Source organism: Globicephala melas, chromosome 1, assembly GCF_963455315.2.
Source record: "Globicephala melas chromosome 1, mGloMel1.2, whole genome shotgun sequence".
NCBI classification, from domain to species: domain Eukaryota; kingdom Metazoa; phylum Chordata; class Mammalia; order Artiodactyla; family Delphinidae; genus Globicephala; species Globicephala melas.
This window is the reverse complement of record NC_083314.1, coordinates 85,991,853-86,136,031: the sequence shown is the minus strand read 5'-3', so window position 1 is coordinate 86,136,031 and position 144,179 is coordinate 85,991,853. Positions and strand designations below refer to the sequence as shown.

The window sequence follows — 144,179 nt, the reverse complement described above, 5'->3', positions numbered from 1 at the left end:
TCCTATTGGGAATACACATGAAGATGCAATGTATACGTTTGTGGTTTTGTACCACACAATAAAATTATTTTTCATATGTTTGTATATGAAGTCCATGGAAATTATTCTGACATCTAAAGTGAATTGTAATGAAAAAAAGAATATTATTCCAAAGGTATAAATCATTAACAGGAAGAGATTAATTACTAATAGAAATAATACATAAGCTCTTGGATTATTTAATGATCCAATTAATGAGGAAGAGTGAGTTATCTGAACCTATTTGAAAAACTATTTGTATTTCTTTAGGATTTGACAGGAATATGCATATTGACAAACATGTACTTCATAGTACACGACTACAATGAGGACATTGCCAACAAAATAGTCAACACTGAGCAACATCAATTGAAAACCTTTAAGACTAGGCACTAAACAACAAAAAACTGGAAAAGGTCTGAAATCTTAGAGATGACAAAAATTTGGGTAAAGTTTCCAAAATTTGACTATAATCCCACACGTCCATGTGATGATACCAATAATGAGCTGTGAAGCACACAGAAACTCTTCTAAATTATTAATAAACAAATTTGATCAACGATGTTACAGGAAAGAATGATTTATCTGTTTTTTTTTTTTTTCAGTGTATACATGTCAATCCCAATCTCCCAATTCATCACACCACCACCACCACCACCACCACCCCCGCCGCTTTCCCCCCTTGGTGTCCATACCTTTGTTCTCTATATCTGTGTCTCAATTTCTGCCCTGCAAACCAGTTCATCTGTACCATTTCTCTAGGTTCCACATATATGCATTGATATATGATATTTGTTTTTCTCTTTCTGACTTACTTCATTCTGTATACAGTCTCTAGATCCATCCGCGACTCTATAAATGACCCAATTTCATTCCTTTTTATGGCTGAGTAATATTCCATTGTATATATGTACCACTTCTTCTTTATCCATTCGTCTGTCGATGGGCATTTAGGTTGCTTCCATGACCTGGCTATTGTAAATAGTGCTGCAATGAACATTGGGGTGCATGTGTCTTTTTGAATTATGGTTTTCTCTGGTATATGCCCAGTAGTGGGATTGCTGGGTCATATGGTAATTCTATTTTTAGTTTTTTAAGGAACCTCCATACTGTTCTCCATAGTGGCTCTATCAATTTACATTCCCACCAACAGTGCAAGAGGGTTCCCTTTCTCCACACCCACATCAGCATTTGTTGTTTGTAGATTTTCTGATGATGCCCATACTGACTGGTGTGAGGTGATACCTCATTGTAGTTTTGATTTGCATTTCTCTAATAATTAGGGATGTTGGGCATCTTTTCATGTGCTTCTTGGCCATCTGTATGCTTCTTTGGAGAAATGTCTATTTAGGTCTTCTGTCCATTTTTGGATTGGGTTGTTTGTTTTTTTAATATTAAGCTGCATGAGCTGTTTATATATTTTGGAGATTAATCCTTTGTCCGTTGATTTGCTTGCAAATATCTTCCCCCATTCTGAGGGTTGTCTTTTCGTCTTGTTTGTAGTTTCCTTTGTTTTGCAAAAGCTTTTAAGTTTCATTAGGTCCCATTTGTTTATTTTTGTTTTTATTTCCATTACTCTAGGAGGTGGATCAAAAAATATCTTGCTCTGATTTATGTCAAAGAGTGTTCTTCCTATGTTTTCCTCTAAGAGTTTTATAGTGTCCGGTCTTACATTTAGGTCTCTAATCCATTTTGAGTTTATTTTTGTTATGGTGTTAGGGAGTGTTCTCATTTCATTCTTTTACATGTAGCTGTCCAGTTTTCCCAGCACCACTTATTGAAGAGACTGTCTTTTCTCTGTTGTATATACTTGCCTTCTTTGTTATAGATTGGTTGACCATAGGTGTGTGGGTTTATCTCTGGGCTTTCTATCCTATTCCATTGATCTATATTTCTGTTGTTGTGCCAGTACCATATTGTCTTGATTACTGTAGCTTTGTAGTATAGTCTGAAGTCAGGGAGTCTGATTCCTCCAGCTCCATTTTTTTCCCTCAAGACTGCTTTGGCTATTCGGGGTCTTTTGTGTCTCCATACAAATTTTAGATTTTTTGTTCTAGTTCTGTAAAAAATGCCACTGGTAATTTGATAGGGATTGCATTGAATCTGTAGATTGCTTTGGGTAGTATAGTCATTTTCACAATATTGATTCTTTCAAACCAAAAACATGGTATATCTCTCCATCTGTTGGTATCATTTTTAATTTCTTTCATCAGTGTCTTATAGTCTTCTGCATACAGAACTTTTGTCTCCCTAGGTAGGTTTATTCCTAGGTATTTTATTCTTTTTTCTTGCAATGATAAATGGGAGTGTTTCCTTAATTTCTCTTTCAGATTTTTCATCATTAGTGTATAGGAATGCCAGAGATTTCTGTGCATTAATTTTGTATCCTGCAGCTTTACCAAATTCAATGATTAGCTCTAGTAGTTTTCTGGTGGCATGTTTAGGATTCTCTAGGTATAGTATCATGTCATCTGCAAACAGTGACAGTTTTACCTCTTCTTTTCCAATTTGTATTCCTTTTATTTCTTTTTCTTCTCTGATTGCTGTGGCTAGGACTTCCAAAACTATGTTGAATAATAGTGGTGAGAATGAACATCCTTGTCTTTTTCCTGATCTTAGAGGAAATGCTTTCAGTTTTTCACCATTGAGAATGATATTTGCTGTGGGTTTGTCGTATATGACCTTTATTATGTTGAAGTAGGTTCCCTCTATGCCTGCTTTCTGGAGAGTTTTGTTTGTTTGTTTGTTTTGTGGTACGTGGGCCTCTCACTGTTGTGGCCTCTTCCATTGCGGAACACAGGCTCCGGACGCGCAGGCTCAGCGGCCATGGCTCACGGGCCCAGCTGCTCCGCGGCATGTGGGATCTTCCCAGACCGGGGCACAAACCCATGTCCCCTGCACTGGCAGGCGGACTCTCAACCACAGTGCCACCAGGGAAGCCCTCTGCAGAGTTTTTATCATAAATGGGTGTTGAATTGTGTCAAAAGCTCTTTCTGCATCTATTGAGATGATCATATGGTTTTTATTCTTCAATTTGTTAATATGGTGTATCACATTGATTTGCATATATGAAAGAATCCTTGCATCTCTGGGATAAATCTATTTGATCATGGTATATGCTCCTTTTAATGTGTTGTTGGATTCTGTTTGCTAGTATTTTGTTGAGGATTTTTACATCTATATTCATCAGTGATATTGGTGTGTAATTTTCTTTTTTTGTAGTATCTTTGTCTGGTTTTGGTATCAGAGTGATGGTGGCCTCATAGAATGAATTTGAGAGTTTTGCTTCCTCTGCAGTTTTTTGGAAGAGTTTGAGAAGGGTGGTTGTTAGCTCTTCTCTAAATGCTTGTTACAATGGACCTGTGAAGCCATCTGGACCTGGACTTCTGTTTGTTGGAAGATTTTTAATCACAGTTTCAATTTCATTACTTGTGAGTGGTCTGTTCATATTTTCTATTGCTTCCTGGTTCAGTCTTGGAAGGTTACACCTTTCTAAGAATTTGTCCATTTCTTCCAGGTTGACCATTTTGTTGGCATGGAGTTGCTTGTAGTAGGATGCTTTGTATTTCTGCGGTGTCCATTGTAACTTCTCCTTTTTCATTTCTAATTTTATTGATTTGAGTCCTCTCCCTCTTTTTCTTGATGAGTCTGGCTAATGGTTTATCAATTTTGTTTATCTTCTCAAGGAACCAGCTTTTAGTTTTATTGATCTTTGCTATTGTTTTCTTTGTTTCTATTTCATTTATTTCTGCTCTGATCTTTATGATTTCTTTCCTTCTGCTAACTTTGGGTTTTGTTTGTTCTTCTTTCTCTAGTTCCTTTAGGTGTAAGGTTAGATTGTGTATTTGAGATTTTTCTTATTTATTGAGGTAGGCTTGTGTAGCTATAAACTTCCCTCTTAGAACTGCTTTTGCTGCCTCCCATAGGTTTTGGATCGTCATGTTTTCGTTGTCATTTGTCTCAAGGTATTTTTTGATTTTCTCTTTGATTTCTTTCAGTGATCTCTTGGCTATTTAGTAATGTATTGTTTAGCCTCCATGTGTTTGTGTTTTTTACGTTTTTTTCCCTGTAATTGATTTCTAATCTCATAGCGTTTTGGTCAGAAAAGATGCTTGATATTTCAATTTTCTTAAATTTACTGAGGCTTGATTTGTGACCCAAGGTGTGATCTATCCTGGAGAATGTTCTGTGCACACTTGAGAAGAAAGTGTAATCTGCTGTTTTTGGATGGAATGTCCTATAAATATCAATTAAATCTATCTGGTCTGTTGTGTCATTTAAAGCTTGTGTTTCCTTATTAATTTTCTGTTTGGATGATCTGTCCTTTGGTGTAAGTGAGGTGTTAAAGTCCCCCACTATTATTATGTTACTGTCAATTCTTTCTTTTATAGTTGTTAGCAGTTGCCTTATGTATTGAGGTGCTCCTATGTCGGGTGCGTATACATTTATAATTGTTATATCTTCTTCTTGGACTGATCCCTTGATCATTATGTAGTGTCCTTCCTTGTCTCTTGTAACATTCTTTATTTTAAAGTCTACTTTATCTGATATGAGTATTGCTACTCCAGCTTTCTTTTGATTCCCATTTGCATGGAATATCTTTTTCCATCCCCTTACTTTCAATCTGTATGTGTCCCTACATCTGAGGTGGGTCTCTTGTAGACAGCATATATATGAGTCTTGTTTTTGTATCCTTTCAGCGAGCCTGTGTCTTTTGGTTGGAGCATTTAATCCATTCACATTTAAGGTAATTATCGAAATGTATGTTCCTATTACCATTTTCTTAATTGCTTTGGGTTTGTTTTTGTAGATCCTTTTCTTCTCTTGTGGTTCCCACTTAGAGAAGTTCCTTCAGCATTTGTTATAGAGCTGGTTTAGTGGTGCTGAATTCTCTTAGCTTTTGCTTGTCTGTAAAGCTTTTGATTTCTCCATGTAATCTGAATGAGATCCTTGCCAGGTAGAGTAGTCTCGGTTGTAGGTTCTTCCCTTTCATCACTTTAAGTATACCATGCCATTCCCTTCTGGCTTGTATAGTTTCTGCTGAGAAATCAGCTGTTAACCTTATGGGAGTTCCGTTGTATGTTTTTTGTCATTTTTCCCTTGCTGCTTTCAATAATTTTTCTTTGTCTTTAATTTTTGCCAATTTGATTACTATGTGTCTCAGCGTGTTTCTCCTTGGATTTATCCTGTATGGGACTCTCTATGCTTCCTGGACTTGGATGGCTATTTCCTTTCCCATGTTAGGGAAGTTTTTGACTATAATCTCTTCAAATATTTTCTCAGGTGCTTTCTCTCTCTCTTCTCCTTCTGGGATCCCAATAATGTGAATGTTGTTGAGTTTAATGTTGTCCCAGAGGTCTCTTAGGCTGTCTTCATTTCTTTTCATTCTTTTTTCTTTATTCTGTTCCTCAGCAGTGAATTCCACCATTCTGTCTTCCAGGTCACTTATCCGTTCTTCTGCCTCAGTTATTCTGCTATTGATTCCTTCTAGTGTATTTTTCATTTCAGTTATTGTATTGTTCATCTCTGTTTGTTTGTTTTTTAGTTCTTCTAGATCTTTGTTAAACATTTCTTGCATCTTCTCCATCTTTGCCTCCATTCTTTTTCCGAGGTCCTGGATCATCTTCACTGTCATTATTCTGAATTCTTTTTCTGGAAGGTTGCCTATATCCACTTCATTTACTTGTTTTTCTGGGGTTTTATCTTGTTCCTTCATCTGGTACATAGCCCTCTGCCTTTTCATCTTGTCTATCTTTCTGTGAATGTGGTTTTTGTTCCACAGGCTGCAGGATTGTAGCTCTTCTTGCTTCTGCTGTCTGCCCTCTGGTGGGTGAGGCTATCTAAGAGGTTTGTGCCAGTTTCTTCAAGAATGATTTATCTTTATACTCTCTAGAGAGAAAATATTACAAGACCTCTGTCATATGAAGAGGTAATCCAAGAGCATGGAGCTCCCACAAATTAAGTAAAAATCTACAGGTTTATCAGACAGGTAGGTAACAAAAATATTGTGGATTTTTTTGGATTTTGTGATGCTTGTGGCATTTAAATTTTTAAAAATTATTTATTTGGCTGCACCAGGTGTTAGTTGCAGCACTTGGGATGTTTTAGTTGCGGCATGCAGGATCTTTAGTTGTGGCATACGAACTCTTAGTTGCTGCATGTGGAATCAAGTTCCCTGACCAGGGATTGAACCCGGGCCCCCTGCATTGGGAGCGTGGAGTCTTAGTCACTGGACCACAAGGGAAGTCCCTTTACATATTTTTAAATTGTGTAATTTATGGTGATTCCTCTTATCATTTTAAATAAGTACTCAGTCTTGAGCTTAATTTTGTGTTAGTAATCTTTTTCTTTTAAAAGCCCTGTTAAATGATAGAAGCTTCAGATCCCCAAACCAATAATGATGTTGAGAGGAAGAGATCCTGGATCCATCTATGCTTCTATTCATTTCAACTCTGAATTGATTAAGCCATTACTCAGATTTTAAACACACACAAATAAAAGAAAAATTTATAAAATGGGTGAAATGATCTAACATGAATGTTTCCATATCAGCAGTCTTTCCTTAATAGCACAGCCATCCTGACCATCCTGGTGGTAGGATGGTATCTGTGTGTTGGTGATACAAGGAAATTAATAAGGTTCTGGAATTCAGGAGCCCTCTTAGGGTTTATAAAGTGAAGAAGAAAAAAAAAGAGGATCACTGCCCTAGACAATTGTATCTAGAGAACACAGAAAAGAAAATTTACTTTGGACTTGAAGTGTCTTGGGTTTAAATCCCAGTCCCGCTGCTTAAATGGTTGTGTGACTGTGAGACTTGATTTCTACATTTGTAAAAATAGGCAGAATATTAAGTGCCTTTTAGAGCTTTTGTGAAAATTAAATGCTACTACTGAAATTAAATGAAGCTATAAGGATTAAGTGAATAGGGCTGTTCTAAAGAGTAAATGTGCTCAGTAATAGGTGTTCTGTAAATGTTAGCTTCCTTCTGAAATACATAGAGCAGGACGTCAGCTTATGCAAAGAATGTAAATTTGTTCTGGTCATAAATGTCAATGCATTTTCTGACAATGCCAGTAAATTTGTACAGACTATATGGATTATATTTCACCTTTTTGCTTTATCCTGAGGCTAATACCAAATAGGGCAACGACGTGTGGGCAATTTTTGAAAGAAGAAATAAGAATGTCTGGTGACACAGAAAGAATTGTCTAACATACCTGTTCATCAAACACGATGTAAACAATTAGATACCATTTCTTCTCTCAGACTGGCAAAGATAAAGAAGGATGAGATGCCCTCCTGCCATTGGTAAGGGTGTGAGGGAGGGGACAGGCTCATAACATTGGATGGTGGGAGTTCAAATTGGAACAACTGTTTGGAGGCCAATTTAAAAGTGGACAAAAAAAAAGAAACTTTTAAAAATGTTTACCCTGCCTTTAAATATATGCCTCTCTATGGCCTAGTAATCCCACTTCTAGTTTACATTTTAAAAATGCGTATTTACGTCCTCCAAAAAAAGTACGAGAATGTTCACAGCAGCCTTATTCATATAGTCTAAACGTCTGATAACAGTAAATGCATCAATAAATTGTATATTCAAAAAACAGGATACCACACAGCAATATAAAGAATGAATGACTGCAATATACTACAGCATGGATGAATCTCACAGATATCATGTTGAGTGGAAGGAGCCAGAAACAAAAAATTCCACACCCTGTGACTCCATGTATATGATGTTCAAGCACATGGGGTAGGTGTTGACTGAGAAGGGGCATGAAGGAGCATTCTGGGGTGCTGCGAGTGCTTAACACGTGATGTGGGTAGTGGTTACATAGTTGTACATACGTAGGTGAAATTCAACTAGCTGTACACTTGATGTATATATGTTATACATGAACTAAAAAGTTTTAAGAAAGCATGTCCTTTGATTTAGCAGTTATGCTTTCATTCTAAAGGAAAAATCAGAGGAGGTTTACATACAAGAACCATCACCACAGGGTTATTTATTGTAGCAAAAATCTAGAAGTAAATTAGTTCAATAATAAGGAAGGAGTTAAATTATAATACCTTCAAACAATAGAATGCTCTATAGTCTTTAAATAAGATTAAATAGAATAGTTAAAAACATGGAAAGTTGTTCATAATGTATTGTTGAGAAAAGGCAAGTTAACCAAAGGGTTAATACTATATTTGGTAGGAATATGTGTGTGTAGATAGATAGATAAACAAATATATTTTAACCAAATATAGTATTATACATACTATATTTATATAGTATACATACTATATTTATGTGTGCATTCTAGGTGTGCTTTCCAAACTCAGTTTCTGGCTGCAAAATGGGGATAATAATAGCACCTATCTTATAGCAATGTTATCTGGATTAAATTAAATAATCTGTATAAATCTGTGTTTAACAGTGTCTGGCACAAAGCACTTTATAAATATTAGCTGTTACCTTACTCTGGGATGCTGGCCAAGACTCCTGTTACCAGCACTAACTTAACTGTTCTTCTTTTCACCTTGGGTATCCGCTGACCTGGTTATGACTTGTTCCTTTAAGGGGTAACTAGAACTTTGCTGGAGACAGGGTGGCAAGATTATCAGGTACTGACGCATCCCGTCATCTGAAGACCATGGGACAACCCCATCTGATCAGGGACATTCCTTCTGAAAGCCGGGTCTCGGGGTTCTTCTGCAGACACGTCCAATTCCAACTGATATGAGAGCCACAAGGACAGCCTTGTGACTACCCCTCAGAGAACCTTGGGGCCCAGGTTCTAGAGCATTCTGAGACCTACAAACCCAAGGAGAAAGTTAGGAAAGAGCTGGTTTGCTTTCTTTGTGCTTTTCCTCCTCCCACTCACTACAGAAGTGTTTTGCGCAGCTGGTTTTAGTTTCATTTTTGCATTGTCTCCTCTTTCCCGATTCCTGCCTGCCTTGTTTTCCGTTTCTATTTCCATGCTTTTCCAAAATGTTCGTTTTCAGAGCTGCTTCCGTGCTTTCTTCTCCCGGCACCAATCTGCCTGCCCCAGTGTCTCCTTTCTCCCCTCCTTCCTTCCTTTTCTCTCCCTTCCTTTGCATCTCTCTTGAGACAGGTCTAGTGGCCTGGTTGCCATCTGCTGCCTTTTTTTTTTTTTTATGAGGTTGAGATCAGATGGCATCTAATCGATCGTCATGGTCTCCATGGTTACCAGGGTGACAGAGCACTTGGGAGAGACACATTCTCCAGCCTGGGGTTGTCAGACCACTCCTGAGAGGGAGAAAGAAAATAAAACCTCTTCCCTCATATTTATACATTTACATCTCTCTCAAATGCAGTAGAACATAGACCCTGTTTATGTTTTACATAGACACCTAGTGGCTTGGGGCCAGGGAATGAAGAGTGACTTTTTTTCTATGAAAAAAAAAAAAAATGCACAAGAAGAAAAGTAAAGATTTTTTGTTTTGAACCTCCGAATACCCTCATCCTCACCCCATACACACAGACTATCACCTTTTTTAATTTTCTTTCCCCTTTTAATGTTTGGGCATTAATTTAGTAATTCTAATGAAGTGTTATCCTTCCAATAAATCAGAGTAGTTCTAAAACTGACAATTGACAATTCTTCAGAAAAACAAAGAGCCACTCATAAAATTACCAACACTTTAACCTTTGATTAGGATCAGCGGTAACTTTAGTTGTAACTTGTTCTTTGGCCAAGAATTATTTGTAGTACAGGAAGCCATTCTTCCCATGAAGAGCAGTCACATATGATGAAATGTAAGCAAAATAACCCCTCTTAATGCAAAAAGGTGTCGGGGCATGACTGGTCTGTAACACTTTAATGCACAGGGGCTGGCCAATCCCGGTCTTATTATAATAGAATATGGTGGCGTTGATGGCCCAGGTCTGGTTGAAAGAGACATGAGAAAGGTCTTGGTAATAAGGATGTGTAACTAATGGGACAAAGGCTAGAGTTTTGGAGAAACTCAGAAGAAAACAACCAATCTTCATATCATTAAATAATGTTAAAACTGCAAATGTAATGCTGTCTTTGATTTATTCACACACCTTTAATCCTAGGCACAGATGACTTGGGGCTATAGGCTGTTTTACTTCCTCTCCTGGTAATATTTTATGCTTCATAACACTTATTAGAAATTCTGCTCTTTTTTACCTTTGTCAGAGAAAACTAAATTTAAAATTATGACACAGGTCCAAGGCCCGTAAGTAATTATTTTTCATTGAAAGTAAAAACATCACCTCGAACGATGGGCAGTGCCTCCTTTCTTCTTTCCTTTGTCTCTGATGTCACTTCAGACCTTCTCCATCCTCTCTGTACAGTATCTTAGTAAGATTCAGATATATTCATCTGCGGTGCCTTTGGCTGTTAAGCAAATATCACACTGATATTTGAAATAGAAATGATGCCATCAGTTGGAGGAGAGACTTTAATATAAAGGGAAAGTAATTTCTTGTGAACACAACCCCTCTTACTCACTTTGCACCTCCGCGTCCTTGCTAATACCTACCCCTCTTCCCTCTCCACAGTTCTTCCCACCCTCCACCTCTTTCCTGGTGACCTCTATAGGATGGCCAAGGGACCTGCTTGTACTTTAATTCCCACATCCTCAGAAAAGCCCTCCTGACACCCTATGGTTCAGAGACCTGAACTCCTCATTTCTTATGGTCTACACTTCTCATTCGGGACTTAGCCTGTGGTGACTTATATCAGCGGTCCCCAACATTTTTGGCACCAGGGCCCAGTTTTGTGGAAGACAATTTTTCCACAGTTGGGGGGCGGGGAGCAGGGGATGGTTCAGGCCGTAATGCGAGCCATGGGGAGCAGCAGATGAAGCTTCGCTCGCTTACCTCCTGCTGTGCAGCCCAATTCCTATCAGGCCGCAGACCGGTACCAGTCCAATGCCCCGGGACTGGGGACCCCTGCCTTAGATTCTCCTTGATGTATTTGTTTTGTATATTTCTGGTCTCTCAAGTGTAAACTCCAGAGGGGAGAGACTATGTCCCCTGCTTCTGGGCTCTTCCCTTGCTTTCTCCCTAGTTAGCCCTCACTAAGTTTTGATGAAGATGATCACAGCCTGTTGTGTCTACTACCATAGCTGGCTTTCCATTTTAAGGCCTTGGATCTTAGCATTCTTAATCTGCAGTGATTTGATTTTGTGTCAGCCAGGAAGCTATCCTTGCTTCCTTCCCTCCCATACTCTGGTGCACAAGCGTGCTGCTCAGAGAAGGTGGGTTCCACCTCAGAATGAAATGAGTCATTTGTTCCCATCAGGATGACTGCCACAGCATGGTGTCAACTCACTCCTGCCTTTGGTAAATTGAGTTTGTCAGTGCTCAGCCACACAGCTGAGTGAAATGTTGTGTGATGTGGGCTGTCTCCAGGGAGAGAGAAACTGGCATAAACCACATCCTAATGGGATCCAGAAACAAAGAAGCGTGAATGAAGTGTTAATTGCATTCATAAAGACATTAACAAAGGAATTAAAAAGGCAGTGGCTTCCATCCCCCACTCAAGATCCACAGGAAAACATGTGACCCCAAAGAATGTTTTAACAATAATCATCAAAGTTTATTGCTCGCAGACTGCAGAGATGACTGTCAATAAATATTAGCTTTTCAAAGAACGAACAAACTTTTTTTTTTTTTTTTGCAGTACACGGGCCTCTCACTGTTGTGGCCTCTCCCGTTGCGGAGCGCAGGCTCCGGACGCGCAGGCTCAGCGGCCATGGCTCACGGGCCCAGCCGCTCCCCGGCCATGTGGGATCCTCCCGGACCGGGGCACGAACCCGTGTCCCCTGCATCGGCAGGCGGACTCTCAATCACTGTGCCACCAGGGAAGCCCACGAACACACATTTTTTGTTCATTATCTTGAGTACATTAACCAGCAGACGGTGTAGTCTACCCCACCTCCAGTTCTCTTCTTGCTCCTTGCAGCCTTTGTATGATTTAAGTTCCCGAAGAATCAAGAGGCATTTTCAATGCTGCTTCATTAACCGTAAGGATGTCTGCTAACAGTTTGAACCTAATCAATCCTACAGTTCTTATTAGAGCAAAATGCTTATTATCTGGGAGATTCTTTTGCTTTTTGAAGTAAAATGACAAGACTGGGGGTTTGTTTTACGGTCCTTCGTGAATATTCCTGAGATCATCTGCAGTGTGGGCAACCTGAGGCTCCCTCCCCCTGCCCTTTGGCAGGGCCCCCAGCTGCTGACAGCAGGGCTAAGCTGGCAAAAGGGCAGAAGGCTGCATTTGGCTGGAGATGGATCACACTGATGAATACTGTGCCTGGTTAATGAAGTCAGGGCCACAGATCTGGGGCCTTTTATGGTTCTTTTCACTCAATTTCACCCTCACAGACCACACCACTAATCCCAGCCGGTCATTCTGTGTATGTATGCAACTGGTGACTCAGGGACTAGATAAAAGTGAATGAATCTCATCTAGAAGATCAGAAATCTCTACAAAGGAAGCAGAACTAAAAAGTGTGTTTACATAGAGCCGCAGGCAGCACATGCAGCAACACTGGAAGATACGTACAGTAGGTATTCCCACCTTCATCATGCAGATAAGAAAACAAAAGCCCAGAGAAATTAAGTCAAGTCCTGGCATTAGAATTCAGGTATTTTTGATCATCTGACTGCTCTTTCTACCGCAGGATTCCAACTCTCTTGGGAGCTCATTTGATTCTCACAAGAATCCTGTGAAGTAAAGCAGGCGGTATAAACAAGGGAGTCGATTTGCCAGGAGCCATACTAATGCAACCAGAGGAGCAGGTGCTCTTAAGCCCATGCCTAGAATTTGAATGAACAACTGTATTTTTCAGTCTAGCCTAAATTGACCTCATTCATGGATGGTGGCAGATTTAAAAGTGACAATATTCTAGTCTGTTGTATGTGTCCAGGCTGATCAACATGGGTCAGTCAGAGGAAGCAGCCTCAGAAGTGCAGACAGCATCTTAGGAGAGCTCACCTTCCAGTCGTCAGAATCAGACCCACTGAGTCTCTTGTTCCTTCTAATTCTGCTGAAGATATTAGGGGCATTTCCTTTTGTATATGACCTGTACATTAAATAGGGATATCACAAAATTCCTAAACTAAAAAATTTTGGATTATATGTTGCTTTGTATTAGTGGTTCTTAGTTTCATATCTATATTACCAAACACTCAAAAGATGACTGTCTTTATTTCTCATTAGAACACATCATTTATCATACTCGAGGCCATAATCTTCAAGCAAATTTAGCTCCATGTAGACATGCCATCAAGTTGTGCAGGAGTCTGATCAAACAGCACTTTGAATTAATTATCTAGAAGTTATTAATATTATTATTTGCACTTACTTTACTTGTATTTTTGTCTTGATTAGAGGGTCCTATTATACCTTTATGTTGCTCCTAAGATAAAAGACTAGCCAATTGTAATCTTATTTATCTGAGGCTAGGAGTAGGATGCAAAGATTTATACTAAATGGGGAAAAAAATCAAGGTGAGCAGTTGGTCAGTCACGTATTCAATTGAGGTTACAGCCTTAGTTTTTTACCAATAGCAGAAGGGCTGAATATTTTTCCTTGGAATTTCTTGTATCAGAATACATCACGTTCACTTGCCTAAAAATGTTGACTGAGGATATGAAGGAGTTTGACACTATAATTATCTACTGATATTCAAAACACCCAGGGAATCATCTGGTAAAACATCTAGTTTTTATAAATTCTTTTCTTTTCATCTTGTTATTTGGATAGTGAGGAGACACACCCTGAGATGCCACCTAGATCCTGGAGGGGAGGGGGAGTTTCAGGCTTTTATTCATTCTATTTATGTCAAAATTAAGAGAATTAATTCATGCTCCTAAGCCAGAATTCTGTCATTATTGTAGAGTGACCATTCTGATCATTCATTCTTTCCCATTCATGGAAATCCAAATGGTTGAAGTCGTTTTACAGGGCTGTACTGTACATTATGGGTAGCTACTAGCCACATGTGGCTATTTAAATTAAAATTAATTAAAATTAAAAATTAAGTTCCATATTCTAAGTGCTCAATAGCCACATGTAGTTAGTGACAATGCAGGTTTATAGAACATTTTTGTCACCATAGAAAGTTCTATTAGACAAAGTTGTTCTAGAGCAAAAGATTGAAATCCACACAGGCTGCAGAAATACACCCTATATCCAATCATCTATTTGTAGAACCATATAGTTTCACTGAGAGTGACTTGTGGGACCCAGCTGCTGGGGCCTGGACATCAAGGAGGAGGTGGCCTGCAGCTTTCTTTCTCAGAGTGAGAACTGGCCCTGAGTGTCATGGGAGAAGATGAGTCAAATCTCTGGAGAAAGGGCAGGTGCGGATGAGCCATTTCCATTTTCCACTCCTGCAGCTCCCAGAACCTTGAGTCCTGACCTGCCACCAAGTCGTGCTTGCACAGAAGCCCAAACCAAAGAGCATTTTGGATCAGTTTTCTGGCCGTTACTTCTTTGCAAAATCTATCTTGTGCCTTTGATTAAGGACTTTCTTTGTGCCATGAATTTAAATGAATCTGAACCTAGCAGGGTTTTCCACCAACCATGACATTTAGCATGGGCATTGACCAAAAGAAAGAAGGCTTCAGACAAGCCAGGATTATGACAGAGACTGAACAGTATGGGCCGGTATTCCTGGACTGGACATCTTTAAGTGAATGCCATTCATTGGCTCCTCATCATTAAACCTATCCATAGACTGAAGTTCTTCCTCTAAGATGGAGAAGGTGGGAACAATTTCCAGTGCTTGCTGCATTAGCCGCTTAAACTTGTAAAAACTTAAAAGTAATACATCACCAATCATACCCTTTTCTCCGATGTATCTCACTAGGACTATCTCTACTATATCAAGAAAGAGATTGAGGCGGGATGTTTTCGTCAGATAGTTCAGTCATTTGCAAAAAGCACGTGAGGTAGACAATTCTCATTACTTTTATCACGTACTTCCAAGTGGGCTTATTGGGAACATGTTTTATATTCTTAGTAGACTGTAAGTTCTTTAAAACTGCTAATAATACATGTTTGCATCCCACAAGTATCTGATACAGTAGGAGGTGCTCCGCACCTTGGTTCAACTCCATCAGCAAATATTAATTGAACAAACTAATGAATGAATAAGGAGATTATGGATGACAAATTTGTCTAGCCTGGTAATTTTTAGCTGATAGCTATAGGAAGTTGGAGGACAGGGGGAAGAGGTTCAAATTTTGAGAAGAAACAGATTGTGAGCTAATTGAAAGTGTATCCCTTCAAAGCTTCCTTTGAATTTCCAGAGGTTTATAATGGGAGAGAAGACTTTTTTGAAGGGCAACTGTGTGTTTCAATTGATGGAATTGGTGATTGATTCGGTGATGTGCATCCAGCCTATTCTCTCCTTTACAGAATTTCCCTTCTGACATTCTTCCTGGAAGTAGGGAACCTAAAGTAATGTATGAATTTGTTTGGTATTGTTTTGTGTTGATGGCTGAATGGCAGAATAATGGAGTTAGCTGACAATGAAAATGATTTACACGACTGAGCCCAAGCCCATACACTTTTTTACAAACTGAATGAAAACAAATTTAAAAATTAAAGCGACCACAGGAATACCTTGAAATCCATCCCCATACTTCCAATCATCCCTGATAAATCAAGGTCCAACCCCATCTTCAATATTTGCAAGAAAAGAGAACCGTAGGTGTATGCTAAAGGCCATAGAAGGGACTTTAAAAAACGCAATAACCTCTTTCGGGTTTTAACAATGCCGGTCACCTACGTAAACACGTTCTGTGATGTAGCTTTCTAGGTCATGTATCTTTAAATAACCGTGACTTATATTATTCTCTTGTTCCAACTGTTTTTCTAGTATCTCTCTTGCTGAAATGGTTTCAATTAGAGCCTGGAAAAGGTTGATACAGAACTCTTTCTCGGTGCTTGCCAACATGGGATTTGGTTTTAAACATGGCTGATTTTCATCCAAAAAAAAAAAAAAAACCCCTTCCTGCCCTGGAGTTAGAAGAGATTATTCTCAGACAGGCATTTAGCTGATTTTTAATGTCAAAGAAACTTAATTTGCAAACTCGTTAGAAACTCTTTAGTAAAAGCCGCCTAGTAAAACGAATGATTAATATTGGTAAACTCCTCATTTGCATATTAATTAGTCTCCATACTCAACTAATTAAAACTGCACTGCCTGTTTGAGGACATCTAGACTGCTAGTCTTGTTTCTATGTACAAGCATGTATTTTAATGAAAATAAGGGTTAGTGATTATGTCTGTATTTTCCTAATGTACTAGTTTTTCCATCTGTGACACTTAGGACTCCTTGAGAGGTCATAGAACCATCTCTAAGAAGCCATTTCATTGGCCCAAAGATCACTTTTGTCCTAGGATTTGTGTGCTCCTTCAGGTTTTGATGGGAAGAAAATGGTTGGATTATTCATGACTGGTAGTAGTTGAAAATAAGTAAGAAAGGCATCAAATTGTATCTCAGTATTTGTTTTCCTCAAGTCTTGGTCTTGTATCCTGAAGTCTTGGTAAATGTATTTCTCCAGTACAGTATTTTTTGATATTTACTTAACTACTCTAACAATTTATTCTACTTTTTAACTTTGAATAAAGAATTATTGGGTATGAAAGTAGGCTAATCTGTTTTAGAAAATTATGCTTTCAGAAAGCCTAGTTATTTGGACACAAGACCCTTGCTCTCATTGGTGAAAATGTATTTCCACTGTAGGCAAAACAAAACCAACTAGACAAACAAAAATACCTATGAAAATAAACAACCTTTGAGTACAGTGCCCTCAAATGAGATTCATGAGAAGTTATATTAGTCCCAATAATCAAGTGACATTGGCCAAACTGCTGAACTTTTCTCTCATCTGCAAGAACTAAAACTAAATATGCAATGAGTGTTTGCTTCAGGCATTTTCTTATGACACCCAGTCCCCAAATTGAGTTAGGTGCCACTGCTAGGTTCTTCCATAGCACTCAGTGTTTACCCTTCTAAAAGACCACATCTTTTAGTACAGTAATCGTATCTTTATTTATTTATACTCTTTACTGGATGATTCTCCATAGCAAGGCCTCTGTCTTTTTCATTATTATATTCCCCCCTACTTATCACAGTGCCTGTGATAATAGTACATGCTGATTAAATAAATGGATAAACCAATGATAGATGGATACAACAATAAATACACCGTGTGTTTCAATTATCTATTACTGCATAACAAATAGCCCCCAAACTTAGAAACAAAAACAATAATCATTTCTCATGATTCTGTGAGTTGGCTGGACAATTCTTCTGCTCTTTCACCTGGGCTTGCTCATGGTCCTGCATTAAGTTGGGGGTCTTCAGGAGTTGGACTCAGCTGGGACAGCTGAGGATCTGGAATTCTCTCTCTATATGTCTTTCACCCTCAAGTTGTCTACTTGGACCTCCTATTATGGTAGTAGTAGTGTTTTAATGCATCCAGTGTATTATGCCTCCTTTACAGATTTTCCTTTCTGACATTCTTCCTGGAAGTAGGAAACCTAAAGTATCATATGAATTTGCATTATATTTGTTGCAACCTCCTTCTAATATGACTTCCTATTCTGCAGAAGCTTAAAAAGATAAAAACTATTTATTAGACTCCCTTGCAGCTAAGGTTCATGATGACTTACCTTCAACAAATCAGATGAACACTGTGAGAACTGACTTTGAAACTAAATCAAATGGGAAAATAGGCAGTAGCTGGAAGGGCATCAAAGGATATCAACTTTTGTTGGTGTGGTGAATAGCAGCTATAGCATAGCTCCAGGGACAATAGTCCTGGTTGGAGTCATGTCCTGGATGCATGGCTTTGATGGTACGATCTCAGAGTCTGCAGTAGGTGTGTCATCTTCTGGACTCTTAGCATGTAATCTGTAGCAGAGGGAGCAGTGCCCTTGGCAGTGTCCTTTGAAGGTGATGTTTGGGAGCCATTTTTCCTGAAGATCTTATCTAATGCTTACCTATCTAGCCCTTTCAGTACTTTTGTAGGCACCAAATTCCTTTTCTTTTAAAAGTAGCCAGCATAGTTTCTGTTTTTGGCACTGAACCCTGATGGGTAGATTTCCTTCCTGGATTATTATGGAGTTTCCGTGAGACATTTTATGTAAAAGTGACTGGCACTTAATGAGTGCTTAGAAAGAATTAATTTTCCTTCTCTTATAATTTGTATATACAAAGTCACAGATGAAACATCCAGGTGTTCTGAAAGATTATGGTAACTGACTGTCTCTCCCTCTGTCTCTTTCCCTTAGTTTTCAGTTGACCTGACCTGTAAACACAGTCTTTAATCAAAAACTTGGAGTGACACCAATACACAAACATAGAAATATAGAGATGCAAAGTACATCCTTCTCTTCTTCATTCTTTTAACAAAGGCTTATTGACTGTGCATTAAGATTCAGCGCCTGATCCTGAACTTGGCCAAATCATTTAATCTCCCTGAGCCTCGGTTTTCTCATTTAAAAAATGAAAGAGTTGGACTACATCATTTCTAAGTTTTCTTTCTTACTTGCTTCAAAATTGTGTGTTTTTTATATCACTAAACAATTAACTCCCAATTTTGATCTATGAATATGCAGTCTCAGTTTGCCTCAGGGTTCCAGGCTTCTCTAGTGGTTTGGAATTGTGTGAGAAGAGTTGACCATGTGTTTTCATGTACTTGTTATTACTCAAATCAGCTAGGAGAACCACCCTTTTATCAATAATAATATATTTTCTTGACCCAATGAATCATATATCTAACACTCCTAAACATAATTCTTCCCTCCCTTTCACATTTAAGAAAGCACTATCACCACCATTGCTAACATTTATTGAACAATTACTATTTATTGTATACTTTGTATTTTCTTATGCACATGACTTAGTGCCCATTTAACATCTACAATGCTCTATGTACTTTTTTTTTTTTTGCGGTACGCGGGCCTCTCACTGTTGTGGCCTCTCCCGTTGCGGAGCACAGGCTCCGGACGCACAGGCTCAATGGCCATGGCTCACGGGCCCAGCCACTCCGCGGCATGTGGGATCTTCCCGGAGCGGGGCACGAACCCGTGTCCCCTGCATCGGCAGGCGGACTCTCAACCACTGCGCCACCAGGGAAGCCCTCTATGTACTTTTTTGATATGATGAAACCGAGGCTGAGAGAAGTACAGCAAGTTGCCTAAGATCACAGAACTAGTAAGGGGCGGAGCTAGATCTGGACTAGATTTATTTGAACCGAAATCCTCTTTCTTAACCACTACAGTAGACGGCCTCCCAATAATAATAGGGATGATGATGATAATAATAATAATTAGTAGTAGTAGTTTTGAAAATACTGTTATTTTAGCTAACCATTATTGAGTACTTACCCTAAATGCCAAATACTCTGTTCTTTTATTCATATTCTGAATTCATTCTTAAAATTTACAACCTAAATCCTATTATAACCTCCATTTTATAGATGAAGAAATGGAAGCTTATTGGTTTTAAGCATCTTGACCAAAGTTGTTCAGTTAATCACTGGTGGAGCTGGGCTGTGAGCTTAGGCACTATGGAACCAGAGTGGTCCTGCATGTCATGTGTTACGGTCTCCTGTTTCCTGTAGAGATGGGGTTGACTCTGCCTTAATTTATGGAAGAAGTAAATTGTTTGCATAATTAAAAGTCATGTAAGTAACAAGTACATATGGTGCTTCCCACAACTGATTCTGCCCATCGGTGTGCCCTGACCAGGACTGGGAACCACTAACAGAGGCTTATGAGCAAGGAGGGAATGGATCAAGTGGTCTGTGTGTGCAAGAAGAGCTGTGCTGTGAACACATGTTCCTTCTTCTCAAATGGGTGTGTGAGGACCTTAACAACCCTTTTTATTATCCTCCCAGAGCTACAGAGTTTCTGACCCTGTTTCTATCAAGGTGATGGTGATTATGGAAACCACTTTATATTTCTGTTTTAAACATCATTTTTAATGTTATGTAGACATGTGTTTAAAATGTATGTTTTTGGGGGGAGAAAGTATGGCCATTTAAAAATCTGAATCAGTCTTACAAGTGACCTAGATGCTGGCTAGAATTAATAAAGAGAAAAATTGTAAGTCCAAGCAATTAATTATTAAACACCTAACAGCCAAGTATAGTACCTGTGGGCAGAAGGCCCTTTCCTTTGAGGAGGCAAAAACTAATTGCAAACACAGAGCTGCTGAGAAGTCACGCTGGGAAGCATGGGGTGTGCATAGCAGTTGTCATTTTCTGTTGGCTGAGTCACATTAAAAGAAAGGTGGAGATCTAAGAAAAAAAGTATTTAAAACCCCTTGGGAAATTTATTCAATAACTACTCATGAAAAAGAATAGTTGATAATGAGAGCCAGGGAGAAAGGTAGTCAGGGGATGTTTACTCTGGGTTGCAGGGAGCTCTGTGAGTCCCGAGGCTTCCGATCCCTGAAAGAGCACAGATCTAGCCATAGTACGTGCTCAAAAATTATTAAAATAGCTAGAGGAAACTTTATAAATATTATTGAAAAGAGTACCTATGATGGATTGAATGTTTATGCCCCCTCACCATTCATATGTTGAAGTCCTACCCCTCAACGTGTTGGTATTGAGAGATGTGGCCTTTGGGAAGTAATTAGGGTCAGATGACATCATAGGTGTGGAGCCCTGGTCCGATGGGATTAGTGCCCTTATAAGAAGAGACACTGGAGAGCTGGTCTGTCTCTCTCTCCCCAGCAGCATAAAGAAGACGTCATGTGAGGACACAGATAGAAGGGGGCCATCTGCAAGCCAGGAAAAGAGTCCTTCCCAGGAACCAAAAAGGCTGGCACCTTGATTTGGGACTTCTCAGCCTCCAGATCTGTTAGAAATAAATGTCTGTGGTATTTTGTTATGGCAACCTGAACAGACTAAGACAATACCTATACCCAAGCCCTTACATATCTTTAAATCTTGTCCTACTTGGGAACATGTATAATTATACAATAGTATATATGTTATACCTTATATATACATTTATGTGTATACATTGGTCATTTTAATGTTGTGTTTTTTAATAAGTAGTTAACTTTGAATGTGAAATAACTTCCCAATTGAATGAAAATCATACTATTTTCTATGACTCAGAGGTCCATGTCCAAGGAGAAATTGGTATTCAAATCTTAGGGCTATGACCAGGGCCCTACAGTCAATACAGTGGCACGACACCAACACATAGGCAGATACCAAAGAAGACATTCTGGTTTCTACACTATGGGTAAGGCATAAACTCACAATTTGCAGTCACTTTCTCTTCTTTTCCCTCTCTTTCTTTCTTCCTTGTATCGGGCCTTTGGGACACATAATAGATAGAAAAGCAAACACGGGCCATGTGGCCTCTAGATGGGGTGTGCAGGATACCCCATCTAGAGGGGTATGGGACTGCCATAATAGTCCCACTATGGGACTGCCATAATAGCTTTCAGAGGAGGTTCAAATCCCTCAGGGCCTACTTCCTGAGGTTGAGTTTCTGGGGCAGCAGACTGTCAGCAGACGTATTTTTCTGTCTCACAGTCCTCCTCACAGTGAATACAAACCATTCCTGAACATCAGATAGAGAAAGTACTAGCAAATCCCAGTTCCGAGAGCTCTTGCTTCACCTGTGAGAGCAGTCCCTTCCTTGGGTATACGTAGCCAAGAGCTGATAGCTTTTTATACAATTTGACATAAAGGTGAGTGTCTCCTTGGGAGAAAGGTATATTAAAAGAGTAGCTGAATCCTGGAGACTAGGGTTAGATCTGATCTCTATTTCTTGTTAACTGTGATCCTTAGTACCTTGCTTACTCCTTCTGAGACCTTCCCCTTCTGTGTAAAATGGGGCTAATAGCTTCTTCCCTACCTGTTTCAGTGAGTTGATCTCAGAAACAAATGAGGCAAATTTGAACATACAAAATGCTTTTGTAAAATATGATATTCTACACCAGTGGTGGGGAAACTTTGGTCCACAGGCCAAATCTACCCCTCTGCTTGTTTTGTACTGCCCGCAAGCTAAGGATGGTTTTAACATTTTTAAATGGTTGAGAAGAAGGTTTCGTGACATGAAAATGATATGAGATTCACATTTCAGTGTCCATATGAATGAGTGTAAATGATCATTTGTTTATGCATTATCGATGGCTACTGTAACACTTACCATGTCAAATTTGAGTATGACCCACAAAGCCCCAAATATTTACTATCTAGCCCTTTACAGGAAAAGTTTGCCAACACCTGCTCTACACAATTCAAGGGATTATTCTCTTTTTATTAAAGGGATGCACCTTATTTCCATGGTTTTGGCAAACAGCTGGGCCTGCCATTGAGGTTGAGAAGGCTGAGAGCTGCCCCTCCCCTAGCCATAGTGCTGGGAATGCCCAGCAGCTCTGTATCATCAGGGAGAAGTGGTGTAATATATAGGGCAGGCTGAACAGGCCCTAAAGATATAAAAGTCATATGAGCAGACCCTTCTCCATGGCTGATCTTCTTTAATCCATTCCTATGATCTTGGATACAGAGGGGGAAAAAAAAGCAAGCCTTGCTTAGAGATGGCTCTGCGTGATTCGGTGATACCAGTGGAAGTGGATGGCGCCGCATTACAGCCCTGTTCAGGGTGGCCCTGAAGGACAGTCAGGAAAGAAAATGCCTCCAGAAGGCAGAACTTTAAGAGGAACACCAGTGTACTTTTCTCAGGAGAGATGGCCTGAGGTCAGAATCTATTCTGCTTCATAAACAGTAGCCAGTAATTTGGTTGGATGGGTAGGGACCAGGAAGGCACAGATTGGAGAACTGATGGCAAGGTTTGGAGAAGTAGGTGGTGGATCCCTGAGAATGGTCCAGAAATGTGAGACTCTCAGTGTCTCAGGTGAATATTTACCCAGAAGTCCCCTCCAAAGAGAAAGATTTTAATCAGGTAAAGGAGGTTACCTGCTCTGTGAGCTGTCACCCTCCTCCCAGGGCTTGCTCAACAGGCTCGTGAACAGCAATCACGGGCTGTAATGGTAGAGTTAGAACTTTTGCTAGGCTTAACATTATGGACTTCCCATCTGTCCTGCTGTTGGCTTTTGCCATTTCTGAGTGCCTGACTTGCTCTCAGTGTTAACCAACACAGGTTTCTAACGTGGTACCACCGTCCCCAGGGACCCAGCCAAACCCTGCTGACACTGGACTCTTGCCTTCAAGTGGGAAGGCAGAAATTTGTCCTCCCTGGAGTAGATCCCTGCCCACCATGCTTCTACCCTCCTTGTTTTCTGTAGAAGGAATGGTGCCCAATACACTGCCATGGCATCCCACACAGCGTTGGTTCCGACCAAGGAACTCACTGTGCTCTGAAAGAAGGAAAGCAATGGGATTCACAGGACTTACTCCTTATCACACAGAAGCAGCTGGCTTTATAGAATAGTAATGACAACTGACATTTACATGCCAGACACTATTCTAAGAACCTCACATATGCCAGCTCATTTAACCCTTATAACAACCCTCTGATATAAGTATCATTATTATACCAATTTCTAACAAGAGGACACTGCAGCAAGAATGGTAAATAAACTGCCTCTGGTCACTCGGTTAGGAAGGGGGGACTGAGATTTGAATCCAGACAGTCCAGCTGCAGAGGCTATACTTGTAACCACCGATGTGCACTGCCTACGACAGAGGAGTAGAACAGTCCATCAAAGGCTCAGCATGGAGCCTCACTAGAAACAAAAGCAGGTGAGGTTGCAGCATGGTTCTAGGAAGTGAAGTTTATTTTCTGAACCAGTGGCCAACATATGGTGCCATTTCTGCCATAGCAAGAATCTACCTCAGGGAACTATGTTCAGTAGCTTGTGATAACCTATAATGGAAAAGAATCTGAAAAAGAAGATATATATATATTAAAAAAATGAATCACTTTGCTGTACACCTGAAACATTGTAAATCAATTATACTTCAATTTTTAAATTTTTTTAAATTAAGAAAAGAAAGAATCTACCTATTTGGGAATCAAGAAGGTAGAAGTGGGTGGTATGCCTCACTCCCACTTGGGAAGCTGCTTTTGTCCCCCATAACTCAGGGCGCTGCTGACATAGAGGATTTATAATCTAAAGGAGGAACCGTCCAGGGGGAGAAAGCAGTAGTCCCACTGAATTAAAAGCTGAGACTGTCACCTGGCCATTTTAAACTCCTAATGCCAAGGGAAAAGGCAAAAGGGGGTGGGGAGGGGCTCTGATGTAGGTCAGGGCTTTTGAGCCCAACTGTTGAAGGGAATATATCAGTTAGGGTGCACTGCCTTTAAATATCTACTATAGCAATACATTTAAAAGTGACCTAAATCATGGGAAGTCTGGAGGAAGGCTGTCTAAGGGTGGATTCAGTGGCTCAACAACATCATGCAAGAACCGGGCTCTTCCAGCCTCTCATCCCTCCATACTCAGCTGCTTGGTGATGTCTTCCCTCATGGTGCCAAGCTGGCTGCCACAGAGCCTGGAGTGAGGGACTAAGTGAGGCAAAGAACCAGGGCTGAGTGGGCAGAGCACAGAGGATCCTTAGGGCAGTAAAAATACTCTGCATGATACTATAATGGGGTCATTTTACATTTGTCCAAACCCATAGAATGTACAGCACAAGAATGACCCCTAAGGTGTAGGCAGTTCCATTGGTGTGATCTTGGTGTGGCTCTCTCATTCTCACCTCCGTTTGTTCCTGGTCATTTTCTGACCCTGATTTTCCAGTGAGTTGATAAGCTTCAGAATATCTCTTCAGTATATCTTTTTTCCACTTATATCTGCAAGAATTGATTTTTGTGGTTTGTAGCTAAGAAGCCTGGCTGATAACTTGGCTGTTTCGTTAGTTCTTTGAAAATGAGGTTTTCTGTCTTCCTGTTGTTGTTCTTTTTGGTGTTCTCAGAGGGTTTCAAAAGATGGCCAGTGAGTAAATATACCATCACTAGAATGTAGCTCATATTTATCAAGTCTCTATGTTATTTTAATACCCCTCCCCCGCACCTCAGTACAATTCAGGCCATACAAGTCCTGAAAGGTGTCCTGGGAAAGGGGATATAGCTGCTCACAAATACCATTTATCGAGAGCTTAATAGGTGCCAGGTGCTACAAAAGTACTTTAGTATGAGTTCAATTCTCACATCTTCCTATGAGGAAGATATTACTGGGTTGTCTATGTTTTGCAGATAAGGAAGCTGGTTTGAAGATTGGTCACACATGGTACAGGTGACAAATGACCCAAGTCTGCTTGACTGGATCTTCCCAGTGTACCAGGTCATTATTTTCATTTACTTATGCTATCAGAAATGAAAGTGACAGATCTGACCCAACCAGATCTCCATAATACAACTCAGCCATTGTTGAAGTTAATATCAAAAACATCTATCTTGGGCTTCCCTGGTGGCGCAGTGGTTGAGAGTCCGCCTGCCAATGCAGGGGACACGGGTTCGTGCCCCGGTCCGGGAAGATCCCACATGCCACAGAGCGGCTGGGCCCGTGAGCCGCGGCCGCTGAGCCTGCGTGTCCAGAGCCTGTGCTCCGCAACGGGAGAGGCCACAGCAGTGAGAGGCCCGCGTATCACACACACACAAAAAAACATCTATCTTGGAGTCCATCCCAAGGATTTTGTTCTGAAGGACCATAAAGACGTTGATCACTTTTTAATGTAGAGTAAGGTCAGTGGCACAAAGGCTGAGATGACCTTTAAATTATGTCTCCAGGCAATGTACTCATTTTAACTGACCTTCACCTGCCTTGCACTGGACTCGTTTATGGAGCTTGTCCACCCACATGCCCTCGAAGAGAAAGTCCCACCTCCATCCAGTCCCTGTAGCTGAAGCAGACACTTATTATACTAATTGCCACTGCTGATGAGCCATGGACAGCTTGCCCAAGGCCACCGTTTAGAACTAGCCTGTGGCTTCCACAGCCTGTCTTGAAAAGATGACTCATTCAGATAGCTCTCACAGGAACCAGGAACTGGGAAACTGAGAGACTGAGCAAGTTAGCAATGGAGCTGAAGGGAGAGGGATGCTCTGATGTCAAACTGATTTTAAAAATCACACCAAAGCTAATGTTATGACGAGGTAAAGCCTATCCTCTGTAAAACAAAGGACAAGGAAGTTGGTTGGTGGGGAGAAGTGGACAGAGTATATGGATGGAGAGACACAGAGGTACTCAGAGAGAGAGGAAAATAAAGGGGAGGGGCTGAGGGGAGAGCCCCACGCCTTCCAGGGTTTTCTGAATTTCCCAGGAAACTTTGCTGGATCTCTGTTCCTTACAGTTACCTGATCCTGTTTGAAACTCTCCTTCTCATCAACCTTTAAAAAGGAAACTTGTGAACCAATTGGTCCTTCACCTTTTTAGTTTTATCCCATTCTTCCTCTTGTGACCTAACTAATCCAAATGCTGGAACTAAGAGAAAAGTGAAATGGGAAGCAAGAAGTCAGGATATTCCACAAACATAAGAACCAGACTCTGAATGGTAGAACTTGACTACATTGTGCTGAGACCTGGGCTTTCATCACCTCTCTGCTCCCCTCTGTGGATAAAGGCAGAATTGAGAGTATATTTCATCCTATAAACTGTAAAACCAGAGGCAAAATGAAATTCTTTCTTTCCTCCTTCCATTTCATGACTATGAACCAAACACATCAATCCACTTCCTTACAAAAGATATATTTTTTTCTGATTCAGCAACCTGCTCTACTTAAGTCTAAGGTGTTCTAAACACCTGGATCCTTCCTGTAAAATGCCAGGCAGGTGGTTTGAGTGAGAAAAGCCAGAGGGGGCAGTCATTTTGCTATAGGTTACCTAAAAGACTACCACATTTCTCCTTCACACTAATTTGCTTCAGGCCAGAGCAGTGTCAGTTAACAAAGACTGAGGGCCCCTTCTCCCTTTCTGCGCCCACAGTCATGAGCCCCTGGAACAGCACAGCTGATGGAGGCACTGAGGATAGTTTCACCTTAGGCTGTTTGGCTTTCAAAGCTCCTTCAACCATCCACAGAGACGGGTCCCCAGGGCTCCTCCCTGAGTTCTCTTGCCTTCTACATGCTGTTGTTCTACTCTGCTTGGCAAAGCACGTAACGTGAGTTAGCAAAGAAGGACCGTGGTGCAGTGCTTACGCCCCTGGACTCTAGACACAAACTTCTATGGTTCAAGTCTTGCCTGTGCCACTTACAAATAGATAGAACTCTCTGAACCTCAGTCTCCTCATCTGTAAGATGTGGATGGTATTATTAGTTTCAACTGTAGGACTGAGTGAGTTAATATCTACGAAAGGTCCAGGATAGTGCCTAGTACATAATGCACCATGTGTTTGCTAAATCAATAAACAAACGTGCTCCAAGCAAAGGGGACTCCTCCTCCTGACAGAACAGCCGGGCTGGTGGAAACAGAGCTTTGCTTGCAAAGAACTGAATTGCGTTTCAGGTTATAAAGTGATATTTTTCCTTGCAGGAAATTTCCATTTGCTAATTCATCTCTACTAGACCACTGAATATTTTAAAATAAGGGAGTGTTTCAAATTACAGGCAACTTATTTTTAGGAAAAAAAAGGAAATTGAATACAGAAATGTACCATTTATGTAGAGGTTAATTAACTGGCAATTTAGAGCATGGAAATCAGCAACAACAACAAAAAAATAGAGGTAGTCGTGCCAAAAGACCTGGGCTGAATCCCAGCTCTGCAAGCTTTTAATTGTTTGACCCTTGGCAGGGCCCTTCCTCTCCCTGAACTTCAGTGTCTTGCATGATGGGGACGTTTTTCCCCAGCTCACAGGGTGGTCATGAGGATGAAGTAAGAAACATAGCACAATGCGGGATATAGTGTGTGGCACTTAATGACTCAACAAATGTTTGAACTTGAACCTGAAAATAATTTCCGCAGAGCTCAGACACACAGCCCTTCAGTGTTTGGCTCAGGACCTAATGACCTCTTCTTTAGGCAAAATTCAAGCCGGGTCACCTGATCACCTACAAAGGGGGAAACTCACTGACAAGGGATAAAAGAGACAGGGCTAAAAGAGATGCTAAATACATAAAGAAAAATAGAACATTTAATAAAAATAAGACAAAATTCCAAAGTTTGGTAGCCTAGGGTCCTTTTGTGTAGATAAAAACAGCTCTCGGACCTGAGTTGCCTCTGAGGGATTCCCTACCTCACAGCCCAGTGTGATGATTAACACTGACATGTCTAAAGCCTCTTGGCAACACACAAAGATACACAAATAGTATCTCTGAAAGTCCTGTTAGGACTGCATGGGCCTGCACCCCAGGGGAAAGGGACTTGGAGGAGGGAATCACCATATTGTCTCAGGTTATTTGAAAATGAACCACAAGACTAGGAAAGAGGCTGCCTGAGTTCCCAGCTCCTCGTGACAGGGCTTCAAAGATTCGAAAGGCCTGGGAGGATACGTTTTCACTAACCGTATAGGGGAAGAAGCATTCGGAGCTTAGTTATATACTGGACAGGAAACAGTCTCCCCTTAAAGAGGGACAGAGGGCCCGTGACAGAAAGGGCTGGTTGGGAAGGTGGGAATGGTCCCGCCACAGGGCAGGTCTCCAGTAGAGACACCCAGGACAGAAGGCAGGCAGCCCTTGGTCACAGGTGGCTCAGTGCTTGGCTGCTAGGGCCAGATGTCTGGGTTCCAACCCAGGTCTTCCTCTTATTGTTTGCATGACCTCCTGCTTAATCTGACTTAATCTCTTCAGTGTGAAATAAATACCTGACAGCATTGTTATGAGGGCAATTATGTTAATACACGTGGAGCACTTAAAAGACTGCCTGGCACACTGCAATAATTTGACCAATGTTAGCTACTGTATTGTCAAATGCATCTTTCGTATACATTTTACTTTCCTGTACTTCTAATAATGGATGATCGGGTTACCTCAACTCCACTTACCGAAGACAATGTTGTGATGAACACTTTCAGACTTTCACTCAATATACATTTATTGAGTGCCTAATACATGCCGGGCAACGTTTTCCTTTAGTCTTGTGCAAGAGCTAGTTTCCCAGAGACATACAACCACGATGGGGTTACTTACCTAAATTCACTGAATGCTGGTCACCTGCTCACACATTTACACGTCTGCTGGCAGCACACGAGGGCTCCTGTTTCCCCACACCTTTGCCAACACCCAGTGTCATCAGATTTTTAAAATTTTTGCCAATCTGATTGGCAAGAATAGTATGTAAATTTTCATTTCTGTGGAGAGTGAGACTGAGCATATACTTGTTAGCTGTTCCTATGTATTTTCTGAGAATTATCTATATATATTTTTTAACTGTTTTTCTATTGGGCATCCTGTCTTTTTGTTGTTGTTGGTTTGAAGTTGTTTCTTATATATTTTAGATATGTAGCACTTGCTAATTTTGGGTATTGGAAATATCTTCTGTCAAGTCATTACTTTTTTATTACCTATGTTTAGATTTTCTTTTTTAAAAAATTTAGTTATTTTATTTATTTACTTTTGGCTGTGTTGGGTCTTCGTTGCTGCCCGTGGGCTTTCTCTAGTTGCGGCGAGCGGGGGCCCCTCTTTGTTGTGGAGCAGGGGCTGTAGGCACGTGGGCTTCAGTAGTTGCAGCACGTGTGCTCAGTAGTTGTGGCTCACGGGCTCTAGAGCACAGGCTCAGTAGTTGTGGCGCTCAGGCTTAGTTGCTCCGTGGCATGTGGGATCTTCCCGAACCAGGGCTCGAACCCATGTCCCCTGCATTGGCAGGCGGATTCTGAACCACTGCGCCACCAGGGAAGCCCCTAGATTTTCTTTATTGGACAGAAACCCTGTGGTACACTCAGCTCAACTCCTGACTGGACTGACTTAACCCTCTATATCTATGGCCTGTCACAAAAAGAAGTTTACCTATTTCTGGACATAAACACTATTTATCTCAGTCTCAACTTTCTTCCACACACAATGTCCAGCATTCAGTAAAATATTATAGGACATACATCAAACAGAGAAAGACAAATACTGTATGACATCACTGATATGTAAAATCTAACAAATACAACAAACTAGTGAATATTACATAAAAGAAGCAGACTCACAGATATAGAGAACAAACTAGTGGTTACCAGTAGGGAGGGAGGGGCAATATAGGGGTGGGGGAGTGAGACGTACAAACTGTTGGGTGTAAGATAGGCTCAAGGATGTATTGTACAACATGGAGAATATAGCCAATATTTTGTAATAACTGTAAATGGAAAGTAACTTTAAAAAACTGTCTTAAAATTTCTTTTTAATTTAAAAAAAGTCGTAGAACTAAAAAGAAAAAAACTTATAGGACATACAGAAATCAAGGGTAAGGAAAACAGTGCCAAGACATAAAGCAATCAAAGAATCAGATCCAGATATTCAAATTATCAGACGGGGACTTTAAATAACTATGATGCATATGCTGAAGGATCTAATGGAAAAGGAGGACAAGAAGCATGAGGGAATTTCAGCAGAGATGGAGAACATAATGAGTCCAAAAGTTACACATTCTATTTTTATTCTTCCAGTTATTTACCTAAATTATTAAGACGTTTGCTTATGATGATTTTTTTTCTCTCAGTTATTTTGTTTTGTTTCTCTCTTGATTTTATTGTTTGTTTGTACAGTTTGGCCAGTTCATTAAGCTCTCTTTCACGTCTTTGGCATACCTAGAGCTGAGATTGAGGGACAAAACAAAGTTTGCCATCTTGTCAGGAAAAGGAAACTTCCTCCCATGCCTCACCTGTCATCATCAAGCAGTGACTGCTTTAAAGGAAGTGGCCTTCAGTAAAAATATCAAGAAAGCACCACAGGGCTTAGTTAAATGCAGGATCTATATGGGTTTAAGAAAAGGGTTAATTAAGCAAAAGGGTTAATTTGCTTTTTGTTCAAGTAGAGTACCTCATTCTCTGATAATGCCACAAAATAAAATGTTGCCTACACTTAAACAATAATATTTCTAACAGGCAGTCAGATTAGAAAAACAAAACAAGTTCATTGTCTAATAATTATATTATTTGTTCTAAAATTAGGTATTTTTTTCACTCAGTAATATCAAAGTCAGACATTATTTATTATGTCAATGGTCACATACCCTGAAATACTCAGGTCAGATCAGATTTTTTTTTTTTTTTTTTGCGGTACGCGGGCCTCTCACTGTTGCGGCCTCTCCCGTTGCGGAGCACAGGCTCCGGACGCGCAGGCTCAGCGGCCATGGCTCACGGGCCCAGCCGCTCCGCGGCATGTGGGATCTTCCCGGACCAGGGCACAAACCCGTGTCCCCTGCATTGGCAGGCGGACTCTCAACCACTGCGCCACCAGGGAAGCCCCCGAGACTCTGAGTTTTTAAAGGACTTTCAGAAATGTTTGAGATCTGAAAAAAAATTGTCTCTCAAATACCAAAAGAAAATTACATGTTTGATATGCTATGGAGTAGGGTAATGGGGTTCCAAAGGAAAAGTATTTAGAACATATGCAAGCCCTAAGCCAGCCTTGAACCTCCTGGGAATGATCTTCCACCTACGTTGTTCTTGGTCTATAGCTTGTTTATTGAGAGCACTGGCTGATAGAGTACAATGGAGAATAACAGAGAATTAGAACATTTAATGCTGAAAGCTACAGTGGAGACCATCTATTCAGGTTTTCAAACTGTGCCTCAGATACAGAAGGAAGGTTGAGGCACTGGGGCCCTGGTCTACCCTGCTCCTGTTTGTACCCCCATCTCCTACAACTCCCTGCCCTGACTGCTATCAGAACAGCTCCACTTGGATCTGTTTAATGTATTGGGATTTGTAAAGTTTTGTTTGGAAAACGAGTTCACTGCTTAGTATTAGAAAACCGCTGATCTATTCTGACTTCATCATTTTACTAATGAGTGCCCTGAGGCACAGCGAATTTAAATAAGTTATCCAAGGTCTCCCAAGTAGCTAAGAAAGCCAGGTGTTCTGAGTCTCAGTTCAAGACTCCTTCCTTAGGCAGAGACTGACGAATCACAGATACAAGAAAACAAGTTTATTCCAAAATCTGTCCCTGACCTTGTGTTGAGAAGGTGTTATTTCTGTCCTGGGAGGCATGTGGGCTTTGCTAGGGCAGCTGTGCATGGTTCCATCACCACCTCCCCATGTGCGCCTTTCCAGCCATGGACTTGGAGGAGATCTTTTTGAAGGGCTCAGAGAGCATCTGTGAAGCTAACCAGGGGAATAAAAATCATTTTATCTCATTTTTAGTACATGGGTTATCCTCCAATTCTCATCCCTTAAGAGAAAGTTCTTGTTTCCCATTGAAGAAAAACAAAGATTTTTAAAATTCCTATAAAAACAAAGATTTACAGCTTACAAGAAAACTAATAAGCAAAAATACAACAAAACCAGAAAGTATATAAAGAAGTAAAAGCGTGCATCTGTGGTGGCGAAGAACCACCATTGACTAAGTTTTGTTAGTCATCCAAACAGGCTATGTAACCCACACAGTAGCTGCTAGCCACATTGGCTTCTGAGCACTCGAAATGGGGCTGGTCCAAACTGAGATGCGCCGGAGGTGCAAAATATACACCAGAATCAAGATTTAATACGCAAAAAAATTTGAAGGAATGTAAAATCTCTCAATAATTATTTATTTTATTGATTCGTGTTGAAATAATATTTTGGATATATTGGGCTAAGTAAAGTGTATCATTAAAATTAATTTCACTTATTCTTTCTGCTGTTTTTAACGTGCCTACTAGAAAAATGTTAATTATGTATTTAAATATAATGCTTGTGTTATATTTCTATTTGGACAGCACTGGGCTGGAAGTAACTAATTCATGTCCATGGCAACTGAGCTGAGAAAGCTGGGGTTCTTTCCAGGAATAGCTTCCTCCCTCCATGGTCCTGGCCTGAAACTAAGGTCTCCATCAAAGAGCAGCTCCAGGCTCTTCACTCAGGCTCTCAAATTATGTGCCTTCAGGGAGTGGTCATTAAAATCATTTGCATCAGAAACCTGACTTAACCTGACGATATGTCATTTAGCAGGTTTTCAGGGTTATGAGATAACAATCTAAAGGGCAAATTCCATTTAAGTTGATTTTCAAGTACTGCTTCTGTGGTGTCAAAGCAAAAACCTCCCTACAGTGAATTTCTACTTTCAAAGTAGGTGGTATTAGATCTGTTAAAAGCAGAAACATACTAAAACCTATGTTGCTCAGGACTTTACCTAACAGAAATCTCTGGAAGTTTTATTTTTTGTCATCTCTAAAACAAACCTTCAATCAGATAAATATTTTAGTCTCACGGGAGATGCCTTTCAAAAGAAATGCGTGACATAAAACAAAACTGAAGTGTTTTGTTGGTTTAGGATATACTTTCTCTTTTTTATAAAAGCGAAGTTTTGGTCTGTGAGAAATGAGAGGCACTACATTTAGAGCTGAAGTTTGGTTAACACTGAAAATTGCTAGAGCTCTGAAGAAAAGAACAATTATGAAGAGCGTGTTAGAGTTCTAAAAATAAACCAAACCCAAAACAAACAAATAAAGCACTTGCTTTTTTTTTTTTTTTTTAGCGGTATGCGGGGCTCTCACTGTTGTGGCCTCTCCCGTTGCGGAGCACAGGCTCCAGACGCGCAGGCTCAGCGGCCATGGCTCATGGGCCCAGCCGCTCCACGGCATGTGGGATCTTCCCGGACCAGGGCACGAACCCGTGTCCCCTGCACCGGCAGGTGGACTCTCAACCACTGTGCCACCAGGGAAGCCCAGCACTTGCTTTTTTAAAAAGACAACATGATAGACATTCAAATTTGAAATGGACCCATGATAGGCTGAGTAATGGTCCTCAAAGATACAAACATCCTAATCCCTGGAGGCTGGAAATGTGACCTTATATTGCCAAAGGGACTTTGCAGGTGTGATTAAGGAAGGATCCTGACAGAGGGAGATTATCCTGGATTATCCAGGGAGGCCCTAAATGTAGTCACAAGTGTCCTTACAAGAGAAAAGTAGAGGGAGACTTGACTACAGAAGAGAAGGCACGAAGACCACAGACCACGAAGCAGAGACCTGAGTGATGTAACACAAGCCAGGGAATGTCAGCAGCCGCCAGAAGTTGGAAGGGGCAGGGAATAGATTCTCTCCTGGAGCCTCAAGAAGGAACAAGCCCTGCTGACACCTTGATTTTGGAACCATTAGACTCATTGCAGACTATGGCCTCCAGAACTGTAAGAGAGTAAACTTCTATTGTATTCAGTCACTACCTTTGTGGCAATGGGTAATGGCAGCAATAGGACCCTAATGCAGGACCCCAGTGACTTCACAAAATTAACCTAGAGGCTGAATTTTTTTTCCTTCAATCACATTAGTTTTTATAGGCTTAAAGCATGGAAAATAGAAATCTCTAAGATAAAGGTCTTGGGAGAACACAGATCAAAGGGTAAAGTGCTCTAAATGGCATTTGCCCTCTCATCTATCCTTAGCTTTTATCCCACTCTCTAGCCTTGGATTCTCCATCCCCTTGTCCTTTCTTGCCCTCCCTCTCCCAATATCCTCCACCCCAAGATTAGCAACCCATCCAGATGCAACTTCAGATGTACTTTTGTGTCTGACTTGCCAAACCTCTATAATGTTAACAGAAACATTCCAATTTTCCTTGTGAAATCATCTATGGTATAATAATAAATGTAACTATCAGCTCATGGTTTATAATAAATATTAATTCATTTATTCAGCAAATTCTTATTGAGTACCAACTATGCCCTAGGCACTATGTTAGATCCTGGCAGAACAGCAGGGAACAAGGTAGATGTGGTCCCTGCCTTCATTTACAGATTAGTAAAGGAGATGGACTACAGCAAGTAAAAATATAAATACATAAAAGGACCAAGTGTGGTTAAATGCTGTGACAGAGACAACGAGAGTACAGTGCCAGGGAATAACAGAGCTGGCCTGTCTTAGGAAATGGCATTTGTCTTGTAAAGAGCAGGGTTGGGGGAAGAGAGCATCCCACGTGGAGAGACAGCACCCAAGGACCCAGGTGGGGCATGAGCTTAGTGTGTGTCAGAGATGCAAACAAACCCATTTGGGCAGAGCACAGCAGGAAGGGAGGACAAGAGCACAAATGAAGTTAGGAAGGCAGGGGACAGATGACCTAGAGATTCAAGGGTAATGGCAGACATCGCTGGTCCCTTTTCTCCTGGTGAACAGCCTGGAAGTATCAGGAGCTGGAAAGCCTCTAGCTAAGAAATATGCCAGTAATTGAAGCCTTACCAGTAGAGATGCATTCCTTTAAGTTTGGAAATTTTATCTGAATATCTTCCACCCTCCAGGAAGCATTTTAAACCATTATCAGTTAACACTTTGGTGGGAATTAGTTTCCTGGACTCCTTTCTTTGATTCAACATTTACCGCATGTCCTCTTGTGCCAGACAGCCCCGTTTGGGGTACTACACGGATATGAAGGATAGGAGAGAGCCTGGCCCTGCTCTCACGGAGCACAGTGGTAGTAAAGTGCTATGAGGGAAAATTGTAGGGAGCAAATGAGAGTGGCTCACAGCAGGCCCCAGACTGATCTGGGCAAAGGAAGAGGGCTTCAGGGAGGAAGTGGCACTTAAACAGGAAACTGAAGGATGAATAGGAGTTGGCCAGGTCAGTGTGTGTGTAGCGAGGAACTGAAGAGGAGTACACCTGGTCTGTCTGGAGTCCTATGGAATTAGCACACTAGAAGAGCTGAGAGAAGTCCAGTGTGTAGAGATTGAAAGTGAGGATGGAAGAGAGAGGACTGCATGGGTAACCTTGGAGGCCCTGGTAAATGAATTTGGACTCTACTCTAAAAACAAAGAGAAGCTGTTAATGGGTCATAAGCAGAAGAGTTAATAGGCTCAAGTTTGCATTTCAAAAAGATCACCCATGTTTTGGTGTAGAGAATGGGATTGGAGGTAAATAAGAGTGAAAGTGAAAGAACATTCAGAAGGCGATTGCTGGCTTTCAGGCAGGAAATGATGGTGGCTTGGATGAGGATGAAGATTTCCTAATTGCAGAGCCTACTTAATCTTTGCATTTACATTTATTTACAATTTAGATTAAATATCAAGTCTTTATCAATTATGTTGGTCAGATATTGAGTATGAGTTTTATGCCTTTGCAAAGAAGTAGAGTATTATTTTTTATATAAGTGAAATTAATTTCAGTCTCAAGCCACATTCTTCTGGAATTTGTAAATTTGACTTCGGTCAATTTGCGAGGCGGGGGGCGGGTGGTTTCTCCACTTCTTCCTTGGTATGTATCTGAATTTGGGGAAGAAGCTATGCTGAGATCTTGTACAAAGTGGGTGTTGGGGGAACCAATCTTGTCTCCTTGATTGTGTTCTACTCTGAAATCCACTGACACATCCTTGGTCACATATCTCTCTTCTGCTCTAGAATCATGCTTGGTATGTAGGACCAATAGTTTCTTGTTGGATCTCGGGGACAGGTTCAAGAATATTTAGAAGGAAAAAAAATGATTGTATTTAATGATTCATATACACTGAGAGCCAAGCTTCAAGAATGACTTGTAGATTTTTTTTGCATTAGAAACTGGATGGTGCCTTTCAACAAGACAGGAAACTTGGGAGAGGAGCAGGTGCAGGGCAGTGGGCTGGAATCACATGGTCACTTTAGAACATGATGTGTTTGAAATATTCAAGATGAGATATTGAAGAAGTGATTGGTAATGGGGGAGTCTGAAGCTTGGAAAACATCTGGGGTTGAGAAAATACACACACACACACACACACACACACACACACACGGTGTTTTCAGTGTAAAACAGAAGGTAGTGGAAGCTTTGGGACACCATGAGATCCCCTGGAGAAAGAGAAAGAGTGTGGAGTAAAATAAGAAGAGGGCTTTGGAAAAAGTCTGAGGAATATTCAAAGATTGGGCAGAAGGAGAACTGGCAAAATATCCATGGAGGTAAGAGGAAAACAAGAATGGCATGAAACAAAAGTCTCAAGAAGAAAGTCTTTAAAGGTGGGAGTGGTGAACAATATTAAATGCTACTGTTGTTCAGTCAAGTAAGATGAAAACTGAAAAGTATCCTCTGGACTAAAAAGTCCTTGGTGATCCCAGAAAGAGCGATTCTAGGGTATGGAAAAAGCAAAAGCCAATTGGTGTGAAGAGTCTACCATGAACATGTGGGGCAGTCACTAGACACTTCAGAAGAGTCATGCCCTTGCAGGAGGCCTAAATTAGCCCTGCAGTAGGGGCTGCTCCAAACCCACTCCAACAAAGCTTAAGAAAAAGCTTCAAAAGGTCAAGCTGATGCACAAATAAATAAACTGCCTGCTAGGACAAAGGCTAACAAGCTTTAACTAAGACAGCAACATCCAGTGGTCAATAACAAAACTTCACAATTTATAGAATCCAATAAAAAATCATTTACACGCACCCCAATGTTCACAGCAGCACTGTTTACAATTGCCAAGACGTGGAAGCAACTTAAGTGTCCATCAACAGATGACTGGATAAAGAAGAAGTGGTATATATATATATAATGGAACATATATATATATATAAAATAGAATATATATATAGTGGAATACTACTCAGCCATAAAAATGAATGAAATAATGCCATTTGCAGCAACATGGATGGACTAGAGATTATCATACTAAGTGAAGTAAATCAGACAAAGACAAATACCATATGATATCACTTATATGTGAAATCTAAAAAAAATGATACAAATGAACTTATTTACAAAACAGAAATAGACTCACAGACATAGAAAACAAACTCATCATTACCAAAAGGGAAAGGGGTGGGGAGAGATAAACTGGGAATTTGGGATTAACAGATACACACTGCTACATATAAAATAGATAAACAACAAGGACCTACTGTATAGCACAGGGAACTATAGCCAGTATCTTATAATAACCTATAGTTGAAAATAATATGAAAAAGAGTATATATATATATATAACATATATACATATAACTTAATCACTTTGCTGTACACCTGAAACATTGTAAATCAACTATACTTCCATTTTTAAAACCTCCTCCCAAATTAAAAATCACTATATATAAGAAGCAAGGAATTGGGACTTATAACCAGGAGAAAAAATCAATCAATAGAAACAAACCCAGAAAGGAAGAGATAAGAGAATGAGCAGATTAGCAGACAAAGACTTCAAAATAGTTATTAGAAATATGGCCATATATCGGGGAAAATATGACTACAATGAGAAGTGAAGATATAAAAAAGAATATATAAGCAATCATATTTCTTTTTCAGTAAGCACCACCGCCCCACCAAAAAAACTATAACCTGCCCTGCAGCCTCTTTTTTGCAAAAGATTTTATTTTTCTATAACTTTGTACTTTTGTTTCCTTGTATGGAAGTATTTTAAAATTGCCTTGGGAACTATATCATATGTAATTTTAAAAGGAAGTTTAAAGTGACCTTGATAGGTGCTGGGGAAGGAGGGAGGGAGGTGTGATAGTGATAGAATTCCAGATGCACTTTTGCCCTGAATTGACATTGTTTGTAGAAAGTACAAGACTTCCTGGTCTCTGAGCACAGAGCAGATGAGCACAGAACAGACTAGAGCTGCAGGGATGACCAGGTTGTGTGTTCTCCTGAACAGGCTGGTGTCTCGGGTCCACCTGCCTATTGGTCCCTCTGACCTAAGGTCTAACAGTCCTGAGCCTTATTGTGGCAGAACTCTCATAAATGCTGGCCACATTCTCCTTTAACCATCCTTTGGGAGCTTTAATAGTACTTTTAAAGGTATACTTAAAGTTAAAAGAAATATTACTTAAAAGGAAAACATTAAAGTTCAGGAGCTCATCTGGTGTATTTGTGAGCATCTTTATCAGAGCTATGTTGAGTCTTGGGCACATCAGCAATTTAAGGTAACAGGAGAAAGACCAGATCTTCTCACCTAGCTCTGCATCCCCATTAAGGAGGTATAGGTTTCCCCTAAGGATATTCATCCCATAAACAGTGATCTCAAAGCTGAATTTTCAAATTTGATATCTCCCATATTATCAGCTTTTCCAAGATTGTTCATACAGTCAAGAACTCATGGGAGCTCACATTACTTTAGTTCATAGATCACTTTAGTTCTAAAGCACTACTAGAAACCTTAAACTTTAAAATTATAAATGATAGGACATATTTTTATTTACACTCATTTAACTGAAAACTTATTTATTTCTGCACAGCCCCATGCCAGTAAGGGAATTAGAAGTCGTGTTTTTAGCTATTCCCTGGATGAAGGGAAAAGGAAATGTGGGTCTCAGTTGACTGCACCAAGCTGTCATGCTTATATTTGGTGCCGCTGGTCACATGTTGGCAGGGCCAGAAGAGAGCCCCAGGACTAAATCCATCCTTACCTTCTATGTCCTGCTTCAAATAAAACATCTCCATCAGCACATCTTCTCCCTGTGCAAACCACTTCACTGAATAGAAAACTTCTCTGCTTAAGTGATTTCTCGTTATCAGCTTGTATTTTGACATCCAACAAACTAAAACTAAATTTTTAGTCTGAAGCAATAACTTTCCATTATATGTTATTTCAAGAAGCACCCATCTCCTTGCAACAGAGCATGTATTTATCTCATAAACACATACACGGCTGAAAAGAGCAATGACAAAAATAAAAACATAAACACAAAATGACTCAGGTATCTTTGATCAAATATCTTTATTATCAGTTATATTAATTTATTTTATGCCATAGACATTTTGCTCCTAAAATCTCATCTTCTTTCACTTACTTTAGTTCTTCATTTTATCCTCAATGGACCAGTCTCATGTCTTGACCATGGGAAGAAGATGCTGAGGAAAAGGCAAGCTGGTCACCAGGATGCTGTAAATGGCAATGACACATCATTAGGAACACCGTCATATAACAGACCAGGCCGAGAATACATCATTAAGAACCCAGACAGAAGATCATCATCTTCCATCATCATCTGAAATTAAAAAGCACCTCCAAAGGAACTGTTTACTGCTTTGTCTGCAAAAAGTGCTCTGAACACTAAACCAAAGAGACAAAAACATCCTTTAGCAGATTGTTGGAGCACTTAAGGAGGTGTAAATTGTAATTAGCCATATGTTAGACTTTCACAGCCCAATAAGAAAGAAGCCTGATGGTGCAAGATCTCTGTGGCCCAGTTTTTCAGGTCAAAAGCAGAATGGCTGTTGAGTAAGGAATAATCCACAAAGGAAAGCTACAGTGCTATTCCATTCTCTGGCTTCAAACACAACAGATGAGAAAGCCTTCAGCACGTGTTTGCGATTGCAGTCATGTCGCTGAGTTATTAGGGAGGGAGGGCCCCTATTGAGCTAAAGTCCCAACCTGAAAATCGTGGATCTGGGGACATTTACTCTGTTTACAAAGGAATCAGAGTGTAAATGTGTTACAAAGATAATATTGTTCTATATTAATATTTCCAGATAAGAAAAAATGGTTCAGAGATGGGGCCTGTACCAGAGAGTGGAATCTGTTAGTAAAAACAAACAAACAAAACAAAACAAAAACAAAAAACAACTCACAAACTTTTGAGAACTTGGTTTTAGTTACTGCTGTGCTAACTAATTATGTGGCTGGCAGTATGTCCCGGAATCATCTTAAACCTATTATCTAACTTCCCATAGCCTAAATTTAACATTTTTATAATGTGGCGGGGTGGGCTCAGTGATTTCTAAAAAATGGCATTCAAAATGTGTGTGTGTATGAGTGCACCCTCTCCAGTACCCTCATTGTCCTGAGGAAAAACCATTAACTTCGGGCTTCCTCGTGGCGCAGTTGTTAAGAATCCGCCTGCCAATGCAGGGGACACAGGTTTGAGCCCTGGTCAGGGAAGATCCCACACGATATGGAGCAACTGAGCCTGTGCTCTAGAGCCCATGAGCCACAACTACTGAGCCTGAATGCCACAACTACTGAAGCCTGCATGCCTAGAGCCCGTGCTCCGCAACAAGAGAAGCCACTGCAATGAGAAGCTTGCACACTGTAATGAAGAGTAGCCCCCGCTTGCCGCAACTAGAGAAAGCCCACACGCAGCAATGAAGACCCACTGCAACCAAAAATAAATAAATAATTAAAAAAAAAACCCATTAACTTCATTGGGTTTGCACAAGGTCCTGTGACCAAAAAAGGTGAAGGAAAATGAATGAAATACTGCCATTTGCAGCAACATGGATGGACCTATCATACTAAGAGAAGTCAGGCAGAGAAAGACAAATACCATATGATATTGCTTATATGTGGAATCTAGAATACAACACAAATGAACTTATTTACAAAACAGAATAAGACTCACAGACATAGAAAACAAATATATGGTTACCAAAGTAGAAAAGGAGTTGGGGAGGGATACATTAGGAGTTTGGGATTAGCTGATACAAACTACTAAATATAAAATAGATAAACAACAATGACCTACTGTATAGCCCAGGGAACTATATTCAATATCTTGTAATAACCTATAGTAGAAAATAATCTGAAAAGTATACATATATATATATACATATATATGTAAAGCTAAATCATTTTGCTGTACACCTGAAACTAACATAAGATTGTAAATCAACTATAATTCAATTAAAAAAGGTCTTTATTAGACAAAGGTGAAAGAAGAATCTCAGGCCTGGTAGGAGGGGCAAATAAAACTGAGACTATTCAAAATCTTGCACTGAAACAGATAATTGAGGAGGATTTGATTTGCTGTTTGGCTGAGAATAAGATATTCTTCTCATTCATATGAAAACCGATGAAGATGAGTTTATATCATTTAAGATGCAATATGATCTTCAGGCTCAAATAGCTGGATGCCAGTAAATTAAGGATTAACTTGGTTCTGAAAATTCATGTGAATTTGTGCACTCATGTAACTTTCTACTAAGTGACTCTCACTACTATAGGGAGATAACAAGATCTGGCTAATTCTTCTTAAGGCAGATAAACATAGGGACAAGAGCCTTCAGACTGAAGAAGACATAATGGATACCATCCTTCTTTCTAATCTACTTAGCCACATTGTTATGTTTTAATTTGGAGCCTATTTCATGATCAGATAGTAGAGCAAGTGTGCAATTTCCAGAGTCGACAACTCCTCCTCCTCTTCCTCGCTCTCACCCCTACCACCCCATCCAGTACTGCAGCCAAGAAGAAAGTCTTCACTGGAAGGCAAGCGCCACTAGCGAGAGGAGAGGCTTTGCTGGTTTAACCCTGTATTCCTCACACCTAGAATAATATGCCCAGCACGCATTTGTTGAAAGAATTCTCATATACAACGATTTTCAGAATGGTTTCGGGATTGGTGACTTCTCCTTTTTGAGACTGAGTAGATCCAGTGGATCAAACTTGATTCTCTGAAATCTACTTTGGGTTCCTACTTTCTGAAGGCAATGTAAATTGCTGGTTTTAATTTAGAAAGCCCAGTTGGGGTTAAGACTCTTGATATGCAGGTTATCATCATGTTTGCGCAATACTTAACCAACTCAAGTGGTTCAGGCAATTCCAATAGCACCCAGATTTTAATCCTGGGGAACTTTGGGGCATTTGGCAAATTTTTATCCATCCTACTGAATTATATAGCCTCAAATGATAGACGTCCATGAGTATGGCAAATTCGTCATTTCAGTCTGTATTCCCTAGTTGTAAAACTTCCCTGCATAAGAAATAGCAGCAGCATAGCGGCAGTAACAGCAACAACCCTGACGTTTTCATTAAAGTTGGGCACTCAGGAATGAATCTGTTGAATTAAATGAATGTCCCATTCTCTAAGCTCAGTGCTTCTTGGGACAGCATGTAATACTGGACTCTTAGCAAGCAAAACACTCTATGATCTAAATTCAAACGTAAGTAATGGCTAATTTCATATTTCATCTCTTTCTGCTGTAACCTAAAAATAGAACTTCAGACCTAACTCTATTCATACTCTTTTGTTGCTAAGGTTTGAGACATGGAAATGGCCAATTCCTCCATATCAGATTTAGATCTAATTTAGTATATGCTTTCACCCACTTACAGACGGTTTTTGAATGACAGTTGTTGGTTTGGAGGGCCAGAACACGGAGACACGTCCATCTCACCGCTAATCCATTATCGTTTTGCTTTTCCTCCCTTTGTCTTCTTGCTCCTTCCTCCCAGACATCTGTCCTCAAAATCTGGCTTCCTTGTGATCTGGTCACTCCCATCACCTTTGCTGTGTTTATATCAACTTAATGTTGACAGAGGTATTTGGACTTTGGCTGTCTTTATTAAGGCATGTTGCTGTAACATACTAACAAAGAGTTATCTCAGCATAAAGGTTTATGCAGAAGGAAAAATGTTCTTTAGATTTTTTAAAAAGACTAACTCTGGGTACATTTAGGCTGGTATACAACACTGATTTCCAAGGATTTGAAACAACACTTAACACACATGAATTCTGTTATCTTGCATACCAAATTTCAGTAGCCTTCCGGGACACCAAATTACCAGTGAAGCAAAAGGCATGACACTGTGGTTAGGTGTGGAGGTTTTACAACAAAAGAAAGAAGATGACAATAATTGAGTATATTTGCTTCAAGGCTTTATGTAATTTACCAGATAAAGTTAACCTTTCTTCCTCTCATATCCCAACAAGTGTATATTTGATAGACACACTATTTTAAACATTATTTTAATTGTTTATTATTAAAAAAACCCCAGATGTTCATTACTTCTGAGTTATTAAAAGAAATACAGGTACTATAAAATTATAGTAGGAAAGGACTTAAGAAAAAGAAAAATGAGTAAAGAATGGTCAGATGGGGAAAATATGCTCTCAAAATGGAACTCTTTGCTAAGAGCCACAGATGCAATACCTTGAGCCTCAGGAGAGCTTTAATTAGTCCTGCTTTTCCTTCAGGCATGCTCAGAAGCTCTGGCACGGACTGTAAATGAGGGCAAGGAAATCCAGCAGGGGCCTGGGTGGGTTAAGGGGGGGAAGGGCAGGATCTTAAAGGGGCAACGACCATTTAAAAGAGCAATGCCTCTAGGCCCCACCATTCCTATCTCAGGTCCTTCAACCTACCACCACCAACCTACTCTACCTTCTGTGTTCCCTACCTCAGTTAACAGTACTACCTCTGGGCTTCCCTGGTGGTGCAGTGGTTAGGAATCCGCCTGCCAATGCAGGGGACACGGGTTCGAGCCCTGGGTCCGGGAAGATCCCACAAGCCGCAAAGCAACTTAGCCCATGCGCCACAACTACTGAGCCTGTGCTCTAGAGCCCAAGAGCCACAACTACGAAGCCCGTGTGACACAACTACTGAAGCCCATGTGCCTAGAGCCCACGGTCTGCAACAAGAGAAGCCACCGCAATGAGAAGCCCGCACACCTCAACGAAGAGCAGCCCCCGCTCGCCGCAACTAGAGAAAGCCCGTGCACAGGCAACGAAGACCCAATGCAGCCAAAAATAAATAAATGAAATAAATAAATTTATATATATAAAAAAATAGTACTACCTCCATTTTCCCAGTTGTTGAAGCCAGAAACATAGGAATCATTGCTGATTTCTCTCTCGTATGCTTCTGCAAAATGAATCACTGTCAATTTTTGCAGATTTTACCATAAATTTGACTTCACTTCTCAATCCCTATTACCACTGTCCTGGTTTAAGCTCTCAGACCCTCACTGGGTCCTGCCTGGGCCCTTACAACAGTGTCTCAACTGGTGGTATGTGCATTTTCCACTGCTGCCAAATCATCTTTTAAAAATCACAACGCTCAACCTGAAAAAACACTTCAGTGGTCCCCATCACCTGCAGAAAAAAGTTGAAGCTCCTTAGCACTGCATACCTGGACTCTATCAATCCACAGACCTCATTTCTGACACTCCCAGGGTTGTATTTTCTGTTCTCACGATAACCAACTGCTTTTAGGATATATGTTCCAACACAATGTGAATTAACACGGAATATGTAGAAAAGTTTCTGACCCACTTAAAATACATAAACTTTTAGCGAGTAAGATGAAATAACCCAACTTCTACTTAACACTTCATTTATTTAGCTATATATCATAAAATATGGATGTATAATTTTTTCACTCTCATGCATCATAATATCAAAGGAAAATTGCAAAAGTTCAAAATATGACTCTCTTACCTATACAGAATGAACCCATGTCAATGATTTTATTTTTAATTGATGAAGGAAGCAGTAGGATGGTAAAGCTGGTTCTAAGAGCATTTGAAGAACTGGTTATTTCTAGGAAAAAAAAAAGATTGCTAGATTATATATAAAATGAATTAATGTTCTGCAGGGCAATGAAATAATAGATTATTATCTTCCCTATTAAACATAATCATTTACATCTCTACCAAAAAGAAAATCCACAAATTTACATGTAACTGCACAGTATCTAGACTCTAATTCATAGCAAATAGCCAGGTCAAACACTGGTAAATTTTCCTACTGAATTAAATAATTAAATAATCCTGGGGGTGGGCTTGTTGAATAATGCTTCATGATTACATTGAAAGGACATACAGTCCTCTTCTTGCTTTCTGATTATTTCCAAGTGCAGGACAATTTTCCTTAACAGTGAAAGTTTTTTGTTAAAACACTTCACATTAGTCTTGTTCATCAGTGTTTTGGCACCACAATAGTCACTTCTTGAGTCACCTAACAAAGCTTTTCAGAACATAACATTTTATGTCCTCCTGTGTTTTCTCCGATAAAGCATTCTGGAATCTCGTGTAGTTTGAAAAGAGAATAAATATATTAAGTAACTATCAACATTGTAGAACAGTGTACAGTTATGTGGATGTTAAAACGTTAACTACTAAAATAATAATAATGACAACAATAATAACAATAATAGTTCAATGTGTAGCTCCCAAAAATAGAAGAAAGAAGGACCATATAAAAATGGCTTTAAGACTTCAGGAGATGGCCAGGAAGTAAAAAGAAAGATGGTAAACATAAAACAAAAAATAGTAGAAATGATTCTAAATATATCATTCACAATGAGTATAAGTGGGTTTAACTCACCTGTTAAAAGACAGAGACTACAAAATTGGATAGACAAATAAACCCTCCTTCCATAAACATGTCTAGAAGGTAACAAAGCTGAAAGGATGAAAACAAAGGGATTACAAGGAAAATAACAACAACAAAAAATTGACACAGCAATGTTAACATTAGACAAAATGAAAATTAAGAGAAAAAGCATTAAGAGAAAAAAAGGTATTTTATCACGATAAAAGGAATGATACAATTGGTACTTTCATAAACTTTCACAAATAAAAATAACTTGATAAAAACTTGAAAATGATAATCATTTTGTAAGATTTTGACACGTTTACTAAAAACTGATACATCCAGCAAAGTAAAATTTAGTAGTAATACAGACTACTTTGATAAAATTAACAAGGTTGATCTAATAGATAAAGAACCTTGCACCCAAACAAATGGAGAGTATTTTCAATACATTCAGTACACTTTTCTAAAATGACCACATACTAGGTCACAAGAAAATTCAATTTCCAAGATTTAATATCATCTATGTTCACAAAGCATTTAAATTAGTAATCAACAATAAAAAGATGGTTAAAAAATAGCAACAACCTTTAATTGAAAACTTAAAAAAAAATGAACAAATAGCTCCTTGGGTAGAGAGGACATTACAATGTCATGGAATAGTTAAAACTAAAGACAATGTAAGTACCACATGACAAAACTTGTGGAATAGAGCAAAGTAGTACCTAGAGAAATGCATAGTCTTATGTATAATTATTCTTATAAAAGGAAAATTGAAAGCAAAAAGCTAAACTTTCAAGTCATGTAGGCAGTAAAAGAATTACATACTAGCAAAAATAAGTAAAGAAAGAAAATAGTTCATATATTCCATAAAATAGAAAACAAAGACATAAAGAAAAATCACAATAAAAACTGGTTTCTTCAAAAAATAATAAAGTAGACAAGCTTCTGGCAAGACTGATAAGAATGGGACAATAAAAATGAATAATATTCAGAATAAAAAAATGGGGCCTAAATACAGCTAGAGCATGATTTTAAAAACCCCAAGAGAACAAGATGAACAAGTTTATTCCAAAAACAACAGAAAAACTAGATAAAATAGTAACACTTCTAGAAAAAAAACTAAAAGTAATTCAAGAACAAACAGCCATAAAGGGCTTCCCTGGTGGTGCAGTGGTTGAGAGTCCGCCTGCCGATGCAGGGGATACGGATTCGTGCCCCAGTCCGGGAAGATCCCACATGCCGCGGAGCGGCTCGGCCTGTGAGCCATGGACGCTGAGCCTGTGCGTCCGGAGCCTGTTGCTCTGCAGCGGGAGAGGCCACAACAGTGAGAGGCCCGCGTACCAAAAAAAAAAAAAAAAAAAAAAAAAAGCCATAAAAATAAGTGACATAAATCTCTCTAGGTCTCTATCTCTGTAATAAAGAGGCTTCCCCTGCAAAACAAACCAAGTCCAGATGGTTTAAAGAAGAGTTTTTACTAAATACTTCCAACTCATTTTACTAAGCTACTATAATCTCACAGCCAAATCCAGACAAGAACAGTAACAAGAAAATTATAGACCTATCTCACTCTCTTAGACGTAAAAGGCTAGATAAAGCATTAACTGGTTACCTCTTCTGTTCAATATTGTATTGGGTGCCGTGGCCTCGACAATGGAATACTATGCAGCTGTTAAAATCAATCTAAGGAAGTGGAGAAATGAGGCTTAAGGCAAGTGACTAGCGTCCCTAGGTCCTGCTGCATATTTCTCCATTTCCAGCCCTTCAAACTGCTGTTTATCCTTCAAACACTTTGGCAGCCATCACGTCCTGTCCCACAAATTAATCTTTCATCTTTTGTATTTCCTTCGTACGTCATGGATATTTCTATAACCAAATGTATCTCACGGTTTTGCAGGAATTTGGTTGCCTGACCACATAGCTAGCACACAGCAGGATGGAAAGAAATGTTGAACAGCACTCTTCTCTGAAGGATCTAGAACCCATTCCCACTTACCGCATTTAACTGATTCGTCCAAAAGTACAGATTATGCTAGCAGTCACCGGGTCTCCCAACAGTCATCACGTCCCCCGTCCCCGAAGCAGCGGCTGTGGCTTAGACGCCGCTGCCCTTCCCGTATTTCTCCATCAGAGAGGATGCCGACGCCCGAGCCCACTTCCTCTTTCCTCCTCTCGCTTTAAGCGGCGCAGAAACCCATCCCTCTCAGAAAAAAATCTTTAACAGGAAGCCCAGAGGCCCTGGTACCTGGCATCCCGCCCCGGACCCGCAAGCCCGCGCGGGCCCCGGGCCCCCGGCCCCCGACCCCCGACCCCGCCCGCGCAGACGCAACTCCCGCCGCCCCGCCCACGCTCCCACGCCGCGCCCGGCTCCTCGCTGGCTGGGCCGAGCCGGTGCCGGGCGCCGTGGAGCTCGCGCGCCGGGCCGGCCGGGGAGGGCCGCGCTGGAGCGGGGGCGGCGGGAGGGCGGGTCGGGGCCGGGCTCCCGCTGGCGGCTAGGCCGGGGCCGAGCGCGCCGCCGGCCATGGAGGTGGAGGAGGCGTTCCAGGCGGTGGGCGAGATGGGCATCTACCAGATGTACCTGTGCTTCCTGCTGGCGGTGTTGCTGCAGGTGAGTCCCCTGCCGCTCGTATGGCTCCCACGTCCCCGCTTCCTGGCCGTCCGGGGAGAGGCGTACCTCCCTCCCCACCCCCAGCGCCCGGCCCGGATGCCGAGCCTCTGCAAACCCCGAGGTGTGGCGAGCCTCTCCCGCCTCCACCTTCACCCCGCGCGAGGGCGGCGCTGGGGTAGGCGCCGCGCGTTGGCCTGGGCCCCGGAAAGCCAAGGTCGCCGGCCGGCCTGTCAACCCAAGCCTCGGATCCTCGTCCCTTAGGCGCCATGCTTCTCTCACCTCGAGTGGGGAGGGACTGCGTGGGGGGCACTTAAGCCAGCGAGCTGGTTAGTAAGAGATGAAAAATCCAGTTGTTATCTGGAATACGCTGTGAATAGGAAGGGAATTTTTAACCTGTGGCGCTGTCACTTTGGAATCTGGAACACAGAGAGGGAGGGCCCTGGTCACCCGCTGACAGAAGGGCTGATTTAGAGGGCCTCCTTCAGCTCTGGTATCTACTTACCATCTTTTCCTGGATTTGAGGGGACTTCCTATCCAGGAGCTTTCAATGCATAGGGTTTATTTCTTTCTGGTTTAAGTTCTGCAGGGTCATTCTGCCCAGAGTCCCCTTGAGACTTTTTAAAGTCCATAGTGCCATCTACAACGTGTGGTGTAAAATGGAATCACTTCTTCATCGTACAGAATTCTCAGAGACTGCTTTTTTGGTTTTCTCCAGATTTTAAGCATTTTGATTTATTTAAAAAGGGATTGTTCGTAGAAAACAATTACTTTGAACAGTATACAGGACTGATGGAGACTGGCTATGTCACAACATCAGACAGTACAGTCAGTATCTGCTGTATGGCTGGTCTCTGTAGACACCCGTTGCTGTCCTCGCTGAGGGTGCCTTGTGTCTTGAGTTAGTCCACTCCTCTGGCCCTTAGGAATCACACGTCTCTTCACTGAATCGGTGTCCATAAGCATAGTAATCAGCACCACTTTGGGCTGGGGCGCTATAGCTGTTATCATAGGAATCATAACGCTGTTCCTCATAAGCAGTGCCATGTCCATCGTCATAGTCATAATCTCCACAGGTCTCTCGTGTTGGGGGCGGTGGTGGAGGTCTGTACCCAGTTGGGGGGACTCCTCTTGCTCTGGGAGTGAGAAGTCCTCTTCCCCGACTCACTGGCCCTCGGGTGGAAAGGACTCCCCTGGCAGTCGGTGTCCCTCGCAGTACCCCAACTCCCACTGGCTGGGCTGTGACTCCTCCCCTTCCCCTGGTTATTGCTGGGGTTGGTACCCCTCTTGTATGCAAGGTAACAAGTGGTACATCTGCATTTTCTGGACCACCATTCAAATATGTTAATTCCTGGAGCTGTGCTTGCCTGATTTCATCATTATACTCAGGAATGAGGAACTTTTTGATTTCCTCCAGAGCATGTCCCATCCGGGCATAGGCTTCTGCTGGGGGGCGGGGCACACACTTCAGTCAGAACATGGAGATCATCACTGAGGTGGAAGTACTTTGCTTCTCCACTTTTCCTCAACTCTTCTTTTGCCTTGTCTCTCATGGAGCCTTTTCCAAGGATGGACATTTTTGTCAAGGTTTCTTCTTGTAAACGCTTCACAGAATTGCCACATGGCCCCAAAAGTTTTCCCACAAAGTTGAACTTAGGGAACTGTTTTACAGGAGTTAAAACTTTCTGTCCCAGCCTAAAAATGTAGGTTCCATATGCTCAAGGTCACTACAAATACACTTCGCCACGCAAGTTCCTCCTCCTTTGCCAGCTTAAATGGCCCATTTGATGTCAATTACTTCTTTTATTCTAAAGGCATTTTGTTCACAGATCCTTTATTAGTATGCCAGTCGGCCATTTTACTTATTCTTTCATTCAACGTATATTTAATGAGTGCCTACTATGTACTTATCAGGGGCTATAATGTCAGATAAATCAAAGCCCCTTTCCTGTGAAGTTTACATTCTAGTGGGGGTGGGATGAAGCAGGCAGGCAGTTAAATAATTACAATTAACATGGGATGATAGTTATTCTGAGGGAAGGACAGGGTGGTCATGGGTATAAGCACCAGTCCACCAGTTGCTTAAACCTTGCATAAATCAGCTGCTCAACAGGAAGACTGGGAGGGTTGGAGGTGAGGGTTGACTAAGCGATTCTGTTTTCCATTAAAATGTTTGAAAGTTCAGTTGATTTCATAACCAGCCAGAAGAACCATTTAAATGATGCACTGACAGATGACGTCAGTTCTTTCTCTAGCAAAACAAGTTCTCAGTTCACAAATATGTGATATTCTGAGGTTCCTTTAAGTGTGTTTTAGCTTTAAATGCACTTTCCTGTGGGGGAAAAGTATTTGTGCTAAATCACAAAAGAGTATTTAATGCAGAGAGAATAGACTTGTGATCATGATGTCTGACATGCATTTATATTTTCTCTTTGAGAAAATTCTTTTCCTATTCTAACCAAGAATTTCAGGAACGTAACTCCCTCTCTGAGTAATCTCACCTACACTCTATCTCCTGTATCATTATATTCTCACCTGCCTAGCCAGGTATCCACTGACCTTGAATAAGTTTGTCTTGAGTGGAGTGTGGCACTAAAAAGGCTACCGTTCTGGGTTCGGGACCTGTTAAATTTCCATCATTTACTTTTTGTTATGGTTGACCCAGTTGGTTAGACCCAGTTGGTACCAAAGAGATCTAAGCCCATGACCATGACCGTTCACTGAACCCTGCCTGATGTGTGGTCAGTATTCACCATAGAAGAACTAGCTCTTAGAGTGTTGGGGATGAGTGACTGACTTTACTTGTAGGTGTGGGCTGAGGAGGTGCCCTGTAGCTGTGCGGATCCCAAAAGAGTAGATGCCCAGGTCCAAGCAGAAGTGAATTCTTCACAGCTGTTACCCATTTGTGAGGACTCAACTACCCCATTGAGATACATAATCCACATGGTCCTATGGTCACCCAAAGCTCTCCTGGATATGAGAGTGGAGTTCCCCAAAGGCTGCTCTATCAAGTCTGTTGTTGGAGATGATTTAGACTAGGGGAGCTGGCCTGCAGAGTGCGAGTACTAGAGGGTCCCGTCACACAGTTGTAACACGATGCTTTCATCATTCTTCTGGGGGTTGCTTCCTCTAACAGGAAGAAGTAAGAAGCCTTTTTCAGAGTTGGTTGGCTTGAATGGAAGGAACTTGATGTTTGCTTTTTAAAACCAAAGCACTTGTCTACCAGTGTCCAGTGAGTGTACAGACCAATGGTATAGCAGCCCTGCCAGAGAGGGGGAGTCCTGCACATTGTAGATGGGACTGCCAGGGAGAGGGACCACCAGGGAGGGGGGGCTGCCTCACAGGAGCCTTATCTACATCTGTGGTTTGGTGATGACCAACTCCCGCTGAGAAACACAAAACTAGAGGGACAGAGATGGAAACTGTACAGATTCTTCTGTTTTCTTCCTTCTAGGATCATTATTATTTTTAAAATGATGTTAAGTCCCTTTACTTCAAACACATCCAAGTTCAAACTAAGAGGACAAGACCACATTACAAGCCAACTCTAAAGGTCTTTAGGTTAACTTTTCTTGGATTATAGATATCATCAGGTAGCTCCTCAAACGTCTCAATATCGTTTCCTTTGCCTAGGAGACCTACCTTCACTTGCCTTGCAAACACAATCTTTGGAATCTCCATAGTGGTCAACTTTCAGATACGTACAGAATAAATGCAGATTTTGTACATTTCTCGTCAGCATGATAAGATGCAAGTGACCTGATAATAGTGATACTTGGTTTTAGAGTACCTAAGAAGAAAGCTAGAGGAGAGAAATTGCCTTCTGTAAAACTGGTTGTCCTATGAACAAGCAATAAGATTTATAATTTTGCAGTTAGAAAAATTCTTAACCACTCAAATATGCATGCCCTCCTTTGGGTAAGAGTTTTTTGTGGTATTTAAATATGAATAATTCTATTTACTTTATTACCATTTCTATTTTCCAATCGTGATTCAAAGTTGACGCCATTATCACTATTTTGTGTTTGTGTGTGCTTATTTGCCAGACTGTTTGGAGGAAGGTTTGAATGCAGTTCTTTGTTTCTTGATCTGTTTAGACATAAAGTGGAAATGGATCCTACTTCCTTGCTCTAAGTCAGAGACTCCGGCTCCTTCGTTTTCCTCAGGATCATGAATCATATTCTGTGGTATAATTTGCACAGAATTTAAAGCATCCATTAACCAACAGGAACATGTAACCTGTAATAAACATTCGTTTCACCAGCAGAATTGTGATGCTGCTGTGAATCTCAGCTTGAGATGCAGTACTCTGGTATTTCGGAATGCATTATTATTATGTAAACTCTTAATAAACCCAACCTTACTTTTCAGATCCTTGAACTACCTGTGCATTCATATCATCTACGCAATAAATATCTTTTCACGGTGTTTTAGAACGTGGAATGACTTAACAGGTATTTTGCAGAAGAGGGAACTATAATAGTCAACACATGAAAAGATGTTTACCTTCAGTGGTCATCTGGGACAGGCATATAAAAATGACTATGAAATATCATTTCACACTTATTAGAATAGCAAACATTAAATAGTCTAACAGTACAAGTGTGATGAAAATGAGTAGAAAGTACCCCATTTACAGAACAATTTGGCACTGTCTAGTAAAATTACAACCAGCATTGGACTCCTAGGTGTATGTACGACAGTATCCCTTGTGCATAAGCAGATATGTATAGGGTGTTTTTTGCAGCACTGTTTGTAATGACAAAAATTAGTAACCACCTAAATGACTCTCAAAAAGGGACTGGGGACTTCCCTGGTGGTCAGGTGGTTAAGACTTTGCCTTCCAATGCAGGGGGTGCGAGTTTGATCCCTGGTCAGGGAGCTAAGATCCCACGTGCCTGTCAGCCAAAAAACCAAAACATAAAACAGAAGCAATATTGTAACAAATTCAATAAAGACTTTAAAAATGGTCCACATAAAAAAAAAATCTTAAAAAAAAAAGGACTAGATAATTAAAATCTGACATAAATTTTATAGAATATAACAGTTAAAATGAACAGACTAGGTCTGCACACAGCCACATGGATGAATCTCTTTTTTTTAAAATAAGTTTATATATTTATTATTTATTTTTGGCTGTGTTGGGTCTTCGTTGCTGCACATGGGCTTTCTCTAGTTGCGGTGAGCGGGGACTACTCTTCGTTGCGGTGCGCAGGCTTCTCACTGCGGTGGCTCCTCTTGTTGTGGAGCACGGGCTCTAGGCACACAGGCTTCAGCAGTTGCAGCACACAGTCTCAGTAGTTGTGGCTCGCGGGCTCTAGAGCGCAGGCTCAGTAGTTATGGCACACGGGCTTAGTTGCTCTGTGGCATGTGGGATCTTCCCAGATCAGGGCCCGAATCCGTGTTCCCCGCACTGGCAGGCAGATTCTTGTAGATTAAGAGGAAGATACATCTCTACCCTCTTCCCAGGTATATCCTCTCACTTTGTTCTTGATTCCGTATTACTCTATATCAGTTATTTCTGATCTTCTATCTTTCTGCATTTTCTGACCTCCCAAGGAGTGGCCCGCATGGTAGATTTAGGTGGTCTATGGAAATGTTATTAAATAACATTAACTCATAAAGTGAGAGGGTTATTCCCTTTTCAGTTCTTCTTTAATCCTTTTGTTTATCTAAGAAGAATGTCTCATTTGGTGCTAGTATTTCTCAAAACATTTGCAAATATTTCTGTTTTAACAAAGGGAATGAACCAGAATTAAGGAAAGTTCAGACTTTGGTGGAAAACATTACCTAGTTAGACTTGAATAACATTATTATGTTTTTATTGTACTTACTATTCATTTTCTTTTAAAACTTTTTAAAGTTATTAAACATTTCAGATGAAATACATAGAATAACGTCACAGACACACATGTACCTACTTCTGGGTTTAACAAATGCTGACATTTTGCCATGTTTGTTTAAGGTTGTGTCAGCATAGTTCAACCAGAGAAACAGGAGGCAGAACTTCTAGGCTGGAGATGTATGTGTTTGTATATATATGTGTATCTGTATCTGTATATATGTACGTGATTATATATGTAATCAGCAAATAATTTATTATGAGGATTTGACCATATATAATTGTGGGAGCTAGTTCGGCAGTCCCTGTAAGGCTGTTGTCTCTGTGTCTGTTGTTGGAGCTTGAAGTCTGCAGGGAAGGCAGCCTGGAGCACATCAGAATTGACTGGAATCTGTGTCATTCTCACTGCCTGCAACCTTGATAAAGCACATCTGTTTCATCATGGAACTAAACACACACTTGGCCCAGGAGTCAGAGCAGCCAAAGGAGGATCCCGGGGAGTGTAGATCAGTAGCAGGTCCAGCTGCTGTGTTGCAGCGACAAGGTGAGGCAGCAGAAACATGACGGTGGATGTGAGGCACAAAATCACTGGTCCCAAAACCTGCCCGAAAATCTCTCCTGTGCCCCACCTTAAATAAAAATGTGCCAGCTAACACTTAGTACTGTAGAAGAACATTGTATTTGTTTTAATTTTATTTATTTAATTTATTTATTTTTGGCTGCATTGGGTCTTCATTGCTGCTTGCTGGCTTTCTCTAGTTGCGGTGAGCCGGGGCTAGTCTTCCTTGTGGTGCGCGGGCTTCTCATTGCAGTGGATTTTCTTGTTGCAGAGCACGGGCTCCAGGCGAGCGTGGGCTTCAGTAGTTGTGGCGCATGGGCTCAGTAGTTGTGGCTCTCGGGCTCTAGAGCACAGGCTCAGTAGTTGTGGCTCACGGGCTCTAGAGCGCAGGCTCAGTAGCTGTGGCTCACGGGCTTAGTTGCTCCGCAGCATGTGGGATCTTACCGGACCAGGGCTCGAACCCATGTCCTCTGCATTGACAGGCAGATTCCTAACCAGTGAGCCACCAGGGAAGCCCCAGAACATTGTATTTTTATAGTTCCATCTGGCTGGTTATATTTGTATTGATATACAATTTTATTTCTCTGTAAATTTACAAGTTAAAAAATTTGAGTCCATTTAAAAGCAGGCCATTAAGTAAATAATAGAAAACAAATGGGCACGTAACACTCTTGCAGGGGGTACTCACATGACTGAAGTTTGGGAAAAGCTGAGCCTGTCCAGTAATACTTCTTCAAAGAACACTAAAAATAGGTTCTTTACTCTCATGACTCTGATCAGACTCTTTCTTTGGCCTAAGAATTCCTTCCTTGATTTTTGTTTTGATTAAACCCCTAGCAGCCTTTCACTGCCTAGCTCAGGTGTCACATTTGCAAGCTTTTCCTTATTCCCCGAGTTGGAATTCACATCTGCTTTCTTTGTTGTCTCATTAACTTCATTTCTACTCTGGCTAATAGAGCATTTGTCCAAATCTGCCTTGTATTTATAGCTCTGGACATATTGTCCTCACTTGAATATATGTGCCTAAGAAGGAAACAACTGTTTCTTACCCATCATTGTTGTCACCTGAGGCTCAGAATACACTGTGTTGCAAAGTGTTGGCACTCACTAAAATTTTTTAAAAATTAAACTGAAATAACAGAAGGAAGGTGGTCAGGTGGTGGCATTCCCATTTTATTTGGGAGATTGAGAGGGAAACTGATGCAGGTCAAATAATGTGTCCAAGGTCTTAATTAGTGGTTGGAACCAAGATTAGGTCCCATAATTACTGGTTTTTAATCCATCATCATTTTCTTTGCCACACCCTTATGCAAGGAATTAGTTAACCAAATATATTATAGCCTGTTATGTACACAGTAGTGTGTTGGGTTTCTTGAAAGGACATAGAAGTAGAAATTAGGGTTTCTTTTCTTCAGGAGATGGCAAATCATTAGAAGAGAAAAAATTATATCTATACTGTTAAATAATGGTACAAAGTAATATTTCCCTAGTAAATAATACAACCACTGAATGCTTTAGACATTAAGAAAGAGACATCAGCATGGTCTAGAGTGGTTTGTTGAAACTTCAGAAAGAGGGTTGAGCTTGAGCTGAACTTTGAAGCTTGGGTTAAGAGAGAAGTGGGTAGGCCGTTTCAGGTGGAGAAACATAACATTGGAGAAAGTATAGAAGAGGGAATAACCTAGACCCTTGTTACACGAAGTGTGGCCCAGACCATCAGCCTTGACCTCACCAGAGCTTGTTAGAAAAGCAGGACCTCAGGTCTCATCCCGGCCTGCAGAGTCACACTCTGAACGTTAAAATTGGGAGGCGCTGATAGATGCTATTTGGATGGTGCTATGCGATTTACTGTGTGATGTTGGCTAAAGAAAAATCCCTTTGACCTTCAGATTAGGTTAGTTAGATATGAATGAACTGGATAAAGATGTACTGCCAGTGTCCAGTCTTACTGGAAGAAAACGTGAAGTTTAGAAAGGTTTTGATTTGCTGGACGTTTACTAGAGCTGGGATTCAGACTCAGGTGTACAGATCCCATATGCTTTTCACAGCACACAATGAAAAGTCCTGTTTGGGGAACTGAACAGGCTAGTACAGAAAGCCTGGATGCAGATAAGGTAGCCATCGGGTCATGTGGTAGATATCTGGGTGCCAGGACAGCTATCATTTATCCATTAGTATGTTTTGACCAGAAAAATTTCACGAAGAATGTCTCAGGGAGACTGATCTGGTGGCATCATGTGGATAAATCAGAGTCAGGGAAGAAATGGGACTTAGAGGCATCTGTTATTCAGGGCGTAATTAAATTTTTTAAACACAAGAAATAGTATCAGTAAGTCACTCCACAGATATTTATTGAATACCCACTTTGTGCTGGGCCCTGGACATTGGGTGCTGCCTTCGTGATGTGGTCATACTCATGTAATGCTTTTGACTGAGTCAATTAGATAACTGAGTGATGACAACAATGAAATCATCTTTGATCCCTCCCCCCAACTTTTTCTCTGAAAAAAGCTCTGGCCCCAAAGTTAGGTGGCTCCCAGTCTCATCCTGGCTTTGCCATTAGTGTTTTACGTTCCCTTGAACGTTCATTTAATCACTCTGTGGCTCATCTTTCCCACTTACAACATAAACATCATATTTACCATGACTTCACCAGCACAAGATATTGTGATGAGATAATTTATGGGAGACATTTTTGGTTTCCTGAGTATTATAAAGGCTTATAATGCTGTTAGTGTAAAATTACTTTTAAAGCATTCACTTTTGAAACTTTAAAAATTTCAATCCCCCAGTGCATCTTAGTCACTTTTCTAATTATAATTACATTGAAGGGGAAAAATCAGTCCCGCCATCTGTGGCACTCGTTCTCCTTCCCTGGAGGTAGCACTAGAGAAGATAATGATTTATTTGAGATGTTGTTGGTCCCACCCCGAAGGAGAATGGATGGTGGTTTCTCATTGTGGCTTTAAGACCCATCTGCTGATGGGTGCAATTCTCTAGACAAGGCTACGTAGTGAATGTGTGCAGAGAGTCACAGCAGAGGGAAGAGAGGGAGAGTGTTTGTACTCTGGGGGAAGAAGCAAGATGAGAGCTCCGTGACATTGTCGCAGACGCAAACCGAGGAAAACCGCTCCATGTGCCTTGTATAGGTGGTGCATCCCCTGGACTAGCTAAGGGCTAAACCATCTTTGACTTCATAGGACCATGTGACCCATGTACGTGGCTCTGGTGTGAAGTACCTAACAGTAATCTGTATGCAGAGTTTAAGCATCTCCACTTTTACCTAATCCTCACGATGTCCCTTTCACCTTTCATAGTTAGCATGTATTATAGATGCCTGCCTACTCTCTATTTTACCTTTAGCAAAACCAGGCATGGCCATTTGTGTCAAAGACAGAAAGGCTGACGCCATGTTATGGAGGCTGGCACAGCGAGGAAGAGCTGCATGTTTCCGACCCCTCTGGTGACACAAAGCCATGGCCCTGTGTATTCTGTGAGGTCCCTGTGTGTGTGTGTGTGTGTGTGTGTGTGTGTGTGTGTGTGTGTGCTCACATGGGGTGGGTAATGGAAACATTGTGAGGGGTAGGAAGAGAGCAGAGAAAGTGAGAAAGGAGGAAAGTGCTTCTTCAACCTACTGACTGCTAAGGATAATACTGATTAATACAGATAATACTGATTAGCTAGGTTTCACTGCTCCCTGCGTTATAAATAAGGGTATATATCAGCACCACCTCTTTGTTTTTTAACTTTTTTTCTGCACATTGTAGTTTCTTCCAAGATTGGTAGCCTCCACAATGAAATACACCTCAGATTAGAGGACCCTTTGGAGCACTTCCTGTTTTACACACAACATTGCTTATTCTAGAATAATACAGATAAAAATAAGATGCATTAACATATTTTCACCAAGCACTTAGAATGGTACCTGGCATATAGTTAGCATTAGAGAAGTGTTTGCTGTTATTATTAGTATTCTGTTATGGTCATTCATTCATCCATGGACTTGTTGAATGTGTGATATCATCTATCTAGGCCCCGAGTTATTTGCTTTGGGAGCCTAAAGGTGAATCAGACACAGATCCTGCCCTCAGAGAGGGTAGATTTCAATAGAAAAAATAAGACAAGCAGATACATATAGTGAAGTGAAGAAAATGATATGGGTTCTAAGAAAGGTCTAAATGGAACTTTTGGAGGTGAGCAGAAGCAGGAGAGGGCTTCTGGAGGGGTTGGAGGGAAGGCAAGGTGGTAGGAGGTGGCAAGGAGGAGGGGGCATCTGAGTTACATCTTGGAGGATGGGAAAGGTTCAGACATTCACAGCAGAAGAAAGTGCTTTCTAGGTGAAGTGAATGGTACGAACAAAAGCAGAAAAGAGCACGCTTAGAGAAAAAAATGTAACTAGTTAGGTTTGCCAGATTGAAGGCTGTGCGTTTACTGGAACATGTGTTTTGCATCATCTCCTGAGTTCCCTTTTCCCCATTTTTTGTTTTTCATTTCTTTACCCATGAATTAAATTTCAGCAGATTGTAATCAGGAAGGGCAGTTACTAAAATGGGTGCAAGTGGCTTTGTAATTATAGCTAAATGTGTAATCTACCTCTTCTTGTAATTATTAAGGTTTTCATTTTTGTAAGCTGGTTGCCTCCTGTCCTGAAAACTTCCTTAATAGTATGCAAATAGGGGCCAGGAAGCAATATAAACCGAGAAACGTGTTTTCCTTTGCGTTTTACCGTAAATCACACACGCAGACTGACCTGTGGCAGCTTTGTGCATCTCCAGAGGCCCACAGTCATCCGACTCACAATAGATTGGGGCTGCCTTACAGCCTTGCAGCCTTGGCAGAGAGGGGAAAAATCACATCTTGGGTTTTACATTAGCTGTTATGACACACACAACGTCATGACTTCTTTTCTCTTTCCTTGTCAGTAATTCCATCATCTACTTGTGATAAATTACTCTTCTTTTGGTGCTTTAGCTTATCCCCTTAACAGCTGAACATGGCCCTCCAGAAGGGTGTGGAAGGGGCTGGGAGTTCCCTGACAGTGGAGATAATGCTGTGGGCAGGTCTCTCCATCCTTTCATGCAGCAGTCAACTCGTCCATCCAGTGGGAGTGTTACCACATGCTGTACCGAAATCACATGCTTTGTGTTTTTTAGACACTTACTCTGTTTAAAGCTATTTTAAGACATTAAGTTCTAAGTTAATAGTGATAATTTTTTTTAATTAAAAAATTTTTTTTGAATAGCGATTGCTTCAAATAAGATTGTCTCACTATGGAACAGACTATTTCTGTGTTTTCCTAATAAATTTTAAGCTTGAAACAATCATCCAAGGAGAGTTATATAAATGGATCTATAGCATTAAAACTCTGTACAGGGCTCAACACCTTGTAAACCCAATTGTGAATTGCCAGAAAGCCCAAAACAGTCAGTGACAAATGTCGTATGTGCTCAATAAATATTCCTTGAATGAATGAATGAAATAATTTTTTCTTTAGGGGGAAACTATGTTTAGACTAAACAATGATTACTACAGCTAAAGGTTATAAAGTGGGTACCTATCCCTGGGATTTTGAATTTTTTACATCTTATAAGTTGTATACTATACTTTAGTACCTACTCAAGTGCATATAATGCTTCCCTGATTATAATAGAGCATCTGTCCTCCCCGTGTATGTGCGTGCGTGCGTGTGTGTGTGTGTGTGTGTATACAAACACATACTTTTTTGGAAACATTTAACTATGCCACAACATGTTTTCTTGTTTAGATCGTGAATTCAAGACCAAGATACTCCTGGGCCCTGGTGACTGCTTATCTGAACTGAGGTGTAGTGGTCAGGAGAAAAGAGCTGGAATGTTAGTCTTCTAAATCAGAGCTAGTAATATCACCCCCTCCCCAGCTCCCTGCCACTGCGGAACCATTTATGTGCCGTGTCCTCAGCATCAGATGTATCTCAAATGTAGAAGAAAACCCTCGGAGGAAGTAGAAGGTGCTTTACAGATGGGATTGCTGATGGCTCCATTAGTAGTAGATCAGGAAGCTTCCTTCTGTTTTTTTCCTTTGTTTCTGAAGCGTCTCGTTTCTGTAGCTCCTACAGACATAAAAGCGAGACCTGCTCTTTCAAGGTTTGTGAGCTTACTAGTTGTGTTTCCTCTTTTCAGCTCTACGTGGCCACGGAGGCCATCCTCATTGCGCTGGTCGGGGCCACACCGTCGTACCACTGGGACCTGGCGGAGCTCCTGCCGAACCAGAGCCACAGCAACCGGTCGGCTGGTGAGGACCAGGCGCTTGGGGCCTGGCTCCTGACGGCCAACGGCAGCGAGATGCACAAGCACGTGCACTTCAGCAGCAGTTTCACCTCCATCGCCTCCGAGGTAATGGCAGGAGCAGGGAACAGGCCCTTCTGACCACTGAATGAGCCCCCTGGAGCCATTGTTTGGTCTTGTTGTTTTAAATCTCAGCTCATCTTCCAATCACTTTCTAGTAAATTTGAGAGTTAAAGGAGAATATCCTAGGGAAATACATTGTTCTTCCTTCTTACTGCAAATGGGAGAAGCATGAGTCCTACCAAACTAGTTATAGATGAAGTAAGACATAAACTCTAGAAGAGCCCCATTTTGATTAGAGTATCCTTTTAAAAAGTGAATTAGGGCTTCCCTGGTGGCGCAGTGGTTGAGAGTCCGCCTGCCGATGCAGGTGACACGGGTTCGTGCCCCGGTCCGGGAGGATCCCACATGCCGCGAAGCGGCTGGGCCCGTGAGCCATGGCCGCTGAGCCTGCGCGTCTGGAGCCTGTGCTCTGCAACGGGAGAGGTCACAGCAGTGGGAGGCCCGCGTACCGCAAAAAAAAAAAAAAAAAAAATGAATTAAAACTTTCATGTCTTTTTTTTTAAATTAATTAATTATTTATTCATTAATTTTTGGCTGCGTTGGGTTTTCGTTGCTGCATGCGGGCTTTCTCTAGTTGCCGCAAGTGGGGGCTACTCTTCATTGTGGTGGCTTCTCTTGCTGTGGATCACGGGTTCTAGGTGTGCAGGCTTCAGTAGTTGTGGCATGCAGGCTCAGTAGTTGTGGCTCACGGGCTCTAGATTGCAGGCTCAGTAGTTGTGGCGCACGGGCTTATTTGCTCCGTGGTGTGTGGGATCTTCCCAGACCAGGGCTTGAACCTGTGTCCCCCGCATTAACAGGCGGATTCTTAACCACTGGCCACCAGGGAAGTCCCCATGTCTTTTTCTTATATCCCCCAAAATTAACAAAGTAAAGAGAGGGAAATGTAATGGCTCATCTATAACATCCACAGTTGATGTTTAAGTCCAGTCCTGTGTGTAGACTGCATGGGGTACCTTGACTGTACAACATAAAATACAAATGGTACTGCCCAGTGTGGGCAGAAAGCCTTACCTTCAAGGGGACTTTCCTGGCCAAGAAGGTTCTGGTAAGGAGAGCACCGTCTGGGCCAGCGAGTTATATAAACTGAGGATAGATAGTCTGGTTAAGAGAAACCCTGGGATAAGAGGTGCAGGGCCCAAGCACACCTGGAAAGCACAGGTCCTGGTTGTTAAAGTGTTGAAATACTGTGTGTCCTTTGCCTGCTCTCCACAAGCTATCCATTTGCACACTGACACCCTAGCCCAGTGGCATTTTCATGACAATGATCCAGTCCTGTCATCCCTCACCCCAAAACCTCCAGTGGTTCTCCCACCACACCCAGAAAACAGTGAAACCCTACATGTTACATTCAAAGCCCTTCACCCTCCCCAGCTTGGTCCTGGGTGTACTTTCCAGACCCATTCTACACTTCTCTCTGCCTCCCCTGCTTCCCACTTGTGCCCTGAGCCCTCAGCCCATACCCGTTACCTGCGTCAGGATGGCCCCAAACACTCACCCTCGCCTCTGCCTGGTGAAATCCTAACCTACCCTCTACTGCTCACTTGACCATTACCTTCCCTGAGAAGTCTTTCCTGACCCACTCCCCAGAAGAAGTAAATACACTTTTGTTTCTGCTCCAGCAACAGTTTGTTTGCACTTATGTGACACACTGTAGTTTGTGGTTCAGCTCTATTTTTTTAAGTCCTTTGAGGTCAGGAATCATATTTTGGTCGTCTTTGTATTTCCATGGCTTTCTGGCCACCACCACAATAACTACCATCACAAGTATCACCACTACTCAGCTATAAAAATAATAAATAGCATTGTGGAATGATGACTATATGCCAGACATTGTAATATTTTACAGCCCTTATTTCATTTAATCCTCAAAATAATTTTATGAGGTAGGCACTATTTTCTGCATTTTATAGATGAAGAAATTGAGACTTCTTGAGGTCAGCTAATAAGGGCAGAGCTAGGATTTGAACCCAAATTTGTCTTAAGTCAGAAGCCTGTGCTCTTATTATTGTACTTTTTAGGGACCTATCCCATCTAAATTGGTATGCACATCTCTTAGTTCTTTTTTTTTTTTTTTGCGGTACGCGGGCCTCCCACTGCTGTGACCTCTCCCGTTGCAGAGCACAGGCTCCAGACGCGCAGGCTCAGCGGCCATGGCTCACGGGCCCAGCCGCTTCGCGGCATGTGGGATCCTCCCGGACCGGGGCACGAACCTGTGTCACCTGCATCGGCAGGCGGACTCTCAACCACTGCGCCACCAGGGAAGCCCTCTTAGTTCTTTTTGATAGCTTAACAAAAGCCAAAGAACTTTAAAAGTTATTTTATTTGGAAATAATTTCAAACTGACAGAAATTTCAAGAATAGTTCAAAGAATACCCTTATATCCTTTAGTTTCATCTGTTGGTAGTATTTTTCCTCACTGGTGTTACTGTTCTTCTCAATTTTTTAAAGCCATTTGAAAGTTGCACATACTGCTGTTCTTTTATACCCAAATACTTCAGTGTGTATTTCCTAAAAATAAGAACATTCTCTTACATAAACACAGTACAATTATCAACTTCAAGAAATTTAACATTGATGCTGCCGTTTTATCAGATCTACTATCCACACCCAGTTTTGCCACTTGACCCAGTAATGTCCTTGATAGCGGTGGTTTTCCCCTCTTGCATTGAATTCAGTTTAGGATCACACATTGCATATAGTTGTCATGGCTTTTTAGTATCTTTTCACCTTCAGCCTTTCTGTTTCTTTTATGATATTATACTTTTGAAGAATGTATAATCTCTTCCTTTTTAAAAATAACAGTGTTCTCCATTTTGGGTCTGTCTGATGATTCCTCATTCAGGTTATGCATCCACAGTCAGACTAGTACACAAGTAATGTTGTGTCCTTGGAGGATCACACAGGAGACACACAATATTCATCTGCCCTTTTTGGGTGATGTTAATTTGACCATCCAGGTATTGCCTGATTTCTCCCCTGTATAGTTTTTTTTTTCTTTTCATTTCAAGAAATAAGTAATCTGTGTGGAGTCGAGTCACTTTAAGATTATGCTAAATTACTATTCCTTATCAGAAACCCCTCCCTCCAATTTAGCATCCTTTGATGATTTTTTCATAAACCAGGCTAGACTATGATGGTTACAAAATGATGAATTCTTAACTCTAGTGCTTCCTCTACATTTGCCAGTTGGGCTTTTTTATTTTAATTTAGGTATAATTGACATATAACATTATAGTAGTTTCAGTTGTACAACATAATGATTTGCTATTTCTATCACTGAAAAAATCACCATAACAAGTCTAGTTAACATTCCTCACCATACGTGGTTACAAAATTTTTTTTTCCTTCTGATGAGAACTTTTAAGATCTATTCTCTTTGGAACTTTCAGATGTGCAATACAGTATTAACTGTGGTCACCTTGCTGTACATAACATCCCTGTGACTTATTTATTTTATAACTGGAAGTTTGTACCTTTTGACCCCCTTCACTCATTTCAGCTACCCCCTCACCTCTTGCCTCTGGCAACTACAGTCTGTTCTTTATACGTCAGAGCTTGGGTTCATTTTTTGTTTTTTGTCTTTTTAGATTTTGCTGTAAGCAACAGCCCTCTCTTCTTCCTTGTCCATCTGTCTGCCTGTCTGTCTGTATCTCTTCCTCTTCATCTCCCTCTTCTTTTCTCTCTCTCTCTCTCTCTCCATCTCTCTATCTCTCTGTCATTAGTATGTACTAGTGGATTCCTAGTCTTTTCAATTATTTATAATTTATTACAGCTTTTAATTATTTTGGTGCTCAAATTATCCCCAATTTACCAGTGGGAGCCTCTTCAAGCTGGCTCTTGTCTCCTTTTTTTTTAATTAAAGTTTTTATTTTGAGATAATTGTAGATTTACATGCAGTTGCAAGAAATAATACAGATAAATTCTGTGAATGCTTTGCCCAGTTTTTCCCAATGGTAGCAGCTTGTAAAATCATAATATACTATCACAGCCAGGATAACGACATTGATACGGCTAAGACACAGAACATTTCCATCACCACAAGGATCTGTTACCATATATATTTATATATAGCCACACCCACTTTCCTCCCTCCCCAGCACTGTCTAATTTCCTTGGTAACCACTAATCTTTTCTCCTATACTTTAATTTCATCATTTCAAGAATATTATAAAAATGGAATCATACATGTAGCCTTTGGGATCAGCACTTTTTTTTTCACTCAGCATAATTCTCTACAGACTCATCTAGGTTTAATTATATTACTTTAGTTATACAATAAGTCTTATGTACAGGTAGATTGGTTCCTCTCACTTTATTCCTTTTCAAGATTGTTTTAGTTCCTTTGGCTTTTCATATAGAATTGGTGTTAGTCCTTTAAACATTTGGGAGAATTCTCCAATAAAATCATCTGGGTCTTTAGTTTTCTTTTTTGGGGGTTTTAAAATTATGAATTCAATTTCCTCAAAAGTTATAAGACTATTTAAATGAGCTCTATTGTGTTGTGAGTTGGGGCAGTTTGTGATTTTCAGAGAATTGGTCCATTTCATCTAAGTTTTCAAAAATATGTGTGTAGCGTTGTTCATTGTATTACTTTATTATCCTTTTGATGTCTGCAGAGTCTGAAATGATATCCCCTTTTATTACCTGATATTGGTGATTTGTGTCCTTTCATATTTAGTTACCCATCTGTCCTGATAGAGTTTTGTCAATTTTACGGTTCTTTTTAAAGAACCAACATTCTGTTTCATTGAACGATCAAGCATAATTTAGAAAACTCAAGAGGAGAAGGAAAGTCTGTTGTATTTACATTGTTCTTTCTTCCTTCCTGATATTCCAAAGTCCCTTCTTTTATGTTTTCTTTCTTTTTAGAGCACTTTCATTAGCCGTTGTTTTAGGGTAGTTCTGATGGCGACAAATTCTTTTAGTTTACCTTTATCTGAGAATATCCTGGTTTCCCCTTCATCTCTTGTTTTCACTAGTTATAAAATTCTTGGTTGACAGTTCTTTTCTTTCAGCATTTAAAAACTCCTGTGCTACTTCCTTCTGGCCTTTATGATTTGTGATGAAAAATATGGTATTTGAATTTTTTTTTCCCCTATAGGGAAGGTGTCATTTCTCTCTTGCTACTTTTAAGGTTTTTTCAGTCTTTAGTTTTTAAAAGTTAGATTGTGATGTTACTTGGTATGGATTTCTTCAGGTTTATCTTATTTGGAGTTTTCTGAGCTTCTTGGATCTTCAGGGTTATATCTCTTAAATTGGGAGATACTCAGCTGTTATTTGTTCGTGTACTTTTTTTTTTTTTTTAGTACTTCCCTCTTTCTCCTTTCCCTCTAGAACTCCAGTGACAAAAATGTTAATTCTTTTGTTCCAGCCCCACAGATCCCTAAAGGTTTGTTCTTTTTTTTTTTTCAGTCTATTTTATCTTTGTTTTCAGATTGGGTATTTCCTGTTGTTGTATTTTCAAGTTTACTGATTCTTTCCTCTATTCTGCTGTTGAATCCATTCATTGTATCTTTTAGTTTAAAATTTTCTATTTTGTTTTTTTTTATATTTCCTCTTTCTTTGCTGAGACTTTATCTTCGTTGAATCTTTTTATTTTGTCATCTATTTCAAGCATGTTTACAAGTGCTTATGATGGCAGCTCTAAGATCTTTGTCAGTTATTTCTATAATCTCTATCATCTCAGTGGTTGTCTTTTTTCATTCTACTTTGAGATTCTTCTAATTCTTGGTATGACAGATTATTTTTGTTTGAAACCTGAAGTTTGGGGGATTAGGCTAAGAGATACTGTGTCTTATTTAAGCCTTCTATTTTAGCTGGCTTTCTATGACACTGCTCTGGCACAGGAAGAAGGGAAGGGTGTTTCATTACTACCGGCAGTGAAATCCAGTCTCCCCACGTGGTCTCCACTGACACTGGTGGTGGTGGCGGTGGTGGTACTGGGGCAGGAGGGAGGGGAGCTTTGGCAGGAATGAATGTGCTGGCTCCTACTTGTCTTTCGTGACACCACCTGGGTGGGGTGGGGTGGAGCGACTCATCACTGCCTGACCAGGCGGAAGCCTCGGTTCCCCACTTAGACTTTGCTGGTGTAGATGGGGTTGGAGCCCCAGTTGGTAGGTTTATTCGTTTATTTTTTGGGGGGTGGTAATTGGCCAGAATAAAGCAGTGATTCCCCAAAAGTCTTTTGTCTTGCTGGGCTGCCCCTCTCCTGGGCCTTTTGCTAGAGAGCAGACCTCACTGGGACTTCTTTTGTGTCTCCTCTTAGCATTTCTGAGTCTCTGGCTTCTCCAGTACCCAGTCTGGGTGTGTGAGGTAAAGGGAAACCCAGGGAACTCACCACTGCACCATTCCTTGAGTCCCAAGGTCCTTAGCTGGTTTTCTCTCCACCTTTCAGAGTTGTCTTAATGTTTATTTTATGTATAATGTCCAGGATTTTTAGTAGTACACAGTAGGGGAAACAAGGAAAAGTACATGCGAAAGAGTTCCTGGACCCAATTCCAACAAGCAGTTCTCGGATGCCAGCAGTGTGTGCGAGAATTCAGCTCAATTCTGATACTATCTACCCAGAGACAGAATGGAATTCCACAGGTAAAGGGCTCAGCTCCACGAGACTGCCCTCTACTTCAGATGCCAGTCGCAAACACAGGTTACCGGTGCTTCTGACCATCTGACTATAAATCAGAAGTTCCCGTGACCTCCTCTTCAGGCTCAATTAATTTGCTAGAATGGATCACAGAACTCAGGAAAAAACCGTTTACTTACTAGATTACTGGTTTATTATGAAAGGATATTAAAGGATACGGAACGACAGCCAGATGAAGAGCTGCATAGGACAGAGCATGGGGAAACAGTGCAGAGCTTCCATGCTCTCTGAGCGCCACTCTCCCCAATCTCCACGTGTTCACCAGCCCAGAAGCTCTCCGAACACCCTCCATTTGGGTTTTTATGGAGGCTTCATTACATAGGCATGATTGATTAAATCATTGGCAGTTGGTGATTGGTTTAAATTCCAGCCCCTCTCCTCTCCCTAGAGTTTGGGGGGAGGGATGGGGGTTGAGAGTAAAAGATCTAACCCTCTAATCACATGGTTGGTTCCCCTGGGCAACCAGCCTCCACCCTTGGGTGGGACCCAAAGTCACATTCCCTGAAGCAGTTTTCAGGAACTAAGAACAAGAGACAATTAACCCATTGCTCTTAACCTAAGCTCAGGAATTCCAAGGGTTTTGGGAGCTGTGAGCCAGCAACTATGAATGGAGACCAAATATACATGACAGATATATCTGCATTTGGTCATCTGAATGACCAAATATATATTTCTGCTATAAATCACAGTATCACAGTATGTTTGCTCCTATGTTTAGCCTAATTTTTATATTCATGTTTACTCCGTCTTCCTGGAGCTGAAAGTCCTGTGTCCTTTTGATGTGTCCATCTTTTATTTTTTTAGTTTTTTTGAGCACTTCGAAAATTTTTGACGTAACAAAATAGTCCAGGTTTATCTTGCATCTCCCTGCTCCAACTGTGGGATTAGGTATTTCTCCAAAAAACCCTGGTTCTATTTATTGCCCCCATAGGATTTTGAAATGGGTGAGAGCCATCGGTCAGCTTTCCAACAAATCCATTAAACACATTATAATGAAAGTGGATCTCAAACCAAATTCTGCCACATGTATAAATGAACTTATTAACTTATTAACTCAATTCTTATTCTCAAGGAAGCTCAAAATAAACTATCTTGCAGGCTTTAGAAGTCTCAGCTCTGCTTTTATAGGTGTTCTGTACACTGCTTGTATGGCAGGTCGCTACAGGAAAACCCCAGTTTTCCATAGTCAGGGTACTATGGAAAATAGTACTTCCCATCAGCTTCAAGCACACGGAAACTTCCAGAGTTCATATTGGCTCAGGACCAAGGAGGGGTTTTAACCTAGGGCATCACCCCTATAGATAGAGTACAGAACACATTGGATTATCTCTAAAATTCATGGAAAGGTAGTGAGTGTCTCTAAAATATGTTGAGCTAATCTGTGTATCTTGAATGTCTTTAATTTCACTAGGGATAGCCTATGTTTTATATTCATCGTTGCTAGTCAACAGGCCACTATTTTAATCAAGAATAAGCAAAGCACCCATTGTTGATAGAGACAATGATTACAGAAGCCCTTGTAGTAGCTCCCTGTGAAGAATGGGCTTTCTGAAGGGAAGGCCAGCTGACCACCAGTGGACAATGCAACCTTAATGAGAATGCTCGTAGTACCAGGGTGAAAGCTTGACCTAACATTGATACAGAATATCCCACTGAACGTGCTTAATACTTTAAAGTAAATTAGATAACATAGCAGCACTATGCTTCAGCATCACAGACACTCAACAAATTTCAGTAGAATTGAATTAAATGAATACTTAGGAAATCTGTGATTAGGAGCCCTTTTATGTTTATGTTGTTTTTTTTTTTTTTGCAGTACGCGGGCCTCTCACCATTGTGGCCTCTCCCGTTGCGGAGCACAGGCTCTGGACGCGCAGGCTCAGCGGCCATGGCTCATGGACCCAGCCGCTCCGCGGCATGTGGGATCTTCCCGGACCGGGGCACAAACCCATGTCCCCTGCATCGGCAGGTGGACTCTCAACCACTGTGCCACCAGGGAAGCCCAGGAGCCCTTTTAGATATCACTGGAGGGACACAATTCTTAGCAAATGTCATTGAGCAATGACTACTTGCCCAATGCCAGAGAAACCCTTGATACAGAGAAGGAGAGTGCTATCAGACCCTATGCTCTGGGACGGCAGGAATGGGCACCCTGGTCACCAGCTCCTCTGCTGTGCTGGTACCTGGGAGGCTCACCCTTAACACTGCTTGACTGGAGGCTGAATATGGAGGGAAGGGAGCCCTGAGGGCTACTACTTCCAGGACAAAGAGTTGGTAGATGCAGGAGAAATGGAATTAGATAGCTTCCCCAGCAAGTGCTGAAGGTCTGTAAGGCAGCTCAGAGAAAGAGGAGATAAAGGGCTAAGATGGCCCTTACCTGACCTACCCGTGATAGTAGCCTCAGGTCCCTCTTCTTATTACCACTGCGTGTGTCTGTGAGTGACTGTCCCTCCTGCAATCTGTCTTTGTCAGACTGTAACTCTGTGTCTGCCTGCCTGCTTTCCTTCCTTCCCTCCTCCTTTTCTCCCTCCTTGTTTCCTGTATCCCTCTGTCTGTCATTTCGTCTTTCTGAATCTGTTTCTCTCTATCCCTAGCTCTCTCCATCTCAGTTTCTGTCTCTCTGTATTTATCCCATTTCTTCATCTCTGCCTTTCTCTGTCTCACTGGCTGTCTCTGAATTGCCTTTCCGTCTCTTTCTCTGATGTTTCTGTCTCTGTCTCTCTGTGTATATCTCCATGTGTCTTTCTCTTTTACATTTTCTTCCCTGCCTTCTCTCCGTCTTCCTGGTTACTCGCCTGTCCTCTTTCTCATTCCCACCTATGTCGCTCCACTGAGATACATATACTTGCATATACAGTTATCCATATTGATTATACATATACCACTATAGATTTATAAATACACGATACTTCCCCCCCACGGTATAGAAGCACGCATTATGTTCCCATGCCATCAGAAGGTCAGACAGTTCTCCACCTCCGAGGTGTGTCTCAAGGCGCAAACATCCCCTGCGCAGAAAGTGACCTTCAGTCTCCAGCAGGTGCTCCAGAGCTATACGTGGGGGGTAGGGGGCCTGCCCAGCTGTCCAGCTGGTTGATATCAATGTGCCGCTCCGTGGGATCTCCAGGGGATGTTCCATGGAGAGTCTGGGGGTCACGGTTTAGGGTGAATTCTCTTGGAGCATCCCAGATTCTCAACCGGCTGCTCCCAGCCTGTGTGGGTTCATGCTTGCAAGGGTGGCTGTGGCCTGTCTGCCCTGGTGATGGAGGAGCACGGGTGGCATTGCTGGCTGCACAGTGGGACAGAAGTCCACAGTCCCCACAGGCTCCTCAGCTGCAACGAGACTGTTGCATACTTGGCAGAGAGTTTGTGGGTGAGATGATGAGTCTTGTAAGCGTTATTAGGTAGAGGCACGTGAAGAGGCAGATAACCGTGACTACTTCCCAACGCCCTCTCGTGTGAGAGGCCCCCTCCCAGGGGCCTTCCATGTGTGCTGCTTATTTACTCCTGCCAGCAGCCCTACCCTGTAGATTAAACAACTGACATGTAGAGAATTTTTTAAATTGCCCTAAATCACATATTTAATAAGCCACTGACCTGGGACTCAATGGGCCAGCCCATATTCTTCCCATTATACCAGTGATTTTCAAACTCTTTTTATTTTCCTCTTAACAAACAGAAGCCTTTAGTTTTGAACGGCGCCTCAGTTGGCATTTCAGTATGAGAAGAGCTGGGCGCTGTGCTGCTATCACTGAAGAGGAACAGAGGCCAGGGCCCAGCACTCTGCCGCCAACAGCCAGCCCTGCCAGCTGCGCGAGCCCTTCCATGGGGAACAGGGCAAGAGCTGAGCTCTGCCTGGGAGGAGCGGATGGGAGCGTGGGTGCATGGATCGGTGAGAGTGAAGGTTAGCAGGGTGACTGTGGGTGATAGCACATGGTGCACACACGTTGGGTTGAAAGCTAAGCAAAGTAGATGCTCACCTCCCCCGGCTGCCAGTTGCCTGCTTGAAATTGCCTCTGACAGAGCGAATTCTAAGGGAGAAGGGCAAACAATCGTAATGTTTGTATCGCGGCTTGCAAATGAAAAATATATGACTGTCCGGGTTCAGAGTAGCTGGGTGAGTTAGTGTCACGGTTGGTAAATGGAGGAGCGTGGCCACTGATTTCTGTGGCCTTTCTACAGTGGCATGTGACAGAGTCAGGGAGCGGGGCAGGGAGTCAGGCTATTTGTATCCAGCTCACAAGGATCCTGGCTAGCGGACCCACACAAACAAATCACACAAGTACTACAGAAGTAGTAACAATTCAGTTCAGCTTTCATAATTGTCAAGCCCAAATAAACTTACGCGTGTCCTGATCTACCCAAAAATAACAGAGAATCAAATAAAACAAGCAACAACTCCCATGCCCCTCAGTGGTTCGCTTGCATGTTCAGAACTCAGCAGCCTGCCGCCCTGGTGTTCATAGCATCACCACATCTCTTTGCATATGTCCACACAGACCCAGCGCGAGGCTTGTCTGCTTTGCATTTTCAGTGCAGAATCTCATGTCTTCCCTGAAGTCATTTTATTTCAAGGTACAAATAAAGTGTCCCCCCTGTGTGCCCTCACCTCCAGCGCTCAGAGTGTGTGAGTTCCACGCAGGTTCACACACTCCACTTCTACCTGGGACATCAGAGCCCTAGTCGGGTGGTGTTCCAAGTCCGGGAGTGGTTTGGCGCCGGTGGTATGGGTGGCGTCCAGGTTTCCTGCTGCCGCTACCAGAATGACAAGAGTTAGCAGGGAAACAGCAGCAGAGGGCAGAATAATGAGGTGATGATCGAGGGGCAGCGGTGCCAGGAGGGATGGCAGCGTCAGCCACTCTTCCGCCAGTGTCCTTGAGGAGCTGCTGCTCTCTCTACGCTCGCTCCCAGTCGTATTCCCCTTTACTATGGTGGAGTGCAGCCCCAGCCAAACCCTCCACTTTGTTGCTTAGCATTACTTTACTTTTGCTTACTGCTCTAGTTTTTCAATTGTTCCTTCAAATTTCCAAAGTGGTGATATTAAAAGCAGCACTCAAACTTTGCCGGTAAGTTGGTAAATATCCTTAGTATACAGTCTGTGTATGTAGATAACACATGTTTCATATTGAAATTATTCGGTATAAAATGAGAGTTAAAAAAAATTATAAAGTCTTGTTGACTTCTCATATTAAATTCCTGAAAATAAATATCAAGATAGAGTCTACAGAACTCTATAGTGTAAGGAGATTGTCTTAAAAATACACATTTGAAAACTCCTACCCTCTACCTTATTACATTCAGGTCAGGCCTCGCAGAAGTTATTCATGGAGGGTTTTGGGGAAGGGTGAATAAAAGGTTATGTAGATGTGATTAACTTGGTATTAATGCCAAAAAAAACCCCTCTAATCTATGAGTCTTGACTACTTTAAAATGAGCTAATAGCCATCGGGGTGAATTTATGTAGCAAATTGCTGTCTGCTGTATTCAGATTGTTCCCTGAGCTCTGACTCATTCAGAAAGCACCAAGTATCATGGAGACACAATTATCATGCTCAATTCATGTTTGCAACCAAAAAGAGTAAGGTTGGAATCTTTAATATCATTGTGGATATTGAAGAACTGAAATTGACTGATGATTATCTTGAGATTAATATATTTTCCCCAAGCCATACCCTGGGGTCAAAAGACAGAGTATTAAAACTATTTGAAAAATTCACTGCAATAATTGCTTTAGGGGCTAATTTTTTTTAATGTCTTGCTTCCTTACGCCTGTACTACTGATTGTTATAGGCTGCACACTTCACCCATTAAGTGGTAATTCAGAGTGACAACTACATTGAAATGAAGCAAGTTAGTTAATCACCATGAAACTGTTCCTGAACTACCCTGTCCAAAGTACTCCCTAATCACAGGAGGCTTCTGACGTAGAAGGGAGATTTTCCTGTACGAAGCCGTAAATATTTTTATGGGACATAGGGAACAGCGGAGGGCTGAAGTTTGGCTGGAATTGTTACCAGAACCATTCAGAATTTTTCTCAGAACAGTTGTGCACCGGTTGTGCAGAGCCCTGGGGGATGCACTGCAGGAGTGTGGGGAAAGCTTACTGTCTGATCCAGTCCTGCAGCCTTGAAATACTGACACGCGGGGAGTCAGTCTGGTTCGGGCTCTGGTGCTGGTGATCTGACTTAGAGTTCATCAAAGCAGGACTTTGGGCGAAAAGGAGCTTGATCAATAACACGTGCCCAGTCTTCTTTGCCCATTTTCATTGGCCCACCGGTCAGCCCGCGGAAGCTGCTTTAGTCTTTTTTCTTTATGGTCAGGCAGGCTACACCCCTGAGTAGCCATGGGTTCTGTCCCCGCTTCCAGGGGAGGCTGAGTTGGGACTAGTGACTTCCTCTGGGCTCGTGAGTGAGTGTGTCTTTGGAAGAGACACAGCAGCCAGATGCGGGGCTTGGGTGCCCCTCTCCGACCTGCTAGAGCCACTGCCTGGCTTGCGGGCTCACTGATACTCTGTGTATCGTCTGTGGCAAAGTTCTTACCCCTGCGAGATCCCCGTGCTTCTAGTGGGGTATCTGTGGACCAGTGAAATTGCTTTCAGGGCCACACTGCTTCGATCACTCGGGCATTGGGAAGTAGATGTTTCAATGGCACAGAGTTTGCCTTTACAGCTTTTTCAGCCACGTTTGCAGAAAACTGCCATAGTTATGTTTCTCCTTATCTTTCTTTCTCATTAATGTAGGGCTAAAGATGAAACTGAAGTGTTCCGTTTGTCAGATTGGCTCTAGGAGGAAGGAAAACCCCTCAAATTCCAAATCTCCATCACATTCCCTTTTACGAGAAAGCCATTCAGTGGCTCCCAGGAAAAGATGACGAGCTAGTTTCCCAGGTGTATGTAAACTTACAACTTGATGCTTGAAGTCGTGACATTGAGATAGTGTATATGAAGATGCCTGTAAGACTCTAGCATTCACTCTTATTGCATAGATAGTTCGGCAAATATTTACTTAGTGCTGGCACTGCCAGGTAAGCACTTGGGATATAAATATGCCCTTAGGAAACCCAGCATCATAGGGGAAGAGACAAGTAAACATATAATTCACCATACATCACAGCAGAAGCAAAAATAGGAGAGAAGGCAGAAAAGACAGAGTGGTCAGCCCTGCTCCCTGAGTCAGGCAGGACTTCACAGGAGGAGGAAGGGTGAATAGGAGCTCATTAGGGGTTGAGGCGGGGTTGGGGACAGGCGTGGGGGGCAGGGGCACAGCCCACAGGAAGAGTAGTCAGTTTCTGTAAGGTAGCAGGCTTCTCGGAAAAAGTGGAGTGAGTAATGTTTGTTTTCCTTTGGGGAGTGGTGCCCTCCCTGGGCGGCTGCAAGGCATGGTCCTACATTATTCATGTGTGGCTAATGCAGAATCATTCACCTACTGATGGCCAAAGCAAGGAAGACGGGAAGGGCACAACCTCCTTGGGGGAGGGAAATGACCCACGCTTGAGAAACCTCAGGGGAAAGGGCTTTTATTTACCATGCACCTCCCCTTCCATTAGAGAGGTCTCTGGTTATAGCATGTTTCTCAACCCCTGTTCCATGAAATGTCACCATACATTAGTGGGGGGGGGGCACGGCGGGGGGGGGCAGAAATGGGCAGCTCAGGTCACAAGGGAAAACTGAAGCAGAGACAGACAAATTCATGACATTGACTGCCAATGAAAAGTTGCTCAGAGCAGAGGCTGGATGTGTGTCTAAGGGTCCTTCTTGCTCCAAAGAAGTCTTCCTAATATTCATGACCAACTTAAGAAACATCTCTTATAATCTGCGTTCTAGGCCAGTGGGGAAGGATAAGGCAGCGCAGGACTATTCAGCAGAGGAAAGAAAAGAAAGCAACCTGGGGATGGTTTGTGTCCATGTGGCTACACCAGGGTGTCAGATAGACAGTAAGTAAAGGATAAAGTTCAATTAACACACCATTGTAAAGCAATTATACTCCAATAAAGATGTTAAAAAAAAGTTCAATTAAAAGTTAGAAATTTTATTAAGTATTTGTATTTAAAGCATACACTGTAGAACGAACTAAATCTACTCCAAAAAATGAGTAAATAAATAAACAAAACCAACTTGGAAGTTGATTTTAAAATTAATTATTCACATCTCCTCATGCCCAGCCTTTTCCTTGTCATTTCCCAAGCACCCAGGCCATGGAACCTTCACTTCATATTTGACATGCCATCTTCCTTTTCTCTTTTCCCTCTCCTTTCTGCCTACCCCTGGTTCTGTTACCGTAAGCCATAAGGATCTTCTTATTTCTAGTATTTCTTCTAATATTCATTTGATTTTTTCCATAGCTTCCTGAATGGAACACATGCTAAAAAATAGAGAGTTGTTTTTTTTTTTTTTTTTTGCGGTATGCGGGCCTCTCACTGTTGCGGCCTCTCCCGTTGCGGAGCATAGGCTCCGGACGCGCAGGCTCAGCGGCCATGGCTCACGGGCCCAGCCGCTCTGCGGCATGTGGGATCTTCCCGGAGCGGGGCACGAACCTGTGTCCCTTGCATTGGCAGGTGGACTCTCAGCTACTGCGCCACCAGGGAAGCCCAAAAATAGAAAGTTTTTACCCAGCATATTGTAATTTCTGTGCTTGTGGTTTAACATGCTCAAATATACTGTTATATCACTAGTTAGCTCCAGAATTCTAAGACTTAACTAATTCAAACATATGGTACTCAGAGAAGATTTTGAGGCAGATGTCTTGGCGTTAGGGCCAGAATCCACTGCTTGTGTGATTGTGTCTGAGCTGCAGTTTGTATCATCTATAAAATGGGAATAATAAATATCTATTTTAAAAGGTGGTTGTTTTGGATTAGAGGAGAATATTATATGAAAGTTGGATGGTTATTATTTGGTTCGAAGTGGCATACTCCCATTTGACATATCTTTTTTGAATTGAAATATAATTGACGTTCAACATTATACTCGTTTCAGGTGTACAACATAACGATTCAATATTTTTAATATTGTAAAAAGACCGCAATAAGTCTAGCTTGCATCCCTCACCATACATAGTTACAATTTTTTTTTCTTGTGATGAGCCCTTTTAAGATCTACTCTCCTACCAACTTTCAAATGTGCAATATGGTATTAACTATAGGCACCATGCTTTACATGGTCTCCCCATGGCTTACCTATTTTATAACTGGAAGTTTGAACTTTTTGACTACCTTCACCCATTTTGTGCCCCTTCCCCTGCCCCTCCCTGCAACCACCAGTTTGTTCTCTGTATCTGTGAGCTTTTTTTTCTTTTTTAGAGTCCACATATAAATGAGATCATACAGTATTTGTTTATCTTTCTCTGACTTATTTCGCTTAGCGTAATGCTCTCAAGTCCATTCATATTGTTGCACATATCAGAATTTCCTTCTTTCTCATAGCTGAATAATATTCACATGTATATATCACATTTTCTTTATCTGCTTATCTATTGATGAATATGAGGTTGTTTCCATATCTTGGCTATTGTAAATAATGCTGCAATGAATATGGGGGTGCGTATGTCTTTCCTAGTTAGTGTTTTTCTTTTCTTTGGATAAATACTCAGAACTGCTGGATCATATGGTAGTTCTATTTTTTAATTTTTTGAGGAACCACCATACTGTTCTCCACGGTGGTTGAACCAATTTATATTCCCACCGGCAGTGCGCATGGGTTCCCTTTTCTCCACATCCTCACCAACCTTGTTTCTTATCTTTTTGATAATAGCCATTCTAGCAGGTATATCTCATTGTGGGTTTGATATGCATTTCCCTGATGATTAGTGATATTGAGCACCTTTTCATGTACCTATTGGCCATCTGTATATCTTCTTTGGAAAAATGTCTAATCAGATCCTCTGCCCAATTTTTAATCGGATTGTTTGGGGGTTTTGCTGTTGGATTATATGAGTTCTTCATATATTTTGGGTATTAACCCTTTATTGGATATATGATTTGCAAATATTTTCTCCTGTTCACTAGGTTGCTTTTTCATTTTATTGATGGTTTCCTTTGCTGTGCAGAAGCTTTTCAGTTTGATATAGTCCCACTTGTTTATTTTTACTTTGGTTGCCTTTACTTTTGGTGTCAAAATCCAAAAACTTAACTCCAAAACTAATGTCCAGGAACTTATTACCACCTATGTTTTCTTCTAGGAGTTTTATGGTTTCAGGTCTTACCCTTAAGTCTTTAATCCACTTGGATTTTTTTTTTTAATCTTTGTGTATGGTGTAAGATAGGGGTCCAGTTTCATTCTTTTGCATCTGGTTTTCTCAATACCATTTATTGAAGAGACCGTCCTTTCCCCATTGTATATTCTTGGTTCCTTTTTTGTAAATTAATTGACCATATATGCATGGGTTTATTTCTGGGCTCTCTATTCTGTTCCATTGATCTACATGTCTGTGACACATCTTGGATATATATTTTTATTACTCAGATGTTAATTTTATTTTTAGGATTATATAAGCATGCAATCCATTTTAAAGCAATAATTAATTTTTTCAAATTATATTTCTGCCATGTCAGAAAAATGATTTGTGACAGTTCCTTAAAGCTTAAGGTTTGATGATTTCAAGGGAGATGCTTAAAACATATTTTGTTACCACCTTATCTCAAGCTTCACTCTGTGGTTGATCTAGTCCCTACTAGTGGTGTCAGATAATACCTGCTCATGGATGAGTCAGCCTTAGTATATCCGGCTTGAATCTGTTCTGTTCTCTGAGGTCTCCACCTTGTCCAGCTGGCCTGGATCACTGTAATGACCTTGACAGGTCTTCCCACACCCATGCTTACAGTTACTCTTCCATTCTCTGAATTGCACCTAGAGCAACTTTTCTTTTTTTTTTTAAATTTATTTTCTTGAAGTATAGTTGATTTACAGTGTTGTGTTAATTTCTGCTGTACAGCAAAGTGAGTCAATTTTATATATATATATATATATATATACCTTCTTTTTCATATCCTTTTCCATTATGGTTTATCACAGGATATTGAATATAGTTCCCTCTGCTATACAGTAGGAGCTTGCTGTTTATCCCTTCTGTATATTCTAGTTAGAGCAACTTTTCTTGACATACACCAATACTTTATCTCTTTTTGAGAGATGCCATTTATTCTTAGCCTCTAAGCAGTAAGAATCCTAATATTAAACAAAAACCTCCCAGATGCTTCCTTAATGTCCGGTCAATAGTTACTGTCTCAACTCTCTGCTTCTGCTTGCCTGCCTTTCTTCCCTCTTTAAGAGCTGGAAGGCCTGGCATGGCACCTGGCTCTGTACTCAAACCCATATTTGCCATATTTATGTTCCTTTCGTCTTTTCTTTTCAAGGCACCTGCTCTTGGTGTCTATCCCCAGTTGTGCCTGATTTTCTCTCAGGTCTGCTTGCTTTAGATGAGTGAATGATTGTACCAGTGCTTTTAATGCTAGGCTTCTTATATCCTTTTTGAAAATACAGTATGATAAATGAACTTAAGAACTCAATATAGTGATTGTGGTAAGCATATGAACAAAAATACAGATGTTGGTTATGAAACACAAATAGATTAACTATAGCTAGGTCAAACTGAGGCACTGAAAATATTTTGTCTTTATATTCTTCCTTTTCTGTTAATGTATGGGAAAAGAAAAGTAGATTTTTCTATTTGCAAGTGATTTTTCAATTTGAAGTGAACTAATATAAAAAGGAACATTCTGCAGCTTTAGAATTTGGCTTATCATTAAAAATAATAGGAGAGGGCTTCCCTGGTGGCGCAGTGGTTGAGAGTCCGCCTGCCGAGGTAGGGGACGCGGGTTCGTGCCCCCGTCCGGGAAGATCCCACATGCCATGGAGCGGCTGGGCCCGTGAGCCATGGCCGCTAGGCCTGTGCTTCCGGAGCCTGTGCTCCGCAACGGGAGAGGCCACAACAGTAAGAGGCCCGCGTACCGCAAAAAAAAAAGAAAAAAGAAAAAAAAAGAAAAAGAATAGGAGAGTCATCACTTTAATCTCTAGCCAATTAAGGGTTTGAGTGACTTATAAATTTATGATTTTTAAAATGTAAAGCCTCATAAAGAACACACGTTTCGGGGCTTCTCTGGTGGCGCAGTGGTTGAGAGTCCACCTGCTCATGCGGGGGACACGGGTTCATGCCTCGGTCCAGGAGGATCCCACATGCCACATAGCGGCTGGGCCCGTGAGCCATGGCCACTGAGGCTGCGCGTCCGGAGCCTGTGTCCCACAACGGGAGAGGCCACAGCAGTGAGAGGCCCGCGTACCACAAAAAAAAAAAAAAAGAACACATGTTTCAAGAATGTCACAGTCATCATATTTAGGTTTCTTATAGTTTAATTTCTGGTATCCTGGTGGTATCCTGGTTTGGGTTTTACCTTGTTACTAAGTATTGACCAAAGGGACAAGAAAATAACCTAGTAATTGAGTCTAGCCTGGTGGGTGACCTCTTTCTAAAACTGTAAAAATAGGTCATCCCCCAATACGTTTTCTCAAATACTGTAGGAATCACTCTCCTAGTGTATTATTGATATATTTTGTCTGACCTTTGACGAAATGAAACTCTTTAGATCATGTAGTAGGTATGTGATAAGTATGTAAACTATATTTGGAAAGTTCTTAATATTGAAAACGAGACAAAACATTTAAACCAAAATTGCACAATATTAGGGCACGGGGAATGTGGAAAGTGGATTGTAAACACATTGTCGTAAGTGCTTGACTTGGCATTCCTGAGTCAGCCATCCCCAGTTCACCTACATCTGTCAGTGAGATCTCCTGGGTTCCATTTTTCACATTCTCTAACTTGCTTTTTTAAAACCTGGCAGTGCTTTTCAATTTTTCTATCAGTTCCTGCATGTATTCCAGAAGAAGTAGGAAGATGCATTAGCCCAGCCAGCATTGACCTGAAGAAAAACTACTAGAAATTACTTTGACACTTAGAACTGGCAGCCTAAGAATTAGAATTTGAAATTTGCTGGTCAAACATTCCTTGGGCCATGTCTTCCTAAATTTGCCATCCAAGTTGATAGTTATCCAATTGCTAGGAGGATAGTATTACAGCCTTTTTGATGAGTTTGAGAAGTTCTCCAAATGGTTCACGGGATAGTTGATGATGGACCAGCCACGTTGACCTCTCCTTATTGATTAAACACAAAACCAATCAGTGTGAGCCTGAACCTCTTGGCCATGTAAACAGACCAGCAGAATTGAGGTGCAGGATAGTCAAAGCTAAACTTGCAGGCCAGATTCTAAAGGCATGCAAGCACCAAAACAAACACTAAGAATATGAAAGACATAAAAGCAAGTATTTGGATTCCAGGGTGTTAACAAGGCCTAATTGTACTTGTTTTTTATTGGCCATTGTAAGAGAAGGGATATAGACCTGGGACGAATGCAGCCCTGTCTTCTCTAGGCCAACCTAATATTTAATTCATTTTTCAACCTGGAAAACTATCCTCATATGCATTCCTTGTAAGTTGAAAATTCTGTCACAGAACTATCCATACATCCAAAATAAGTTAATTTTTCACAAAACAGAACTTCTCCTTCAAATTCCAAACCTCTTTTAATCATTTTGTGTGAAACTTTAAAATGTATTTTACCATTTCCTTTACAGATCCTTAAATCAGGGCTTCCTAACATGACTTAAGCTTTATTGATGACTCAGGCCATACTTCCTATAGTGTTTGGTAACTGGTGGCCTTGAAGAGGTTGAAGAATGTTTGGAGCGGGAGTACTAGAGGAAGTGGGTGGAAGTCTAGGGAATGGTGAGTGGGCTGTCCAAAATCAAGATTTTAGAGGTGATGCTGTTGTTGAGGGTGACAAGGTCCAGGGCAGGAATTCTTAACCTGATTGCCTATGAGAATCATCTGGAGAACTTGAAAACATATGCAGTGCCTGGGCTCTACTGCAGTGTTGTCAGGGACACAGCCTTTGACTTCACTATCACTAACAAGTGACCCTCTTCATCATGGTCTCAGGAGGTAGAGCTCCAGCTTTTTTTCTTTTCCATACACACATTATCTTTTTATTTTTTAATTTTTTAAAATTATAGTTGATTTACAATGTTGTGTTAGTTTCAGGTGTACAGCAGAGTGATTCAGTTTTACATATACATATATATATATATTCTTTTTCAGATTCTTTTCCCTTATAGTTATAACAAAATATTGAGTAGAGTTCCCTGTGCTATACAGTAGGTCCTTTAATATTGAAAACAAGACAAAACATTTAAATCTTATCCTTCTAATTTATCCCCCGCCTTCCCCCTTGGTAGCGAGAAGTTTGTTTTCTATGTCTGTGGGTCTATTTCTGTTTTGTAAGTAAGTTCATTTGTATCTTTTCTTTTTCAGATTACGCATATAAGTGATATCATATCGTATTTGTCTTTGTCTGTTTGACTTACTTCACTTAGTATTATAATCTCTAGGTCCATCCTTGTTGCTACAAGTGGCATTATTTCATCTTTTTTATGGTTGAGTAGTATTCCATTGTATTTATATACCACATCTTCTTTATCCATTCATCTATTGATGGATATTTAGGTTGCTTCCATGTCTTGGCTATTGTAAATAGTGCTGCTGTGCACATAGGGGTGCATGTGTCTTTTCAAATTATGGTTTTCTCTGGATATATGCCCAGGAGTGGGACTGCAGGATCATATGGTAACTCTGCTTTTATTTTTTTAGAGCTCCAGCTTTCAAATGGGCATTCTAAGCAGTAGGGTAGTAGAAATAAAGAAGGGGAAAAGGGCTGATCAGCCATCTCTTAAGACCTGTTCCTGGAAGTTGCCACATGATGCTTCTGCTTACATTCATTGTGCAGAACTTGATAATGTGGCCGTCCTAATTGTCAGGGATATTGGGAAATTTATGCCCAGCTAAATATTCTCTTCCTATGGAAGAAAGGAAGAGTGGCCATTTCCAAATGGGCTAGATTCTCTGCCCCAGAAAGGTAGTAGGTTACACAGTCTAATGATGTGATCTTCACACGAGCTGACAATTTTGAAGTTTGGCTGTCTGCTCCCATCTCAGGTTCTCAGGTCCATGGGTGTGAAAGGAAAAACAGCCTCCAGTTGAGAGGGATCTGGTTCAGTGAGTGATTTCCTCTGGGGACAACCAAATTTCAATAAGGGCAAGAATGGAAAGTACAGAGTTAAACAAATAGGGGGATTTCCTGATGGTGACATTATTTCACTACCTACCATCCTCCTATGTCTTCCTTTTCTCCTTAACCAGCATGTATTTTGTTATTATAATAAACACACCTTTGCAAATCCCTGCAACTTCCTGGTACCTCTCTCCCTGTGGAATACTCCTGGGAACCCCCCAACTCCCCACCTTCTCCTCACAAAATGGATAAGTACAAAACTCAAGTGTGCGTTCGGTATGGCAGTCGTGTGACATTTCCTATGAATGGGCCATGTCCCATTCTGAGACGGGCCTGTCTTCTTCCTCCTTAGACTTCTAGCTCCCCCTCCACTTACACTCCCTTCAACAGTCGACCTCTCTTGATATTTCAGTGAAAAAGCAATGATGCAGTCCAGCAAAGGTTCCTTTACTACCTGCTTCTGAACCCACATTCTGCCTCCTCCCACTTACAGTGGAACTTCCCTGCTTCTACGAAAGGCTACCTGCTCTACTTGGTACACTCAAGCCCCTTCCTTCTTGCTTTTCCAAGTACTTTTCTCCTGCAAGGATAGCTTCTCTGCCTGCAGTTCCTCAAGCTCGTCCAATTCTTCAACCTTCTCCAATCTGGCTGCCATTCGCACTCTACTGAAATTGCTTTTTTTTTTTTTTTTTTGTGCGGTACGCGGGCCTCTCACTGTTGCGGACTCTTCCGTTGCGGAGCACAGGCTCCGACGCGCAGCCTCAGCGGCCATGGCTCACAGGCCCAGCCGCTCCGCGGCATGTGGGATCTTCCCGGACTGGGGCACGAACCCGTGTCCCCTGCATCGGCAGGCGGACTCTCAACCACTGCGCCACCAGGGAAGCCCGAAATTGCTATTTTTTAAGTGTCCATTTTGTTTCCAAATATAACTGCACATCTCTGTCCTCAGGTTAACTTGACCTCTAAAGCAACATTCGACATAACTTGACCACCCCTTTCTCCCTGAATCACATCTCCTCTTGTAGTATTTGTGACACCACCCTCCCTCCAGTTTTCTTGCTCTCTCTCTGACTCCTGCTTGTGAGTTTTCTGTGGCAGTTCTCTTCTACTCAGCCTCTGAATGTGGAAGTGTCCTGGGCCTCTGTCCCGAGCCTTCTTCCTTATCTCTAAGTTCATAACCCCTCACATCCTCTCCCTCGAGCTCAAGACCCACATCCAAATGCTAGCTTGGCATTTCCACTTGGGTGTTTTTTAGGCATCTCAACCTCCACATGTCTAAAGAGAACTCTTAAATTTACCACCACATACCTGAAATCCCTTTGCAGCCTCCTCCATCTCAGTAAATGTCATCACCATTCACTGAATGGCTAAAGTTAAAAACTTAGGTTAAATCCTGACTCTCCCTTTCTCTCTTCCCCGCTGCACATCTCATTCATCAGCAAGTCCTGCTAGTTCTACCTTCAAGATCCATCCCACGTTCATGTAATTCATGTAATCCCATCACCATTGCTTTCATCCTAGTCCAAGCCCCCGTTATCTCCTGAACTATTGCAGTAGCCTCCCTTCTCCCACTTTTCCCTGTTGTAATGCATTCTCTAAGTGTGGCCCAGGCTGATCTTCAGAGACACAAATACAGTAATTCAATGTTTTCCCTTTGCACTGGAATAAAATCCTAGCTCCTTACCGTGGCTCAGGGCCCTGTATGACGTGATGCCTGCCCACCTCTCTGACCTCATTTAATGCCACCCCCATGAGAGGCGCCCTGATGTGTCTTCGCCTTAGGGCCGTTGCAGTTATCCTCATGTTCCCCAAACAGCTTTTCAGGGTTGGTCACTTTCTCATCGTTCAGGTCACAAGTGTCACCTCCCCAGAGAAGGCTTCCCTGAGTACCTTATTTAAAGAGGTTTCCTCCCAGTCTCTCGCTCTGTGTTTGCTTGTTTAATGTCTAGCTTACGCTACTGGAACTTATACTCCATGAGGGCAGGAACCAAATCTAGATCGTTCGCATCTGTATTCCCAGTGTTTAGAATAGTTACTAACCTCTAGTAGAAACTAATCAACTATTTATTGAATACCGGAATGAAAAAAGCCTGGAATGTAGTTCAGTTTTTTTAGTCATATTGCTTCCATCACTCTCTTATTTAAATTATGACTGCCACCAAGAGCGGTAACTGCCTGATTACTATTTCTAAGGGCAGTGTCACACTAGACTACTATTTCTAATCCGTGAAGAGCTAGGAAAACCAATTAGTTAATCTTGTTAAAAACCGCATGTGAAGGACAGAAGAACTTAGAAGTAAAGCACAGCATTAGTGAGGGGCATTATTCTTATTTCCAGTGCCTAAATTTTTGTGTGGTGTTGTTGCATAAAGATGTACAGAAGCTGTCTTGTCAGGATCTTTATCGATCTTGTCTTACAGGAAATACAAGAGAAGGAGAGAAGTTAGATGTGCTTTGGGCCATAATGACTGGTTGTCAAAGTGTGAGACAGGAGTGGTCTGAAAGACAGAGAAGGGACAACTAAGGGGTGTCTCCATGTGAGTTTTCGAGAAGGGGTTTTCTTAAACCTGTCTTTGCTGAGCCTATGAAGGGGGCTGTGGAGGGGAGAGATGAGCATTCTCTTGGTTCTCTGAGGTCACCTCTGAGACACAGGTTGCTTTATAATCAAAGATCACAGTAGCACATCACTAGGCAGGGCTTTAGATAATGACATTTTAAGCAGAGGATGACTACTTCCTCTTTGAGTTTATAAGTTTTCCTAAAATAGAAGGTAATAGTGCTCAAGGGATTATTTTTTATTGTGGTAAAATATACATAAAATGTATCATTTTAAAGTGTACAGTACAGGGGCATGAAGTACATTTGCATCTTTGTGCAACCATCACCCCTGTCCATCTCTACAACTTTGTCGCTATCCCAAACTGAAACTCTATCTTCATTAACCAGTAACTCCTCACTCTAACAGCCCCTGGTAACCACTATGTGCTACTTTCTGTGTCTGTGGATGTGACTACTCCAGGTAAAGGAAAAACACTCCTCTGGTTTCTCCTCTACGGGCAACTACTTCCCTTCAGACACTTCTGCTGCCAAATGTGGGTGGGTGGGAGTGTGTGTGTGTGGAGGGGGAGGTTCCCACCTCAAGCCGTTCTGCCACACCGGCTGGGTGTCCCTGCAGTTCAGTTCAGTTCTGACACCATCTACCTGGAGTTAGCGTCAGATCCCACAGGTTAGGGTTCAGTCCCACAGGACTGCCCCTGCCACCCCCTTCAGACACCAGTCACAAGTTCAGGCTGCTTCCTGTGCTTCTGATCAACTGACTATAAATCAGAGGGTCCTAGGACCTCCTCCTTCAGTTAGATTAATTTGCTAGGGCAGCTCACAGAACTCAAGAAAACATTTTACTTACTAGATCACTGGTTTATTATAAAAAGATATAACTCAGGATGACCAGGTGGAAGAGATGCACAGGGCAAGGTATGGAAGGATGGAAGGGACACAGAACTTCCATGCCCTCTCTGAGCTGACCACCCTCCCAGCACCTGCACATGTTCACTAACCCAGAAGCTCTCCAAACCCCTTCCCTTTGAATTTTTATGGCGGCCTCATTACGAAGGCATGATTTATTAACCCACTGGCCGTAGGCAGTTGATTCAACCTCTAGTCTCTCTCCTCTACCCAGAGGCCTAGAGGGTAGGACTGAAATCCCAGCCCTCTATTCACATGGTTGGTTCCCCTGACAACCAGCCCCCATCTAAGGGCTTTCCAAAAGTCACCTCATTAACATAAGCAAGGGGCTTGTTACAAATAACAAAAGACACCCATTTTACCTTTATTGCTCTGAAGCTTTTCCAGGACCTGGGAAAAAATCTAAATATTATTAAAAAAAGATATCCCTGTGGTTCTTACATAGGAAATTACGAGGATTTCAGGAGCTGTGTTCCAGGAACAATGGATAAAACCCAAATATATGTTGCTTACTGTAAATTACAATATCACACTCATAATTGGAATCATAAATTATTTTCCCTTTTTGTCTGCTATTTCACTTAGTGTAAGGTCAAGGTTCATTCATGTTGTAGCTTTCCAGAATTTCATTCCTTTTTAAGGCTGTATAATATTCCATTTGATGTATATACCACATTTTGTTTATCCATTCATCAATGAATGGACATTTGGGTTCCTTACACCTTTTGGGTATTGTGACTAATGCTGCTATGAACCTTAGTGTACAAAATCTGTGAATCCCTGCTTTCAGTTCTTTTGTGTATATACTCTGAAGTGGAATCACTGGATCATAAGGTAATTGTATGTTCAATTTTTCAAGGAAAGTACTCAAGAGCTTTTAAACCCATTAATTTATTGGAGAAAAGGACTGTTCATTTTTTGCCTCATATATGTCGTGTAAAACGTTAGGTGTCAGAGAAATGGAAATTAGTGGGATACGGCTCCTCCTGTCTAGAAACACAGGAACTTAGGTTCAAAGACGTGACCAACAGATGAGTAAGTAATTAGCTGTTACATACTGTGCTCAGTGCTGGCACAAGATGTGTATAGACTATTGTGGGAGCACTTTATAATAATGATTTCTGGGGTTCCTGAAGACAGAATCTCCTTGGGTGTTGTCCTGGATGGATGTTCTGCTGAATTCCGGTTAATAGTGGTAATGCAGTGGCGAAGTTCCAATATTCAAGTTTTTGTTGTACATTTGTTTTTTTTAATAGCTAACTCCATCCATCCATCTTTTCTGTGACCTAAGTGTCTGCCTTTTGTTTTTTTCTTTCTCTAGTGGTTTTTAATTGCCAACAGATCTTACAAAGTGAGTGCAGCAAGCTCTTTTTTCTTCAGTGGTGTGTTTGTGGGAGTTATCTCATTTGGTCAGCTCTCAGATCGGTTCGGAAGGAAAAAAGTCTATCTCACAGGTAATCTCTTAGTGTTCATGGACTGAATAAGAGGAGTTATTTCCCTAAGGTTCCCAGGGAAATAATAAGGGGACCATTTCCTTAAGGTTCTCAGGGAATTGCCATGTGGACCCAGAACTGATTTTTATTTCACTGGCAAGAGGCTGAGTTGATTCTGGCCAGGCATTTTAAAGTGACCAGCATACCCGAGGAAGGCCAGATATTTGCACTGTAAGCTTTTCGTGGTGGTGAATTCTGCAATCCCTGGATTCTAATTCATGCCATGTTTCTAAGGAGAACAAAGATTGAGGCAGTCTACTGGATCCATTTCCTTGTATCTTGTGTGCTGATTCATTTCAGATGAGCTCTGTAGGTCTCAGCATAGTCCTCTTGACAAGCTGAGTACGAGCTAAGATTTATCAGTTTCCAGCATTATTGTTAATAATTGAAAACTGCGCATGACAGAAATCAACTTGTAACAAAGAAAACCTCAGTTTTTCTTGATAGTCTTTAAGAGAAACTGTTTTAAAAAAATAACATAGCTCAGAAAATTTAAATTCACAAAGATTTTTCTTTACAAACTAATGAATATAATACATTACGTTCATCAAATGCTGTTTTGCCTGTGCATTATTGAATAGTGTTCTTCTCTTTCTAGGTTGTGCTCTTGACATCTTATTTGCTATCGCAAATGGGTTTTCCCCCTCATATGAGTTCTTTGCAGTAACTCGCTTCCTGGTGGGCGTGATGAATGGAGGGATGTCGCTGGTGGCCTTTGTCCTGCTGAACGAATGTGTGGGCACCGCCTACTGGGCACTCGCAGGTACTGCTTCAATCCATGCAGACATGGAGATGGGGAGCTGCTCCAGACAACTTGATAGGAACCAGTTCAACCATCGAGTCTAAAAATACACTCGGACTTGAGGTGCTCTATCCAGCTGTTAGATTTTTTCCTGAGTTTGTTCTATATGACCTTGAACGAGTCATTAGTCATTTTATGTGTATTCCTCTCTAGATAGTCTCCCATGGGGCCTGCCTCACAGATGGTGACCTTGCCCCTATCCTCACAGATTGCCTAAGGTCATTCGTTAACTGCTTTTTACCGGTAAAGTGAAAAATAGTGCAGAGGAAATACTAGAAACTCCTTTCTCAGTGCCTTCGTATTGTATTGTATTAAATCCTTGTCGCATAGGCCTTTCTGATTTTTACTGGTCTCTTCAAGTTAGTAGTACTCTTGTATTTCTTTAATGATGTTTAAGTTCCAAAATAGAGGCCATATTCGGTATTATTTTTAACTCTCCCATCATCTTCTTAAGAACTACACTATAGTAAAATAAATGATTTTAAAAGCTCCTTGACTTAAAATAATGTCTTAGGAGAACAACTGCACTAAGACTCGACTTTGTAGACTGTAGGTTTGCAGTGAGAATTCTGTTTCGCTTTCCGTTCATTTGACAATTACTGAGTGCTATTGATGTTCTTGTACTAATACGGGAACAAGTTGACTGTGGGACTGTAGGAACTTGCCTGCATGAGGATGTGGATGAGAGCATGCCAGCTACCATTTGCTGAGCATCTGTTATGTGCCAGGTACCATGCTAGGCATCTGACTCATCTGTCATATTCCCAGAGCCTACAAGCTAAGAATTTCTACCTTCATTTTACAGGTGAGGACACTTCACCTCTGAAAGGAGGGGTGATATGCCCATTTTCACACAGCTCGTGACTGACAGGGCTAGGATGACGCCAGGCTCATGTTGTCCCACTGTTCCCTGAGTACTCCCCTCTTAGATCTTCAGTGGGTCACCTCATACGAATACTGGTCTGCTTAGCCTATTTTTTTCTCGCTTGGTGGTGTTTTCAAAGTTGGTGAGGGCTAATGTATTGAGCTGGAAGACAAAGCTAAATAAAATAAATTTTGCTCTGTTTGTATGTCGACCAAACTGCTGTCCAAGCTGAAGGACACAGAGGGTTGGACAAATTAGAATTAAGGTGGGGAGGAAGAGACACCTGCTCCGTCCTAGCAGGACAGGCTTCCTGCATGTCTCTTACACGTGGTGCTTTTTTATGACTCACTTTATCTATAGCAGCTTTCAAAGCCTTTAGAGATGGGCTTCTTTTTTCCCTAGCCCAGCTCCTAAGTCAGGATCAGTGAGAAAATGTCCTCTGAGTCTTCAGTTTGCATTGAGACTTTTAAGGTCACTTTTTCAAGTAGTGGGTTCAGACTTGCTGGGACTTCCCAAGAAATGAGTAATGATGGTGATCACGACCACTCACATTGTCCGGGGAGGACACAAAGGCACCCTCTCCTGGGGTTTTGGTTTTCCTGAGTCTAAAATCTGGCTCAGGAACTTCCCTGGTGGTGCAGTAGTTAAGAATCTGCCTGCCAATGCAGGGGACATGGGTTCAATCCCTGGTCCGGGAAGATCCCACATGCCACAGAGCAACTAAGCCTGTGCACCACAACTACTGAGCCTGGGCTCTAGGACCTGTGAGCCACAACTACTGAAGCCCGTGTACCTAGAGCTCCTGCTTTGCAACAAGAGAAACCACCGCAATGAGACGCCCGCACAACCCAACAAAGAGCAGCCCCGCTCGCTGCAAGTAGAGAAAGCCTGCAGGCAGCAGCAAAGGCGCAGTGCAGCCAAAAATAAATAAATAAATTTATTTAAAAAAATAATTAAAAAATTAGAAAACTGAAATCTTGCTCATGTAGAGCATCATGAGTACATATTTTTCATGTACCCAGCACATTTCTCTATTAAAATGTTCACATTTGACTCTAGTTGTTCCATGAAGAAGGTGCTCTCTTACAAAACACATATACTGCCCCCACCCTACCCAATTCTCTAGGACTATTCCTGTCCTGTTGCATATTTTGGGCAAAAAGAAAGACCTCCTGGTCTCTTGCTTCCTTGCCATTCGGCCTAAAGCCAGTGAAAAGATGGCTCTTAAAGCGCATTTACTTTCCATTCTTGTCCTTGAAGCTGAGTTAAGATGGGGCTATTAAAATTTCTATAGCTAAGGGAAAAGGGAGAAAGGAAAAAAACCTGCAACAGTGGTATCAGATGGTTGCCAAGTTCAATGTGAAATTCAGAAGGAGCTTGAGAGAGTTCCCTGAAGGCCAGTGCACTTGACCTGCACCAGGACAGAAGATTCTGATGCCCCTGGAACTCTTGTGAGGAGCTTTCTTCGTCCCTCTCCCATGAGCCGAGTCTTCCCCAGAATTTTGTCCTTGGCCTTTCTTTCTAAGCTGTTTTCTCTCCAGCACAATTTTATACACTCCAGTGGCTTCAGATACGCTCATGAACTGCAAGAAACTGAGAAAAAAACCTAAAAGGTTAGCAATAGGGGATTAGTTGGAAGTAGCCTAATTGTTTAGCAGTTAAAAAAGATTTTGAAAAATTGTGCTTGATTACCAAGTATTTGCAGTATGTATAAAATACTATGTAAAGTACATATAAAAAGTATAAATACAAACTGAAAACATCCATTTTTGACCAATTTGCAGTGTATTGCTTAACAAGAATGAGGATACTTGATTGAAAATTATTGAGTAGAAAAAATAAAATACTAAAGCTATGAAAAATGTCATATTAATATATTTATTATTTATTTTTCTTATATAAATATCTTATAACAAAAGGAATTGATGTTCATTGTAAAAAAATCAAGAGCATATAGAAGTGAAATATAAATAATACATATAGTCCTACCCACGTGAACATCACCACTATAAACATATTGCTGTGTGTCCTAGAGCTTCTTCTTTGCATATCTGTTCTACAACATTCATTTATTAAATAGACCCTGCCATGTACCAGACACTGCCTTTATAGACACTTGTGATAAAAGGGTGAACATGGCAGGCCAGGGTGGGGGAAGGTCCTTGTTCTTATGGAGCTTATGTTTTAATCAGGAGAGACATAACCAATATGAGGTAATTTCAGAAAATTTTAAGTGCAGTGAAGAAAATTAAACAGGGTAATAGACTAGGCAGTAAGTGCAGTGGACAGATGGTTAGAGAAAACCGAGATGTAGATGTTTGATCAAAGATGTGAATGATGAGGGAGACCTAGGCATGTGAGATTCTGAGAGAACATTCCAGTCAGATGGAATGGCAAGGACCAAGGCCCTGAGGTAGGAATGAGCTTCTCTGAGGACCTGAAAAGATGCAGTGTGAAGAGGCATGGGGAGGTTGGGATGAGATCAGATTGGAGGGGCAGAATGATATAGGGCCCATGATAGGCCAAATGAGGAATTTTGGGTTTTTTTTTCACTCACAGTGGAGTGAGTAGCCAGTGAATGAATTAAAGAGAGAAACAATGGGATCTTGTATACAGAAAGATTACTCTGGTAGGCATGTGAAGAATGGATTATAGAGGAGCAAGAGTAGAAATTGAGGGGTCATTCAGGAGGCTGGTGTGGTTGGCCCCATGCAACCCAGAGGCAGCTTAGACCAGGTGGGAGTAGTGGAGGAGGAAAGAGGGTGCGTTTGAGCTGGATTTGGTGGGAACGTGACCTGTTAAAGAACCAGCATAAAAGGCAAGACCAAGAGGAATCAAGGGGACTTCATGGCTTGTGCTTGAAAACTGGAGAGATCACTGGAGACATTTACAAAAACGAAGTCATCACTATACACTATTTTCTAACCTGCTGAAATTTGGCTTTTACTAGTGCGAACTGAGTGGGAATAGCAGACATGAAATTAATTTAAAATAAACAGAAAAGAAATCTGAAAAATAGGCATAAATACCCAAACGCCCATAAACAGTTACACAACCACCTATGGTTCTCCAGAATTACAATGTGCAAAAGTGGTGATTTGAAGTGTTCTTTTTTTTCTAATTAAATTTTTTAACCAAATGACCTAGAGCCTTACCACACCTGTATCCTCACCTTATCCCTGTTGTCATTTCGGGGCATACATGTGCAGCTTCTTGCTGGATATTAGATATGAATGTCTCTTGGCACCTCAAATTAAACATGTTGCTTTCTTTTACCTAAAATCTCCATCCTCTTCTGGGACCTCTCTCTATAGTAATGTAATCTTTTTATTTAAAGCCATTAAACTAGAACCTTTGAATCATTTCCTCCCATCCATTATATCCAGTTGATCCCAAGTCTTTCTGAGACAGAGTTTCAACTGTGATGAGCTTAGGTATAAAGGGAAATCATTTGGTTAACACAACCAAACCACAGAAGAGCCAGGCCCTTGTGATACCTGGAACCCGGAAGTCAGATGCATCTCATTTCTGTTTCCCATCATCTCTGAGAAGCTTCCTCTGCTCAGTCAGGGATGGGGCCCAGCAGCTCTCAGGTTTCACCACCACGTCCAGTATTTAAAATCCTTGGTAGGAGCTCTGATGGTCCCAGCAAGAGGCCCATGACTGGCAGCCCTGGCTTGAACCACAGGGGTAAAGTATGGGGAGGTCATCTCTCTGAAAAAGGGAAAGCGTTCTTGGAATTAGAAAGGAGTGCTAGGTAGACAGTATTTATTTTATAATTATTGATAGAGGAGGCTAGGTAGAGGAGGCTTCCAGATGGCTTTTTGGGGGAGGTTAATGGATATAAGGGGCTATACCCATTTTAACAGTAGGGCGATAATAACGTCCTCACATTTGTACCACATGCATTGTTTCATTTGAAACCAATAACTACCCTTTGGAGTAGATATTATTATTTCTCTTGATAAGGAAACTGAGGCTCAGAGACATTTAGTGAGTTGCCTAAAGTCACACAGCAGCATGTGGCAGAACTGGGGTCTGAACTTGGTCCCTCTGAAGTGGTCCCATCCTGTGGTCTCTGGACTTTTTGCCTACATTGTTGTCAATGGGCACTGAGTACTCAGGACTGTTCTGAGCAATGACAGAAACCCTTGTTCTTGGAAACCAGGTGCTATTCGGTGCACTGTAATGAACCTGTAATAGCTATTGATTATCTTAAGTTTCCAGGGAAATCACAGGGAATGGAAGTCCGCATTCCCTTACTTAGTGGACCACATGGTCTGACTGGTTTTCTGAGCACACTGAACTTGCTGTCACAGCAGCTTTCCCTTCTGCGTCCCCCTTTTCCTCACTAGGGCAGACAGCATACAAGGCATTGTTTTTGTTATAGGTTAATAATCTACGGACAAGAATAAAAGAAACATTTGTCTTACAGGATTGTTGTAGAAAGTTCTTGTAACAAGTCCTATTGCTGTGAGATGCCCACAGGAGCCCGCCTTTCCCCAGAAGGGTGGTGACGGGGAGGGGAACGGTACAGAGTGCAGGCTCTCCAGTCAGACAGACCAGGGGACAACGCCTCCTGTCTGGGCCACACACAGCCCTGTGTCTTTAGGCAGTGGCACCTAACTTCTCTGAGCTATATGGCTGTATATGGCTAATAATGGTACCTGCATTATAGGACAATGTATGGATAAGGCTTAATACTCGATAAATAGTAGCTATGATATAAATAAATAGCGATAGATTTAAGTACTACTAATAGTAGCAGGTACAGAAAGTATGTCAGAGGTATAGAATTTGCCAGTATATTGGGCAAGGCAGTGGGTTTGTACCCATTCAGCATTTATTTCAAAAACCATAGGATCCTTAACAACCCCATAGTTGATGTTTTTTCTGTCAGTGTGCTGACAAAAATTCACGCTTCATAGAACTTATATTCTACTTGGGATAGACAGACAAGAAACAAATATAACTGATGGTGATATATATGATGGTGATAAATTAAGTGGAGAAGGACAATAGGGAGAACTGGGGAGTAGGTTGTGATTTAAGATAAGGATTTCAGGGACAGCCCCTGTGATAAAGATGCAGTCCCAGCATTTTCATAGTCTCATGACCTAAAAACCTTCCCGCCATGTAGCAAACAATATTTCCAAGCTTCAGCCACAAGTTCAGGTGGATGTCAGCACAACATCAATGCAGAAAGCACTTGGGCAGGCCCTTAAAATTCATCTTGACCACATGTGGTTTGTATTTTTCATCTGTCCTTCCTTCTTTTCCACTAATTTCCTGGCCTCTCTTCTAGTTTTATCATCTGATCCTGCATATTTGTGTAGGTTTTTCTTTCTGCTGACATCTCACAAGGAAGGGATTGACTCCGTGACCTGGGTTGGAAATGGGGCTGCAGGTGGTCCTTTCACCAGTAACAGGTCTCTTTTCCTGAATTAGGGTCGATCGGTGGCCTCTTCTTCGCAGTCGGCATCGCCCAGTATGCCCTGTTGGGATACTTCATCCGCTCCTGGAGAACCCTAGCCATTCTGGTTAACCTGCAGGGAACAGTGGTCTTTCTCTTATCTTTGTAAGTAGTTTTTCCTCTTAGACTTTTAATTTAATAAGCAGAAGGAATGTCTTAAGAGGATGCGGGTCAATGAGCGGCGTTATTCCCTTTCAGGAGTTTGCCTGAACTGACTTTGGTGAAGAACTAAATTCCGCAAGCGCTCCAATGCTTGGCAGCTCCTGGGAAGAGAGATGCTTAATTAATTCAGAATGCAGGTATCCCTTGTTTAAAGTAACCTCTCAGTAGAGTGCATTTTAACCTTCATATTGCCAATGGAGGGTACCAATTTCTTTTTTAACCTAATGCTTCAAGCTGAAAGATCTTCAGACTTGGTCAGATCACGTGCTAGGGGTGCGACTGAGGTATGATATTATAGAGCAATCTGTGCATATTGAATATATAGTGACACCTCTTCATCCCACGGATGAGTGTAATTTCAGGGCCTCTTCATGTGGACATGGGAAGATACTCAGATATGGGAGAAATCCTTAGAGTGCATGGACTCAAAGCAGTAAAAGGTTGATGCCCTGGTCAGGGAAGGGTTCTACAAAAAACTCATCCAGAGTATCACACCATGGTCCTCTAAAGGCTGTAAGATGAGCCACCAACTTAGGCCTATTTCACCAGAAGTTTTATTGTGCTTCTGAAAGGTTTTCTCCCCTCAGGTATCAGAGCTCTAATATTAATCATTAAAATCTTTGAGATAAATACAGTTTTCAGCCAATGGTACCACCTTTCTTCTGTGAAGTGAGAGATACCCGTAATAGAATTTTCACTCAGATAGCGATTTGATATAGTAATCCTTTATTCAAGTTCTACTAACTGAGATTTGGTGGGAATTGGCCTGAAATCTGTTTTCATTCTCTCTTTGAAAGTAAGAGGATTGTTAAGTACAAAAATGAATATAGTAGAAATAGTTAATGTATATTTAGAAAGGCAAAATTTATGAAATGAATTTAGTTATGTGAAATAGAGTGACATAATTTTATTAGAAAGGAAAATTAACCATATTTTATTAGCTTGTGTATTGTAAATTTTTGGAATAAATGGGTTCCTAGTATAGTTCCTTGAATTAATAAGCATTCATATAAATATCAGTAGATCAACGAATTTTCATTTCTTTTTTACATCTTTATTGGAGTATAATTGCTTTACAATGGTATGTTAGTTTCTGCTTTATAACAAAGTGAATCAGTTATACATATACATATGTTCCCATATCTCTTCCCTCTTGCATCTCCCTCCCTCCCACCCTCCCTATCCCATCCCTCGAGGTGGTCACAAAGCACCGAGCTGATCTCCCTGTGCTATGTGGCTGCTTCCCACTAGCTATCTATTTTACGTTTGGTAGTGTATATATGTCCATGCCACTCTCTCACTTCGTCCCAGCTTACCCTTCCCCCTCCCCGTATCCTCAAGTCCATTCTCTAGTAGGTCTGTGTCTTTATTCCCGTCTTACCCCTAGGTTCTTCATGACCTTTTTTTTTTTTTTTTAGGTTCCATATATATGTGTTAGCATACGGTATTTGTCTTTCTGTTTCTGACTTACTTCACTCTGTATGACAGACTCTAGGTCCATCCACTTCATTACAAATAGCTCAATTTTGTTTCTTTTTATGGCTGAGTAATAGTCCATTGTATATATGTGCCACATCTTCTTTATCCATTCATCCGATGATGGACACTTAGGTTGTTTCCATCTCCGGGCTATTGTAAATAGAGCTGCAATAAACATTTTGGTACATGACTCTTTCTGAATTACAGTTTTCTCAGGGTATATGCCCAGTAGTGGATTACTGGGTCATATGGTAGTTCTATTTGTAGTTTTTTAAGGAACCTCCATACTGTTCTCTATAGTGACTGTACCAATTCACATTCCCACCAGCAGTGCAAGAGTGTTCCCACGGGGCTTCCCTGGTGGCGCAGTGGTTGAGAGTCCGCCTGCCGATGCAGGGGACATGGGTTCATGCCCCGGTCCGGGAAGATCCCACATGCCGCAGAGCGGCTGGGCCCGTGAGCCATGGCCGCTGAGCCTGCGCGTCTGGAGCCTGTGCTCCACAACGGGAGAGTCCACAACAGTGAGAGGCCCGCATACCGCAAAAAAAAAAAAAAAAAAAAAAGAGTGTTCCCACGAATTTTCTTTTTAAATATTTAGTAAGTCACATACTTCTTAATCAGGCTGGCTTTCATCTCTCCTTCAGTAGCAGAGTGACTTCACTGGATGATCCGAGCCATTCCGCTTTTCATTTTCAGAATGTGTCGTCTGTCTGTTACTGCTTAGTGCTAGGTGGGGACATTGACTCGCTGGGAAATTAATTCAGGTCATGAAAAACAGAAAGCAGAGAAAAGAGCATGTGAAATCACAATGTATGTGTGTTCCATCAGGCCTAGAAAGTAAGGCTTGCTGCAGTCGGCCTCCAGTTTCCCTCCCACCCCACCTCACACATGCTGCTCCAGGCGCACTAAGCTGCTCTCTGTTCCAGTTTACAGCTTAGGCTTGTCGGCCTCCGTGTGTCCTACTCAGTGCTTTTGCCGGCTGCTTCAACGCCCTCCTCCCCATCTCTCTTCTTTATTAGTTAATAGCGTTCCCAGTTTGCTCAAATGCCACCCCCTCCGCACTTTTCCAGGTCAGACCTCCAGTCATTCGCTTTCTTTTCTTAATTCTGCAGCACTAAACTGGCACCCTTCAAGTGGCCCCTTATCTCTGCCTCACCCAGAGCCTGTCCTCTTTATAAAGCAGGAGCTCTCTGATAGCACAGGCTCTTTGCTCAGCTGCATTTCCCCCAGCTCCAGAGCTCTGGGCCTTCCTCCACACAGGAGACGCCTCGTATCCATTGGGCAGATGTTGGCACGAAAAGCCTTTGGAATTAGCCTGCGTTAGCCATCAGCAACATCAGAAAAAGTCGTGTTATTTTAGAGACATAACTTGTTTGTTTTACTAGAGACGTTATGACTTAGCTTAAAAATTCCTTATTTTCTCAGTACTTGAATTTGGATAGTTTTACTTTAGAAACCAGTGCCCCCTTAATTTACAAAGGTTTTCCACCTTTAAAGAAATTCACAGGACATTTTCGAGCAGAGGCCTCATTGTTAAATTAGCACTGTAGCTTCTGAAGGTGAGTACAGCACCATGTAGCCGGCAGCATGTTCAAGGGCCTGCTTCTTCTTTTAAAAACATGTCTTACTGTTTTGCACGTGCAGTCAGCGTGTGTTAGAACTCATATTCCCAAATCTGTCCAACTAGGTGAGGCTTCGTTACTGAGAAGCTTGTAGGCTTCTCAAAATGTGGAGAAATATCAGGTCCTAAGTTTACCTAATCCAGATAAACCCTTTCCCAAGTGGAAATCGTTTTATTAACTCAGAGTCAGATTTCCAAAACCTGAATATCTCTCAAATATCATCGTTAAACATGATTTATATAGTTTTAAAAGTAATTTTTATTGCTATAAACAATTCTGAAAACACAGAGAAGCTTAATAGGAAGGGGAAAAATGACTTAAATTATCCAAAGATAATAATGACTTCCTATATTTTGACTCTTTCCTTGTTGGTCCTTTTTCACTCCTCTTAGGGCTCCTCAGCTTTCACTTTTACTATCATAGACTTTCTAGCATTTCACTTATATTTCTATCCCAAGTATACTCTCTCTATTCACCCCACTAGTCTTATATTCTTTTTATTTGTATTTAGACTTGATCAGGTAGTCTTACATAGGTACCTCACATATGGGCTGGTGGACAGGGCCAGTGGATCCAGTGATGTTCGGCAGACATAACTTCCAACAAAACAATATTTTACTTGATTATTCACTTGTGTATTAGTAACAATCATCAGATAGCAGTGAAAAAGTAAATAAAAGAATTTTTCAGGATGTTGTAGAGGCCTTTGTTCCTGCTTTTGTTGACAACCAAATGTTGTACATGAATAATCTCTCCCCAGTAGCAGGACTCCTGGGAAAATGCCTGCTTTTTTGTTTCCGTGTCTTTCCTCTCAGCACCTATTACATTGCTCCATACAAAATGAAAGTGTTCAGTAAATGGTTATTGATGAACTGGCTGTCCGTGAAGTTCCAAATCCTGTGGTGTTTGTTGCCAACACTATCCTTACTGAAAGGCATGGGGAGTTCTGAAAGGCACCTTAAATAGCCTTTTTTAGTATTATTCATGCAAGTTTCATTTTAGGAAAATAATATCAGATTAGATCAAAAGGTACTTGATGTTGTGTTTTGTAAACAAGGCTTCCATGTTCCTGCCACCCTTTGGTTTTTGAAAAGTCCTCTAAGAGTATGCAGAACTGTGAAGAGGAGAAAAGATACGTAATATCTAAGTCTTGAAACTGCTGAAAGGTATCAGTGGCAATAGAAATGTTCAGTACTTTGTGGCTATAGTAAGAAGTAACTGTTGTTTTGGAACTGGAGTAGTTAACCAGAAAATAAACTTTTATTATTTTTTTTTTTGCGGTACGCGTGCCTCTCACTGCTGTGGCCTCTCCCATTGTGGAGCGCAGGCTCTGGACGCGCAGGCTCAGCAGCCATGGCTCACGGGCCCAGCCGCTCCGCGGCATGTGGGATCTTCCCGGACCAGGGCACGAACCCATGTCCCCTGCATCGGCAGGCGGACTCTCAACCACTGCGCCACCAGGGAAGCCCCTGATTGTAGTATTTTAAAGCTTTAAAGCTCAAAAGTAGTTGAGATGTGATAAACCCTTTTTCATTTTTATGTGTAGCTTTAAAATAATCTCTACCTTTTTAATAACATATCACTGTGTTGAAAACACTTAAAAATTCTTTTCTGATGGATAATAGAGATTTTAATCTTCTTTGTGAGGCTTTTTCAGAACTTTAAAAACCCACTCTACAGTATTATTCTAACAACACTTGGCTGTGATTTAGAGCCATATCTCTGACACATGCTTTCTGAAGAATTACTCAGTACTGTAAACTTAACTTGCCATTCATATATTAACATTTACCTAAAAGTAAATGCATGCTGTTTACTTTTTTACTGCAATTTTGGGAGTGTGTTTTTGGTTTCCATTCGTAAAGGAGGCCATCATTTAATGATGGCAGCTGTTGACAGCAGCCCTCTCTCTCTTCCACGTGTCATTGGGAGAGTTAAGCTTTAGACCTAACGTGGAATCCGGTTGTGGTTTGGGGACCACGTACGGCGTGGGTGATTTGTCTCCTTCTGGTGCACGTGTACCTATACGAATATACAGCCTTTGATGACATCTCTTTCAGATTCATTCCTGAATCACCTCGTTGGTTATACTCCCAGGGTCGACTGCGTGAGGCTGAAGCCGCGCTGCACCTCATCGCCAAGAGGAACCGCCAGCTCAAGTGTACCTTCTCACTAACACACCCGGACAACAGGAGCTGCAGGGAGACGGGAAGTGTCCTGGACCTGTTCCGCTACCGGGTCCTCTTGGGGCATACTCTGACCCTGATGTTCATCTGGTAATTCTCTCTAAGGGCTCTTCTGTTGATCTGCAGCTCAGGTTATTGATAGTCAGTTATTTCTTCAGGGTTACAGAAAATTTCACTCTTTTCTTCAGCCTGAAGTTGTTTTCAGAGAAATAAGCCTCCCCCGATCCCCCAGCTTAGGTGTTGTGCTCACCTGTGCTTTCTCAGCATTCTCCCCTTCCAGGAGGAAATGATGGTGCCTGGCGGCAGGTTTACTGAACTTGTAGAAGTAGATGTCAGAAGCACATCTTTGCTTATGAGGTATTTAATGTAAATTTTTAGGTCCCCCTTCCCCACTCCAAAAAAAGGAAAGCAAGGAAGCACACCAGAGACAGAAGACTTTCTAAGGGGGACTTGGAGGCACCTGCCCTTGGTTTTGGCCTCAGGCACTTAGATAGCACGTTCTAATGGCAACCCCACTCACTCAGTCAACAGGTGGGCTGAACGTTTGCCTCGTGGGAATGAGATCCTTGGAGTGTGAGGTGACAGCCTCAAAGCCATATGTGCAAGTCAGTGAATGAACAGATTAGTCCTCTCTGAACCCGAGTTTCTAGTTTGGCTAATTCTGACCTGCCCTCAAAATGTTCTCTGCATTAATGTAAATCGCACTGAATGGTTCAAGATTGTGCCATTTAAAGAATTAAATTGTGGAAAGGGGAGGAATGGATGGTTCATACCTAGAATTTGTGGAGTACCATAGGTTTTAATATTATTCATTCTGTTAAAGTGCCGTAAATGTAACTTGGTCCAGGATTGGACACGAACATCATATTTACTGGCCTAGAGGACTGTTGTGCTATGGTTTGCCTGTATTTGGCAAGAAGCCTGCATAGAATCCTATATTTTTCACTTGGGAAAAGAGGAGAGTCATTTTATAGCAAATTAATTGTATATATAAAGCTAAAAGGAACAGTATATTGAGAATAAGAAGCTGCCAAGATAGTTTTCTGTATCTTGATTCTCTTTTCCCACCCGACCAAACCCTGGCTACCACCTGTATGGTTAGGGGCCAGGTCACATCAGCTGCCACCGTCCCCACTGAGCCAGCCTAGTGCTGGAATATCACAGATGCATAAGAAATGTTGAATGAAGGACACAAGTTCGGAGGCATGGAGATTAAGGGAGCCTTTATTAATTTATTTAAAATTTTTATTGGAGTATAGTTGATCTACAATGTTGTGTTAATTTCAGGTGTACAGCAAAGTGAATCAGTCATACGTATACATATTATCCACTCTTTTTTAGATTTTTTTCCCATATAGGCCATTACAGAGTATTGAGTAGAGTTCCCTGTGCTATACAGTTAGGTCCTTATTAGTTATCTGTTTTATATATAGTAATGTGTATGTGTCAATAACAATCTCCAATTTATCCCTCTCCCCGCCTTGCCCCCAGTAACCGTAAGTTTATTTTCCATATTTGTAACTCTTTTTCTGTTTTGTAGATAAGTTCATTTGTACCCTTTTTTTTTAGATTCCACATATAAGCGACATCATATGATATTTATCTTTCTCTGTCTGACTCACTTCACTCAGTATGACAATCTCTAGGTCCATCCATGTTGCTGCAAATGGCATTATTTCATGTTTTTTTAAAGCCAAACCTGACAATACAGCGTAGGAGCTACTAAGGAAATCCTTACAAAGTATGTTCAGGTACTTAAGGCTCCATAAAACTGCATTTGCATGTCAAGTAGACAGTCAAACCCTCTGCCTTGAAGGAAGTATCTACTTTCTTAGGGGTTATTTACTTCTTGTTTTTAAGTTTTTGTTTTTTCCAGGAATATTAACTTTGGGGTTCTGGCCTTCAGGGGATAAAAAACAGACAGACAGAAAAGCAAACTAGACTTAGAGCTAGGGAGAATGTTTATGTTTATTTTATGTCTTACACGGCCAAAGGAGCTGTTCTCAAATAAACTTCTTCCCCCGGGCTCAGAATGTTAAAATACATGATAACTGAGACAGTGTCATTCCACATACTGCCGTTCTTTTTGAAGATGCTATAAAATTCTAAAATCTTTTCTGTGGATCTGTCATTGAAGAAAACCTTAACTGGGGAGTAAAATTATACCTCTGTGCTTAACATCTGTTCCTTTGGTTATTTCCCACAGTAGTGCCTTTTTAAATAGTTCTTTGATGCCCTAAATATACTGCTAAATATTACGCAAGCATTTTAAATTTTGTTTGGGGCCCATAAACAGGATTGAAATGATTTGAATAGCTGTAATTATGCATCCCAACGACCAACTCTACCAGCAAAGAAATCTGCAAACGGAGTCTGAGACCATAGGCCTTCCTTGCCCATGTTCTCCCCATTTTCTCTCACCCCCAGCTGGTAACTCAATTCCTCTAGTGTCTTGAACTGGCTCTGTTTATTTGTGCCCTACTTGCTACCTTCACAACTTAGTTTAAATATGTATGTGTGTTTCCATTGCTGGACTACTTCACTGGGATTTCTATTTTAAATGCAGAATAGATACACACTAACACATACAGCACATTAGGAATAGCGTTATGTAAGGCGGGGGGGTCTCTACTGCAGATGGAAAGGATTTTTTAAGTATTTCAGGAAAATATTTTAAGTTGTCTAGCCTGCTGCTTACAGGCAAAGTGCTCGGGGACAGGGAAAACAGAAAATTCAGTGTCACCTTGCATCGTTACCCGTGACGTCCCAGCTATGACTCTGCTCATCATCCTCAGTATATGAATGACAGCTCCACCCAGGAAGAAGTAATGGGAAGTAGCTGCTGCCTGGGCTAATTTGCCAGAGAGGGATGAGTCACTAAGCAGGCCAGCTCCAGGAGTCCGTCGTCCCTCCCCATCCCTCTCCTTGGTTCCTGTGGTCCATTCTTACTAGCCCAGAGCATTTGGCCCATTTTGCTGTTCTGTCAGAGACGGAAAGAAAGCTTTCCCTTTCCTGTTGGTCTCATCATAGCTGCAGCTCGTTGGACTTTTTCTAAGGAAAAGAGAAGCAAATGGGAATTTCCTCATAATAAACACTTGTCAAAATGAATTGTAAAAACATAAAAACTAATGAACTTCCGAAGCCCAGGTCTTTTACTATTTGTATAGAAATTTATGGTTTACAAAGGGGGAAAAGGAGGGGGTGCGGGATGAATTGGGAGATTGGGATTGACATATATACACTACTGATCTATGTATAAAATAGATAATTGATGAGAACCTACTGTATAGCATGGGGAACTCTACTCAATGCTCTGTGGCGACCTAAATGGGAAGGAAATCCAAATAAGAGGGGATATATGTATATGTATAGTTGATTCCCTTTGCTGTACAGCAGAAACTAATACAACATTGTAAAGCAACTATACTGCAATAAAAATTAATTTAAAAAATTTATGGTTTATGAAATGTATTTGTATATTAACAAAGCCTAGTCAGGGTTTATTTTCGTTCTATTCTAGTTTGTTTTATTTTTAATACTGCAATTTCCTAGGCACAAAAGGTTTTGCTTTCTTTCTGTGGTTTCAGTTACCCAAGGTCAATTGCAGTCTGAAAATATTACACGGAAAATTCCAGAAAGAAACAACTCATAAGTTTTAAATTGCAGGCCATTCTGAGTAGCATGATGAAATCTCGCACTCTCCCGCTCCATCCCATGTGGGACCTGAATCATCCCTTTGTCCAGCATATCCTGCCCATTAGCCACTTAGTCACAGTCTTTCTTATCAGATCAACTATCCGGTATCTCAGTGCTTGTGTTCAGGTCACTCTTATTTTACTTAATAATGGCCCCAAAGCACGAGAGTAGTCATGCCAGCAATTCGGATGTTCTCTTACTGAGCCTAATTTATAAATTAAACCTTATCATAGGTGTATGGCTAGGAAAAAACATAGTATATATAGGGTTCGGTACTATCTGAGGTTTCAGGCATCCACTGGGAGTCTTGGAACGTATCCCCAGCGGATAAGCAGGGGCTACTGTAGTCCCTTCACTCTGGAAGAAGTTCCTATTATTCCGGATGGCCCTTGCTCCAGCGTAGCTCCTGGGCTGCGGGACGTGGGCTCTGTGCCTGGCACAATGCCTGCCTCCTAGGAGGCGCCCCCTCAGTGTTTCGGCGGTGGCGTACAGAAATAGATGCAGGGCTTTGATCATCCTAGAGGAGCCGGCCTCTACCATGGCCCTCGTCCTCTCTTTCCTTTTCTGGGCGTCTATAGCATATGCACTTGCTGAGTGCCAGGAGGGGTTGAGAACCTGGTCAGGGGTTAGAGTCCCTGTCACCCTGGCCTGCAGGCCACCCGCTGGTAACCCAGGCACTAATCAGCATCTGTTCTCAACACCATCCTCTGTAGGCTTTCTCTCTGGGAGTTCTTTATTCTAGAGTCTTTTCGATAATATCACAGTTGCCTAGGGCAAGTGTTCTATAAGTTGTTGAATTAAACACAGTAAGAATAGAGTCACTGTCTTCATTTAAATGCAGAAAAGTGTGACGAAAGCACAAGCGGTGTCTCCTCTGTCAGGAGCTGGCCACACCTTTGCTTTATAGAGCATCTGGATGTAGCTCAAATCATTTCCAAGGCCCCTTTACTTTTTATTTTGTCCTAGTATAGGAATTATATTAGGATAGAAAGCTTAGTGGGAGAGTCAGGCTTACTGCTTGAGCCGGATGGCATTACTGAACCAGGATTTGACTCTTCTCTGGTAGATTCTTATCGGCTTTTTCATTGTCTTTCTTGTTTTTCACCCCCAATTGCAGGTTTGTGTGCAGCTTGGTGTATTATGGCCTAACTCTCAGTGCAGGTGATCTAGGTGGAAATATTTATGCCAACTTGGCCCTGTCTGGCCTCATAGAGATTCCATCTTACCCTATCTGCATCTACTTGATTAACCAAAAATGGTGAGTATGGGTGGATATGAAGTGCACCATGTAGAGGACGCACACACACTAACATACATAAATATCTTTGTCCATATGCAGAATCCGCTAAGTACTCCATGGTGATTAGAATTCTTTTCAGACCAAACACAGTGAGAATTCATTTTTTAGTGTTATTTCTTGGGCTTCAAGTTTATGAGTTATTATGTAGGGTTTTTTTAATTGAAGTATAGTTGATTCACCATGTTGTGTTAGTTTCTGGTATACAGCAAAATGATTCAGTTATACATATACATATTCTTTTTCATAATTTCTTCCATTATAGTTTATTGCAAGATACTGAATATAGTTCCCTGTGCTGTACAGGAGGACCTTGTTGTTTATCTATTTTATCTACAGTAGTTTGTATCTGCTAATCTCAAACTCCTAATTTATCCCTCCCTGCCCTTCCCCTTTGGTAACCATAAGTTTGTTTTCTATGTCTGTGAGTCTGTTTCTGTTTTGTAGATAAGTTCATTTGTGTCATATTTTAGATTCCATGTATAAGTGATATGATATTTGTATTTCTCTGTCTGACTTAGTGCGATAGTCCATTCATGTTGCTGCAAATGGCATCATTTCATTCTTTTTTATGGCTGAGTAATACTCCATCTTCTTTATCCATTCATCTGTTGATGGGCATCTAGGTTGCTTCCATGTCTTGGCTATTGTAAATAGTGTTGCTATGAACATTGAGGTGTGTGTGTCTTTTCGAATTAGAGTTTTCTCCAGATATATGCCGAGGAGTCAGATTACTGGGTCATATTGTAGCTCTATTTTTAGTTTTTTTAAGGAACCTCCATACTGTTTTCTATAGTGGTTGCACCAATATACATTCCCACCAACAGCGTAGGAGGGTTCCCTTTTCCTCACACCCTCTCCAGCATATATTTTTTGTAGACTTTTTGATGATGGCCATTCTGACCAGCAGTCTGTGTGTTATTTGTTCGTCCCAACATGTGGGAATATTGACTCGATGTAGGTAGAGCTCCATGACCCAATCACTATCATTTAGAAGCTCTCACACAAGACAAAGAGCTGGAGGAACGAAAAAGACTTTTCTTTCCTCTTAAGATCCCCTGGACTTTGTTGAGAGGAAGAAGAGATCCTGCTTTTGCTGTTCATTGTCAGTGGGCCCAGTTTTGAAATATTTTTTTTAAGATCTTTTATAGAGCACCCTTTCTTCAGCTTTCTCAGATTCCTTCTGTTATTGAACCCCTGACCAGGGCAACTGAAAATTGTGAGCTAGGAATCAGTTGGATTTTGCCATTTCTCATTCTCCAGAAATCATCATTTTTACCAAAAACAGCATTCCTTTAGCGTTGCACTGGCTGCTGTCGTCATGGATATTGCGGTCAGCGCATTTTAAAGGGCAGTTTTGGATTCTGTTCAGTTGAAGGGCTTTTCTCTGGGGGGTGGCCCCAGTTGCCTCTGCTGACCCCTCTGTTAGTGACTGAGTGTGCTCTCATCATGGTCCAAGGGCTGAGCCAGGCAGAGTATTCAGAAATCTGTTCCCACCATCCCCGGTGTGCTTCCTGTTACAGCTTCCTGTGCCCCCCTCTGATGACCATGGACAGTGTTACAAGGACACAGTCGATGGGGGGGTGTGTCCTAGGTGTCTTTGCATCCCTAGTGCCTGCCTAGAATGATGCCTGTCACTTGAAAGGCATTCAATACTGACTGTTAAATTAAGCACAATAACCTGGAGACGTGAGTCCTTCCCTGTCTCCCAGCCATCCGCACCAGAGTCAGGATTAAAATCTGAAGCAGAGGGAAGGAACACCACCTTGGGGATCAGGCAGCCTCGTGTTAGTTTTATAACTTTGAGAAGTTACCTTGCTAAACCTCCATGTAGTTATCCTTAAACCAGGGATTATAAAATTGCCCTGGAAAAATTGTTATAAAAATTACAATAACATTGAAGCTCCTAACAGAGGACCTAGCACATTGCCAGCTCCTAGTAAAGGAAGGCTTATTAATGTTCATATCTTTCTTCTAAGTCTCGAGCTCTTATTTGAAAATTATTTCTCCCAAGAAAGTGTGCAATAAATTTCACTTAATTCTGACATACTAACTAGAGTTTCTTTCTGTTTGTCTTTTTAAGAGAGAGAGAGGTGTGTTTAAAATTTTAACTGCTTAAGATACAAGTAACCAGAAAATGAAATGAGCTGGAAGTCTCCATTCTCCATGTCTCAGTGTTATTCTCTAGAAGATGGAGAATATAACAGCATATGCCTTACAGGTTTATTATTAGCATTAAGTAAGATAACATAGACAGAAAGCATTTCGGCACAGAAAGTGCCTGAAACATAGTAAGCACTCACAGAAATAGATGGAATGATTCCCTATTCTTTTCCTGCACACATGATTTAAACCTGCCGTCCAGCAAGTTTTCCTTGGCTTTGTGATGGTTACTTATTTTATGTCCTGGTCAGTCATATGTGCCACCCACTCCTTAAGAAAAGATGAACATATAATGAAAGTGAGGACATGTAAAAAGGAAGGTTAGGGGGATGAAGCAGATGAATGTATAAGATTCTCAAGGGAAATGTGAATTTCTTTGTATTGTTTAGGTTTGGTCGGAAGCGGACATTAGCAACATTTCTGTGCCTAGGAGGACTGGCTTGTCTTATTGTCATGTTTCTTCCAGAAAAGAAAGGTATGCCTTTCCAATTTCTACATGAGGGTTTTGAATAGCACTTGTATTACAATGAATCTCAATATAGTGGAGCGATCACCATATGCCGTGCTTCATTTCTGTGGTTGCATATTATTTAGCAATGGTGTGGGGTATAATGGGCCAGATTCTTTCCATTGCCTAAACTATTCTCCGGGTGAATAATGTGCTTAGAGGTGCACTATTAATTCTTTCAGGCGATTAAGCTACCATCTGGGGTGTCTGGACTGCAGTACTGGTGATGTTGGAGTTGTTTATTTGATGATGATGTGGGCCATTTAGTTCTGCACAGAAGGAGCCTCTGTCCAAGACTGCAGATTGCCCTCCTCATTCCAGCCAGTTACGAGACTGGAGATGAGAGGCACTGGTTCTCCACGGTGGCTTCGGCACCCCTCATTGTCTCCATCAATACTCCCAAGGCACCCTGATAATAACAACAGCACAATAAGAATAATAGTCACTGTTGGTGACAATTGACCTTCTCTCATTCTTATAGAAAGTGTGAATGAAACATCCTTAGGAAACTTGCTATTTTTATATTTGTAGCTTTGCTCTGTAAACACAGCTTTAAAAACAGGTCCCTTTGGCATCCATATCTAACATGACTTCTGCCCCTCTCCAGGGATTCTATACATAGTGCTGGTCCTCAACCTCTTTTCCGCACTAGCACACCTGAGACATGCCCTCTATTACATCAAAAACTGTGGTTTTAGCAGTGATTTTCGACCATAAGAAGTGGGTCATAACAAACTCTCACTGCTAGGGAATAGGGTACAATGAAAGCCCTGTTTTGGGGACTTTGGGATTTTGACAGGGTTCCACCATGGAGCTTGTTCTTCAGGTGGGAATCATTGTGAAATGGTTTAACATAAGTTTTTCTTTTTTGGCCGCACCGTGCGGCCTGTGGGATCTTAGTTCCCCGACCTGGGATTGAACCCGGGCCCCGGCAGTGAGAGCTCCGAGTCCTAACCACTGGACCACCAGGGAACTCCCTAACAAAGTTTCGATAACGACTAGAAATGCAGCTGATGAATTCATTTCCCGTCGGAGCATACATGTATGAAGTGCTCCTTTGGTGATCCCTTCTCCTTAAGGGTCAGGTGTACCAGCGTCTCACTGAAGACTCCAAGGCCACGTGTCCTAGTTATGCAGCCCTCCAGTATATCTGCTGTGCTGCTAGCTGCCACCTGGAGTTCTGTGCCTTAAATCCAGAGCACTGTTGGTTCACTAGTTAGGATTTTACTCAATATTTAGAACAGCCTTGGGACTCCCCTGGTGGTGCAGTGGTTAAGAATCCGCCTGCCAGTTCAGGGGACATGGGTTCGAGCCCTGGTCCGGGAAGATCCCACAGGCCGTGGAGCAACTAAGCCTGTGAGCCACAACTGCTGAGCCCACGTGCCACAACTACTGAAGCCTGTGCACCTAGAGCCTGTGCTGCACAACAAGAGAAGCCACCACAATGAGAAGGCCGTGCACCACAACGAAGAGTAGCCCCCGCTCACCGCAACTAGAGAAAGCCTGCACGCAGCAACGAAGACCCAATGCAGCCAAAAATAAATAAATTAATTAATTAAAAAAAAAGAACAGCCTTACACTGATTTTCACGGAATCCTGGAAACTAAAGAATTCAGTAAGTTTGCCATCGAGGCTTCCCTGGTGCTGCAGTGCTTGTAAACCACACACACAGCCCCTCTCCTTGGACACGCGTGGGCACAGTGGCATTCAGTATTGGTAGCTTAGCATGATGGGTACTGCCCAATGAAGAGTGTACTATATGTTTTCTTTACTATAGGCTATACTTATACAGACATGTATATATATTTATATAAGATCTACCTATCCTAGGATGGAAAGTTTGAGGGAAAATAAAATGGGAGGCCAAAAAAAAAAAAAGGTAACACTTCCAGTTGAGAGACAAGATTGTAACCTGAGAGTAGCCAGGAGCTTCCTATCAGTAACCATGTTTTCAATAAATACTCTTTCATGTACAAAAAAAAAAATGTCTTAGTTTTAAGAAAGTTGTTACCTGTGCTAGTGCCAACAAAAGGAGAAACTCCTCAGTTGTTGCCCTGCCGTGGGCTTGTAGAACTAAGTGCCCAGTTCTGTTTGTCTGGGACAAGACATTAATGGGCTTCAAATCACTGCAACTTTCAGTTCAGCAGGTTCTGTTTCTCATAGACAACCTAGAAATTCAGTTGTTTTCTACCTGTAATATCCAGTGGTCTATTTATTACTCTATAGAGAGAAACTTTTCCTTGTTACTCTAAATGCCCCTGTAAGCTGTCACACCTCGGCAAGCCAGGCCGATTCATGCCTTTCCTCGCTCCCACGTATCTGTACTCCAGGTAACCCACACCCTGGGCCTCTGCACACAGCCCTTTCTACACAAACCCAAAGGGAAAGCAGATTCCTGGTCTCCCGTCTAGACCGGTCACCACACTGTGCTCACTTCCAGTCTGTCCTAAGCGAGCAGCTGAGCCCCTCGTGGATCACGCCCTTGGTGCACACTGAGTCACAAACACAGCACATCTGTCTTACACACCCACAGATGCGCCCCGGGAACAGGATTCCTGTCATACTTAGAAAAGTGGATGTAGTCTATTTTTGAAGATTTCCAGAGAAAGAAGTTCCATAATGTTCCTTAGCAAGTAGTTTCTATTTTTAATAGCCACGCAAAGGTTAGAATGAGCCTCTTCCACTACAGCTGAGCCCATTTCCTTTCATTTTATTCATCACTAGAGATAGAGAACAGATGGTCACCCCTCTTTTGCATAATCCTTTCTCTCTTTGCAGGGAGTCATCTAACTATTCCTGAATCTTCGCTACTTTGAGCTAAAAGTATTTATTCTTTAAACTTTCTTTGAACCTTTCATATTTACTCTTCAAAATATTTTGATAGCTTTCTTTTAAATCTCAATTTTTTCAAAGTGCCGAGGTTTAGGCTCCCTGTTGTGAAAGTTCTGATAAATATATATTAAGAAAGAGGCCTAGCAGTTTGAAAACATCTGTTACCATCTTATGTGAGCTTGGTGACCACTCATTTTCTCACTGCTTTTTATGCTCATTTGCCCTCACTTTTTCCCACCAAACATTCATTTGCTCTCTCTGTCAACTTAGGTTGCCCTCTACATACCAACTCTTTTTTCACATCTACGTATGACTGTGATGCTCAGTGTCTGAAGCACAGACATAGGTATACCTCTATAAGAGACAGCCAGTAAGCTAGAAAATAGATTGCTTGGCATTCCTTAGCCTATGGTTGATAATTATTGGACAAAAGTGTCCTATTCAATACATATTTGCACCCTGGTTGGCCTCCAAGTAAATGTTCTCCCCTGGGGGCAATGTTACCAAGTGGCCACTAATTTCTTCCACAGATTGGTCCTCATACATTTTACCTGATCTCTGTCCTTGCTTAAAGGGTTCTAATTAAGCTGTAATACTGGCGACCATTTATTTTTTTAATATTTATTTTATTTATTATTTATTTGGTTGTGCCGGGTCTTAGTTGTGGCAGGCGGGCTCTTTAGTTGTGGCATGAGAACTGTTAGTTCTGGCATGCATGTGGGATCTAGTTCCCTGACCAGGGATTGAACCTGGGCCCCCTGCATTGGGAGTGAGGAGTCTTAGCCACAGTGCCACCAGGAAGGTCCCCTGGCGACCACTTATTAAGTGTTAACCATGTGCTGGTTTCTCTTCATACATAGAGGTATTACCTCTTATCCCCATTTCCTAAGGAAACTAAAGCTCAGGTAGGTCAAGCAACTTGTCCAAGGTTGCACAGCAAGTAAGCAGCACACCTAGGATTCAGATCCCACGTCTCTCTGACTCTAAAATCAGTGCTCTTTTGGGAATGCTTATTTGTCCTCTTAGAGTTTTAAGACCAAAGTATTCATTGCACATGGTAAAGCCATAGCCTTAGAGAATTAATGCTGCCTGACTAGGACCCATTCTTAACTCTTCAATGGGCAGGCCTGATGGGAATTGGCCAGAGTTTAAGAACCTGGCTTGTCAGGGTGGCACTGGGTAAGGAGGTTGGCAAGGAGGTTTCTGGCAGTTGTGATCCTGCCAAAGAATCTGAATACTGGGAAGTCACAGCACGTGACTAGATAAACAGTTTCACAGTTGAAGGTAGTGTCCTCAGACTCAGCTCTAGCAGAACCTTTATCTCTCATTGCTTTGTTCAGCCTCAGCCTGCCCATTCTTTATTCATTTGACTTCTCTAGGGCCTGCTGTGTACAGGGTACTATTTATAAATATGACCTGGTTCCTGGCCTCAAAGAGCTTATAATCTAGTGAGGAAAAGGAATGATTCATAAAAACAGAAGGTACCATATGAGAATTGACAACAGAATTGCTATAGGAACTTTAACAGGCTATGATAGTAATGCAGACCAGCTAACCCCCTCAGACAAAATATAAGGAACACTGATTTTCAGACATTGGACAACAGGCTGCGGAAGACAGAAGTGATCCCTGAGAGAAATGAAACAAGATGTGCCCTAAGAGTGCCCTAGCTCAGGTCTTCAGGCCTCAGTGCACAAAGGGACACCCAGCAAATCCTGGTGCTCTTACCAAATTGATAAGACAGATAGTAAAGCCTGGAAAGGCCAATATGGCTAGAATTTCCTGGGCAAAATACTGGAGAGGAGTAAGATATATAGAGGAATATGTGGAGGAAGAATTCGAGAGATCTGCAGAAGATCTCTGAGCCCTTGGCTGCTGACTGATCTGGGCATGCATTTGAGGAAGCTACGGAGGCTGGGGAGGTGGCCACCAGAAAGGAACAAGTGGAACAATTCTTGGAACCTAGGGCCATGTCTAGTTCGTGTTGCCTTTAGCCAGACGTGGAGCACTGGGTAAAGACCTCCTGGGTCAAAGTAGCCCAACACTATAGGCTATTCTGCTATAGCAGAGCTTGCTCTAAAAGTGCTTAAAAAATTCAGAGGATCAAGTGATTCCCAGTAACTTAACTGCATTCCAGGAAAAAGAGCAACAATATGTAAAGGAATACAATAAAATCCAGCACCTAACAGTGTAACATTCACAACCTCTGGCATCCAGTCAGTATTACCAGGCATGCAGATGAGCGGGAAAATACCTCCCACAACCAGGAGAAATGTCAATAGAAACAGAACCAAAAATGACACAGATAATAGAATGAGGAGGCAGGGACATTAAAACAGCTATTATAAATGTACTGCATATGTTTACGAAGGTAGAAGAAAGCAAGATAATAATGAGCAGAGAAAGAGAAGATAGAAAAAGAGGCACATGTTACATCTAGGGATGAAACATACATTATATGAAAAAAAAACAGGCAGTAGATGAGATGAACCACAGAAGAGATCAGTGACAAAGATATAACAAAAGAAGCTGCAGAATGAAACAAACAAAAGTTGTAGGACAACACCAAGCCCAACAGTTATGCAACCTGAGAAGGAGGAAGTAAAAAACAAAGATACTTGCAGAAATGATGGTCTCCTACTTTCCAGATTTGGTGAAAACTATAAACACATTATGAGACAGTGGTCAGTTCATCAAGAAGATGTTACAATCCCGATTATGTGTGTGTCTGATAACATTCGAAGCACAGGAAGCAAAATGGACAGAACTGAAAGGAGAAATAGACAGACTCAACACTACAGTTGGATATTTCAGTACTCTCTCTCAATGACTGACAGAAAAACTGACAGAAAAGAATTAGGATATGGAGACTTAAGCAGCCTACCTGACCTAATTGTCATTTGTCAGACACTACCTAAAACAGCAGAATACGCATTCTGTGTGAAGTGCACACCCAGGACATGTGCCAAGAGAGACCATGTTCTGGGCCATAAGACAAGTTTCAGTAAATTTAAAAGGATTGAAATCTTACAAAAATAAGTTCTTTGACCATAATGGAATTAAAGTAGAAATCAATAACAGAAAGCTATCAGGAAATCCTCAAATATTTGGACTTCAAAAAAAACATTCTTCTAAAAACACATGGGTCAAAGAAGAAAGCACAAAGGAAATTAGAAAAATTTTAATTAAACAATAATTAAAGTACAACATAGTGAGTTTGTGAGATGCAGTAAAGCAGCGCTTAGAGGGAAATTTGTATAATTAAAAAATGTTGTATCGGGCTTCCCTGGTGGCACACTGGTTAAGAATCTGCCTGCCAGTGCAGGTGACACAGGTTCAATCCCTGGTTCGGGAAGATCCCACATGCTGCAGAGTAGCTAAGCCTCTGTGCCACAGCTACTGAGCCTGTGGTCTAGAGCCTGTGAGCCACAACTACTGAGCTGCACCACAACTACTGAAGATCGCGCGCTCTAGGGCTAGTGTGCCGCAACTGCTGAGCCCATGTGCTGCAACTACTGAAGCCCACGTGCCTAGAGCCCATGCTCCGCAACAAGAGAAGCCACCACAATGAGAAGCCCACACACTGCAATGAAGAGTAGCCCCTGCTCGCCACAACTAGAGAAAGCCCACGTGCAGCAACGAAGACCCAACACAGCCAAAAATAAATTTAAAAAAAAAGGTATCAGGGGCTTCCCTGGTGGCGCAGTGGTTGGGAGTCCGCCTGCCGATGCAGGGGACACGGGTTCGTGCCCCGGTCCGGGAAGATCCCACATGCCATGGAGCGGCTGGGCCCGTGAGCCATGGCCACTGAACCTGCACATCCGGAGCCTGTGCTCCGCAACGGGAGAGGCCACACAGTGAGAGGCCTGCGTACCGCAAAACAAACAAACAAACAAAAACCAAAAAAAGTATCAGAAAAAAGGAAATTTTCAAATCAGTCATCTAAGCATCTCCCCTAAGAAAATAGAAGTCAAATTAAAAAAAAAAAAGACTGACAAACACAAAGTAAGCAAAAGGAAGGAAATAATAAATATAAGTAAAAATCAATAAAATAAAAACATGAAAATAATAGAGAAAAGTCAATGAAACCAAAAGCTGGTTGTTTGAGATCAATAAAATCAATAAGCCACTAGCCACACTAATAAAGGAAAAGAGAGAAGAAACCGATTACCAGTATCAGGAATGAAAGAGGGACATCACTATAGAAACTGTAGACATTTATAAGGGAATATTATAAACATTTTTATGCCAATAAATTCAACTTAGGTAAAATGGATAAATTCCTTGAAAGGTACAAACTACCAAAGTGTACAAAACCATAGATAACCTGAATAACCCTTTATCCAGTAAAGATATCTAATTTGTAGTTTAAAACATTCCCACAAAGAGAATTCCAGACCCAGATGGCTTCACTGGTAAATTATGAAACACATAAGGAAGAAATAATATAATTCTACACATTCTTCCAGAAAATAAAAAAAAGAGCGAATACTCTTCCAACCCAGTGTTTGAGGTCAGCAATTACCCTGATATTAAAACCAAACAAAGACATTATGAGAAAACTAAAGACCAATATCTCATTAATACAGATGCAAAAATCTATTAACTAAACATTAGCAAATTCAACAATGAATAAAAAAGGTATAATACATCATGACCAAGCAGGATTTATCCCACAAACACCCAGTTGGTTTAACATTCAAAAGCTAATCAGTGTTATTCACCATATTAAAAGACCAAAAAGAAAAAAAAAAAAATCATATGGTCATTTCAATACAAGTAGCAAAAGCACTTGTCTGGTTTCAACACCCATTCTTTACAAAAACTAGCAGCAAGTAGAAGTTTCCTTAGCCTGATAATGGAAAACCTACAGCTAACATCACGTTTAATGGTGAAAAACTAAATGCTTCTTCCCTAAGATTGGGAAAAAGGCAAGGATATCCATTCTTGCCACTTCTTTGGAGCATTGTACTGAAATTATTAGTGAATACAACAAGGCAATAAAAAGAAATTAGGGGGATCCAAAATGAAAAGGAAGAACTAAAACTGTCTTTATTCACAAGACTTCATGATTGTCTCCATAGAAAATCCTAAAAAAAAAATCTATTAGAATTAAGAAATGAATTTAGCAGAGTCTTTTGACACATAATTTTAGTTCTATATGTTAACAACAAACAATTTAAAATTGAAGTAAAACAATGCCATTTATAAAAAATTAAAAATATGAAATATTTAGGAATGAAAACTGAAAAATATGTATGAGACCTGTAGAAAACTGTAAAATATAAAACATTGATGAGAGAAGTTAAAGAAGACTAAATAAATGAATTGGTGGTAATGGTAATAATAAAATAAATGAAGAGCTTACCATGCTCAAGGATCAGAAAATACTAAGACATCAGTTCTCCCCAAATCAATCTATCTTCAGCACAATCCCAATAAAATTTCCACCAGGCTTCTTTTTGCTGATAGATACTGACAAGTTAATACTAAAATTTCTATGGAACTGCAAATTATATCCAAAATAATTTTTATCAAGAAAAATTAAGTTGGAGGACTTTATCCCAACTGATTTTAAAACTTACTACAAAATTATGTTAAGACAGTAGGGGAATTCCCTGGACTCAGCACTTTCACTGCTGTGGCCTGGGTTCGATACCTGATTGAGGAACTAAGATCCCACAAGCCATGAGACATGGCCTGAAAATTAAAAAAAAAAAAGTGTGATATTGGCATAATGGTGGATGCATAGATAATAGAATTGATTATGAAATAGACCTATATATATGGTCATTTGATTTTTATTTTATTTTTGAGGGGGCTGAGATTTTATTCATCTTATAAAAATGTTTCCTTCAGTCATAACACACATAGAGAAAAATACACATGGTCAATTGATTTTTGATGACAAGTCAATTCAATGAGAAAAAGAATCTTTTCAGTAAACCGTGCTGGAATAATTGGATATCCATATGTAAAAAATTTACCTTCAACCTGCACATCCCATCATATGCAGTAATTAACTTGAAATGAATGGTATGTCTAAACGTTGTGGACAAAGAATCACCAGCCATATCATAAACAAAGGATGTTGCAGCCATCAAACCATCAGCCACCGTATCAGTTCCCCCTATGATGCACCCTGAGGTGATTCAGAATGGAGAAAACAGGATATTGGCCCTAGATAGTTAAAGTGCATATCAAAAGAATGATTTCAGTGAGCCCAGATTCTTGCATTTTCCCATGCATAGAAAAGTGCTAAATTCGTTAACCTGAGATATCTGGTTTTTTCTTTAACTGGCAGTAATCTTCTGATGTTCTGACTACCTGATTTTTTTTGCAAAAACTCCTATATATCCTGAGTCCTTTCTTACTCTCCAGAATAGTCCCTCAGAGCTATCTGAGAGGCTGTCTCCCAGGTGTAAGTTCTCAGCGTGTCCCTGGAATAAAACATAATTGTCAACTTTTAGGTTGTGTTTTTTTTTTTTCAGTCGACAGTATAAAGGGTAAAACTACACAACTTCTAAAAGAGAACATGGAAGAAAATCTCAGTGCCTTTGGGCAAAGATTTCTTAAATATGACACAAAAAGCACACAAAAAAATTCATAACTTAGACTCCATTAAAATTAAAACTTTTGCTTTTTAAAAGACATTATTAAGGAAATGAAAAGCAAGGCACAGACTGGGAAAAATATTTGTAAAACGTATACCTGATAAAGAACTTGTACCCAGAAGATAGAATGGACTCTTACAGTTCAGTAATGAAAGAACAATGGGAAAAACGTTTAAACAGACACTTCTGCAAAAGGATATAAATATGGAAAATAAGCATAGGAAAAGATGTTGAACATCATTAGACATTAGGGAAATGGAAATTAAAACCACAATGAGATACCACTACACACGTATTAGAATGGCTAAAATTAAAAAGACTGACCATACCAAATGTCAGCAGTGATAAGAAAGAACTGGAACTCTTATACACTGCTGATAGAAATGTAAAATAGTACAGAGACTTTGGATAACATTAGCAGCTTATTTTAAAGAGAAACATAAATTTACTGTCTGATTAAACTTTACCCAAAAGAAGCAGAAACATAGATCCACAAAAGGACTTTGATGTTCATGGTAGCTTTATTAATAATAGCCCCAAACTGGAAGGAACGCAAATGCCCCTCAGCTGAGGAATGGATAAACAAATTGTGTTATATCCATACAGTGAATTACTCACCAACAACAAAGCAATGAGCTATGACCTACTGATGCAGGGAGCAATGTGGATGAATTTCAAAAGCATTATGCTTACTAAAAGAAGCCAGACACAAAAGCCTACAAACTGAATTATTTCATTCATGTGAAATTCTAGAAATGGCAAAACTATAGTGACAGAATTTTCGGCATATGTGGTATTTTTCTTTAGAAAAAAAAGCCAAAGGAAAGCAAAATGAATGTGGTTCTTGGCTCAACTTCTGTATCATAGTACAGGACCTACAGCTGTCTTAAAGATTTTTAACATATTCGTAAACAATAAAAATTTACCCAGTGAATGAAGTGGATGATTAAGTTTAACTTTTCTTATTTGGGTCAGTGAAATGTGACTGTAACATACTGAGGTATTTTGTTCTGGTGACCCTAGAGGACTCTGAGAAAACTTCAGATAACTAGTTCTGAAAATGATGTCTGTAGTATCTTCATCATTGGAATCAACTTAAAACCTCTGAAGTTCAGTACTTTGAAGAATACAAGTGTTTTGAAAATTCCCTTTTTTTTCTCCCAAAGATAATTGAGCTTAATTTTTCCTTTTAAATCACTCTTTTTCCCTAAACAGTCACTTTGAACATTCATTGATAATAGCCAATAATATCTAATTTCATTTTCAGATAAAAACCAAGGTCAGAAATCCAGGGAACCAGCCCAGTGGCCACAAAGCCTTCCTAAATATTAACTCATGATGACTGATAGACCGGCAGCTCCACAGGCAGGCTAAGAAGTCATTTTCTAATAAACAGAGCTGTCTAAAATTGACATGGGCTATCTTGGGAGAGAGTTGAGTTCCCCCAGGTTCAGATGGCCACTGCAGACTCCACTGGCAGGAACAAGGGGAGAAGTTTCAAGCATCAGATGAGGTGTCGGGCTGATGGGAGCACTTGTGGGTATGCGGCTGGAGCCAGGCTCCCCAGATGGGCCACTGGGGAGTGTCCTGAGCCTCACAGGGGAGAAATCTTCCAGCCTTGGATCTTGTGGGTGTTTAGATGGTAAGCCTTCTGTGACATGTTATTTGAATTTAATTTTCAGGATGGCAATCCCCTCACCTGTTTTAAAGATGTAGAGAGTATCTCCAACACAGTTCTGGAAGGTGCCATCCTGTATGGGTTGAAAACAGTCCCAAAGATCATTTGCAGTCACGCAAATGTGCACATTTCTGTTTGCTTCAGTGCCACCCAAGACCTCTTCCTGACTCACTCAGTTTTCTGGAAAATCATTGATGAATTTAATTTGCCCTCATTATTGGTTTACTTGAAGTTGTTAGATATCAAAAGTCCAGACCTATACCTTGAGCATGCTTCTTTTTCCAGAAGCACCTCATGGCTTAAAATAATATATTCAGTACTTAAAATTGCTGACATATTCTTCCAAATAGCCTGGCAGAAGAGAAGAAGGCCCCAGATGGTTGAGTTTGGCAGTGCCTGGGCCACTGCGTTCAGAACGCCATCTTTAAAGGAGTTGAAGTTTTTCATAGTCAAGCTGGGAATGTGAAACTTTTATTTTGGAATGGGATATATTATGTGCCTCCCTCCTCAGACATTGAAAGAACATGAGCACAGATTCTTTTCACTTAAATTAATCCCTGTTATAGTCCTTATACTTACTCTTTCAATAAATATTTAGTGAGCACCACTGTGATCAGACTATGGGAGGTGCCGTGAGGGAAACAGATACAAACAAGGCCTTAGCCTGAGACAACTCAAAATATATTTGGGGGGCTTCCCTGGTGGCTCAGTGGTTGAGAGTCCACCTGCTGATGCAGGGGACATGGGTTCGTGCCCCGGTCCGGGAAGATCCCACATGCCGCAGAGCGGCAAGGTCTGTGAGCCATGGCCGCTGAGCCTGCGTGTCCGGAGCCTGTGCTCCGCAACGGGAGAGGCCACAACAGTGAGAGGCCCGCGTACCGCAAAAAAAAAAAAAAAAAGATATATATATATATATATATATATATTTGGGGGCAGACAAGATGGAAAAGTAAGCAACTACAGGAGAGTGTCTAAAGCATGCCATTTGCATGGATTGGGAAATGGGCGCCGTGGAGGTCAAGGGCAGGAAAGAATATTGCAGTTGAGTTATTTAAGTGGTTTGGATGAGCAAGGTATGCAGTCCCAAGGAAGGGACAGGCATGTTCTATTAGTCAGAAATGTCAGAGAGAATGAGAGGCAATTACTTTGATGATCAGGACATTGCTGCTGACCTTCAAGAATAGGAGTTTCAGGAGAGGATGGTATTGGAGGCCACATTGTAGTGATGTACAGGGCAGATGCGTTTGAGGAAATGGAGGGTCAGTCACTCACTGGAGATGTTTGATTGTGAAGGGGAGAAAGTGCAATGGAGCCAATGAGAATTTTTGCTTTTTCCTAAGGAGAAGAAAACTTATTTTGAAGGTTACGGCCTAGTGGGTTGCTGAAGGGGAGAGGTTAAATATGTTTGAAAGGGAATAATTAAATTGTAAGATCCCAGAGAAGGTAGTATTAATAAAGGAAAGGACCACTGGACAATTGATAGCATTTTTGATAGGGACGTGAACTAGCATAAACTGTATTTTTGCACTTTATGTAAAAAACGTTACATTAAGAAACTGAAATATCATTATTGATTAGTAATCTTCAAGTAAGAAATTGGGGAGGAGGAAGGATGAAAAGTAGTTCCACATTTAGAGTCTTGTTCTTTAAAGAACGTGTAGTAGTTTAGTGGGATTATTCCTTATCTTTACAATGGAATACTAAGGAATGCAAACTGAAGATAGGAGTTTTTTGAGACTCACTCCTCTCCTGTGTCAGGGCTTGTCATGCTGATCAACCTTTTACATCATTGATTGTTGAACCAGGCTGGGAAGAAAGGAGAGGCAAGTAATACCCTTAGATAGGTGGAACTTAAGACTTCTGTGAAGCTTACTTGACCCCAGTACAGAAGTTTTCAGGGAGCTCTGTCATTCAGGAGTGAGTGCAGGTTTTTTTTTGTTTGTTTGTTTGTTTTTAATTTTATTGAAGTATAGTTGATTTACAATGTGTTAATTTCTGCTGTACAGCAAAGTGATTTAGTTATACATATATTCTTTTTCATATTCTTTTCCATTATGGCTTTTACAGGATATTGAATATAGTTCCCTGTGCTAAACAGTAGGACCTCGTTGTTTATCCATTCTCTATATAATAGTTTGCATCTGCTAATCCCAAACTCCCAATCTTTCCCTCCCCACCCCTCCTTCTTGGCGACCACAAGTCTCTTCTCTATATCTGTTGAGTCTGTTTTTGTTTCACAGACATGTTCATTTGTGTCATATTTTAGATTCCACATATAAGTGATATCATATGGTATTTGTCTTTCTCTGTGTGACTTACTTCGCTTAGTATGATAATCTCTAGGTCCATCCATGTTGCTGCAAATGGCATTATTTCATTCTTTTTTCTGGCTGAGTAGTATTCCATTGTGTGTGTGTATGTGTATATATATATCACATCTCCTTTATCCATTCATCTGTTGATGGACATTTAGGTTGTGCAGGTTTAATCACACATCACGACAGCCACTGTGTAAGATTTCCTGGGGATGGCCAAAATGCTGAGAAATATTTGCTGTGTGCTGTGTGTGATGACTAAACCTTCTGAATGTATGTCTGGTTATATGATCTCTTCACTGTTTGAGATCACCACAAATGTCTCTCACTCCTTCAGAATTAAGTGTGTCACTTAGACGAATTTTTCTCCACCGAGGACCTCACAGATGTGGCACTTGTCCTCCTCAGACACAGGTGTGTTCGCAGTGGTGAACAGCCATTCCTTGTCCCTGCTGGGGAAGCTGACCATCAGTGCTGCCTTCAATGTCGTGTATATCTACACCTCGGAGCTGTACCCCACGGTCATCAGGTATGCCTCACACACAGGCTTCTCCTTCCCATGTCCTGAATTCTGTTGTAGATGTTTGCATTGACAGAGGCGTGGTCCTCACTTCACCTGGAGCACAGCGAGTGTGGGCTAGCAGCAACTCAGCAAGCGGCTGTGAGCCCAGAACCTGTGGACACTGCTCTTGCCCGCTTGGCTGAGGAAAACGTAACTTTATCTTGGGCTGAATTCCCTGTCAGTCGTGAGAAGTACTCTACACTAAACGTATCCCTTCACCCAAATAGTGCTCGGATGTCATTTTTATTTCAGTGCATGTGAGTTATTCAGTCAACCCTTCTGTGTCAGGTACACGATGGACCAGGAGACAAGGTCCCTGTTATCACAGAGCCTATATTTTAGCACAAAATATACACATTTAAAAAAAGATGAGACTTCCCTGGTGGCGCACTGGTTAAGAATCCGCCTGCCAATGCAGGGGGCACAGGTACAATCCCTGGTCCACAAAGTTCCCACATGCCGCGAAGCAACTAAGCCTGTGCGCCACAACTCCTGAGCCCACATGGCACAACTACTGAAGCCCCCGTGCCTAGAGCCTGTGCTCCACAACAAGAGAAGCCACTGCAGTGAGAAGCCCACGCATCGCAACGAAGAGTAGCCCTCACTCGCCACAACTGTAGAAAGCCCGCGGGCAGTAACAAAGACCCAGTGCAGCCAAAAATAAATAAATAAATAAAGATAATTCCCTATAGTTATAAGTGAATATTGTATTTACATATTAGTTGTTAAAGGTGATTTTCAATGAGTAGGACTTGCTTATATCAAAAATAACATATTCAGAAACAAAACCAAAAAACCCAACATATTCCATCCTAAGTTTGCCCTAAGTTGGAAAACAAAAAAACAAACCTAAATTTGAAGGGCAGGGATGCAGCTCAGTCTTTACAGAACGGCCTCTGTGTACTGGACCGTAGTCCCCCAGTCGGCATTTTCCTGGTCTTTTTTTGAGGATCATTCCAAACAGATCCTTCTTTTTCCCTTATCCATGCAAGAAGCGTAATGGTTCTGTCTGCCTTTTTCCCAGTAAGAGATCAGGTTGTCTGTGATTGGCTTGTCATTCCCTGATTATTCCCAGAACCTGCTTTCTCTGGCTGTTGCCTATAAAACTAGGGTGACCGTTTAGTTCCAAACTGGGACACTTTTGAGAGCGAATGTGGGCATTATTAACAATTCGGCTGGGATAACAGGGTGCTGTACGGTCACCCTACCTATGATCATTATCATTCTCATTTCCTCCCCCTCCTTGCTACCCACATTCCCCAAGAAGGTAATGTTCTTGGTTTCCTGAGAATATATGTCCAATCAATTCCTATTTATATGCCTGATCCTTTCATAGTTAATTAGTTGAGTTTAAAGAAATGGGCAGACTTTTCAGATCATTAAACCCTGGCTCTTCTATGGATGTTTTAACTGATAGGAGACCTAAGACACGAGAACCCAGGGAGACATTTAACAAGAAATATTCACATGCTCATTTCTGCACCAGCTTCTATACTGCACTGTCCAATATCACATGTGGCTATTTAAGTTTAAATTAATTAAAAGGAAATGAATTAAAAATTATGTTCCTCATTCTTAGTTGCATTGAGCTCTCGGTAGCTGCCTGTGTCTGGGGGCTTCCGTATTGGACAGGGCGAGTACAGAACAGTTGCAGCATCACAGAAAGTTCTAGTGGGCAGTACTGCTCTGTAGCATCCTGCACTTCCACTTTGGGATTTGTTATTCTGAGCCCACTATCCCTTAGAGCCTTTAAATTGTCCCCCTAGAACTTACTGACTTTTTTTTTTTCCTTTTCCTTTTGCCTTTCAGGAATGTTGGGCTTGGAACTTGTTCCATGTTCTCCCGAGTTGGTGGGATTATTGCTCCCTTCATCCCCTCACTGGTTGGTTTGTACCTCCTAGTTTGTTTTTCTTGATTCTCTGCTTTGGAAATGTTTGTGCTTTTGAGTAGAAAGAGGTAACAAACAACTGCGGTTTTAAGATCAGCCTGACACAAATGTGCACCTTGTGCCTTTTAGATTAAGGATACATGAGGGCAGATGGACCCTTCCCAGGGATTGGCTGTATTCATTGGAGAGTTAGCTAATGCCTGCCTGCCCCTTCCTGTCCCCATTTGTACATAAGTTGATTAGTGAACATTTCCTAAGTTTCTGCTGTGTGCTGAGCTCTGTGCTAAGCCCTTTACATACATCATATCATGCAGTCTTCACCACAGCCGTATGCTGTAGGCATTGGTACCCTGTATTAAATAACAGAGAACACAGCACACCACTCAGAAAAGAAAATTAGAAGAGAAGAAGGTGAAAGGGAGATAAAGTAAACTCCATCCAATCTCAAAATGTTCATGTTCTGAGAAAGATCCCATGGAGCCCCTGTGCACGTCTCTGCTTGGTCTCCTCTAGGACTTTCCCAGCCAAGACTTGTTGAAGCGTGATTAGGTTTGATCAAGTGGGGCTTTGAGCCTGTTCTGGAGACAATTGCTCATCACTCAGGCAACTACTCGCCTCATCCTAGTACAGGACGTCTCTGAAATGCCACTGTAGCCTTTTCTTTTCTTGAGCAAATGGGATATACTTCCTTTTTCTGAGTATTTCTCTGTGTTTCGTGCTCAATTTTATTTTTTTCCTTTTTTTTCCACATCTTTATTGGAGTATAATTGTTTTACAATGAAGTGTTAGTTTCTGCTTTATAACAAAGTGAATCAGTTACACATATACTTATGTTCCCATATCTCTTCCCTCTTGCGTCTCCCTCCCTCCCACCCTCCCTATCCCACCCCTCTAGGTGGTCACAAAGCACGGAGCTGATCTCCCTGTGCTATGCGGCTGCTTCCCACTATCATGCTCAATTTTAGATCACAAGACCCTTCTTATGAAGGAGTCATATTAGTTCCATTTTGCAAAATGTGTCCAACGCTAGGTGTTTATCATTAATGATGCTCGACTTTGGACCGCTGTCCTAGAACATTATAACACCCAGCGTTGTGTCTTCCCTGAGTCCCACTAAGTTGAGAAGAGGTGAACGTTCCCCTTGATTCAACAACAGGCCCACAGTTCCGGGCATGTGTTTGCACGCAGGGGGCCAGAGGTCAGAGTTTTTCGTCCCCCTCCTGTCCCCTCCCCATGCCTCCCTCTCCTCCTCCATCATCTCTTCATCTTTGAAAAATCAGGAAAAGATGATCAGAAGGGACATCCTAACTAGCCACCGAATTTGGAAGCCCAAACCAGAAGGTGATAAAGCTGGGTGTCTCCTTTGCAGGAACTCAGGAATGGTAATCAGCGCAGAAATCCCCCAGAGCCCCGTCCTGCAAGAACCTTGGTGTTATCTTTGAAATTGTATGTTTGTATTTAAATTTTCCTGAGAACGTCTTTTGGACCGGCCCGCTACCATGTCCAAACCATGTGTATAGGTTTCTCAAGGCCTTTCTCTTCCTTTTCAGGGTGTTTACACCTTTAAGCCCCATGCCTCTCAGTTCTGGTGCTTAGTGAATCAGAACACGTATGTGGGACTGTTTGGCCCATTCCAGGGTTGAGAACGTTAAAGTTCGTCGTTGTCAGCAAATATGCAGGGTGTCTCCTGCGTGTGGAAGTCACTGTGCTGCAGGCCACTCAACCTGGAGTGGAAGCTGAGTGTCCGACTCACCACGCACTCTGGCAGTGTGTCTGCCCTGCTCAGCCAGCCAAGCCCCTTCCCCACAGTCCCCAGCCTGTGCATGAACAGTCTGCTGCGTCTGCTCCACAGGCCAGCTCTGTCCTTTTGATTTACTCACTCCTGTCTCTGTGCCCGAGGACTGGCTCTGGTTTCCTGGGGTAATTCTCTAAGGGGAAAGAAGACGGGCTTTCTGGTGTATTCTAGTGAGGAGGCAGGACCTGGACAGTAAACATGGCAGGTCCTGGGTCATAAGACTGCTGATGTCATCTGCTAGGAAACTAACACTGAATTTTTGTTTGTTTTCATTCCACTCCCTGCCCCCATAGAAGTACGTGCAGTGGTCTTTACCCTTCATTGTCTTTGGAGCCACGGGGCTGACCTCAGGCCTCCTGAGTTTATTATTGCCAGAAACCCTTAACAGTCCATTGCTAGAGACGTTTTCTGACCTTCAGGTGTACTCATATCGGAGGCTGGGGGAGGAGGCGTTATCTTTACAGACCTTGGATCCCCCTCAGGTATGATGGAATTTTTCTTAATCATTCAGATTTACCATTTGGATAATGATAGTTTTGGGGGAAAAGAAAAAAAAAGAATATCTGATTATATTAAATAGAACTGAGCAAAACTGCTGGAAAAAAGTGGGATCTGATAGCAGCTGATTGTCAGAGAAATAAAGATGATTCATTAGCTTTCTTAGAACACTTTAGGGGCTAATTCTTAGGGGAATAAATGTCATCAGAGTACATTTGTCAGTTGAATGCTAGACAGTAATTTAACTTTAGAAATGTCATGACATCATTTCCCTGCCCTTTTCTCCTTTCCTGCTTTAGTCTGTGGACAAGGAGAGCCCTTTAGGGAGTGAGAGTGAGGAAGAGGAAGAGTTTTACGATGCGGATGAAGAGACACAGATGATCAAGTGACGTGCCCCAGATTCCTCCTCAGACGCAGAGGGTCATCTTCTCTGCCTCCAACGAGGGCAGGTTCTCCCAGGAAACTGAAGGGAGCTGTGGAAAGATAGGCCTGAACAAACATCGAAGGTACTCAGTGTGGCCTGATGTTTTTTAGGCACGAAGGAAGTTGGAGAAGAGATTTCAAGAAACAGGGCATCACTGCATCAAGGGAATAGTTGTTAACTGCCCACAATTCGGGTTTAGCTCAAAATCATGACCTCTGGCCAGATTGCTGAAGTCCACATGCCAGAGTGGTAAGCTCATTTGTTTCTAGAAGTTTGATTACGTTGCCTTTCAACTTCATTGTGGCCTAAAGGCAAATATGTAAAATTTCTTCTCACCATTAACACGTAATCTGTCCACCAAATTTGACATCCGCCCCTCTCAGTTGCTCCTCACCAGGAATCTTTTGAGGCAGGTTGGTGTTAGCATTTCATTCACTTTTTTGCCAGAAGAAAAGCACTGAGAGGTCATTTGTGTGGCCTGAGGCCCTCCACCTTCATCCCAACGGATGAAATTTGGGCCCCCAACTTGGTTCCTGGCCCAGTGATTGGCTTGAGCTCCCTGTGCTTTCAGTCAGTCCCACAGATGACCCGCTAGGAAAAGCCAGCTGCACCAGAGTAATGTTCAGAGTCTGAGGTGTGGCTGCCTCTCCCTGGCAGCTCCCTTTGATACTCGAATTGTGTAATTTCTTCAGTTCCCACTTGTGTGCGCCTGGAGAAAAATTTCCATCTCAGATTCTAGTACCAGCAATAACTTCCAAACCATGCCCAGTAAACGACGAAGTTTTATAAAGGGGGAGGGCAGTTAAAAAGTGACATGTCAAGACTTTGGATGTTAAAAAGGAAAAAAAATGCTGTTATTAATAAGGAAGAAAAGAAAATTATCTTTCACAATTTTCTGTTTGTTTTGTTTTCAGTGTTGTACAAGGAGGGACTTGGGCAACATTTAAGAACTTGAACTCTTCTAGTCCTAGATCAGCTCCAGCCTGTTTGGTTAGCTAGAATGGAAGGCTCAGTAATTTCCTAGTAAATGTTGGTTTTCATTAAGTACTGCCAGCTTTCAAATAAATCAAAGTCGTACTGTTTCCTAAAATCATGTGCTGAAAGTGTTTCCCATGAAACCTGGGTATTATCTCAAATAGGAGTGTTAACCTGGAGTCAACAAGCTTGGACAGTGTTACTTTAGGTCACTTTCCCAACTGGGAAAATTTCTGTGTTTTCAGAATTTCCATTTCTGTTAATCCCTTGGAGAAAAAGAAATTTCACTGGAGATAAAGAGAAGTCATCACTGAGTCTGTTTCTGGAAATCTTGGAGGACTCACCTCACATTGGCTCCAACCCTGTCCTGTCCTCTTCCATTGACATCTTGGTTTGCACTATACCAGCTTGTACCTTTGTTAAAGTATTTTTATGTCCTTCATGCCCTTGATTATGTATTGGGCTCTTTATAAATAGGGGCCATCTCTAATGCTGTTTATTTCTCGCTGCTGTGCCCAGAACACAGTAAGTATTACTGTTTCTAGCCATCAGGGAAATTGTAGAACTCCTCCCAGTATCATTTTTGTAAATCACAGGCAAATCTGACCCAAACCCCCAAATTGTGGAATCTCGCTGTCTTTCTCTGGGAAATGGAGACCCTGCCCACCATCAAGAGAGGAAGAAAGGAAGAACTTACAAGGACACTTAGAAGCTCTTCATTGTGAAGTTAAACGTAAAACAAGAAACCAACACATAGGTGATTCTTGGTTGGTTGGAGCCCTCTTTGCATTATAAGAGTAATAATCCCATTATAAAAACATGTGGAAACTAGAAGTTTAAAAATGTATTAGTCATAGGCCCAACACCCAGAGACAACCAGTGTCATGGCTTTGGTCTCTTTGAAGACCAACTGGGAATCCATCTTTCTATTGGCACTGGGGTTCCCTCTGCCTCTGGCTAGATAATTGAGGATTCCATTAGTTCTGCCCCTGGGTATCCTCTTTTCCCAGCTCCAGGGTAGAAGAAGGGAGGGAAGGGTACACAGGTTGAACACATGTTGCTAAGGCTGGGCTATCAGCTGCTCACGTCAGATGTGTCACTAAATTTTGTTTCTTCCTAGATGGTCTTTTGGCAAAGTTTAATAATTACTGTTTTGGGGACTTCCCTGGTGGCACAGTGGTTAAGTATCCACCTGCCAATGCAGGGGACATGGGTTTGAGCCCTGGTCCAGGAAGATCCCACATGCCGTGGAGCAACTAAGCTCATACGCCACAACTACTGAGCCTGTGCTCTAGAGTCCGTGAGCCACAACTGCTGAGCCCGTGTGCCACAACTCCTGAAGCCTGCGTGCCTAGAGCCCGTGCTCCACAACAAGAGAAGCCACCGCAATGAGAAGCCCGCGCACTGCAACGAGGAGTAGCCCCCGCTCGCCGCAACTAGAGAAAGCCTGTGCGCAACAACAAAGACCCAACGCAGCCAAAAATAAATAAATTAATTAAAAAAAATAATAATTACTGTCTTTTCATCCCTTTGCCTTTTATAAAAACAGATTCTGTCCTTTTGCTATTAACTGTTGAAAAATAGTGGTTGTGGAGATGGTGCACATGAGCATATTTGTACTGATTAAATTATTGGAAAACTCTTAATTTATAGGTAATGTATTCTGTTTGTTCAGATGAGTTGTAAAAGGTATCCTTTTAAATTTTTTATTGTATTCAAAATTAAATTTCTTTTCTCCTAAAAAGCAGCAAGAAAACCATAAGACACATAAGAAATCCCAGGGCTTCCAGGGTCAAAGGTCTTACTTATCAACAGCTTGTCCAGAACCCTGGCACCACACAGATATGTTGAGAGAAACCGTTTTGTAGTTTCCTGATTGTTGAGTTAAAACCACTGCCCATTGAAAATGCAGTATTTGTCATTTGGCTGATTTCAAGCAATGTGGACCTTCTTTAGTACTTAGAAATGAACAAATAAAATACAACAAATAACAAGCAAATGAAAGTTTCTGGGACACTACTTAAGTAAATGTAATCTGGGCAAGTATTTTTATGGAGGTCAAATTGATAAAGGTACTTTTAATAGATTCATATTCCTAATGAAAACATATTGAAATAATGATCTCTACTAATTAAACTGAATTAAACTGCAGCTTTCTAATAGGACTTACTCTTCCATTACTAATTCTTATTAGATTATTCTTAAATTGGATACATATAAAGGATTTTTTTAACAAAATAAAATGCAGGTAATTTGGTTTCTTGTGAATATGATAAAGAATTGTAAAATGTAGACCTTTTGCTCTTACAGAACGTATCAGGATGTACACAGTAGCATCTTTGACAAATTGAGCAAATATAGAATCTGCTAGGAATTATGGGTGGTATGTGGGTCAGGGGCTGTAGCAAAATTAGGGAGTCAGTGGGTACAAAAGATAACTATAAAAGTATTTCTGGAAAGAGAAAAATGCAAAGATACTGCATTGTTAGAAAATGCATCTGTGTAGTATGTTAAAGGGAAAGATCTTATGATTATCTCAATAGATGCATGAAGGTTATTTGACAAAATTCAACACCTATTTAAAATAAAAGCTACTAGCAGACAAGGAGTAAAAGGAAACTTCCTTAGCAGTATAAGGCGTATTGTAGCACGTAAGGTGAATTGACCTAAGGCATCTCTTCACCTTCCCGGGACCTTCAGACTTTCTTGATAATGACCACAATAAGAAATGTATTTTACATATTCTTTCTCTTCCCTGTTCCTCCACTGTCTCTGTCTCCGTCTCTGTCTCTGTCTCTATCTCTGTCTCTTTCTCCCCACCTGACAATACTTACTATATATATATTTAAAATAAAATATATACATAAAACTTTCATGAAACATGCTTATTCTTGCTTGGTACCCTGATAGCTTATATTCTGTCCCATTTTGTTTTTTAAAATGCCACTTGTGACCCACTAAACTGATTTCATGACCTACTGTAGTTTAAAAACCCTTGGTTCTTCTCTGTCTTCTTGTACTGCAGAGGCTTTAAAGCTAAGATGTACATTTCCCAAACACCCTTTGCAGCTAGGCTTCTAGGTGCAATTAAGTTTCCACCAGTCAGATTCAGATGGAATTTGGAAGGTGGGAGTGAGGTGGAGGCCGTATTTGTGATGCATCGTTTTTTCCTACTCTGTTCTCCAGGGATGGAGGCATTTGGTCTTGCTGAGGCAGTTTCAGCAGAGATGTTGACAGGGGCAATATTGATTAAAATCTTGACAAGATTTTTTGCATAGAACCTGGCAAAATAATTCTATTAAAGAAAAGTAATGATTTGGGGCTTCGCTAGTGGCACAGTGGTTAAGAATCTGCCTGCCAATGCAGGGGACACGGGTTCAAGCTCTGGTCCGGGAAGATCCCGCATGCCGCAGAGCAACTAAGCCTGTGCGCCACAACTGCTGAGCCCGCGCTCTAGAATCTGCGAGCCACAACTGCTGAGCCTGTGTGCCACAACTACTGAAGCCCACGCACCTAGAGCCTGTGCTCCACAACAAGGGAAGCCCCTGCAGTGAGAAGTCGGCGCACTGCAGCAAAGAGTAGCCCCTGCTCGCCGCAACAAGAGAAAGCCCACGCACAGCAACGAAGACCCAACGCAGCCAAAAATAAATTAATTAAATTTTAAAAAAAAGTAATTATTTGAAACTATTTAACAATCCCAAAAAAATAAGAGCAAGCAGAAGGGACTCAACTTCCTAGATATTGAAACTTTTGAAGGTGTGGTGTCAGTGTAGCAATAGATAAGCAGATCAATAGAACATAATAGATCCCAGAACAAGACCAAACATATATAACAATTTGGCATTTTTTGAAGATGGCATAACAAATCAGTGGGAAAAGAATGAACTATTCAATTATTGATGTGGGAACTAATGGGTTTCCATATCAAAGAAAACTAAATTAGGACCTTTCTTCTCACCATAACAAAAATTCCAAATAAGTTGAAGACCTAAATGGAAAAAGTCAAAACTTTAAAACAGCTATAAAGTAGTACAGGAGAATGTTCTTATGACCTTGGGGGATTGAGGGATTTTTCAGACAAGAAGTAAAAATCACAAATCATTTTTAAAGAGATTGATATGTTTCACTGCATCTAAATTTAAAACTTCTTTCTGTATGACTAGACACACCACAAAGTTAAAAGAAAAGCAATAGATAGGAAGAAAATATTTGCAACTGCTGTAAAAAAGCAAGGATCAATATCCAGAATATAGGAAGAATTAGTGCAGGTAAGAAAGAGAAACAATAAGAAAGTTTACAAAAAATGTTTTTAGGCAGTTCACAGATAACAGATGCTCAGCCTCAGTAGAGGATCAGAGAAATGCAAATTGAACAAATTAAGTTATATAAAATCCATTAGATTGGAGGAAAAAAGAGGCTAATACCAAATTTTGAAGATATGAAGAAAAAGGAATTTACTTACATCCTGATATTATAAATTTATTCATCAACTAGATTGTCAGTAGCAAGTGAGGTTGAAAAATGTAAATGTTCTATGACAGGAATTTTACTTCTATATATATGTCGTGGAAGAGTTTTCAGATATTTTGACTGTAAAATTTTAAGAAAACTTTCACACTGCAACACACAGTACACACACCTACATATACATATCCACACATATGTATCACCAAAAAAAGTTTTATAAAATAGTACTTACTAGATACATTGCATTGTATTTTCTCTGGTATTATATTTTACTTTAAAATGAAAAGAATGTTGGTGAAGACACACAAAAGTGATTTCGCAATTCATAAGCAAATCAAACCAAGCAGTTGGAAAAAGTGAAACAAAATTTTTGCTAGATCAAAGTTATTTCATTGTTAAATTCTTAAGTGAGTGACAGGAGTATTTGCCAGTTAAAGAGATTCAAATGCTTTTTAGACCATACTTTACAGTCAAGACTGTTGATACTCTGTTGCAGAATTCTCACTGTTATTCCCACCCAAATGAAGAGTTATCCCTCTTCCTATAGGTCTAAATTTCTCTTGGGAAAGAGCTTTGCATCTGTGAAAACATTTGGACTTCTCAGCTGAGACCCTAGAGCTCTGTAATACAAAGCTTAGAAGAGATTACTTATTTATTGAAAAATGTCAAGGGCAGATGTAGTCAAAGTAGTATTAAAATAACTTCAGTCTAGACCTTGCAGAACAATTGATTTTGAATAGAAGAGATGTTGATGGAATTTCTTTGCTTCAAAATATAACTTCAAGAAATTGAGTGAAATGATTGTGTAAGATGGGCAAAAATGCACACTCAATTTGGAAGTGAGTTTAATCAATGAATGATTTACCAATACGTAGGCAGAGCTTCCAGAAACCACAGAGCAGAAGGCAGTATGCAGAAGGAAGCCCACTGATGCAGTCCACACAGCGTAGGTCAAGGAGTGGATCCGGAGAGGTAAACTGTCCAGCACTGGGAAGCACTTGAAAGATGGTAAATATGTGTCATGTCAGATTAGGGTTTTAAAATTGTAGAAGCTACAATATGCTTGCCGGTGATAATATAATAGATTCATTTGTTTCCTAGAGCCACTTTAATTGTTAGAGATGCATTTCACCCTATATAGGATGTTTGCTTTCCTATTGGCTATTGCAGATGGCATGCATCCATTTAATTGTGTAGCAGGATCAAGTTATATGTATATGGATACAAGAGGGACTATATAACATGTTTTACATTGCCTGCAACTGGAGTGTGATCTGCCAAACGACCTCCCTCAACCGCTCTGATTCTTTCAGTGGGTTCTGAGGAAATACTAGTAACATCAAGGGCAGCATTTCACCATATTGATGATCTTTCTTAAGGAAACAGGTTGACGATGATCCCCAAATATTTTAAAGTCTCACATCTCCCCCCACTAATTTCCTGGAAAATACAGAATAGAAGAATGGTGAACTGAAGTGAATTGTTAGGTCTATGATCTGCTTGCCTCTAATGCAGCATAGTTAGATTGGAAAACTTAATTCTGAAGTTAACAGGGAAGAAAATTGGTAGAGAGCAGCAGTTCACTTTCAAATAATATCCTTCCCGTACTATTTATTGTCATTAAGTTTTCCATTATAGTTTCCTCTGAATAGATACTATAACCAAGAGAGAGGAGGAAGAAGAGGATTTTGCTTTTGCTGGCAGAATGGCAGCAGAATAGATGGGTGGTTAAGAAATGCCAATCAAACTAACTTTTCCATAAAGACTCCCAAGACCCTTTTTAGTTTACAGAAGTAATCGGGCGTTATAATAGTTTCCTATTGCTGCTATGACAAAAGATACCACAAACTTTAGCCAGCACAGATTTATCCTATTACAGTTGTGGAGGTTAGACAACGAAGTGAATCGTAAGGGGTTAGAATGAAGATGTCAGCAGGGCTGTATCATCCTGAGTTCTTGTGGGGGGGGGGCGGTGTTGGGCAATATCCATTCCTTTGTCTCTTGCAGCTTCTCTCGCAGCTTCTAGAGGCTGCAGCATTCCTCGCTCCTGGCCACATCACTCCAGTCTTGTTGTCTAACACGGCCTTCTACTGGCTCTGACCTTCTGCCTCCCTCTTATAAGGACCTTTGTGACTACATCAGGCCTACCCAGGTGATTCAGGCTCATCTCCCCACTTCAAGATCCTTAATCACATCTGCGAAGTCCCTTTTGCCGTAAAAGGTAACATTCACAGGTTCTGGTGATGAGCATGTGGATATCTTTGGGGGCCAGTATTCAGCTTATCACAGGTGTCTTAAGTGTGTGTCATTCAAGTTTTCTGAGTAGATGAGACCTGCTGGAGTCATCAGTGTATAATTGTAAGTTTTATGGGAAAACCTAGTCATTATCAAGAGAAGCTGGACCCAGACCACAGGTAACAGCCTCAAATCTACTTTTATCATTGAGTTTATAGACTTTTCCTGTTTGCTAGGTGATTCAGAAGCTGGCTCTAATGTTGACTAAAATATAAGTTTTCCTTGATTTATCAGAGGAATGCTTTGTCAGAGGAATGGATAAATACCTGAAAACAACTCAGAGTAAAGCCTAAGGGGAATGCTGGACAGTTATGCTAGTTGTACTGACTTCTCCGTCCTGCCATATCCAGAAACTATTTATTATTGATAAGTAGGTTCCAAACCATCTTCAAGGCCAGAAAATGCATTCAGATGCTGTTGAGCTATAGAATTCTATAATGATTGATTTGCCAATATCAAAGCAGAGTCAGAGCATAGCAGATGCATTTCTCACAGGGAAAGAATTTATTATCTTCCCAATCCAGTCCATCAGGAGAGAGATGAGGCTTGATAAGGATTTAACTGATAAAGGAAAGAATGACTTGGTAAAAAGTTGAAGACCTGGACAGCAGCAGAGAATTTGGGGAAAAAATCAGAGAGCAAAGGTAGTGTTGTTTTGTCTTGTGGAACAAAGTATTTGAGTTAAGCAGAGGTATAGAATCATTAACAAGTTTTGTTGACAAAAGTGTCATAAAATGACATCCAATGAGAAGTGGAGTGACCACCTAGGCTTTGTATGTCTTTAAATTTTTTCAAACCACCCAGATAGCTTCAAGTTTATCCTAGGAAGATGTGCACAAAAGATCAAAAGATTTCCTTAGTTTCTTTGTATTCAAAAGATTATTTCAGGGAAAAAAATCATTTACTTATTCATAAAATATTTAGAGTACCTACTAAGTGCTGTGTCCTATTCTTGGTGCTGGGTTAAAAGAAAGAACATGTATTGAGCATCACTCTAAACAGCTTCTATTTCTTGGTACATCCAATCCTCAGAAGAAAACTATGAAACGTATACGATGGATTCCATTTTTTGGTTGAGAAAACTGAGGCCCTAGTTAAGTCACCTCCTCAAATCAGGCAACTAATAGTTGGCAAAGCCTGGATTATCTGACTTCAGAGGTCATTTCTTTCTTTTTCTGTTTTTTTTTTTTTAACATCTTTATTGGAGTATAATTGCTTTACAATGGTGTGTTAGTTTCTGCTTTATAACAAAGTGAATCAGTTATACATATACATATATCCCCATATCTCTTCCCTCTTGCGTCTCCCTCCCTCCCACCCTCCCTATCCCACCCCCTAGGTGGTCACAAAGCACCGAGCTGATCTCCCTGTGCTATGCGGCTGCTTCCCACTATCTATCTATTGTACATTTGGTAGTATATATATATCCATGCCACTCTCTCACTTCATCCCAGCGTACCCTTCCCCCTCCCCGTGTCCTCAAGTCCATTCTGTACGTCTGCATCTTTATTCCTGTCCTGCCCCTAGGTTCTTCATAACCATTTTTTTTTTTTTTTTAGATTCCATATATATGTGTTAGCATAAGGTATTTGTTTTTCTCTTTCTGACTCACTTCACTCAGTATGACAGACTCTAGGTCCATCCACCTCACTACAAATAACTCAATTTCGTTTCTTTTTATGGCTGAGTAATATTCCATTGTATATATGTGCCACATCTTCTTTATCCATTCATCTGTCGATGGACACTTAGGTTGCTTCCATGTCCTGGCTATTGTAAATAGAGCTTCAATGAACATTGTGGTACATGACTCTTTTTGAATTATGGTTTTCTCAGGGTATATGCCCAGTAGTGGGATTGCTGGGTCGTATGGTAGTTCTATTTGTAGTTTTTTAAGGAACCTCCATACTGTTCTCCATAGTGGCTGTATCAATTTACATTCCCACCAACCAGAGGTCATTTCTTAAGTGACTGAGCTATACCGCTACAATTCTAGAGGGGCTCTTAAATTTTAGCCAGGCCTTATATTTTCCGTAGGCTGTTTGATGATACTGATGATGGTAATTATAACTACTATGCATTGAGTACCATGTCCCATGTCACCATGTCAATACATTCTGTGGTTATGTCTTAAAATTCTCACAACAATTCTATCAGGTAGTGTATAATTCTTGCTCTGCTGATGAAAACAACGAAGCTTAGGGGCATTACCTAAGTTTTTCAAGGTCACAGCTAATAAGAGGCAGCGTTAGGTCTAGATCCCATTATGTCTTATGCCAAGGCCCAGACATTTTGATTAGGCTCTTTCTGGAGGCAGAGCATTTTAAGGATTCTAATTAGTTAATGATTCTCCCTGTATTTTAGAACCATTGAGGTTTTTTTTTTTTTTTTCTCTCCACAATTAAATCAGTAAAGGAATACATTTGTCAGTCAAAAATGTGGATTCAGAAGCCCATCAAGATTCAGACTCCTCACTAATGGGCGAAATCCAGGTATGATCTTCTAGAGAAGGTGGAAAAATTCTCCGTATCTATGGAGTACCCTTTGAGGTTACTTTCATTATTCACTTTAGGGCAACTATTAACCTCCCATTTCACCAAATATATTCAAGAAAAATTCACTGAGCGCCTACTGTGTACTAGGCATTGTCGTTGGCTTGGAGTCGTCAAAGATCAGTGAGGTGGGTTTCTCAAGCTGTGAGCCTTCCCAGAGGGATTTAAGTACTACAAAGATGCAAAGGCCTTGGTGAAATTGAGACAGCCTCTGGGATCCAAGTTTGGGAAACTTGCTAGTGTCAGAAATGGATTTCTTTTTCAATGAAAAATTTCTTGAGCAGTGAGGTCACAGGCTGAGACTTTTGATAGTGATTTCAAGGAAGTCTAAGTTACGGAACTTTTGAGCTGTCCCTCACCCTATGCTTTTAATTATGCCAACAATTAAAATTAATTAACAGGCTAAAAGCCTGTTATCTGGGGAGAGTAAGCGTGCTGCTATCAGCAAAGGGACACCTAAACATTTCCTCTTGTAAATACTCTTTCCCTTTATCACTTAAAAGTCCAGTGTAAAGACCAGGCCTTCCCGTCTGCCACCATCATTTTTTCCCCCACATTCCTCATTAAACTTTATTTGATTCTTACTAACTTTTAGCTTTGGAGTAGTTCAGAATATTCCCCAAAGATATTTTCAGTACCCTCTGAAATCGTCACAGTATTGCAGGAATACGGTTTTAGAATCAAGAGAGATTTTTTTCCTCATTCTCCTTTTCTTTAACATGAAATATTAATAATATCATTTTTATTATAAGTCCTTATGCTGATTACTAAGGAATGTGTATGTAAAACTCCAGCTGCCAAGTAGGAGGGCTTCAATAAATTCTACTACCTAGAAACTGCCGAAGATGTTAAAACAAGGATTTAATACACACATTTTTTAAAATGTTTAAAAATAAAGTGAACTCTCATGGTGCCATATATTTTTCCAAAAATGAAATTGATGAGGAACGTTTCAAGGAAACATTTTCAGTCTGGTCCAGTTCATCTGCCACCTAATCATGTAACTGAGGAAAGAAGACTTTTGTAAGACCACTTCCTCCTTATCTTCCTTGAAGATCTGTAAGCTCCCTTCCCCCTTTCCCCTCCCACTTTCCTGAGGAATCCTGGTTTGGGGAGGAGACTGGTAGCCTCCTGGTGGGAGGAGAGGAAGGACTATAAAATCAATTTCCTGTAGCCCTGGACGGCAGATCTTCTCTCTTTCCCTTTTGGAACCAGCTTGGAAAGGTAAGTGTGGGAGAGAGGCAATTAGGGTGTGTGTGTGTGTGTTTCCCATCTAGATCTCTATAAGGGAACTGGGGAGAGGAAGCCACGAACACTGGTTGCACCATTCCCTGGGCTATAGGGAGAGGGGATGACTCTTGAGGATTCTTTCTGGCTGTAGGTGTGCTCAGGAAGACTGTGCTCTGGCCAGAGTGTCATCTGTGTTTAAATCATTGAAACTCAAGGGAGCCTTAGGTGAAGGAACAGGAAGCAAATTCAATTACAATATGTGGACCACCCTTAAGGTTGATGGACAGGTCTTACTGTTTTGAGAACAAACAAACCACTCATTTGTATCTAGTTGTTCACATGGGTTCTATCCCTTGCCCTTTTCCCTTTCCACTTTATATACTCACCCTGAGCAATCTCAATGCCATCCACTCTGAATATTGAATTTTATTATTTGTATATCTTTTCTCTGATTATAAAAATATCAGTACGTTAACTTTAAAAAAAAAATCAATGGAAAGAAAGGTAACGTGGAAAGTAAAAATTGGATGCACTCCCACCACCCAGTGAAGACCATTTTAACTTTTTCTACATGTATGGGTAATGTTTTATGACCTATCTTTTTCTATCTATCTGTAATATCACAAACATTTTTCTGTTATTAAATATTCTTTTACTGTATAACTGTTAAAGGCTACAAAGTATTCCATCATATAGATGAATTGTAACTTATTTGCCAGCATCCAATTGTTGTTTAGTTTATGTCCATTGTTTCCTATTATAAATGAGGCATACAGAGAGTTGGCATACCCCTTATGTTTCCTTCATATACATTTTAAGATGCAGACTCATTGGGTCAATGGGCAGGATTCTTTAAAGTTTTGATGAAAATTGTCCTGTCAGTTTACATTGCCCTTGTTAATACATGAGGGCCACATTTCCAACAGGCTTCTAAGCAGTATTACCTTTTTCTAATTTTTGCCAGATTATCAAATTGGGGGATGGGCCAGATGAAGGAGTGTCTCATCGTTAGAATTTAATTTGCATGTTTTTGTAATTAGACATGTAATCGGTTTTTTTTTTTAATTAATTAATCTATCTTTGGCTGCATTCGGTCTTCGTTGCTGAGCGCGGGCTTTCTCTGGTTGCTGTGAGCAGGGCTACTCTTCATTGTGGTGTGCAGGCTTCTCATTGCGGTGGCTTCTCTTGCTGCGGAGCACTGGCTCTAGATGCGCGGGCTTCAGTAGTTGTGGCTCGCGGGCTTTAGAGCACAGGCTCAGTAGTTGTGGCGCACAGGCTTAGTTGCTCCGCGGCATGTGGGATCTCCCCGGACCAGGGCTCGAACCCATGTTCCCTGCATTGGCAGGCGGGTTCTTAACCACTGCGCCACCAGGGAAGTCCCGGGTTTTTTTTTTAATGTTTATTAACCATTTGTATTTATTCTTCTATGGATTGCCTACTCGGATACTCTGCTTATTCTATATTGTGGAATTATGTTTTCTAATTTTGAAGTTTTTAATTTTTATTTAAAGTTTTCAGGACCTTCAGCATATGATCTTCATATGCACAAGTTTAGATAAATGTTAATCTCCTTTTTCTTCTGGTTTCTTTTGTGATTTGTTTTTATATGTAACTCCTTCATTTACTTGGAATTTATTTTGGTGTATGAAAGGATATAGGAGCCTGGCTTTTTTTTTTTTTTTTTATTCCTGAATAGCTGAGCATTTTTCTTTCATCTCAGTGGTTCATATTATCCCCACAGATTAAAAATGCCACCTTTATCTCAGAGCCCGTAAGGATCCAGAGCTCATGCATGGTCAGGGTTGTTCAGGCAGAAGAAGGGAGGTGGGTGGGAGGGAATGGGGCTTGGGAAAGGCAGAAAGTAAGGAGACTTCAACTTTATGAGTAGTATTATGTCAATTTTTAAAAAAAATCAGTAGCAAAAAATGACAAATGTTTTCACTTGTAAAGTCTAGATGTGTGGGTCTAGAATTATTTTCTATATTTTTCTGGTGCTCTGTAAAAAAATTTATGAGAACTGTATATTCCCTGGAAGTTTAAAAGAGTCACCAGTAAGTTGAGCCTGGCACCTTCTTAACAGTTTTATCATTTCTTCTATAGCAGTTGTCCTTAAAATGTTCTTACTTCTTTTGAGTCGATTTTCCTCATTAATTTTTTTCTAGGACATTATCCACTTTATTCAGGTATTGAATTAATTGGTATGTGGTTTAACAGAGTAATCTCTTTATGTCTGTGACTATATCTTTCTGATTCCTATTTTGTATATTGTAATTGTCTTCTTTTTACTTGATGAGATTAACTAAAGTGTCTTTGTGTTTCTGTTGTTTTTAATTATTTTTTAAAAATTTCCAGGTAGTTGGAATTATTTTGTATATAATCATTATTACTTTCTGTTGTTGTTTTGCACTGGTCAAAATATGTAGTCAGTACAGTTTCTTTTTAGAATATTTAAGATTCTCTTTGCCATGATTTTTCCGTATTTTTTACAAGCACGTGATAAGACTGTTCATGTTTCTGTTTTGACTTTTGCCTACTTGATCTGCCAGGGACTGAAAGAGGAGTGTTAAAACTTCCTACCACAACTGTGTTTATGCCAAATTCTTTTTGGACTTTTAGTATTTTATGCTTTATATGATTATTCTTAATGTTAGTAACGGTACATGAAGATTCTTACTTGATTACTACATAGTCACAAAGCCAATTAAAAATAGCAGAAAATTGAAATGATTGTGTTCCATATGCGAGTGTATAAGGGAGTTTAACCCACTGATATTTATTGTCATAATTGATATTTCGGGCTTCTGTCATCTTATGTTTTCTGACTTGTGTGTTTTCTTGCTATATTATATATTTTCTATTTTTTTCTATATGAATTGTGTTTTTTTATTGTGATAAAATATACATAACATAAAATCTACCATTTTAATCATTTTTAAGTGTACAGTTCTGTGGCATTAAGCACATTCACACTGTTGTACAACAATCACCAGCATCCATCTCGAGAATTTTTTCATCTTCCCAAACTGAAACTCTATTCAATAAGCACAAAATCCCCCTTCTTTCTCTCCCCAGCCCCTGGGAACCACTTTTCTACCTCCTGACTCTATGAATTTGACTACTTTAGGTACCTCACGCAAGTGGGATGGTACAATATTTGTCCTTTTGTGATTGGCTTATTTCATTCAGTAAAATGTCTTCAAGATTCACCCATGTTGTTGCGTGTTGTCAGAATTTCCCTCCTTTCTAACGTCATGTACCATTCCATTGTTTGTATGTACCGTATTTTGTTTATCCATTCATCTATTGATGGGCACTTGGATTGCTTCTACCTTTTGGCTGTTGTGAATAATACTGCGGTGAACATGGGCGTGCAGTATCTGTCCAAGTCCCTGCTTTGATTTCTTTTGAGTACAATACCCGGAAGTGAAATTTCTGGATCAGGTAGTAACTGTATGTTTAATTCTTTGAGGAATTGCCATGCTATTTTTCACAGCAGCTACACGATTTTACATTCCCAGCAGCAATGTACAAGAGTTCCAATTTCTCCACATCCTCGCCAACATTTATTATTTTCTGATTTTTTAAATTACAGTTTTCCTAAAGCGTGTGAAGTGGTAATTCATTGTGCTTTTGTTTTGCATTTCCCTAATGATTAGTGATGTTGAGTGTCTTTTCATGTGCTTATTGGCTATTTGTAGATCTTTTTTAGAGAAATGATATTCACGTCCTTTGCCCATTTTTTAATTGTTTTGTTGTTGCTGAGTTGTAGAAGTTCTTTATATATCCTGTATATCATTCCCCTATCAGATATATGATTTGCAAATATTTTCTCTCATTATGTGGATTGTGTTTTCACTTTCTTGACAATGATTTTTGATGCACGTTTTTTTGTTTTTTACGTCTTTATTGGAATATAATTGCTTTGCAATCTTGTGTTAGTTTCTGCTGTACAACAAAGTGAATCAGCTATATATATACATATATCCCCATATCCCTCCCTCTTGAGCCTTCTTCCCACCCTCCCTATCCCACCCCTCTAGGTTTTCACAAAGCATGGAGCTGATCTCCCTGTGATGCACAAGTTTTAAATTTTGATATAGTCCAATTTCTTCTTACTTTTGTCACCTATGCTTTTGGTGTCATATCCAAGAAACTGTTGCCAAATCCAGTGTCATAAAGCTTTTCCCTTATGTTTTCTGCTAAGAGTTTTATGGTTACTCTGCTTATGTTTAGGTCATTGATCCATTTTGAGTTAAATTTTGTGTGTTGTTTAAGGTAGGGATCCAACTTCATTCTTTTGCATGTGGAAATCCAGTTGTCCTCATGAATTTGAGTAAATTTTTCACGATAGCTACATAGTGGTATACTTTCTCAATTCGTATATGTCTGAGGAGGATATTTTTGCTGTCTTCATGACGAATAAAAATATTTTCCCCAAGGGCTTCCCTGGTGGCACAGTGATTAAGAGTCCGCCTGCTGATGCAGGGGACACGGGTTCGTGCCCCGGTCCGGGAAGATCCCACATGCCGTGGAGCAGCTGGACCCGTGAGCCATGACCGCTGAGCCTGCGCGTCCGGAGCCTGTGCTCCGCAACGGGAGAGGCCACAACAGTGAGAGGCCCGCGTACCGCAAAAAAAAAAAAAAAAAAAAATTTCCCCCAAAACTTTGTCAGTTTGCTTGATTGCAGTCTGTCACTCATTGTTGTAGAGAAGTCTGAGGCTATCTCATTTTTTGCTCCTTTTAAGGTTATTTTTCTCCATCCTGCATACAGTAGAATTCTTTACTTATCATTTATTTATTTATTTATTGTAAATTTTATTTATTTACTTGTTTGTTTATTTATTTATTTTTGGCTGTGTTGGATCTTTGTTGCTGCGTGTGGGCTTTTCTCTAGTTGTGGCGAGCAGGGGCTACTCTTCGTTGCAGTGTGCAGGCTTCTCATTGTGGTGGCTTCTCTTGTTGTGGAGCACGGGCTCTAGGCACATGGGCTTCAGTAGTTGTGGCACGCAGGCTCAGTAGTTTTGCCTTTTGGTGTCTAGAGCTCAGGCTCAGTAGTTGTGGCACACAGGCTTAGTTGCTCCACGGCATGTGGGATCTTCCCAGACCAGGGCTTGAACCCATGTCTCCTGCATTGGCAGGCGGATTCTTAACCACTGCGCCACCAGGGAAGCCCCCTACTTATCATTTAAATTGTAAAGATTTGCCTGGACACATCTAACTAATCTTGTCTCTTCATTTATGTTGTATAGAACATGTGAGTCCTTTATCCTCTGGATTCAGGTCTTTTTTCATTGGAAGAAGCTGCCTTCTATTTTTTAATTTAATTATTGCTTCTGTTTTATTTCTTCTCTCTTCTTAAGGTGCACCATCTGTAGGATTTCCATTTTCTTTTCTTTATATCCATCATCTTCCCATTATGTTAATATTTTTGTCCTTTTTCTTTGCATTCGAGGAGGTTTCTCAACTTTGTTCACATGGTTAATTTGACTTAGAGTAATGCAGATTCTTCTCTTTCTGTTTTTAATTGTTTTAAATTCATTTTGATTGTTGTTATATTTCGCACAATCTTTATTTAACTCAGTCTAGCCAGCTCCCTCTTGCCTTAGAGTTTTATCTTTTGCCTTTGATTTAATCAATTCCATGTGTTTTTTTTTAATTTTATATACAACATGAAAACAGAAACCCCCTAAATCTTCTTTCTTA

The 144,179-nt window shown here is 41.0% G+C and overlaps 1 protein-coding gene, 1 long non-coding RNA gene and 1 pseudogene across 13 annotated transcripts; 1 reads left to right on the top strand and 2 right to left on the bottom strand.

Moving 5' to 3' along the window:
* Positions 1 to 39,657: 39,657 nt before the first annotated feature.
* LOC115859796 (uncharacterized) lies at positions 39,658 to 48,280 on the bottom strand. 3 transcript variants are annotated; one of them, XR_009564320.1, is made up of 6 exons: positions 47,984 to 48,280; positions 46,000 to 46,077; positions 45,112 to 45,213; positions 44,471 to 44,536; positions 43,009 to 43,263; positions 39,658 to 39,839 (listed from the first exon to the last, which is right to left on the bottom strand). It is a non-coding gene; the product is annotated as an uncharacterized lncRNA (long non-coding RNA). The 3 variants fall into 3 exon arrangements; XR_011377449.1 differs by having other exon boundaries at positions 43,009 to 43,253; XR_009564321.1 differs by lacking the exon at positions 46,000 to 46,077.
* Positions 48,281 to 48,460: 180 nt separating this feature from the next.
* On the top strand, positions 48,461 to 130,766 carry SLC22A15 (solute carrier family 22 member 15). Of its 10 annotated transcripts, XR_004042215.2 has the most exons (13): positions 48,461 to 48,595; positions 61,152 to 61,364; positions 87,927 to 88,059; positions 88,697 to 88,861; positions 95,214 to 95,343; positions 100,562 to 100,777; positions 105,501 to 105,641; positions 108,233 to 108,318; positions 122,199 to 122,319; positions 124,162 to 124,234; positions 126,329 to 126,517; positions 126,833 to 127,206; positions 128,178 to 130,766. XR_004042215.2 is itself a non-coding variant. In XM_060300823.1 (12 exons), exons 1-12 carry the CDS (start codon positions 48,509 to 48,511, stop codon positions 126,920 to 126,922), a joined length of 1,518 nt encoding a protein of 505 aa, XP_060156806.1. In that variant the 5' UTR covers positions 48,461 to 48,508; the 3' UTR covers positions 126,923 to 130,766. The 10 variants fall into 10 exon arrangements, 7 of the variants coding, with proteins under 7 accessions (XP_060156806.1, XP_030725000.1, XP_060156823.1 ...); XR_004042217.2 differs by lacking the exon at positions 128,178 to 130,766 and having other exon boundaries at positions 124,162 to 124,238; positions 126,833 to 126,919; XR_004042216.2 differs by lacking the exon at positions 128,178 to 130,766 and having other exon boundaries at positions 122,177 to 122,319; positions 126,833 to 126,919.
* Positions 49,422 to 52,273, bottom strand: LOC115859879 (KH domain-containing, RNA-binding, signal transduction-associated protein 3 pseudogene; annotated as a pseudogene).
* Positions 130,767 to 144,179: the final 13,413 nt, after the last annotated feature.

Bases quoted from the DNA above. Each gene is read 5' to 3' on its own strand.
- SLC22A15 (XM_030869140.2), top strand. From the start codon at position 48,509: ATGGAGGTGGAGGAGGCGTTCCAGGCGGTGGGCGAGATGGGCATCTAC. The intron at 95,344-100,561 runs GTAAGTAGTTTT...CATCTCTTTCAG, and splicing joins GTGGTCTTTCTCTTATCTTT to ATTCATTCCTGAATCACCTC. The intron at 124,235-126,328 runs GTTGGTTTGTAC...CTGCCCCCATAG, and splicing joins CTCCCTTCATCCCCTCACTG to AAGTACGTGCAGTGGTCTTT.